Source organism: Monodelphis domestica, chromosome 5, assembly GCF_027887165.1.
Source record: "Monodelphis domestica isolate mMonDom1 chromosome 5, mMonDom1.pri, whole genome shotgun sequence".
NCBI classification, from domain to species: Eukaryota; Metazoa; Chordata; class Mammalia; order Didelphimorphia; family Didelphidae; genus Monodelphis; species Monodelphis domestica.
Genome location: NC_077231.1, coordinates 254,804,776 through 254,944,190, shown reverse-complemented (window position 1 = coordinate 254,944,190; position 139,415 = coordinate 254,804,776). Strand labels below are relative to the sequence as shown.

General features: G+C 38.7%; 2 long non-coding RNA genes across 3 annotated transcripts; one reads left to right on the top strand and one right to left on the bottom strand.

Moving 5' to 3' along the window:
- Positions 1-17,873: 17,873 nt before the first annotated feature.
- LOC103096898 (uncharacterized) lies at positions 17,874-66,885 on the bottom strand. The gene is made up of 3 exons (XR_473371.2): positions 66,762-66,885; positions 18,839-18,887; positions 17,874-18,242 (listed from the first exon to the last, which is right to left on the bottom strand). It is a non-coding gene; the product is annotated as an uncharacterized LOC103096898 (long non-coding RNA).
- A 120-nt stretch (positions 66,886-67,005) lies between these two features.
- LOC103097011 (uncharacterized) lies at positions 67,006-92,337 on the top strand. Of its 2 annotated transcripts, none has more exons than XR_008912404.1 (3): positions 67,006-67,161; positions 76,669-76,804; positions 86,089-92,337. It is a non-coding gene; the product is annotated as an uncharacterized LOC103097011 (long non-coding RNA). The 2 variants fall into 2 exon arrangements; XR_008912403.1 differs by lacking the exon at positions 67,006-67,161 and adding an exon at positions 68,023-68,684.
- The last annotated feature ends 47,078 nt before the right edge of the window (positions 92,338-139,415 follow it).

Here is a 139,415-nt window from a genome sequence, read left to right as displayed (position 1 = left end):
GACTTGGGTGCAAATCCCAACCTAGACACTTAATACCTGTGTGATCCTTTGTAAATCACAACCTCTCTCAGCATCATTTTGTAATTTGTAATATGTGAATAATAACAGAACCTATTCTACAGGGTTGGTATCAAAATGTTCTTAAAGATTAGGTAATACACATAAAGCACTCTGCCTTTAATACTACCTCTCAAAAGGAGGAGAACAAGGAGTCAGACACAGGGGTGACTAGATGACTCAGTGGATTAAAGAGCCAGTCCTAGAGAAAGAAGGCCCTGGGTTCATATCTGGCCTCAGATAAGCAAGTCACTTAACTCCCATTGCCTCTAGCCCTTACTTCTCTTCTGTTTTGGAACCCATGCATTATTGATTTTAAAGATAGAAAGGTAAAGATTAAAAAAAAATATTGAACCACAACAATGAACCATGTCTTTCCTAAGTCTAGACAAATAAAACAATAAATTAAGTCCTGATTTGTAGTGTTCACCCACTTCTAAGATGTAAATGCTCACATCAAAAATTCTTGAGCTGATTCATTCTGATTCTAGCACGCGCACACACACACACACACACACACACACACACACAATCTTCAGTTCTTTTGCTGCTGAAGGAGATGCTATAATAGTCATTGAGAAAGCAGGTATTGAATCAGAGCTTTTCCCCTGGGTCAAATGTTTCCTTTAGGGCAAAGTGGCTCACCTTTGGAGCTCAGTTTAAGTCTCTATAAAATAAGAACAATAACACAGTGCACCGAAGCCTGGTAACTCCAAGGTAAAATAATCCCAGAAGAGCCCTTTGAGATCCTTGGATCCAAAGTGCTACTCTGTAGCCAAAAATAGTACAGACCCGACATGAAAGTGAGAAAGATGCTTCCCGTTACTCCAGAGAACAAGATTACAGTAGTATCAGCCAGTGAGAGCTCATCTTTAAGTTCCAAAGAATGAAACAAAATCTCCTTAAATTTTTCCCTTTTTTTTTTAATTAAAAAGAAATCTTTTTGAGCCTAGCCAGAACTGTCAAATCAGCATACCAGTCTCCAGTATTCCGCAATGGAATTGTTTTCCATCTTTGTAATCTTAATCTTTTGACCACCAAACTTTCCCTTTAATAAAAATGTGTCATGAGCCTTGATAATATTTAACAGATCCCTGGTGACTCCTTAGATAAGGAAGGATAGGATGATGGAAAACCTTATGGTACCGAGCACTGCTTAAATCCTTGCACCAAAATATTTTCCTTATCAAACAAAATAATGATCCTTCTAGACCTCCCTGTGGTTAGGTTTTGGAAAGCACAGAAACACATTTCTTTCTGCTTTCCTTTCCCCGCTGAGTTCCAGAGCTTTGCTTCCCCAATTCCCACTCTTACTTTAACAGTCAACTGAGAAATCTAACCGTTTCTGTCATTTGTATGTCCTAAATGAATATAGGGCAACTAGGTGGCACCATGTGATAGAGTGCTGGGCTTGGAGTCAGGAAGACTTATCTTTCTAAATTCAAATATGGCCTCACACATTTACTAGTTGTGTGACTCTGGTTAAGTCACTTGACCCTGTTTGCCTCAATTTCTTCATCTGTAAGATGAGCTGGAGAAGGAAATGGCAAAGCACTCTACAATCTTTGCAAGAAAATTCCAAATAGGGTCATGAAGTCAGAAATGACAACAACAACAAATGAACAGAATAGAATGGAAAGAGTTGGATGGATGATCTCTTTTCATTAAAAATTTCTATGTGATAATGTCTGGCTATGATTGAGATGAAATGTGGAACATCTGTGCCCTAGCAGTTAGGCCAGCTTATACAAGCCACCCAAAATTTGGCAGGACAGTTTCCGAGGTCAGGAGGCAGCATGACTCCCTGGTCAAAGAGCCAGCTTTGGAACCAATCTGTTTCTAGTCTTGCCTCTGAAACAGATCTGTTGTGCATCCCTGGCTAACTCAGGTACGTAACCTGTCATTTTCCCAAACACCTCTTTAAAGCAAGGCGTTTTCCGCATTTGGGTGCCATGAATCCCTCCAGTAATTTCATGAAGCCTTGGAACCTTCTCAGAATCATGTTTTTTAATGGACAGAATAAAAGCCATAGGATTGCAAAGGAAATCAGTTCTATTGAATGACTGGTGTCAAAATATTTTTTAAAACAAGTTCATGGACCCAAGGTGAGAATCCACGCTTTAAGGTTAAACATTGCAGGGCAGTCATCATTCTTTATGGGTAAAGGGAGCTTCCTAACCAGGAGTTCCTTGCACAGGTCTCATTTAAAACAAAACAAAACTTCAGAAGCATGAAGATATGCTGTCAATGTAGCTGTTAAGAGGGATGGTTGTAGAAATCTGTCCCTATGTGTGTGTTCACAGATGTTTGAAAAACTTGAAAAAGCAAGAAAAAAGTGTAGAGCATCTAGAATAGGAGGAATGGGTCTGTGATGGGAAAGACAGAGTACTCCAGTTCATACAGAGCTGGTGAACCTTAGCATTGCCCTGGGACCTGACCAGATGAGGATAATACATGGAAGCCTGTGTCCCAGTGCCTCCAGCAGCACCTAGGATGCCCAGTATCAGGGATCTATGGGATTCCCCATATCCCAGCCTACATGGATGGCTAGTTTCTGAGCTCCCTGTTTCGCAAAGGGAAGAGAGTATATGTGGGATTTATGTGACTGGGGGGGGAGGGGATAAATAAGGAAACAGAGCTCAGATTAAGAGTGACTGTGAGAGGCTACATAAAACTATGGCTCTATGGTACCCAGACATTAATTAGAACCAAAGAATCATAGAATCTTAACATTATGTAGGACCTTAGTGGCCATTTGAATCAACCTCTCCCTAAACCTGAATCCCCTCTACCAAGTGGATGCGTGAAGGCTATTGGTTTGGGGGATAGCTAAGTATCCCAATGGATAGAGCATCAGTCCTGGAGTTGGGAAGACCTGGATTCAAATCTGGTCTCAGACATTTCTTAGCTGTGTGACCCTGGGCAATTCACTTAACCCTCTTTGCCTAGCCCTTGCTACTCTTCTATCTAGAAAGTAAAGGTTTAAAAAAAGACTATGTGTTTGGGAGAACTCATTACCATTCATGGCATCTTATTCTATCTTTAAATAGCCCAGAATTGTTAGGAAGTTTTTCCTTATGTTTAACCCAAATGTGTTTCTCTAAAGGTTCTACCCATTGGTCTTAGTTCTGCCCTCTGGAGCCAAGCAGAATAAGTTTCCTTCTATAAGACAAATTTTCACATTTTGGAAGATAGTGAACCATCGTGTCCTACCTAAGTAAACACTTTTCCAGGATACACATCTCCAGTCTCTTTCACTAATCTGTATATACTATGGGTTTGAGTCCCCTTGACCTCCCCACTCCCTTTTTTTCTGAATGCACTCTAGCATAATTATCACTGTTCTTCCCAAAATATAAGGTCTAGAACACCTCATTTCAAGACTTAGTTAATACACCAAATGTGGTCTGACCAGGACTGGGTACAGTAGTTTTGTTGGTTAGTCAAATTTTTCAGTCATCTCTGGCTCTGTGACTCCATTTAGGGTTTTCTTGACTAAGATACTGGAGTTGTTTGCCATTTCCTTCTCGGGATCATTTTATAAATGAGGAAACTGAGGCAAATAGGGGTAAATGACTTTCCTAGTGTCAGATGACTAGAAAGTATTAACTCAAAAAGAAGAGTCTTTCTGACACTAAGCTTGGCATGCCATCTACTGCACCACCGAGCTGCCCTTGGTACAGAGTACTCATCTCTTTGTTCTGGAATCTCTTAGGTTTCTGGTCTACCCTATCACAATCAGCTCAGATGGACCCTGTAGTCTACCATATTCTCTAGGCTTTTTCATATCTCCAAGTACTTTTAAAAATGGATCTTTAATGTTGAAAGAACACTTGACATGGGCTCGGTTGATCTTTAGAATAGTCCTGGGAGCAGAAGAAAAACATTTTCTTGACCACATGGGTTGACGGGGTATAATTGGGGATGTAGACTCTAAATGATCACCCTGGTGCAAATATTAATAATATGGAAATAGGTCTTGATCAATGACACATGTGAAGCCCAGGGGAATTGCTTATTGGCTATAGGAGGGGGGAAGGAGGAGAGGAGGGAAAGAATATGAATCATGTCACCTTGGGAAATATTCTTAATTAATTAATTAATTAACTGAATTTTTAAAAAATCAATAGTCCTGTGAGATAAGGTAAGTAATATGTACAAACATAAACATATTTCACACACAAATTATATTATTGCCTCCATTTTTCAAATGTGGAAATCAAAGCTGAGGTTAAGCAAATGGCCCAGAGTCCCAGAACAAGTAATTACCTAAGGAAGGATTTGATTCTACATCTGCCTGGCACCAAGTTTATCCCTCAAACCCTTGTATCACACTGCCTCCAACCATGTCTTCCCTACCTTGTATAGCAGTTGATTTGACTACATGTCATAGTTGGAAAGAACATGAGCTTTGGAGTCCAAGGAGGACTTAGATATTTACTTCTCTGGGACTCAGTTTTCTTCATCTATAAAATGGAGATAATGATATCATTTACTTCACAAGGTTGTTGTGAGCAGCAAATAAGATAATAGATACAAAGGGGAAGAGAGGGAAGGGAATAAGCATTCATTAAGTGCCTATTACGTGCCAGGCGCTCGACTAAACACTTTACAAATATCTAATTTTATCCTTTGAAAAATTTTTAGTATTCTCATAATATTATTTTTAATGCAGGTGTTTTTTAGGACTTTTCATTTATCCCTATTCAAATTCACCTAATTCAATTGGTTCCTTCCTTTCAGACTTTGATATTTTTACATCAATACTTTACTCTGCCATTCAATCCATTAACTTGTTTCTTTTTAGCCTCTTTAAATTTGACACTTTCAAAATTTGATTTGGCTTCATTGAAGTCATTGAAAAAACTATCAAACAATAGGGCCACAGTCAGCCCCAGAGTCCTCTATTAGAAAGCTCTCTCCAAGCTGCTTTTGATCCATCAGCCAACAATCTCTAATCCAGCATTCAGATGCTCCTGAATCCATCTGACTTGTTCTAGCTGCTGTCTGGTTTACGTCTCTCCATTATAGTCATAAGGATCTCAGGGACAGTGTCAAATTCCTGGAAGAAACCATCATATTGACAATATTCCCTGACCAGCCAGTCTAAAATATTTCAAAACAAGGAAAAGAAGCTAACTGCAGTTTGAGCAGCTTTCAGTGGTGTTCATTTTCCTTCCCAAATACCCAGACACTATCCTTTCAATCTTCCATTCTAAAATTTTGTCAGAAAATTGTCATCAAGCTCTCCGGCCAGTAGTTTGCACACTTTATTAAGGAAGGAGTCCTCTCTCTGTCAATTTACTACCTCTACCACCAACACCAATACGGATGTATTTAGGGGTTTATAGAGTAAAACCGATGTCATCATCTCTTGAAGGAGCACCTCTTAGAACTCGGTGTGCCAGAATTGTTTTGAACCTGATAAGGGGAGACCTTTAGCTTTATATCCATGGCAGGCTAAAAATTCCGTTGCGAAAAGCTGTTCAGATAAACAGCAAACCCACCTGACAGTATATCTATCAGAGAATCAAAGAGTCGATCCAGGGTGAGAAGGAATGTCTCAGACCATGTAAATCCAATCCCCTCCATTTCCAAATGATTGCTCCAATGACTTGAGGTTTAATGACTTGCCCAAGCTCACATGGGTAATTACAAATTTAAAGATGCCTATGATCTCAGATCCTCCAACTCTGGAGGCAGCCAGTTCTCTTACCATTATACTATAATGCTTTTTTCCCTGCCTGAAAATTAACAGAAAATGAGTTTATATTACTAAATGCAAGCCTACCAGCAGAGTTAGAAAATTCTGCTACTTGGGAATTATGATTAGAAAAGCACAATAATACATTAAGCCTTGATCTTACTCTTGAAGTAAAAAGCAGTAAGATTGAAGCTCAAGGCAAAGGAGAAGACTTTGAAATTGAGTAAACCATTCCCTGCATGGCTATGACATTATGGAGCAAATTGTTATAGTTACAAGTTTAAAAAAAAAAAAGCAAATTAGTACCAGCCTGTTGAACCCTGTGAACCTAGAGTACATTCTAGGAGGCAACTAGGTTGCTCAGTGGATTTAGAGCCAGCCTACAGACTGAAGTTCCTGGGTTCAAATCTAGCCTCAGACACTTCCTAACCTGAGCAAGTTACTTAATACCCCGTCTAGTCCTTACCACTCTGCAGCCTTAGAATCAATACTGAGTATTGATTCCAAGCAGAAGGTAAGGTTTTAAAAAGTATATTCTATCTAGGGACAGTGTTTATGTGCTGTGAGCATACATGTTTACACACACATATGCATGTGTCCATGGTGCTAAGTCCCTGTTTCTCTCTCTCTCTCTCTCTTTATCTGTGTGTGTGTGTGTGTGTGTGTGTGTGTGTGTGTGTGTGTGTCTCTTTCTCTCTCTCTCTTTCGTGGTGAGGCAGGGAATAGATTGAGAAAGGGGATAGAGATAGAGGAACAAAACCATAATAGATGCCTCTACTGAGATACGGTAGCACCTGCCTATGAGAGAGTTAAAAGTCATGGCCATCTCTTTGAATCTTGAGAAACTCCAAAACTCATGATGGTTCACAGAAAAATGCCAGTGACTTAGTGGAGGGGTAGCAACTAGCTCTCTAAATGGCAGCCATGCAATGAAATGCTACGGCGTGTTTTATAGCTGTTGATGAAAATATCAAAGAACTCACAACTTTTCCCCACTCCTCACCCCTTCCCTTTAAACAGAATTCTTTGTAGAGAAGGGCAAGCTTCTTCTTAGATCTCACAATTAGGTTCACTTTACTGGGATTTCATCAGGAGCTCACAGTACTGCTTTTCAGACGATAACTCTAAATGTCAGAAACCATACTGGAAGCTTCGAAATGACAGCCAGATGAGCTCTGACCTCAACACTCCTCTCTAATCTGTAAACACACACATGGCCCATGTGTATAAACCATAAACACCAAACACTTCCCACTTTAGTTGGCCACCAAGTGGCTATTTATTAATATTATTAATAATTGCACCAAAGAATATATTCACTTAGCCAAATTTATGGATTCCTCTAGATGATATAATTCCAGATTTCCCACTAGTTTCTCATTTTCAAATTAGTCATTTATTTCAGATCTGGGATCAACTGACATCATCTCTCATGCCCTCCCCATAGCCCATTGGCCCTTTTGTTTGGTCTGAAAAACTATAAAATGCCCTAGTATAAAAAAAGTATAAAAAGTATAAAATCACCCCAAAGGAACTCCATTGGAAGCCCCAAGAATAAAGATGGAACATAAACCTTTATTGGTAATACCCAGGGTCCTAGAGAGTTTGGGTGCATAAATATCATCAAGTTAGGAAGGAGAATAAACACACTGGATGACAGCCAGGACCCAGGATGATCTTGGCAGGCCAGGATACCAGATCAAATTTATAAGATAAAGTTTGGCTAGTATAAGTGAAAAATATTTTGCACTTAGATTTTGTTGGGTTTGTTTTTGTCATTTAATTCATGTAACTTAGGGGAAGTCTGAGTAAAGAACAATTTGTCAGAAAAAGATCAGAGGGTTTCAATGGGTTGAAAGTTCAATACAGTTTGACAAAGTAACATGGCAGCCAAAAAATCACACGAGAATTTACTCAGTACCAAGACAGGCAGAGTGGCCAAGAGTACAGAGATGAGAGTCCCATCATGCTCTGCTGTGACCCGAACACATATGAATTCTGAGGTACGTTCTGGGTGCATGTTTTAGGAAAGACATAGATAAGTTGGAAAGAGTACAATTAAGGATCTCAAGATCATGCTATGAGTGTTTTTAAAAAACTTTTTACCTTTGTCTTAGAATCAATACTGTGTATTGGTTCCAAAGCAAAAAGCCTTTGTGGCTAGACAATTGGGGTTAAGTGATTTGCCCATCCAGAGTCATACATCTAGGAAGTGTCTGTGGCCAGATTTAAACCTATATACTCTCTTCTCCATGCTTGGCTCTCAATCCACTGGGCTACCTACCTACCCATCCCACCCCACCATAATGAATACTTATTGGAAGGATGTTTTACCTGGAGAAAAGAAGCTCTAGAAGACTTGATAGTTGTGTTCAAGTCTCTGAAGGGCTTTTATATCAAAGACTTTAGACCCACTCTAGTTAGTCCGAATGCTTCTTAATTCCTGCCCACCCCAACCTCATTTTGAGTCTTCCAGTTACATTGCTAGAGAATTTGCAGCCATATAGCATAACTGGAAGAAAATTGGTTTTAAAAAGAGAAAAACAAATGGTATTATATGTCAGGGAGCAAGTTGGCTTCCTTAAAAACAGCACATAATTTCCCAAATATAATCCAGTCCACTCTCTTCTTCTTACCCAATTTTGGACCCAGGATATTGTCCATATGGGGCACTTATGTTAAACTCAAAGAGAAACTAAACATAAGAATCCTAGTAGACCTCATATTGACTTAGAAAACCACATGTTAACATTATCTGTTCTATCATTTTCTTATTTATTTTGTTAAATATTTCTCAATTACATTTTAATGGTTCAGGCTGCACTCCAGAGTTTGCATGTTTGATTCATCTGATCTACGGCATTTATCCAGGATACATGTGTGCCAAAGGACTGATTTCGTAGTCTGCCGATTATGAAAAAGCGATCTATCCCACAGGCTCAACTGGAATATTAAAAGCCCCAAAGGACAGCCTTCGATGTGTAGGGTAGATTCCTTACAGAGGATTTATGGGAGGGATGATATGATGGTGGTGATGACAATGATACTAGCTAGCATTTAGATACTGCTTTAAGGGTCACAAAGTATTTTAGTGAGTCAATAAGCATTTATTGCCTGCTAAAAGGCAGGCACTGTGTTAAGACTTGAGAATACAAAGAAAGACAACCCTTGCTCTCACAACAACGCTAGGAGGTAGATGCTTTATTTTCCCTATTTTACAGATGATGAAACTGAGACAAAGGTTAAGTGACTTGTCTAGGGTCGCACAGCTACATTGGGTTACATTTGAACTCAGGACCTCATGTCTCCAGGTCCAATGCTCTACTATCCACTGTACTACCTAGATGCCTCTTGCTAAATAAGAACTAGGTAGATGACAAGGCATGGATGGAGGACCTGCACCATTAGCGAGAGTGACCTTATCAATGAGAAGTATTGCTCATATACACCTGAAGTCAATGTGAAAGCCACTGTGCTAGATTTTGGGTGTAAAAACCCTACTCTCAGGTAGCTTATAATCTAACAGAGAAGGCCAGACCTATACACACATGGGGAATCAATCATGTAAGGTAAGATGTGATATGCAGAAAAGAGATGCCCTGAAAAACTACACTAAAGTAATCTGAGTAAAGAAAAATCACCTGTAACTGAGGAAATCAGGGCTTCATGGAGAAAGAGGAATAGGAGCTGGATCAGGAATAAAGGGAAGGATTTCAAAAGACACCAACTGGGAAAGGGCTGTTTCCAGGAATGAGCCAGGTCCAGCAAAAATGTATAAAATTAACAATGCAGGATGAGGATCAGCTATGTTACACAGTGGATCCAGTGCCAGGACTGGAGGTGGGAGATTCTGGGTTCAAATCTGACCTCAGAAATTTCCTAGCTGCATGACCCTGGGCAAGTCACTCAACCACAATTACCTAGTCCTTGGTGTTGTTCTCTCATAGAATTGATACTAAGTCAGAAGGTAGAAATTTTAAAAAGAACAAAGCAAAACAATGCAGGATGAGATTGGGGAATGGTACCTCAAATATAGTAAGCAATTAATGCTTATTAATTGACTGAGTATCTAATGGTCAAGTTTAGCTGAACAAGCAGTACATGAAGATGAGCAGTGTAAAACAATACAGGAAAGGTTCATTGGAACCAGATTTATTAAGCCTTTAATTCCAGGCTGAGAAATTTGCCTTTGATCCTATATAGTCCAGAGATTTCCAAAGTGGGAGCTGAGAAAGGAGCGGAAAAGGAGTAAGGGATCAGCCAATCAGAAGGTGGGAAGATAGGAAGTGTCTTACCTCCCTCTGAGAGTCAATCCTTGGGTTTTTCTCCAACACAACCTTCCTATTCCCTTCTGCCATTATCATCAATACTTTCCATTTCCAACCATCTTGTGCTGGCCTTCAATGACTGCAGGAACCTCCTCTACCTCTCTCCACCAAGAATGGGTTCCTTGGGAGTAATTATAACTTAACTAGGACCCTCATTAGCTGCATTAGCAGAAGTGCAATAAAAATTCCCCTATCCATACATTATCCACCCCCTGTCCCAAATCTCCTCTTGGCCATGGCAGGGATGCTCTATAACCTGAGACTGCACCCTGTATTCAAAAGCTCTTTACCCTTCTATTTTTGGTGAGACAGACTGAGTACCACAAAATGAACAGAAATGGAAGGATTGTCATATTCAACTCTCGTGACCTTACCTTTCCCTTCAAACCCTCCCCTTCCCTTACTTCCAGAGAGGATACCACCATCATTCTAATTGCTTGGGTTTCATACATTGAAATCATTCCAACACCTCCCTTTTTCATAACACATATATCCAGTCAATTGACAAATCTTGATGTTTCTAACTCTACCTCTTTTCTCTACCTTAGCAGCAACTACCCTGGTTACCCCTCATCATGTCTTGCTGGACTAGTCTAATAGTCTCTCTGCCTCAAGGCTCTCCCTATTTCACCCATCACTCAAATACCAAAGTGATTTTTCCTAAAGCACAGGCTTGACCATGTTGCCTCCTTCTTAATTAACTCCAGTGATTCACTTTTAATTCTAAGATCATATTTCACATTTATGCATGGTGGCAATGTGTATTGACCACTACTTATGAAGTCAGGAAGACTTGAGTTCAAATCAGGCCCTTAGACTTTTAGTAACTGATGACCTTGGGAAAGTTACTTAACCTATCCTGGTCTTGGTTTCTCCAAATATAAAATGGGGTAATAACAACAACTACCTTTCAGGGTTGTCATAAGAATCAAATTGAAATACTATTTATTTCTTAAAGCACTTGGAACATTGTCTGGCATATGTTCCTATATATAGGAACTATATAATATATATAATGGATATAAATGTAGAAGCTATAGAAATGTGCCCCCCCCCAATTTATATGAATTGATGTGAAGTAAAGTGAGCGGTACCAGGAAAACACCGTATACAGTAACAGAAATATTGTGAAAGGCTCAACTATCATTAGCAATACAAGGATCTAAGATAATCCCAAGGGATACATGATACAAAATGTTATCCACAACTATAGAAGGACCTGTCAGAGTCTGAATGCAGATCAAAGCATATCGTTTTTCACTTCATTTCCCTTCTGAGTTTTTTCTTGTATGTGCAATATATATCTTCTTTTGCAATGTGTAGAATATGGAAATATGCATTGCATGACAGCACTGGTGTAACCTATAACAGATTATTTACCTTCTTGAGAAAGGGAGAGAAGAGGGACAGAAGGGGAGACCTTGGATTGCCAAATGTCAGAAAATAATTGTTGAAAATTGCTTCTACATTTAATTTTTTAAAAGAACAGACTATTTTATTTCATTTTAATATTTTTTACCAATTGCACATAATACAAATTTTCACATAACTTTTCCAAAGTTATATGATCCAAATTGTTTCCCTCCCTCACTTCCCTGCCCCCTCCCCGTGCTAGCAATTAATTCAATCTGGATTAAACATGTTTTATCATGTAAACTATATTTCTATATTGTTTCTTTTTGTGAGTGAATGATTGTATAGAACCAAAACCCCAAATAAACAAGTGAAAAATCATATGTTTTGATCTACATTCTGACTAGCAGTTCTTTCTCTGCAGGTAGGACAGCATTCTTTGTCATAAATCCCTCAGAATTGTATCACTGAAAATAAATGGATCTATCATAGTTGATCAAGGGATAGACTATTTTAAAAATGCTTATTTCCTCCTCCCACCCCTCTCCTCCTTTTAAAAGGCCCGTTTCTGCATTTTACCTCTCCGAATCCAGAAAGTGAACTGTTTGGAGAAGACCCATGAAGATGCCTCCACAGACCACAAGCTGCACCAGAAGATCCAGAGTGAACTTTGGGATGTAGTGATTGGAACTGTGTGGGATTGAAATGCATTTGTTTTTGTATGTACACTCCTATGCCAAAGGGGACTGCCCCCAACTGACTTTTTGTCAATGCACCCAGCAATCATTGGTTTTGTTCTTTTCCCTTTTATCCCCAAATTGTTGTAATTTAAAAGTTGATTATGTTAAGTGATCAAATTGGAGAGACTAGCCCCCCCCCCCCCCAACTGATCATCAGAGGGGAATGTATAATTAAAAATCTGTTACCTTAAAAAAGAACTACATTTCCCGGGAGCTCACAGAGTTCCAGTCATTTCTTAGTTCCTATAGACAGGAGACATTAGGCAAGGATAGGGATGATCCCCATCTTTTTTTGGCATGATGACAATGAGCTTGGTGGCAGTAAGGAGGGCATTTGAACAGACTAATCAGCCATGGGCACGTGGTCTTTATTTTGCATCCTCTTTATTCCTTGATTTCTAATGATCACTAATAAATCCCTTAAAATATTTTTAAAATAGTAAAATTAAATTAAATTTAAAATTTTTTTAAATTTCTGTTTTTGTATAAGTTTTATCATGTACAAAATTATTGATATGGCAGTACCTGATTGAACTTCTAGGAGATGCGTGGATAGAGTATAGGGCCTGCAGTCAGGAAGACTCATCTTCCTGACTTCAAATCTGACCTCAGACATTTCCTAGCTGTGTGATCCTAAGCAAGTCATATAACTCTGTTGGCCTCAGTTGAACTGGAGAAGGAAATGGTAAACCACTCTAATATCTTTGCCAAGAAAACCCTAAAAGGGGTCATGAAGAGTCCAAAATGACCAGAAGAACTAAACAACAAAATATAACTGCTTATTTCCTTCCCTCCATTTTCTCCTTTTAGAATGGCTATTTTTGTGTAAGCTTTATGATGGTCATAATTATTGGTATAGTAGTAGTACTCAGATACAGTTTATAAATAAGTAAATATTAATAGTTTGAGTACAGGCTCAAAAACTATTTACTGATCAGAATTTGTGATCAGAACTTGTATGGACCAGGTTTGGGGGTTGCCTAACCATGTGGAATTTTTCAAGAAGTGTTCTGTTGACAACCTTAAAGAAGCAAACTAAGGAAACAAAAGGCTGTAAACATTTTTAATTGCTTTGCATGGTTTTCTTTTAAAGATTGGTATAAGAATTTTGACTTTTTATATTTGAGATGAAACATCAGAATAAAAATTAAATTAAAAAGAAAAGGAATTTGTGATCAAAAAAGTTTGGGAACCACAGCTGTAGACTAGGGAGAGGTTACTGAAGAAGAGATGACATGACTTGTGCATTAGGAAGATTACTTTGAGCCTAACACATCCTGGGCACTTAATAAATACTTTTGGAATGAATGAATATTTTCTGTAGGGAGAGTGAGGATAAATCATGGTTGAAACCAAAGCTTCTGGAGTCATGTGTATAGAGGTGATCATTAAAGCCACAAATAAACAACATCAAGCCAGAGAGGAAGGGTCAAGGACAGAGAATTGGAGAATTTCCCCACTTAGGAAGTTACAAGAAGAAAATGAAATAGTGAAGGGATCTAGGAAGCACAGAGAAGAAGGAGGAAAACCAGAAAAAGCAAATATTCCCCCTTTTAATTCACTGTTAACAATAATTCTCATTTGCATAACAATTTAAAGTTGGTATAGCACTTTTTTTCATAAGTTTATAAGGTAGGCATTTTAATCCCTATCTTACAAGATAATGAAACTGAGATTCAAAGGTCCTACAACTAGCAAGTGGCAAGGGTGACATTTGAACCCAGGTCTCTCCTGATTTCAACTCCAGGATAAATTTCACGAGTGGATCACAGAGTGGTGGATAAGTGAATTGGTAGTTGAGTATTGAGTTAGGAAGACTTGCATACATATCTCACCTCAAACTCTTATTAGTTGTGTCACCTTGGACAATTCATTTAATTTCTCTGAGCTTTACTTATTTCATCTATAAAATAGGAAGTGTCATGGTACCTGATTCAAGGATATCATGAGGATAAGATAAAATAATGTAGGTAAAATGCTTTGTAAACCTTAACATGTTATATCACAGTCTGCTCCAAGATTTTATTATCCTGGCTCCTTAGAAAGGTACCAAAGATGAACCAGTGATGGATTGAATTATTCCCCCTGTATATATGTCTATATGCATATATATACACATACATACATGTATATTTACATGTATTTGGAAATATAGCAACTTTGATAAATTCCATTATTTCCCAATATCCACAAAATGAATTACTAGCCAAATGAAATAAGGACCTTTAATTCTACTCTGTAATTTCTAGTTGTTAATAATAATAACAATAATAGTATGTATTCCCACTGCCTAGCCCTTACCACTCTTCTGCCTTGGAGCCAATACACAGTATTGACTCTGAGATGGAAGGTAAGGGATTCAAAAAATAATAATAATAATAGCATGTATTTATACTAGGCTATTTACAAATATTATTTCATTTGGTCCTCAGAACTATGGAGGGTGTAGGTAGTATTATTAGCCCCATTTTACAGTTGAAGAAACTGAGGTAGACAGAAATTAAGTAACTTGCCAAAGGTTATCTAGCAAGGAAGCATTCAAGGTCACATTCAAACTGATCTTCCTGATTCCAGGCTCAGCACACCATTCATTCACAATCCCATCTAAATATTTCCCAATGTGAACTTTAGAAATTTTGTCCTTTCTACTAATGAATATGGGTATTTATACAACAGTTAAAAAAATCCTTACCTTCTGTCTTAGAATTGAGAGGTAAGGGCTAAGCAATTGGGGTTAAGTGACTTGCCCAGGGTCTCACAGCTAGGACACATCTAAAGGCACATTTGAATCTAGGTCCTCTTGATTCCAGACCTGGCATTCTATCCACTGTGTGACCAAGCTGCCCCCTTTATACAACACTTCTAAAAGACCTCAATTAAAACTTGGTTATGACTTGGTACAGAATTATATAGTTCCAGAGATTTACATATAAATGCCTACCCATATAGACTCTTTAAAGCTCTTTTCCCAAATGGATGATTTCTCCCCACCCTGTCCTGAGATTAGCTGGGGTGATAATCCTTTGTAAGTATCCAGTGCAATTTCTAGTCTTTTACTGTGATTCCAAAAGGGGCATGGAAATAATCATCATTGAAAGAGGCTTTTAAGAGAGATCTTTGAATTTTCTTATTCCCCCCAATGGGGAAAATAAGACACAGCTGCAATCCTGTTCATTCTTATTAAACTATCTGCCTGCTATAACTGCTAAATTGTATCCTGCGGCCACTTCTGCCATTTTCAGCTTTTGTCCCCTTCTCAGTAAGCACAGATGGCTGTAATTGTTTTGTACCAATGACCACGATTTTCCTTTTAGTAGACTCTCCAGAGGTCTTCTCTGGAAGGACTCGTTTAAATGTTCTCTGTTTGGTGGGAAGCATCTGCCCCAAATCCGACAATGTGAAAGGCCATTTTTGATTTGTAAAATATGTCCTTTTTGGCTCTTAACTCTTCATCCAAGATGGCTGCCATCTGTTATTGGCGCAAGCATCCTTGTTTTCATTCCATCATGAGATTTCTGCAAAGTCAGTCATTGTTATTGTAGGACATAACATTTTATAAATGACTCCAGTGAATGGTTTTCATCAGAGAGAAAGTCACAATGTATATTTATTATACAAACAGGAGAGCTCTAAAGGCCACACTACTAAACAGTTATTAATTAAATGAACCGAGATGGAACACTGCAAGTGACCCCAGAATTAAGTTCTTATATGGCGTTTCTCTGATGACTAATAGTCACTGCAACTAAGAAGGGGGTATTACAACCAAACTCTGCCGCTGACAAAAATATTAACCGTAAATGATGACAAGATTTTCATCTGAGACCAGGAGAACATCTGGAAACCATTAAACCCACAGCATTTCTCCCTTTGAGTCCTGATTGCCAAAGTGAAAACCAGCCACCCAGAAACTGTGGCCCTAATGGTAACTCAATATTTCTTTTTCATTAAAAAATTATTCCAAGGGATTGGCATTATTCTTTTCTTGACAAAGACAGATTCTCATGGTCGTAGACAAGGGTTGGTGATAAATTCTGGTTCCAGAGGCTTTCCTTTTGCATTGTGGAATCAAAGGCTTTTGAAGGAACCAGTCGATAAAGGTTTGGGTCAATATCCATGCCACATCAGGACCAGATGTGAGCTGGTATAGCCTAGAGAAATCGTTTGAGCATTGGATGAATGAAGAGAAGAAAAATCAGATGTGCGATGCAAAGAAGGCGTTGTCAGAAGGCTATATTTCCTCCTAACCATGCAAGGGTTTGTTGTGAAAGCTGTGATCTGTAACAAGAAGTGCTTAAGGAGAACCTCATTTCATTTCAACTGTTTGTAGACTCCAAGTATTACAGATGTATACAATTCATGGGCTCGTTAATCCCGTCACCTCCCCAGTGTGCTTCTTTTTGATCTGAGGGTTTAATCTGGATAGTGAGACTGAAGTTGTGAAGCTCTTAATACATGCAGCTTTATAATTGGCACAGTATCGTAACTCCCCACCAGCCTCCCCGCCTAGTTTATAGTGAATCTCCTGGCAGGGAGGGCATTATGCTGTTTGCAGAAGGAAGAATTCAATTTTCCTGAGAAACACAAGAAGTCATCCATCTCTACTGGTACAGCATATGTGGGAGAATTGGAAGAGTGCCCAGAGGTCATCTAGTCTCACCCCTACTGAAATCATGAATCCCACTGACAAGTCCCCCACAAATGGACCTCCAGTTTGTTCAAGTGAGGGATGAAAGAACAATGAAGTCCAAGGTTACTGAAGATCCTAATACCCAATGTCAAACGATTTAAAATTTTAATTAAAAGCACAAAGTTTAATTCAATGACCAATTACTAAAGTTCTGTGAAACTAGACCTCATGTGAGAAGCTGGGGATGAAAAGAAGAAAGCAAAAATGATCCCTGCACTCAGATTGCTTCCATTCTATTCTTTTCTAAGATTTGAAGGGAGGGGAGGGCAAGGACCAACAATAGAAGGAATAATATACAAGGTATCACCTGAGCTGGGCTTTAAAGAAAATTGGGAAATTCTATGAAGCCAGGACAAGGAGAAAGACTGTTCTGGACATGGGAAATTACATGGAACCAGGAGAAAGACCATTGTATATGGTGAACCAAAATTAGGGTTTGTTTGGCAAGAACATAGAGTGCATGGGGAGAGTAAAATGAAATCTGCCTGGAAATGTAGTTTGAAGCCAGTGTGTAAAGGAATTTAAGTACCAAACTGAGGAGTTTTCTCATATTTTGTCGCAAAAGTAATAAAAGAGTCACTCATGCTTCTTGGATGTGAAATGATATGGCATAATCTGGGTTTTAGGAAGAGTAATTTGGGGGGCAGCTAAGTGGCTCAGTGAATTGAGAGCCAGGCTAGAGACAGGAGATTCTAGGTTCAAATCTGACCTCAGACACTTCCTAGCTATGTACCCTGGGAAACTCACTTAACTCTCTTACTAAGCCCTTGCCCCTATTCTTCCTTGGAACCAATACACAGTATTGCAAGGCAAGGGTTTAAAAGAATGTGTGGGGGGGGGGGTAGAATGGAAAAGAGAGAGATGAAATGTTGTTGAGAGGCAAATTAGAAGGCTCAACAATAGTTTTAAGTCAGGAGAGAAGTGGTAAGAACCCAAACTAGGATGGCGGCTTTCTGAATAAAAAGGAGACAATAAAAAAGTAGGAATTGATAAGACTTGCCAAAGGGTTAGATATTGGGGATGAGTTAGAAGAGGTACAATACTAACGAAGGAGAAAGAGGACTGGATTTGGGATCAGAAGACACAGAGGAAATTCATAGTTCATGCTCCTACTATCTGTATTGGTTACCCTCAAACTGTCTCTGCAAAGAGGCCAAACCAGGTTGAGGATATAGGTCTCAAGCCTGTGGGCATCAGTGAATTAGGGGGATGTCTACCCTAAACATGGGAAGACACAATGGCAGGTTCCAATGGCAGGTGCTTTGGAGCTCTTAGATCTTGGTTAGATATCAAAGTCTTCAAGGCCATCCACTATATTCGGGGCTAGCACCAGGCATCCTGACTTCTTTCTTGCCACAACTTCAATGACTCTAGAAGAGAGAAATCGAAGATGATGGCTGTGCAACTGTGCCTCACTTAAATCCAATTCATGCTCAAATCATCACACTATGAGGTCATTGGTCCTCTTCAAAGATGAAGGATGAACAACTATCTCTGTGATGTGAAGCAAGTCAAAAGAGTGGCAAAGTGAGAAGAATGCTAGACCTGAGGCCAGAAGACCCGAGTTCAAATTTGGTCTCTACTGGCATTATTGGTGTAAATTCCTTTATCTCTATGAGGCTAATTTCCTCATGTGTAAAAATGAAAGCATTGGACTAAATGGCCTCTAAGGTCCCTATTGCTATCCATCAATGATCCTAAGTCATTTATAGTCTCTAAATTTTATTTACCTCATATGGAAAATGGGAGTAATAATAGCTATCTCATAAAGTTAGTAGAAGTAAACACTTTGTGAGCTATAATATGCTATAGCAACTTGAGTTATTGTTAGTCAATTTGTCTCTTCCTGTAAACTCCTTGAGAGTGAGAAGTGGGGTTGTTTGTCTTCGTATGCCTATCCTAGCACAATGTCTGGCATATAATTGGCAATTCATAAATGCTAGGTGATTGAATTGAATTAACATACCTTTCCATCCATCCCACTCCAATTATATAATCACAGGAAGACTATACACCTAAATGGAAACAATCAGGCAAGCAGTAGTTAAGAGGAAGGTTTAAATATACAAACAAGATTGTTAACACACTCTTATAATTTCCACATCTTTTTAACTGGTCTCTTTGGGTTAAAAAAGAAGATAATCTGATTGGTTTAGAGAATAAGTCATATTAATTATTGTTGTTATTGTTCAGCCTGAGCCTTCCTGAATTTCTAGTTGACCACAGAAGAATCATTGCCCAACTCTTCCTGACCTCATGTATCATGAGCACACCAGACCCTTTATGTCCTCCACCATTTCCCAAAGTGTGCCCAAACCCTTGTTCCTTGCTTCCATTTTACTATCCATTTTATCCTCAATCATTCCCTTCTCCTTTTTTTTCCCTTCTCCTTTTGCCTTTAATCTCTCCCACAGTCTTTTTCAAAAAGTTCCGCTTTCTTATTATGTGGCCAAAATAAGTTTCAGCTTTAGTATTTGACCTTCCAAAGAATAGTCTAAATTGATTTCTTTGAATTTTGACTGATTTGATCCCCTTCCTGTCCAAAGAACTCTATAAAGCCTTCTTCAGCACCACTGCCCATGTATAAAAACAGCAAGTCAATCAAGGAGGAAACCAGTATACAGACAGAAAAGTTCCAGTTTGGAGGATACCAGATTGAGAGTTGGAGTCAAGGCCCTTAGAGGGAATTGTTCTTGGGGGAAGAGGGAGGAGACAGTTTCTCTCTCCTTCTTCCTGCTCTTCCATTCCCATTGACCCTATCATTGGAGAGACTAGACTAAAACTGAGAGTCCATTCATTTGAGCTCAGGCAGAATGGACCAATAGAAAACCATACATCCAGGAAGAAGTGATAGTCACTAGAAGAAAGACAGGTTCAAAGCTTCAAGGAGAATGCCCAGAAAGAATGCTGTCTATGGACTCAAAAAGGACTTCCAGGCCATCAAGTCAGAGATTATTTGTTACCCCTTTGCTACATGAATATCCCACACTTATGCTTTCCTACCATTGTACTCTAAGCTGGGACCCACTCTTCGCATAGACCTGTGTGTACTTGTGGGAGAAGAGTGTGCCTCAAGCTTTTATCAAAAATGTTTTGTGCAACTGTTCTTAATAGACCATTTGAGTAAATACCTTTTCTAAAAACTGAGACTACTTGCTCTTTATCATGAGAAAAATATGAATGGAGTTTCATGAGAAACAATACTAGAAATCAAGCCTTTCAGGGTTATTCATTGAATACTGGAAAATGTAGAAGCTACCACTGCACCCCACTCCACATTAATGGGAGTGGAAATCAGAAGAATCACTTTAGAAAAGGGTATTATATATGAATAGATTATATACAGATTCATTAGAAAGTCGAATAAAACTAGAATAGTGTTTTTGATGGTAATAATGGATTTCTTCTTTATAAAGCTAGGTTAGAATGATTTTCAGACCTATCTTCCTATGTTCAGCTAATGAAAAATACTGAACTACTGCCTCAAAGATGTAGCCATGCCATTTTATTCACCTCTTCATCAAATGACATAACTTAATCTAGTAGAACCATTTCTGGTACCAATGGATTGTGTGACCTAGGTCAAGAACTAACTTCCCTTCTAGCTCTGATATTCTGTGTTCTTAAGTCTTTTCCAGTTCTAATATTAGGTAACCCTATGAGTCTCCAGTTAATTCTGACTCACACTTCAAACTACTATACTATTAGGATCATGGAAACCATTGTCATTAAATAGCCAGGGATTGTCTTTTCTTTGAGAAGCACAATTTTCAAGGTGTGACTATAATCTATAAGATAGGGGGCAGTTAGGTGGCTCAGTGGATTGAAAGTCAGAACTAGAGATTTGAGGACCTGGGTTCAAATGTGGATTTAAATCATTCCTAGCTGTATGACCCTGGATGAGTCACTTAACCACCCACCCCCATTGCCTAGCTCTTACTACTCTTCTACTTTGGAACCAATACACAGTGTTGATTCTAAGGCAGAAGGTAAGGGTTTTAAAAAAGAATGCAAGAAGAAAACTATAAGTAAATTAGGTGAACATAGAATAGTATACCTGTCAGATCTGTGGGAAAGGAAAAAATTAAGACCAAGCAAGAGATAGAGAATATTTCAGAATGTAAAATGAATAACTTTGATTATATTAAATTAAAAAGGTTTTGTACAAATAATAAAAGGATGCATAAGATTGATTCTTTCCTGAAGTTTTAAGGACAAACTTTCAAAGACTGGTGGACTAACCTAACATCTTTCTTCCAAACAATAGCTGAGAGCATAATTCATCCCAAGTCACTATGCATCTACCACTAGAGAGCTAATAATAAGAGATGAACTCACCTCTGACATTTATATAACACTTAACATGTGTAATCTCATGCATACCTCATAAGAGTTTGGTGAAATAGGTGCTATAGTTATTATTAGGCCCAATTTATAGATAGGGAAACTGAGGCTTGGGGAAGCTTATTAATAGTCACAGAGCTAAAATATGATGGTGAAAGGATTTGAACTCAGGTCTTCTGGATTCCCAGTCTAGCATGCTGCTTATTATACTGCACTACCTCTCTCAAATGCTGATGGTTTCCTTTTGCTTGTTTGATGACAGGCATATAATAAATCCTTTGCATTGTTTTCATAGCAGTAATGAGCTCTGATGATTCATTCACACCCTAATGCAATCCCACTGGTGACAATGGCATGTATTTGAGACAACTGGTTGAGGTTAGGAGAAAGTTTGTGATGATGGCAAGGAATTGGGAATGGAAAAAGATCTAGCAAAAAAAAAAATCCCAAGCTCTGATCAGTCTGATTTTCTAAGAGTTATCATGCAAGAAATTTGATGATCACAAAATTCCTAGGATGGTGAATGGAAATAGGTTGACATATATTTTCCAGGACCAATGACAGAATTGATTAATTGTGGTTCCAGAATTTAAAAGGGAGAAGAAAGAATTGAACTACTCAGAGTATTCCCAGAAGCAAGGTGACTGTGGAGAAAAAATCTATGGAGTGAAATCCAAAAAAATAAGTGCAGGAGGCCAGCTAGGTGGTTCAGTGGATTGAGACTCAGGCCTAGAAATAGGAAATTTTGGGTTCAAATCTGGCCTCAGACACCTTCTAGTTGTATTTTTCTGGGCAAGACACTTAGTACCTCACTGCCTAGTACGTATAGCTCTTCTACCTTAGAACCAATACACAGTATTAATTCTAAAATGGAAGTTGAGGGTTTAAAAAATAAGTACAAGATTGTCCACTTATCCGTATTAAATACCATCTTATAGATTCAGTCCAAGTGTAGGCAGCCATTTTTTTATTTTTGGCTTCTGATACTGCCATCTAACATAGGAATCAGTCCTTTCAGCTTTGCATCATCCACAAAATTTAGAAACCTATTTTCTATAGCTTCATCCAAATCACTGATGAAAATATTAGCAAGGACCAAAGAAATTTCACCAGAAAGCCCTTTTCAAAGTGACCTCAATCCATCAACCAATGTGTCTCATCATTAGATTGAATCTACCTAGCAGTATTATTATACAGTCCATATATTTCCATCTTGCCCACAAGAAATTTTTGAGAAATGCTATCAAATTCAAGATATTCTCTGTTAGGATTCTCTGTTCATCTACTTTATGACCCTATCAAAATGGAAATAAGATTATTCTAGCAGTGGGTTAGAGCAGTGGCTACGGAACAAGTGGAGTTCAGGACAGAGTAATCAGCAATTGTACCACTACTGCTGTTGTGGTCTTTTACTAGGACTTTTCAGGATGAAAAAGCTGAATATTAAGGTTGCTCTAAACTCTTGATTACTTCTTAATTACTCCCCTCCCCACTTCCACTGCACTGGAGGACATTTTTCACATCACCTCCCCTCTGCCCAGCAGCCCAATAGGAACACTTCCTCCCTCTCCTGTCTGGGATAAGGTGGACAGTTCAAATGAGGTGTGACAGTTGCAGTTTGGGCACTCAGTCTCTAAAAGGTTCACCATCACTGCCTTAGTGAATTTTGCAAGGATTTTCAAAGCAAGCTTACTAACTTATAATTGAAAATATCTACCTTCCTTCACTTTTTGAAAAATCCAGTCATTTGCCCATTTTCTGTCTTGGGACATTTCTTTCACTCTTCAAAATCTTTCAAACATCACTACAATGATTCAATGATTACATTTGCAACTTCTTCCAATATTCAGAAATGGAGTTTTCTGGGGACCTAGTGACTTGATTTCATTGAGAGAAGCCAAGAGTCCTTTCTTACCACCTCCTTATTTATCAAGGTATAAGCAGGCTTGATGCCACATGAGACAACATGTATCAAATAAAATAGAAAATCACAATCCTTCAAATAAATTTCGAAATTATTTGACACACTGGTTCTCCAGTACCTTGTCAAATGTCAGGTACTGAACCTTTCCTCTTCTTATAGAATACAGAAAATCTCTTCTAAATGTACATGGGCTAACCATTCTCCTACTTTGCTTCTTATTTCATGTAATTAAAGCAGCTGTTGGACATCTGTAAAGCAACAAAAAAGTCCTGGACCACATGGCCTGCCTCTCCTTGATAGATGAAGCAGCCTCAGGAGAAGAGTTTTGTTCAGCCCTCTGAACTCCTTTGGAAAAGGAGAGGCGATGGATGTACGCCATGCTATTGTCACTGATCCAACATTTTTTTTTTCCTTTTTGTGGCAGATCTAGACTGAACATCAGGTTGTTTTCATTGTATTCCCACGTGTACAGCAATGAAAAATACTGACTTTATGAGAAGGATTCAAATTAGAAAATAAATATTTTTTATTTTTTTTTCTTAAGATGCTATTGTGACACTGAGCAGGACACTTTGCTCTGACATTAGCAATTATTTTATTTTAACTTGAAATGCTATCTGTTCAATCTCATTGACCAGGCTCTTAGTGGAGCACTGTGCTTCCTTCTCACTTTCTCTGTTTACCATTTACAGTATTCTTGTTCTTACAGGCACATTTCACCTGATATATTAGAGGTTTTTCCCTGCGAGCCCTCTCAAGGATAGTATTCTGGTGTGCCTTTCTACTAGCGTACCAAGAACTCTCTCTCTTCACTTATAAGAACTCAAACTCATGATATGCCCAAATCCTTCTGAACCCCCCAAGCCTCATGTCATCGAAATTACTGGCTCAGGTCAAAGGAGATCTGGATAATCTAAAAGTCAATTCAAGTATGTCCTAACCTTCCATGAAGAGGCTGGACATTTGTTCCAACAAATATTGGATCCATTTACAGCCATAAGCAACTGAGCTCCAGTAAAACATAACACCATTTCAAAATTGCATTTGAAATTCCTCAACCCACATAGTACAATGCAGGCTTCACTATTTGTGGTCATGTGCACACATTGCTAAGAGGCCTGTCAAGTTTAGACCTATCTCCAAGAAGAGCAAAATTAGACTATAAAATGAAAATAGATTATTTAATTATAGCAGGAAGAACACAGAGAGGCAAGCCTGGTACTAGGCATTTCTGGGTTCAATCCTGCCTCTGATTCTGACTGCCTATGAGACTTTGGGCTCCCAATTCTACTAACTATAAAATGTGATATAATATGCTCTAGGCTCACTATCACAGAGCCAGACAGACTCTATCTCCCTGGCAGGGTTCTTGGTGTACCCAAGGGGTTTTGGTAGTCTCTTCTCTGTTACTATCAGCTCAAGCTCCCACTGGTTAGATGCCAGTGACTACAGCCTTAGTTCCCTTGGTTAACTTAGTTCCATCAGTTACTTTTTAGAAAGGGATATTTAATTCAAAGATAAAGCCATAAAGAAAGTACAGCCATTTCCCCTCTGTACCTTGGGGACATACTCTTTCCCCTTTAAAACTTAGATTCTGGCAAGTGTGAGCTCATTCTTTGCTTTGTGCTTCCAATTTTATTTCCAATTTGTCATGAATGTAAGATGAGTCCTTTTCTGCACTATTGCTGGGCTGGATCCCAAAGGTCTCTCCTTGCTTTGTCATGGCATCAGTCCTAAACTGGCTGCAAAGTAAGCATCAACAACATCTCCTAGATGCATAGACTTTGGGATTCAAATGGCTCCCTCTCCTGATCTTTTAAACCTTACAAAGTCACAGTTTTTATTCCCTTCATCTAAAATAAAAGAACAACAACCAAAAAAATAACACTCAGACTGGCAAAGAAGCAAGGTCTGTATTCCCAGGCTCCACACCACCCTCAGTGAGATGAAACCCTGAGGTCTCTCCTCTTTCAGCATTGTCTTTCAGCAGAAGAGTCAGAAAGCTTGACCAAGAACAAGGAGCAAAAGAGATTTGAGTCAATAATGCTCTCTGAAGGTACCTCAACTTCCTGCTACCTAGCCAATAAAGAGCCTTTTCCGCTTTTGTCAAGTCTCTCCAAGGCATTTATGTTACACATGGTCACAACTCTCCCAAAAGCTGGGTCTCTACACTCTTCCTTGTGCTGAATAGTATCAGAGGTATGTACATGTGCCAAATTCCAGGCACATATAAGAAATTTATATATATATATATATATATATATATATATGACTATATATAAGTAATTTATATACATATGTATAAAGAATATATATATGTGTGATTTATTTATGTATATATGGAATGTATATATAAGGAATTTTAAATATATGTATATATAATAAATTAATATGTGTATATATAAGGAATATATAAGGAATTTATATATGTGGGATTTATATAAGTAGATATATATGGAATATATATGGAATTTACATATGTATATATAAGGAATTGTGAAGATTGGATTTAGCTATCTCCTGATTGTAACAATGAAGATACTTAGCTCTTCCTTTACAGTGAAGCTATAACCAATATATATATAAACCATATAAAGGAAGAGCTAAGTACCTTCATTTTTACAATCAGGAGATTATAACCAAGACTAAAAGGAAAATGACACAGTGGGGAAATATTTTATAACAAATTACTCCAATAAAGTTCTAATTTCTCAAATTTATGGAGAACTAAGTCAAATTTATAAGGATACAAGTCATTCCCCATTTGACAAATAGTCAAAGGATGTGAATAAGCAATTTTCAGATGAAGAAATCAAAGCTACCAATAATCATAAGAAAAATGTTCTAAATCATTCTTGATTAGAGAAACACAGATTAAAACAATAGTGAGGTACCATATGATCTATATGACAGTAAAGGAACTGATAAATGTTGGAGGGGATATAGCAAAATTGGGTCACTAATACATTGTTGGCAGAGTTGTGAACTGATCCAGCCATTCTGGAGGGCCATTTGGAACTATGCCTAAAGAACCATAGTATTGAGCATATCTTTTGATCCTGTAATACCACTGCTGGGTCTGTATCCCAAATAGATGATTTAAAAAGGAGAGAGGACCTACTTGTACAAAAATATTGACAGTAGCTCTTTTGGTGGTGGCAAAAAATTAGAAATTGAGAAGATGTCTATAAATTGGGGAATGGCTGAACAAAATGTGATATATGTTAGTGATGGAATACTATCATACTATAAGAAATGATAAGCAGGATGATTTCAGAAAAAGGATGGAAAGATCTACACGGACTGATACAGAGTAAAAATAAGCAGAACCAGGAGAACCTTGTACACAGTAACAGCAATATTGTATAATGATCAGTTGTAAAAATCAACTATAAAAACTTGGCTACTCTCAGCAAAGTAATGATTTGGGACAATTCTGAAGGACTTATGTTGGAGGATGCTATCTACCTCCAGAGAAAGAACTATTGGAGTCAGATGGATACAGATCAAAGCATACTATCTTTCACATCAGTATATTTATAGTTTTATTTTATTTTGAAGATTTTGGTTTCATATGAATGTGCTCTTACAATATGGAAGTGTTTTGCATGATAATACATACATGACTCAAATCAAATTGCTTTCTTAGTGGAGAGAGAGAGAAGGGAGAGAGGGAGACTATTTGGATCTTAAAATTTTGGAATATGTATGTTAAAAATTATCATTACATGTAACTGGGAAAATAAAATATCTTTGAATTTTAAAAAAAGGTAAGGATTTTAAAAAGGGTATTTGACAAAGTCTCTCATGTGATTCTTATGGGCAAGACGGAGATATTTGAGTTTAATAATCATTCAATTAGGTGCATTTAAAACTACACAGATTGCTCAAACCCAGGAGTAGTCATCAATGGCTTGAGATCAACTTAAAAGAAACTTTCTAGGGAAGAAATATGGGGCTCTGTACTTGAATTTGTATTGTTTACCATTTGTATCAATGTCTTAGATAAAACTGTAAAAGTCATACTTATCAGAATTGCAGATGACCCAAAACTTGGAGGGAAAGCTAACCTATTGAAATATAGTCAAGATCCAAAATTATATCAGCAGGCTATAACTCTGGACTGAATTTACTAAGAAAAAAATTTAATAGGAATAAGTCTTATGTGATAGAAGCAAGCCAGAAAGAGAGAACTTCAGGCTTGCAAACCAAGTTGGGGACCTGATCTGCAAAATCAAGGAGAAGGTTCCAAATGGAATGTTCCCAGGAGGAGGAGGAGGCAGTTGAGCTGGCCAGGAGAAACTGAGAAACTTCTGCTCTCTCTGGGGTTGACTGACCAAGAAAGGAGGCAAGCCTGGCTGAAGAGGGAAGAAGCTGAGAACTAATCTTGTTAGCTTTTGTCCCAGGCTGAAGGACCCTTGAGGGGGGCTTCTGAAATTAGGCTGAGAAACCTTGGTGGCTTTGTGAAGAAGAAAAGAAGAATAGCAGTTGTCCTCCATCTCTCTGACTGTCCCCCTTTCACAGTTGTGACTGGACTGATTTCCCAAACCATCAAATTCTCCTTATAGTTTAGGGAAACCCTCATCCCTCTTTCCTCAGTTCTCTATCCTGTTGTTTCCCAATAAACCCCTTACCTGAGAAAGAAAACAAGAGTATCTTCATAGTCCACTGGGGGGGGGGGGGGAGGGGTGAAGCCACAAGCTCCAAGAAGAAACTGGGAGGGAGAAGCTGGAAGAAGGGAGGGGAGTGAGGGAGTGTGTGGGATTTGGGAGTGAAGGGAGGAGGAGGTTAGGAAATAGATTGATCTACTAGTCATCAATAGTGATCAGTAGGCAGACCCCAGAGCATTCCCCTTTGCCAGTATTCCTGTGGCAGCATCTCTCAGTGTCTCTCAAAGTACATCTATCCCCATTGTAACTAGGAAGTCCTCAGGAGCGTCCCCATATTAGCAGCAGCTATCTAGCCTGCCAGAGTACATCAGTTACAACAAGAAATAGTCGCACAGATTAACTATTTTATTACACTTATCTTTAGGTTGAATGAAATAACTTTTATGAATGAATACATGAGGAAGTCGTGGCTAGGCAATATTTCCTATGTGAAAGATCTCAGGACTTTAATGAACTGCACAAACTCAGTATGGGTCAACAGTACAACATGACTTCCAAAAAACATTTAGAACTATCCTCAGCTCTGTTAAGAAGGCAAAATGAGGAAGGCAAGAGCTTCCTTGTTCTCTGTCCTAGCCAGAACACATCTGAATTACTGGGCTCATCTCTGGGCACCTCTCTTATGAACACATGAAAAAGGGATAGTGAAAGAACCGTTGACTGTGCTTGGAAAGATGGGTTAAATGAAAATGGAGATATTTAGCCTGAAAAAAAGAAAACTCAGGGAGGGCATCATTGCAGTCTTCATGATCCTGAAAAGCCTTCACTAGGAAGGTGTTGATCTGTTCTGCTTTGTTCCAGAGAAAAGCCTAGGAGAAATGGAGGAACTTGCTAAGAAATAGATTAAAATCAGTTTCCTTACTCACAAATGGAGTAGACTAGATTATAATCATTTCTTTCTCTTTTTTTACCCTTACTTTATGTCTTATAATTGATACTAAATATTGGTTCCAAGGCAGAAGAACAGTAAGAGCCAAGGATTTGGGGTTGTGACTTGCCCAGGAGATTACAATTATTTTTAAGGTGGCTTCTAGCACTTAAATTCTGTGAATGAGTAGTTTTAACTCCCTGGAAATTATTGATACAAAAATTATATATATGTATACACATACATATATCTCAAACCAGGAATCTCATATGAAACTTTATAGGTTCTATTTATTGTTTCTATGCTATTTGGATTAGTCAAGGGCAAGTTGTTTATTCCATGGATTGTCACGTTCTTTGTCCATTTCCCTCTACTTGGCCCTTTTTCCTTCATTAGCCACTCTGTCTAAAGACAAGCAAAATAAGAAAATATACAAAGCTGTTTGTTTCTCAGCTATGCATAGAAGAAGCAGAGTTCTCTTGTCTCTTAACCAGTGTAAGCACACTGTGTCCTACTCTGCTATTTCTTATTTAAAAATAGGAGATGAACCAGGTTTCAAGCTCTATCACCAATTTACCTGTGTGACCTCTGGTAATGCACTTCATCTCTCTGGGACTCACTTTCCTCATCGATAAAATGAACAAGTTAGACATTGTCTTAGTCAATATAGGAGAGGAAAACAGAATCATAGGATCAGGGTAAGGACCTTATATGGTTCCTGCCTTTTAGGAACTCATATCTTACTTAATTTGAGAGATAAGAAATAGTTACAATGATAAGAAAGGACAGGGCAGACATCCAATGAATGGGACAGAAAGTAAGTCTCGTAGGTCCCATACGACACTGGGAAAACTCACTGTATGCAGCTAAACCATTTCATATGTCAGCCTTACCATTCCCATCATCTGTACAATCAGTCACTCCAACAACTGGACGGTCAATTCTCTTAATGGGCTCTCTGGGGGTGTGGAGTCATACAGTTGGAAGGAGCTATCAGAGCCTTCTACATTAGAATTCTATTGTTTTTGGCTGTGGGCCCTTGCAAAGTTTCTGGAGCAAAGGACAGGTACAATGTGATCTTTGAGAAAGGCTGTGTGGCTTCAGAAAGAAAAGAATTAAAGTAAATTTCTAAGCATAGAAAAAAAATAACATTTTAGCTTTGGTTTATGAGGGGAGCCATAAGACCTATGTTAGATCATTGTGTCAAATTCTGTAGAGTCAACATTTCTAACTCTGATTTACTGAGGTGCCCAATGAAGAAAGACTCAAAGTACTAAAATATCAATGTCAATAAATAACATGGAATTGTTCTTGAGTAAATACTAGTCAAAACGCCCTCCCTCCAAACTTCTAAAGTGGTTCTAAATATGTGGGACAAGAGAAGAAGCATTGGAGAAAGTAGTCATTATTCAGAGAACCTAAAAAACAAGGTTTCTGGGTCAAAAGTCGCCATTACTTTTAATCATGACCATAAGGATGGTTTGGAAAAGGATTGATGTGAACCTTTAAGTTTAGGAAAGTTCAAGGGCCTTCTGCAGTGAGAAAGAAAACTTTAGAGTCAGGTAGATCTGAGTTTAAATCCTTCCTGAGGTACTTACTAGCTATGTGACTCTGAGTGAGTTGCTTGATTCCTGTCAGCCTTAGTTTCCTTATCTGTAAAATGAGGACAAGGAGAGTACTTCTATTCCATGGGGATGTTGGGAGGCTCCAATGAGATCATATATGCTCAATGCTTTACAAACTTGCAACAGTGATTTATAGATGTTAGATATTCTTTTTATTATCTCTTATTTCTGTATTAGAGTATTAGACTATACTGTGATCAAGCTATGACAAACAAGATAGCTGCCTCCTCCCTGGCAGGAAATATCTGGGGCTGGAGAGGTCAGTACTGTCCTCGGCATAGTGAGGTCTGTTTCGTGGTACAAATGACCTTTGTATGGCTGCCAGTGGAGTCAGAGGGCCGGGGTCCCATCCTGAATCTATGACAAATGTTGTTACCTTTGGTAAATAGTTTACCCTGTCTAGGCTTTAGTTTCCTTGTCTACAAAATGATGGGGTTGGACCAGGTTATTGTGTGGTCCCTTCTAACTCTGGACCCTGACTTTGTCCTATAGCAGCAAGCTCCTGAGGACATTTTTATTCATAAATATACTTCAATTGAGGCCAATTTCTCTTTTATTTATTTACTTTTTTTTAACAATCATTAAAGAAAGCTCAGATGACAAACTGGAAAAATGGTCCACAAGGCTTCCAACTGGCTAAACCAAGATGAGCTGAGCTTGTCTCCTTTGGCCCATGATAGTACCTAAGATATGGACGATTCTGACTGCAAGAACTAACCTGGGCCTGGGTCCAGAGGAAGCTAAGCTATCACATGGTTTTTACATACTGCATATTAATTACTCCTTTTCTGCAAACATATTCAGTTACCACCAGTTGTTCTCTTTTGGAGAAATGTTTTTACTGGAAAGAATAACAACAATATGTCAGATGAGAGCTGGCGTCCAGAGTTGAATTCCCTTCTGCTTTAGAAGAAAGAAAGCCTCTGCACATGCACTAAGTCCAGGTTTAGTGATGGTGAAAAATAATTAATAGACGATATTGTGCTCTCTCTTTCTCTCTCTGTCGGTCTCTCTTTCTTGCTTTCTCTCTCTCACTCTCTCCCTTTTTCTTCTCTTTATCTCTCCTTACCTCTCTCTTTCTCTCTGTCTCTCTTTCTTGCTTTCTCTCACTCTCCCTTTTTCTTCTCTTTATTTATCTTTGCCTCACTCACCACTCTCTCTGTTCATCTCTTTCTTGCTTTCTCTCTCATTCTCCCTTTTTGTTCTCTTTATCTCTCTTTGCCTCTCACTCTCTCTCTTTCTGTCTCTCTTGCTTTCTCTCACTCTCCCTTTTTCTTCTCTTTATTTATCTTTGCCTCACTCACTCATTCTCTCTCTGTTCATCTCTTTCTAGCTTTCTCTCTCACTCTCCCTTTTTGTTCTCTTTATCTCTCTTTGCCTCTCACTCTCTCTCTTTCTGTCTCTCTCTTGCTTTCTCTCACTCTCCCTTTTTCTTCTCTTTATTTCTCTTTGCCTCACTCACTCATTCTCTCTCTGTTCATCTCTTTCTTGCTTTCTCTCTCACTCTCCCTTTTTGTTCTCTTTATCTCTCTTTGCCTCTCACTCTCTCTCTTTCTGTCTCTCTCTCTCTTGCTTTCTCTCACTCTCCCTTTTTCTTCTCTTTATTTCTCTTTGCCTCACTCACTCATTCTCTCTCTCTCTTTCTTTTTCTCTCTCTCTCACTCTCTCCCTTTTACTTCTCTTTCTCTCTCTCCTTTTTTCTTCTCTCTTACTCCCCTCCTTTCCTCTTCTATTTCTCTCCTTCTCTCTGTCTTTCTCACAGTCTCACTCTTGCTCATTATCTGTCTCTCACTGTCTCTATGACTCTCTTACTATCTCTATCTGCCTCTTTCGAGCTTTCTCTGTTTCTATGTCTCTGGGATTTTCTGTTTCTGTGTGTCTTTGTCTTTTTTTCTTTCTCTTTCTGGAAGTGACCGAGATGAAAAAAGAACACAGATCTACTGACAAAGGGGGAAGGGATGGGAGGTAGATCATAGAAGCCAAGACACCATGGGGGTGTCCAACAGCTAAATAAATGGGAAACTGAATCGTCTCTCATTGTGTCAAAAAGGCCGAGTCCTACACCAGCTGTAAAGGAAACAGGGAGTTTACATTATCTGGGATGTCAGTAAGAACCTAATGGCCACATTTCCTGTCTGGTTCTCCCTGAAGATCAGCAAACTTCAACAAGGCTGATTTTTTAGGACTTTTATTTTTGTTTACTTTCCCAATTGGCTGCTGTAGCCCTGGAAAGGAAACCCAATCCATGGAGGAGGGAAAGGGAAATAAATGGTAGTGAGAATAGAATGCCCCAGAAAAAAAGTCAGGAGAGGGTAAAGGGAGAGCAGAAGGGAGAGGATACAGATAGGGCCTGGAACCATTCTGGTACAGCTGAGATAGGGTCCTTCCAATTTGGGCAATAGCAAGAAAAACCTGTTTTGCAGGGTCATGTCCCACCCTATCAGATGAACAAGCATTTTGGCCAGGTCTTACTAATAGCTTAGTGTCCATTTCCATTTTATGTCAGTAAACAGAGCTCCTTAAATACTATATTGTAGGGGCAGCTAGGTGGCTCAATGGCTTGAGAGCCAGGCCTAGAGATAGAAAGTCCTGGGTTCAATATGGCCTTAACTGTGTGACCCTACACAAGTCATTTAACCCCCCAAAAGTGGTAACACTGTTATGCTTTGGAACTGATACTTAGCATAAATTCTAAAATAGATGGTAAGAGATTTTTTAATACTATATTGTAGTAACCAGTTTAATTTTTTAAAAATCCAAGAGGACCTTGAGAGAAGACTTAGTCCCTCCCCTTGCCTTCAGGTAAGATACTGTCTAGAATCATCCTAGATTAAGATAAAGGGATGTAGGACCTGTGGTCAAAATTACCAAGTTGCCACCTACATAGCAGCAGTTCTCCTCTCTCTCCCCTGGTTGAAAGTCAGAACCATGGGGCTCTCCCTTATTGGAGTCCTCTCTTTAAAGTTCAGGGAGCTAGGGAGACCTCTGATATTGCTTTAACAAATCCAGCCATCACTCACACTCAGTTGCTAGAAATCCAAGGAGAGAGAGTGCTTGAGTATCAACTTGAATTAGAGGGACAGTGGAGTGCTATGGAAAGGGTGCTAGATTTGGACTGGGTGAGATGTATCTAATTGGCCATATGGCTCTGAACAAGTAATTAGCATCTCTATGCCTCAGTTTCCTCATTTGAAAATAAAGCGAGCATACTCAATGACCTCGAAGGATCCCTCTAGCTCTAAATCTATCATCTCATAATCTTTGCCTCAAAGAGGATAAATCAGACAAAGGAGCTATCTCAGGAATCACCAATGACCCTGCGTAGAATTGTTTTTTTCCCCAAATAGGATATGAAGAAATTTCTTCTCTCCAAAATATCTCCCCAACCAGTTTATGGATGCTTGAACATCCCTAGTGTGAATGAAACTTTCATTCCACAATTAGAAATTGGGCTTTAAAGAAAATGGGAGAGGTGTCTTAAGTTCTCACAAACACTTCCCCTAAATTTCTCCTTCCATTCCTTTTCTGTGATGAGTATCAGTTCTCAAAAGTTATGCCAGTGGAGGTCAAGTTCAGTGGGTTCTACCAAACTGGAAGCTTGTCAGCCTGGTCTTTGAGAGGCTCAGGGTTTGGTGACCCTGGTCGTAGCACAGCAGAGCCAATGTTCAGACTCAGGGCATCACAGGAGCTGTGTGAGATCTTCTGATGCTGTTCTTCTTCTTCTCAGGTTCTGCCACAACTCTTGGTGTCTTTGGGGGGGAGATGGTGATTAGGATCAATGGGGATTTTGTATAGCTCAGGAGAGAAATCTCTGATCAGCCTGTCACACTTGGCCTTCTCAAGCAAGAGAGAGATCAACTGTCTCCCCCTAGAATCTCCTCTTCCCTCAAGATTCCAAACCTCCTTCACCATCCCCTGCTGTGGATGTAAACCTTGGCATGTCCTCCAGGCTCTTTCCCTCAAAGTCTCTGGATCATTCCTCTGTCATCCAAGGACCAGCCTCCAGAGGATCTTGGCTTCTTATATCTCCCACAGCCTCCCTACTTGTCAATAGTTCTGTTTTCATCTTGGTCACTTCCAGAGAGAGGCTGAGACAGATGGATTATGTATCTGTCAACCAAAGACCAGCCCTTGGGGGGGGGGGGTGACTTCTAATGCTATATTTGCTATACCCTTGTCAGTCATTCTATTTTTATCTCAGTCACTTCCAGAGAGACAGAGACAAACAGACAGAAGAATTGTATATCTGTTATCCAAGAACCAGCCCAGCTAGGTTCAGAGGATCAGAGAATCACATGATCGTGGATTTGGAACTAGAAGGGACCTTAGAGGTCATTGAGTCCTAATACTTCATTTTACAAATGAGGGAAATGAAGCGGTTGGTCTTAGGTCACATAGCTAGTTAGTGGCAGAATTTCTCAGTGGCAGCATTCCTCAGACCTCCAAACCTTCTTTCCACCCAGCCCTCCCAACCATCATTTAGGGAAGCAGCTTCTAGAGAAAGGGCCAATCATCCCCACCAACTGCCACTCACAAGGCAGACAAAACAGCCTAGAAGAAGCAACTAGATGCTCCAAGGGAGAGACAGGAGGCAGAATGAGCTAGGCAAGTCAAACCATTCCCACCAACTAGATCTCCTCTTAGATCCCAGTGGACACAGCTCAGCACCCCGAACCCAAGAGCCTTGGAAATCATAATGCTCCCAACCCAGTGCCTTTAGCTGTCATCCTGGGAAGCAACCCAGGATTATAGAGATGCTACGACAACTGCACACCACAACCACAGCAACTGAAAGCCCAGGAAAAAAATTCTGGTCCCCAAAGTCTTTGGCACTATCAAATGGTTCAATATAAAAAACTGATGTGGTTTTATCAGTGGAAATGACATTAAAAAAGACATGTTACCATCTGCTTTGCCAGTGTACCCAAAGGATCAAGAGACCTTTTCATCTGACTTGCAGCTGAAACCTTCCATATGTGTTATTTCCCACCTTATTAGAATAGAAAGTCCTAGAGAACTGTCTTACTTTTCTACTTGTATCTCTAGCACTTTCCAAGTGTTTTCCCCATAGAACACAATGTTTTTTCATTCATTTATTTGTTCATAAAGCTTGACAGTAAGTTAATTTTTTCTTCCAGCAATTCATAAAAGTCATGTAGAGAGGTCTGATTTCCAGTGAGTAGACCATCAACATGTTGCATATTTTTTTAATAAATTCCTTTTAATTTAAAAAAAGATCATGCATTGAGGTACAGAAGGATTATTGTCATCTGGTTTGTAGAAGTGATGCCTAACTCAATGAAATCAAGCAATTCGCTTTAAGCGAAAGGTATCAATGGCATATTTTAGATCTTTTTTCTATATCAATTTTTTTTATCAAAATAAGGGAATCAGATTACAAAAGGGTCAGAGAGAGGAGAACGGTAGAAAAAGGGGGCCTGTAAAATGGGGAAAGAGGTAACAGAATTAGAAATCAGGTGCTCTAAAGACAAACCAATCTCCTATCCCAAGTTTCTCCGCTCTTCTAGTCCATCCTCCACACAGCTGCCAGAACAAGATTCCTAAAGTGCAAATCTGGCCACAACACTTGTTACTTGATGAACTCCAATGGTTCCCTATTACCTGTAGGGTTAAAGACAAACTTTCCTGTTTGACACTTAAAATCTTCTACAAGGCACCAACCTACCTCCTTTCTGATCTTGTTGTGCCTGACTTTCCTTCACTTATTTTGAGTTCCAGCCTAACCATTTCTCATGCACAACATTCTTCAGTATCTCATCTCTAGGGCTTTGCATAAACTCTTTCCCATTCATGATGTGTACTTCCTCTCCATCTTGGTATCTTCACATTCCTAGCTTTCTTCAAAGCTCAGTTCAAGTATCACTTTCTATATGAAATCTTTCTTGATTTCTCTAAGATATTTGTGCCTTCCCAATCAATATCATCTAGTATTTATCATATACATATTTTTACCCATTTGTCTGTGTACCAGTTGTCTCCTTGGATATCTGGAGCTTCTTGATGTCTAGAATTGTTTATTTCCCTCTTAAAAAGCAAAAATAATATCTTTCCTCAAGAATCTAACAAACTAAAGAGGGGAAAGTATGTAAACAACACTTAAATATCTAAATATTTGTCATCATACAGGATGAGTGCACTGAGATTTTTGCAATATCTTATAAAGAGATGGCGTGTGATATTCTAGGAACTCTGTGCCCTCAGATCTTTGAAAAGCAGGAGTGGAAATTTCGAAAGAGAATATTTTCCTCTGTCAGGGAGCATATGGAACTATGGTAATATTTTGGGCTCTAGAAATTTTCCTGTCTCCTTTTCCTCCTCCTCCTTCCTCCTTCTTCTTCTTTAAAAAAAAAAAAAAACCTTACTTTTTGCCTTAGTTACAAATCTAAGACAGAAGGGCAAGGGCTAGGCAAACAGGGTTAAGTGACTTGCCCAGGGTAACATAACTAGGAAGTAACTGAGGTCAAATTTGAATCCAAGTCCTCCAGACTCCAGGTCTAGGGCTCTATCCAGTGTGTTACTTAGCTGCTTCCCACCTTCACCCCTATCTCTTCCCCTTCTCTCCCACTCTTCTTGACAGCTGTCAGCTAGATTGCTTTCCTAGGAGGGAATTGGGAACTTCTCAGAGCAAGGGTTCACTACCAGAGCAGATGCCTCCTCAGACCCTTTCAAAGAACCATGAAATGAAGCACATACCTGTTGACCCTTAAACTGGAAGGGACCTTAAAGATCAACCCTCTTTTTATAGAACAGAAAAATGAAGCTTAGAAAAGTGAAACATGTTTCTTGATTGGCACACAACAAAGTTAACTCTAGAATCAGGATCTTCTGATTAGATATTCAGATATTCAGAACTCAGGGCTTCTGCCTCCTAGGACAGAATTTTCAGACCTCTGGAACATCTCATTCTCCCTTCTGAGCCCTGCATGGGCTTACAAATCTTATTTGTAAGGATTTCACATTTGACATATTCACAACAACGTTCACTGAAATTGTGTTCCTACTCTTTTTTTATTTGCCTGATCTTAGCACATGATAACTACATGCCAAGGACACTATAACATACTACTGCTGAAATGAAAAATTTTCCAGTAAGTCTTGGGATTTTTCTAGAGGAAGAAGCTGGATCTTCCAAATAATGTCCATTGCTTAAGATGTTTAAGGGTCTGCTAATATGGCAGCCATGGATTAGGCATAGTGGAATAGCCATGTCTAGAGAGATTATGCACCAATGGTTGGCTCTAACTTAGAGGTAATACTAAGAGTAAATCAACACTGAATCATAAAAAGGGCTTTATTTAAAATGTGCTGCAAATGGATTTGGAGCAGAGTCATAACTGATCACAAACTCTGGCCAACCAGACAGACTCCCTGCTTTTTGATAAAAACCTAATAAAACTGGAAGTTTTCTGATAAGGTTATTCCACTCAGCAGAAACATCCCAAGAGTATGTGCAGGGAAGATAAGTGGGTATGTGGCCAATAGAGGAGTTAAAATGAATATAGAAGTTCAGAAAGATGATAAGAGGATGGCATTTTCACATATATGATCTTAGCAGACCTTCATAACACTGTTGAGAGGCATGGAGAGCAGTCATTTTTGTCCTGGTTTGACATCTAGGGAAACTGAGGCATGGAGAAGTTAAATGATTTGGTTTAAATCCGTTTTTTAGTAAGAGAATCTGGATCTCCTGATTTCCTTTTCTGTTTCCTTTTTGTTCAGTTCCTTGTTGGCTGTGGTGATCACACACAATGTGACTTCAAAGGAGTGAGCACAATCCCAAATGCCATCCAAAATTTGGTCTGATTCCTTTATTGTCTCATTTATAAATGTTTTATTCCTTTATTGCTATAAAACATCCTCATGGCAAGTTGTGATTTTATTACTTATTTTTTTTGTGTCAGATGAACCTGACAATTACACAGAGTTACTGAAGTAGTCTAAGCTACTGGATAGAGTGCTGGACAAAGGCATTAAGAAGATCCTGGTTCTAATCTTGCTTGCTCTAACACTTTTTTTTTTAAACCCTTACCTTCTGTCTTGGAGTCAATACTGTGTATTGGCTCCAAGGCAGAAGAGTGGTAAGGGCTAGGCAATGGGGGTCAAGTGACTTGCCCAGGGTCACACAGCTGGGAAGTGTCTGAGGCCGCTCTAGCACTTTTTAACTCTGCACCTGGGCATGTCATTTAGCCTTCTGAGCCACAGGCAAGCTCCCTAGGATTTCATCAATGAAATAATAGAGTCAAGAAGACCTGAGTTCAAATATAGTCTCAAATCCTTACTAGATATATAAGTCCAGGCAAGTCTGTCTGCCTGTTTTCTGAACTATAAGATGGGGATAGTAATGGCTCTTATATCCCAGGGTTTTTGTGAAGATCAAATGAGTTAATATATACAAAGTATCTGGCCAAGCTAGAAGCACTATATAAATGTTACTATTCCCACTCCTACTACTATTACTACTCCTACTCCTATTTCTATTACTACTACTACTAGTGCTACTATTACTACTTCTGCTACTGCTGCTACTATTACTCCTACTACATCTACTATTACTACTACTATTACCACTACCACTATTACTACTACTACTACTACTACTACTATTACTCCTTCTTCTCCTTTTCCTCCTTCTTCTACCACTATTACTATTACTACTACAGGTGAGTGGATAGTAAATTAATTAATTAATTAACTTTATTAATAAACTTAATAAAATTCCAGATCCTTAGGTATATTTGGATCATAAAATCATAAATCTAAAGTTGAATATTTTAACTCCAAGGCCATTTTGTCAGGTCTTTTTATTTGACAATTTATTTGACAAATTTATTTGTCAATTTGTTTATTTGACAATTAAGAAAACCGAGGACTGGGAAAGTTAGTAAGTGTAGCCCCAACCACACTTCAGAAGGGTTTGGGTACCCTTGATGCTAAGGGTACCCAGGGGTACGTGAGGAGAAAAGAGATATACATCCTAACTAGCTGAGAAGGCTCTAAGTTCATAAAGCTGCTCTATGAACCTTATGTGAGGGAGAGATACGTCAGAGAGAATAGGGGCAAAAGGTCAAGTTTCTACATGAAGATCTGGTTTTTTTGCAAACCTTGTCCCAACTTGAGCAGCTATATGGAATAGTGGATTAAACACTGGTGTGGAATCAGGAAGAATCATCTTCTAGAGTTTAAATCTGGCCTTAGACACCTACTGGCTGTGTGACCTTGAGCAAGTCACTGAATCCTGTTGGCTTCAGTTTCCTCATCTGTAAAACAAGTTGGAAAAGAAAATGTAAACCGCTCCTGGATCTTTGCCAAGAGAAACCCCAAAGGAGTCACAGAGTCAGACACAACTTAACAACATAACAAAGTTCTACCTTATGAGACTTCTTTGAACTTCTCCGAGTGGCCACATATGTATGAGACAGGATTTGAACCCAGATCATCTAGCTCTTTTTATAGAGCCAGCACTTTCTATAATATGCCAAATGGGGAATGAGACATGTGTTATCAGACATGACTACTGGTCCAATGTGTTTGATTTATTTAACTGTTTGTTACTAAGTAGGGTTGAAGGGAGGAGGTAGAGAGAGTCTTTGGAAAATTACAGCAATGCTTTTTAAAAGCATCCATAAAACATTCCAAGAAGAAAAATTCAATAAAACAAAAAGTCATCATTACCATCTTCATTAGCAAGGCAAATATTGCAGAGTAGAAATAGAAAGCAATTCTCTTGTTTGCAATACTCTTGTATTAACTAGCAATGTTCAGTTTAAAAATTCCATATAATTCAGGTGAAACTATCCAAATAATGTTAAATCTCCACTTTATTTTGTTATCTGCTAGATTCTAAGCAAGAGTTCTTAAACTTGCATCTAGGAATGTTTGTTGTTGTTTTTTTTAATTTTGATAACTGTAGTTTAATATAGTTGGTTTTGTTTGTAATTCTACATGTTTTATTTTATGCATTTAAAAACATTATTCAGAGAAGGGGTCCATAAACTTCATCAGACTGCCAAAGGGGTCCATGAGCCAAAAATAGTTTTATGATCCCCTGTATGAGAAGCATGGCTCCCTATTCCTAGACCTAAACAATCCAGCTGAGCCACTGTGAATTCCATTAAAAGTTTGGGAGATAGGCATCCAGGGTTGACTGGGTGGCTGTGGGTGGTAGGGAATGTGCCGTAGAAGCAGAGGTTAAAAAAAAAAAACAGACCCACAGAGAGATTAGAGACCACTTTGTCAAAATGAGCACAGCACAGACAGTTGGCCAAAGGAGGCCATAGGAAAGAAGGGACCAGAGTGCTCAGGGAAACCCTGCACAGGAGCCAGAAATCATCCTCGGAGATAGCAAACTGAAAACTGTCGCCAAATTCTCCTCTTTTGGCAGAGCTACTGACAGATGATCTGCTGATACATTGAGGAGGAAAAAACTTTCAAGAAGGCAAATGTGGCCTGGAAGGCAGTCTGTGTCCATGTGGATCAAGCTTCAGACTCAGCGAAAAGCCTACACATAAAGTACAGTGTCCAACCTAGTCTGTTATGGGGGATATGATCAAAAGGCTATGCTCTGGGACCCCGAGCAACAATTTCAGAAAACAGGATTATCTTCTAGAGTCGACTAAGCCAATCTTAGAGGAGAGAGACTCCTCCGTGGAATATGAAAGCCTCCAGGGCTGGAAGCAGAGCTGTAGCTAGGGAAGGGGAATCAGAACTTTGTTCCAAGGCAGCAAAATTTATACAGCAGACAAAATCCTCCAGCAGAAGAACAACTGAGCTTAGCCCCTAGTTTGCAAGAATATCTCAATATAGCTTTAGATGGATAGATGTATGCATATATCTACATAGATAGGCCATAGATGATACTATCATACATGGATGATAGATACATGGATGGATGGTAGATAGAAAGATAGATACATGGTAAGGACCTACTTATACAAAAATATTTCCAGCAGCTCTTCGGTGGAGGCAAAGAATTGGAAACCAAAGAGATGTCCTTCAGTTGGGGAATGACTGAACAAATTGTGGTATATGATGGTGATGAATACTGTTGTACTGTAAGGAATGATGAACTGGAGTATTTCAGAAAAATCTGGAAAGATCTACATGAACTGATGCAGAGTGAAATAAACAGAACCAGGAAAACATTACACACAGTTACAACAATATTGTGGAATGATCCACTGTGATAGATTCAGCTCTTCTCAGCAATATAATGATCCAGGACAGTTCTGAAGGACTTATGACAAAGAATGCTCCACCTCCAGAGAAAGAATTGTTGGAGTCAGAATGTAGCTGAAAGCATGTAATATTTCACTTGTTTATCTGGGTATATGTCTTGGGGTTTTGGTTTTATAAGATTATTTGCCTACAAAAATGAACACTATAGAAACGTTCTTTACATAAAAATATATGTATACCCCCTCAAAATAAAAATTTTAAAAGAAAGAAAGAAAGATAGATAGATAGATAGATAGATTTATTGATTGATAGATAGATACAAGAATACAAGAGAGATAGAAAGATACATGGATAGATGATAAATAGAAAAATAGCTACATGGATAGATAACAGAAAAAAACAGATACTATTATAGATAGATAGATAGATAGATAGATAGATAGATAGATAGATAGATAGATAGATAGATAGAGCATTTATTAAGCATGACTCTATGCTGGACATTCTGTTAAATGTTAGGAATATAAATATAAATACAGGCTCTGCCTTCAAGGAGTTTACATTCTAAAGGGAGGCTAAAAATGAGGAATGGGAGAGAGCTTGGAGAAAAATAAAGTTAACATAAAAAGATTGCAGGTTTCTTACTCTTTTGTCACCTTCCAAATGAAATCTTTGCCTTACTGAGTCTTTCTTCCTGCAAGATTCCTTCCTGCCCCTCCCTCTAACTTGTCTCAAAAGTAAATCTTTAAAAGTTGATTTGAGGATGAATTTCCTACAATGAGCAGAGGACACAGTTTTGCAAAGTTTGTCCTAGGAGTCAAAATTGCTAGTGTTGGGTCTGGGCATGTGAGTCAACTCCATTGCAAAAGGCAAAATCTAGCTACCTGATTAATTTCATGACAATCCTAAAGGTACCAAATGCAATATCACCCAATAAGACACAGCCATTGATAGTTAAGATCTGAAATACACCCAAGGCCTTGGCATAGAAGGACGATTTTATTCCTTGAGACTCAGTGCAGTAGATGGGGAATCATGGAGGATAGACTATGTGGGAGTTTTTTATAAAAGAACTCCTTTATTAATTCCCAGAAGCAGCATAGTTCCACCTCCCTTAACTCACTTGATTCTCCCCAAAATTAAAAATTGCATGGGAAGCAAAGGGGAGCACCTAGATGATTCCTAGGTTTGAAATTAAGAAGTCAGTGGGCTCAAGTCCTACTTGAGAAGCTTAATAAGAGCTTCATTATTATGAACAAGTCCGGAAACCTCCTTGAACCCTAGTTTTCTCCCCTGTAAATGTAGAAAATAAACAATATCTACCCTACAGGTTTAAATTAACAATCAACAAACATTTCCTAAATGCCTACTAAGAGCAAATCATCCTACTAGGCATTGGGCATACGACAAAAAAAAAAAAAAACAACTGTTTTTGCTCTCAAGGTTTTAATGTATATATACTCCCTACTCCATTTCCCAAGAACATCAGTCCCTTAACAGAAGAGACAGTTTTACTTTTTCTTTATCTCTCTGGGATCTATTTCATTGTGTGGTGCATAGTAGGTGCATAACGAATGCTTGCTGACTGCTTAGTTACCAGCTGAAGGAATCACTTCCCCTCCTGGCCCCAGCTTCCTTCTCTGTACAATGAGAGGGTTGGTTTCAGGGATCTCTAAGGTCCCAAGACAGCTCTAAATTATCATCCTACAACTGATGAACAACCCTGTGACAAAACCATTATTTTCCCAAATCTAGACCTGAGGATATAAACAGAGTCAAGTGCCTTGAGGATGGCCATATGGGTTTATAGAGCTAGAAACCCATCCTCCTGGACCCCAAGCCAGACTATTTCCATTAGACCTAAAGATGGAGTAGAGGCACCTGGTCTGAAGCACTTGGGGGCCAGGGGCTCCATCTGAACTGAGAGTGGTTTGCAGAAATGTAGCCAACAAAAGAGGTCCAGGGCATGGCCCTAGTGGCTCACCCACAGAAAGATTAACTATGGACATGGGCCAGGAAAGCCTGGAGGCCTCCCGCTGGGGTCCACAGTCCTTCTCACCCCTTGGGACAGTAGCACCTGCTCTCCACATCAGGAGGTTGAAAGAAAATGATTGTCTGCCTGAGACAAATATACTCAGAGCTCTAGCCCAAACACAGCTTTCCATGGAAACCAAACAAGGGCAGAAGAGAAGACAAATGCTGAGTACATCAAATGTTTTCTCAAAGGTCTGCGCCCTTACTTTGTGGGGAATCCAGCTCCATAAGTGATATTTTTAATGTATGTTTGTGCATAAACAGACCCGATAGAACGAGATACACAGAAATGAGTCCAGTTTAGCACTGGCCAGGCATTCTATTACATTGGGATTTTCACTAATTCCCCAAAATTATGTCGGGTGAGTTTGCTTAACTCTCCAGATAACAAAATGCCAAGAGAGATGTAGATTTAAGACCATGAATTCCTTGGTTTGTTGTTGTTGGGTTTTTTTTTTTTTAATTTTGGAGACCTCTGAATAATCACAAAAGTCAGGTGATCAACAGTGCCAAATGCTCTAGAGAGGTCAAGAAGGATGAAAGTTGGGGCAGCTAGGTAACTCAGTAGATAGAGTCAACCCTGGAGTCCAGAGGAACTGGGTTCAAATGTGACCTTAGACACTTCCTAGTTGTGTGACCCTGGGCAAGTCACTTAACCCTCATGACCTGGCCCTTACCACTTTTCTGCTTTCGAATCAATACCTAGTATGGATTCTAAGACAGAAAGTAAGGGACTTCTTTTTTAAGTCAATTAGAGCTGGATTCCAATCTTGTCTGTGATACCTGTTGGCTACATAACCCCAAGAAAAACATTTACCTTTCTGTGGTCTCAGGAAACTCTCTAAGACTATTCGTTCATTTCCAAAGAGTTTCCACTCACCCAAAGTGTCCCATAATGATGCAAATCACATGTCTGGACTAACTGCTTTCCAAGGTAGAGTTCCCAGGTTAAACAGGTATTCAAAAGTTGCCTCATTTGAATCTTATCTGGATTCATCAAGTCAAAAAAAGGAAAAATACACAGCAGAAATCCATTTTACTCAGTGAGGAAATAAGAGGGAGGCAATAATAGTAAGTAGATTCAATCTTTAAACAAAAGTTTGTCATTCAGTTGTTCTCAGTTGAGTCTGACTTTGCCACCCTCATTTCTTAGCAAAGATACTAGAATGGTTTCCCATTTCTTTCTCAGGCTCATTTCGTGCATGAAGAAACTGAGGCCAACAGGATTAAATGGCTTGCCCAGGATCACAGAGCTAGTAAGTGTCTGAGGTCAGATTTGAACTTAGGAAGAGGAGTCTTCCTGACTCCAGGCTCAGCATTCTATCCAGTGCACCCCCTAGCATTGGCTTCTTGCTTACTAAAAGTCCTGGGGATACAGACAAAAGGGAAACAATATGTGTCCCCAAGGAGTCATGGGAAACAATTTGGGAGATTAAACCCCAAGGTGTATCTTTAACTATTCTGGGAGTGCTTGTGTGAGGAGAGTGCACCAGTCATTTCACAAGGGAAAAAATCTATCCTTTGGAGCTCTCCAAAGGTAAAATGGCCTTTCTTCAGAGCTTCTGTGTTCCCCTTCTTTGGGGATTCCTTAATCAAAGGCCCAATGATCACTTCTTAAATATGTTATAAAATGGATTCTCTTCCTGGAGTTCCTTCCAACTCGAAAATTCTCTGATTCTGTAGGAAATCATACAGAATCTTAGAGCTTGGAAAAGACTATAGAGGTCATTTTGAGTTAACTAGAGGGCTGCTAGGTGGTTCTTTGGACAGAACAATGGGCCTGGAGTAAGAAAGACCTGAGTTCAAATCTAATCTCAGACACTTCTTCGCTGTGTGGCTCTGGCAAGTCATTTTACCTCAATTTTTGCCTCAATTTCCTTATCTTTCAAGTAAGCTCAGAAATGGCAAATGTCTCCAGTATCTCTGCCAAGAAAACCCCAGAAGGGGTCACCAAGAGTCAGACATAACTGAAACAAGAAAATTGCAAACCTCAAAACACTGTGTCATTGCTAATTATTATAGTCCAATTCCCTCATTTTTCAAATAAAGTTGTTGGATTTTTTTAAACCCTCACCTTCTGTCTTAGAATCAGTTCTATGTATTGGTGCCAAGGCAGAAGAGTAGTAGGGCTAAGCGATGATCATTAAGTGACTTGTCCAGGGTCACACAGTTAGGAAGTATCTGAAGCCACATTTGAACCCAGGACCTCTTATTTCTAGGCCTGCTTTCAGTCCACTGAGCCACCCATCTGCCCCCAAGTCACTAGATTTTAATTCAAAAGTCCTTAACCTTTTCTGTCTCATGGAATCCTTTCGTAGTCCGGTAAAGTCTAGGAACCTTTCTCAGAGCAATGTTTTTAAATGAACTAAATAAAATCAATAGGATTAATTACAAGGGACTTACAATAATAAAAGTTATAGAGGTTGGAAAGCAAAATTGAGCTCAAAATTATCACTGATAGTAGTGACTATAGAGAGATATAAATTTTTTTTAAAAGGAGGGATAGGTAAAGGAAGACATTATATACTAGGAAGATATACTAATGTGAAGATAACTGGGAACTAGAGAGAAGAAGCATAATAAAGCATGATCTTCATTCTGGTGATGAAGTACATTTAATTAGATGAATGTTAAAAAGACTTTAAAAAGCATTTTAAACCTTTTTTAAAAAAAGGAAAAAAGTTAGCATTTACATGTGCTTTAAGGTTTGCAAAGTACTTTCCATGATCTAATAAGATAATATTTATAAAGAGCTTAGCACATAGTAGGTGCTTTACGATGCCCCTCCCCCCCCTCCCCTACCACATCTTTCTCATTAGAGCTTAATAATAATTCTGAGAGGTTGGTGCTATTATTATTTCTGTCTTGCTTTTAAAGAAATTGAGGCTGAAAAGGTTAAATGACTCACCACAAGTCTCACATGGCTAGTGTCTGAGGTTTAATTCAGGTCTGTTTGACTCTGGGTTCAGTATTTTATTCAATGCACCACAAACCTGTCTCCAATTATATTGGATGGAAACCAGATATGTTGAAATTTAGTTATGAAAATATTACTTAAAGATTCACAGACCTCAGGTCAATAACCGCTGTCCTAAGTGCTTTGTTTAATTTGACACATCTACTCTGTGGCAGACGCTAGATTAGAACTCAGGTCTCCTGACTCTCTTTGAACAGACTGCATGAACAGGAGTGGAACCCCTGGGTTAAAGGATTTATCCTCAGAAATGATGTCACACGCCTGACTCAGGACAACCTATGTTCTTAAGACAGAGATTAAAATGTGTAATTTCAGTGTTTTATTAAGTGTCTAACCCATTGCTTTTTAATTGGTAAAATAACTCTTCCGTTATGAAAACCACTCAAATGCTTTGGTTTCTTCCCCAAAGGAAATATACTACCCCAGTGGAGGCAGCCAGGGAAAAGTGTCAGGCGTGATCCCACAAAGAATCCTGGGAACAGGCAGTTCCCAGTGGTGTGGCTGAGAAACCAGTAAAACCTGGTTTCTTACTGGCTGCTTCTTTCTATTATCCTATTCATGGAGACAGAGCTTGAGTTGTCGAGCCTGGCTTTGGGGTTGTTGATTTTTCTTCAAGTAGTCATTCTCCTTCTATTCAGTTCCTTGTCTGATTAAAGCTGCCAGGCATAAGAGACACCTATTGTCCCAAGGGCCACCCAGTCACCCTTCTTGCTGGCTGCCTGTCTGGCTGATGAGCCAAGAGGCACCAGCCACTCAATTTCATGGCATCATAAATTTGGAGCTAGAATAGACCTTAAATGCTACTTAGTCCAACCCCCTCATTTTTTCAGGTGAGGGAATTGAAGACAGGGAGGTCAAGAGACCTGGTCAAACTAACCCAGGTGGGACTCAACACCTGGGAATCACCCACTCCAGATGGGCACCTTATCTACTTCTAAGTTTGCCCTCATGGATCTGGAACCCCTAAAGGATTTCCATAGAGACAAGGCTATGCTTATGGCAAGGAAAGAATGAAAGCATTTATTAAGCCCCAACTTGTGCTAGGCACTGTGCTAAGGGCTTTACAAATCCCTACCTCCAAGGATTGTAGTGAAGATAAAATGAATTAATATTTATAGAGCGTTCAGCAGCATCTGGCCCAAGTGGGTGCTATGCCTGGATCTGTATCTATTTCTGTACACACACAAAATGCGGGTATCCCTTCCATATCTCAAGGGTTTCAGACACGGTACTCCCACAATCTAGAAAATCCACGTCAAAGTTTTTGGCCCTCCCTTCAAGCTAGAAAATAAGCCTGAATTGTTTCTTTTCCTTTTTATGTTTTTGTTTGTTTCTTTTTCTTTTATGGAGTGTTTAAAATAAATGAAATTGTGTATGTTGGTCATATTAAAAGATAAAACATGTAGATATTATACAGTATTATATATATTTTTATACACTTCTGAGTTTCTAAATTTTTTCTGTTTTCTCCAATTTTTGCAAAACTCCCCCAAAATTCCCATTTAGCTTCTTATGTGACCCTCTGACCCACACTATAACAAAATCACAATGGGAAAAAGTTGTGAGATGGAAGGAATACCTGTATAATATGTACATGCATATATTGTTGTTGTCCAGGTATTTTTCAGTCATCTGGAGTTTTTGTGGCAAAGATACTAGTTTTCCATTTCCTTCTGCTCCTTTTACAAATGAGGAAACTGAGACCAACACAGTTAAGTGACTTGCCCAGAGTTATATGGCTGCTGAGTCTGATGCTGGATTTGAACTCAGATATTCCTGACTGTATTCATTATGACAAGTAGCTGCCTGTAAGGGATATAAGGTAAATCTGCTCTAATCCTCCACCTTACTATCATACACTTAATTGCCCTACAGCACACAGCTGATTCACAGCTGAGTAAAGAGTAGAACCCACAACCCCTAACTTTTAGTTCAAAGTTACTTTTTAAACCCTTACCTTCTGTCTTAGTATCAATTCTAAGACAGAAGAGTAGCAAGGGCTGGGGATTCCAAGGTTAAGTGACTTGCCCAGGGTCACTCAGCTAGAATGAATCTGAGGCCAGACTTGAAACTTGGTCCTCTGATTCCAGGCCTGCTTATTTGCTACTGGCCCTGAGTTCTTAGAGCTGAAAGGGACCTTAAAGATTCATCAGGCCAATCCCATTGTTCTCCAGATAAAGAATTTAAAGGCTCAATGGTTTGGGCAAATATCCAAGGTCCAGCAAGTGGGTAGGAAAATCCATTCTTCAAGGCATGTCTTCTGATTCTGTTCTTTTCTAGTCTACCCTTTACAAAATTAATTGAGGAAAGAAATGTAAGCCAGCAATATGAAACATCTTCAAGTGAAACACTGAATGTATGACTGGTGCAGTAGACATTTATTGGACCCACTCATGTGCACAACAAGATTCAAAGCCCTATTAAATGAGATATTGTTTGTAAAACCTTTAGCACAATTTCTGACACATAGTAGGCATTATATAAATGCTTCTCTTCTCTCTTCCTCCCTCTTGGATGCAAGAAAAAGAATTATAATAATATGTATGAAGTGGCTGCCCACAGCATGCTTATAATCAATCTAGTTGAAGAGAAGGTAACATGCATAAAAATGAATTATAACTTTCATATTTGCAAATGCTTCCTAGTTTTGTGACCCTGGGCAAGTCACTTAATGCCCAATCGTCTAGCCCTTGCTGCTTTTCTGTCTTAGAATTGATTCTAAGATAGAAAGTAAAGGAAGAGAAGAAGAAGAAGAAGAAGAAGAAGAAGAAGAAGAAGAAGAAGAAGAAGAAGAAGAAGAAGAAGAAGAAGAAGAAGAAGAAGGAGGAGGAGGAGGAGGAGGAGGAGGAGGAGGAGGAGGAGGAGGAGGAGGAGGAGGAGGAGGAGGAGGAGGAGGAGGAGGAGGAGGAGGAGGAGGAGGAGGAGGAGGAGAAGGAGAAGAAGAAGAAGAAGAAGGAGGAGGAGGAGGAGGAGAAGGAGAAGAAGAAGAAGAAGAAGGAGGAGGAGGAGGAGGAGGAGGAGGAGGAGGAGGAGGAGGAAGGGAAAGGAAGGAGAGAGGGAGGAGAAGGAAAGGAAAAGAATATAACAGAAGTCAAATAGCAACACAAGATTTAAATTACAGTTTAAGACAAGAACACAAAAGATGACATAAGGCAATGTAGGAATAAGGGTCAAAATGAGTGACAATTTATGGCTAAGGGCCAAAATATAAAATACTCTGAGCAAAAAATTTAGAGAAGGAATATACAAGTAATATTCATAAGAGATCATCTCTTAAATTTTTACAAATGAAGATAACATTTCTGTATCTTTTTGTCCTTGATCTCCTATCCCCACATTTTCCCTTCCTTCACCCTCCAAATCCCCCCCCAAAAGAAACCCCTCCCACCACCAGAACTATTTAAAAATATAAGGATAGTGTGTTTTCTTAAATTTAAGAGAATGCTGATTTTTTTAAAGTCATTGAAAATTTTTAAAAAATAATCAACATGCATTATCATAACTTCCTAGAAGTTTCTGGACAAATGGTACCAAGGGCCCAGGAAGTCTTGAGTCAGCATCTCAAGGAAAGGAGGAAAAAAATATTGATATACCACCTACTATGTGTCAGGCACTATGCTAAGCGCTTTACAAATATTATCTCATTTGGTCCTCACAGCAACCTTGGGAGAGCAGAGCTGTTACTATCCCCATTTTACAATTGAGAAAACTGAGAAAACAGAAGTGACTTGCCCAGGGTCACACATCTAGTAAGTGAATGAGGCTGGATGTGAACTCAGATCTTTCTGATTCCAGGCTGAGAACCCTATCTCCTATGCCACCCTAGCTGCTCCAGAGCTATTGACTATACCACAAGACTACTATTCCCAAGATAAAGAAGGGAAGGCAATCACAAGGTAGGGGGACTGACATCAGTCTGACCTGGGTATCTGCTCCTCCACACTGCCTTAATCTACCATTAGACACCATTGGGCACCTTGGAAGGAAGAGAAAAGAAAGCATTAAAGATGAATTTGGTCATTTCAATTTATTGAGATCTGGGCCTTGATGTAGACTTTATGCCCTAAACTAGGAGAGGAGAATTTATGCAACTATCGTAGCAACACTATGTTTGGTATTAATAGTCTGCTCTTCTCAAAGGCCGGAAGGACACTTCCTTAAAGTGGCATCTTAGGAGACATTATTCAGGACATGATGACCAGAACAAGGGGAACTATTTGACCAGGAGCTCTGTAAAAGGAAGCCTAGAATGGAGTATGGAGGGATGCTGGGCAGGGCAGGAATGTTTCCTCCTCCCACCCCCAGCCTCCTGGCTAGATATGTTTCATTTGGCAGCAACAGGTCATTTCCAAAGCTCTTCTCAGTCCTCGATTTCCCCACGGGTCCACCCTGTGCCCCTCCAAAGCTCAGAGTTCATTCAGACCAAAAACCAGTCCTCACTGATCTGAAGAGCTGATCCAGACAGCAGAGGCAGCTTTTGGAAAGAACCATGGCCTTGTGGGGTAATAAGAGCTGGGTCGTTAGTAATAATAATTCATGTTTGTATAGTGCTTTAAGGTTTCAAACACTTTACATTTAGTTTTGCAAGATGGCACATATAACTTATATAACATAGAACTTATATTGCTTGCTGCTTCAGAGAGGGGGGCTGAGAGAGAAGACGAGAATTTGGATTGCAAAATGTCAGAAAATGGATGTTGAAAATTGTTTCTGGGGGGCAATTGGGTGGCTCGGTGAATTGAGAGACAGGACTGGAGATGGGAAGTATCTGGCCTCAGCTACTTCCTAGCTGTGCACATCATTAAATTCCCCCCCCCCCATTGCCTAGCCCTTATGGCTCTTCTACCATGGAATAGTATTGATTCTAAGACAGAAGGTACGGGTTTAAGAAAAAATTATTTCTGGGTGCAATTGGAAAGGAAAAAATATATGCAATTAAAAAAAACTTTACATTTATTATGACAATTAAAGGCTGGGAGTTAGGTGCTACTATTAATTCCCATTTTATAGATGAAGAAACAAAGGCTCAGAGTTTAAATGATTTGTCTATGATCACGTAGCTGATTAATGACTCGAGATTTAAACTCAGATCTTCCTGACTCCTAGTCAATTATTCTCTCGCCTATGCCACCTAGCTCCCTGAACTCTGAATCTGTTTCTTCCCCTATGAAACTGAAATAATACTACCTTTTCTTATGTGGTTATCTGGAGGAAAGTGCTCTGAACAGTGGATAACTCTATAAACATCCTAGTTAATAGTATGGTTTTTAGGCTATCATCTTGACTGAACTTAGATAAATCATTTAACATAACCTGCCCCCTTTAGGACTCAACTTTCTCACATGTAAAGTGAGGAAACTGGACTGTGAAGTCATTTTCAGTCCTAAGCAATGATCCAATGAGCCTGTCTTTCTGACATAATGAGAATAGCGTCTGTCCTGCTCATATCACAAAGTTACTCAAGGAATTAAAGAGGATATGGGACAATGAGGTGGCTCAGTGGATAGAGAGTCGGGGCTAGAGATGGGAGGTCCTGAGTTCAAATCTGACCTCAGATACTTTCCAGTTGGGTGACCCTGAACAAGTCACTTAAGCCCCACTCCCTAATCCTTACTGCTATTCTGCCTTAGAACCAATATTTAGTATTGATTCTAAGACCAAAAAAGAATCCAACAGGACAGGGTATGTGAACGCCTTTGAAAAGTTTAAGAGTATAGATTGAGGAATAGGCTGACTACTGGAAGGTACCACAGAGGTTCTCTGTTCATGGAGAAAGAAACTAGCTCAAAGGCACACAGAGAGCATTGTCGCTATATTACCTATTTCCCCAACCCTTGTCCCCAAATAAAACATGAACCAAATCCCCCTAAATTGGCCCAGGGTCCAGATTAAGAAATGCTGGTTGACCCGAATGATTGCTGGACCCACCCTCTTCTCTTCCCAACTCTCCCCTGCCCCTCTTCCCTTCCTAGCACCCTTGAGTTTCCATTGTTTGAGGGAAAGGTCCAAATACCAGGGATGCACCAGATGTGGGGTTTCTTCCCCCCCTCCCTTGCCTTCTGGTTCCACCATTCTTGGATCTGATGGCCCCATGCCAGTAGAGACAAAGATGGGAAGCATCCTCCGGGGCTCTTGCTGGAGATGCACAAAAAAAATCACGTGGGGCCTCTAGCTTGGACACAGAGTGGTACTCGGCAAACCTAAACATTGTAGACTTCCTTAGGACTGCCAGGGAGAACAGAGAGTCCTATCTCTGCCTTAGGCACTCCTAAGGGGACAAGATGGAAGAAGCCTTATTAGGTCATCCACCCAGAGAGCATTGTACCTTTACTCCAGATCTGGAAATCGGCAAGCACACCCCTACCCGCCCCCCCACCAAACACTTGTCTGAGGAATTCACACCCTTTCGAAGACTGGCCAGAGGGATAGTAGCTGACCTTCCCCTCCCCCCATGGCCAAAGAAAGAAATCAGAAGGAGGAGGAGGAGGAAGAGGAGGAGGAGAAGGAGGACGAGGAGGAGGAGGAGGAGGAGGAGGAGGAGGAGAAGGAGGAGGAGGAGGAGGAGGAGGAGGAAAAGGAGGAGGAGGAGGAGGAGGAAGAGGAGGAGGAGGAGGAGGAGGAGGAGGAGAACGGACAGAGAGAAGAGAAGGAGGGAGAAAGGGAGGGAGGGAGGGAAGCTCCTTAACCCCCAGGGTTAAAAAGCAGTGGCTCTAACCTGACTTTTGCAAGTTCTTCAAGAAGGACAAGCCTTAAATAAGGGGTTCATATCCAGAAATTTATGAACTTTAAAAAAAGGGGGGGAGGGCCACTAGGTGGCTCAGTGGACTGAGAGCCAGGCTCAGAGACTGCAGTCCTACATTCAAATCTGACCTCAGACACTTCCCAGCTGTGTGACCCTGGGCAAGTCTCTTAACCCTGTTTGCTTCAGTTTCCTCAACTGTAAAATGATCCAGGGAAGGAAATGGCAAACCAGTCCAGTATCTTTGCCAGGAAAACCCCAAATGGGGTCACAAAGAATTGGACACAATTTAAAAAACCACTCAACAACAACAAAAAGAAGACAATACCCTTATTAGTGATAGAATCTAGCAAGCAGAAGAGTGTAATTAAAAAGTCTTCAGTCTTGGAGTTGAAAAGCTTCTGTCCAAATTCTGACTCTTATGTATTTGCTTGTGACCTTGGGTAAGTCTCCTATGTAGGTGAATAAGTAGCAAGATTCAAACTGTAGAATAAACATGATATTCAATTTCCCTTCCAGATGGTTATTAATTATTTATTTTAATATTATATTTATATATAAATATATTTATTTATAAATATTTTTAATTATTTACTATTATTTATTAGGTGCTCTGAGTGCTGGGAATACAAAGATAAGAGGTGGCATTGGTACAGGGAGAAGAGTATTTTTTTCTGGAGAAAGAGGAGGACCTGGGGTCAAAATCTGCCTCTGAGATACCTACTTGTAGCCTTGGGAATGTCTCTTAAGTCTTGCTGGACCCCAGTTCCTTCATCTGAGAGATTTGGACTAGACTGGCAGTGTCCAACTCAAATGGAAACTGAGGCCACTAATCATACACACGGATCCCAGCGGTCTACATGTGAACTTAAAAAACTACATATTAACATCATCTATTTTCTGTCATCTATTTTTTTTTATTTTGGTCAATATTTCCCAGTTATATTTTAATCTGTTCAGGCCTCCCTCAGGATCTTCTGGCCCCAGGCAATGTGTTTGGTCCTCCTGACCTGGATGACCTGGGAGGTCCCTTCCAGCTTTAGATCTGTGAACTGTGAAAAAAATACAGTCCCAGGCCTCCATGGATTTACAGTCTCAGCAAGGAGCCAGGACCGGAGTGAGATGTGTATGTACACTGATATTTATAATTCAAGATATAGGAATTCAAATTATTTTCATTATATCAATGAGAATAAATGGGGGAGGGACCCTATACAAGGTGCCATAGAAGGAGAAATTATTATATTCAACTCCAGGGGGGAGAGAGAAAGAAGGAAGATCATGGAAGGACTTTGTAAAGAATGTAGACCCTCAACGAGATGAGAGCAAAGTTAAGCTATAGAGAAGCCAGTTGGAGCAGCAGATTCTAGAAGGAATGTCTTGCCTTGTCAAGTATTGAGTTTCCTGTTGCTAAGGGTATCCAAATCTCTGGAAATCTCTGGGACATGGAAGTTTTCTATCTGTTGTCCAAAGACCCCTGAACTGTGCACTCAACAACTTCCCCTAGGGTTTAAGGGAATTTAGCTTTAGCCCAGCACCATGGAAAGTAAAATTCTGTTTGTTTGGGTTTTTATTTTGTTTATTTAAACCCTTACCTTCTAAATTAGAAGGCATTAGAATTAATTAGTTAGAATTATATATTAGAATTAGAATTAATACAAAGTATTAGAATTAATATTAAGTAAGGGCTAGGCAATTGGAGTTAAGTGACTTGCCCAGGGTCACACAGCTAGGAAGTGTCTGAGCTCAAATTTGAACCCAGGTCCTCCAGCCTCCAGACCCGGTACTCTATCCACTGTGCTCCCTAGCTTCCCCCTAAAATTCTGTTTCCAAGCCATGTCTGTATCTTAGCTTGGGTCTGCTCCCATCTATTGTGGTTATTTTCTGTTCTCTGGACCAAATCCTCGTTGGTAAACCACCCTTCGTGGCATCAAACTCCATCTGATTTTCATGAAAGTCTGAATTGAGTTCATGCTTCACCAGGGAAAAGAACAGCTAGAAGACCAAAGCTTCCTTAGGGCAGGGCAGACAGGTCTTTGCAGGTGCCACAATGGATATGTGGAAAATGACTGAAAAAGGCTGCAAGAAGAAGTCCAGGATTTACTAGCTGCTGTGGGTCCAATAGAGGAATGAATTGAAGAAAGTCTGGACCCGGGGCCCTCTCTACAGGTCATCGTCCACATCTATAAATGAGAGAGACATTTTATTACTCTGAATAGCCCAGATGCAATGTGCAATGTTCATGACCGAAAGAGAGCGAACATTCCAGGAAAAATGAACAGAAAGTTGAGTTTTTTATACCCCCGACCATATGGAAAATGAGTTAAGTTTATCCCTGGTTGCATTTCAGACCAGTGACGGTGAGATTGTGGTTGCCAATTTGAAAAGCCAGGACCTTTGTCTGCACCCAGTACGGTCATTGATTAATCACGAGCTTTCAAAAAGATTTTTTTTTTAATGGATAAAGTTCTGAGGATGGATACTGGCCGAAACATTGACAGACTAGGCAGCTATTTGAATCAACAAGAATGAATGAATGAGTGAGTGAGTGAAGCATTAAGTGAGTACTTCCTTTGTACAAAACACCGTGCTAATGGCTGTAGGTACACATAGAAAAGACAGATTTTTATGCCCAGGTCTGCTCCCATCTATTGTGGTTATTTTCTGTCCTCTGGACCAAATCCTCGTTGGTAAACGAGCTCATGTTCTAAAGGGGAGGCAACACATATGGAAGGATCAGCTGTAAGTCAGATAGAAGGGGCAAGACCAAAGCAGATGGCAATGCCTTTTCTTGAATGTCATTTCCAATGGCAAAATCATGTCAGTTTCTGATGATGAGCTATTTGACTATGCCAAGGACTATGGTGAGAAGAATGCTCTTTTCTGGGTCTTCAGTAGGGTTTGGTAGTAATGCCTGCAGGAGCACCTCCAGTGGTACAGTGGATAGAGCACTAGGCTTAGAGTCAGCTTCCTGAGTTCAAATGTGGCCTCAGACACTTACTAGTTATGTGACCCTCAGCACATCACTTCGCCTTTTTGCCTCAATTTCCTCAACTGTAAAACAAGCTGAAAAAGAAACTGGCAAACCACTCCAGTATCTTCGCTGAGAAAATCCCAAATAGGGTCCTGAAGAGTTGGACATGACTTAGATGACTAAACAACAAAAACCTCCCTGGATGATGACCGCAGCAAGACTGGGCTGGATTTTTGCTCTTCCTAAGACTCCTGGGTTCAGGGTTCTGGAGTGTCTCCATCAGAGTCAAAAAGGAGATGGTGGTCAAGGTGGTCATGGTGCTTTCAAGGTAAAATTTGAGACACTAATCTGCTGCCTCTTGTCCTTCTATCTGGCAATAGTACCTCAAATCCCTCTCATTTGAAATGTCCTTGCTTTATAACATTGTATGTGCTCAGAATCTTAACATTGGAAGAGAATTCAGGAAATAGTAATCCAACCACTCAATACCCTCTATGGTATTCTTGATAGTAGCCTTCTGCTTGAATACCTTTAGCAACAGGAATCTCAGTACTTGATGAGGCAAGACATTCCTTCTAGAATCTGCTGCTCCAACTGGCTTCTCTAAGGCTTAATCTTGGGATGCCCCCCAGAGTAGATTTAATCCCTCTGTAAATGGTGGGATCATCTAATCAGGGGATCATCAATCAATCAACAATCATTTATTAAAACAATTCTTATATGCCTGGTTCTGTGCTAAATACTGAGAATAAATACTTATATTTAGAGCAAGAAGTCACCAGAGAGACTACTGATAGGATCACCTTTAAATTTTTTAACAAATAACAGCCTTAACTAAGGCTGAAAGAAGTTAAATTACTTGTCCAAAGTCATATAATATTGAATTCTTTTTCTCTTGACCCTTACCTTCTGTCCTAGTATCAGTTCTAAGACAGAAGAGTGGCAGGGGTTAGACAAACAAGGTTAAGTGACTTACCCAGAGTCACATAGCTAGGAAGTATCTGAGGTCAAATTTGAACCCATGTCCTCCCAATTATGGGCCTGGTCCCCTATCTACTGTGATAGGGTGCTGCCCCTAAAGTCATATAGTGTAATAAATGAAAGTGACAAGATTTAGAAAAAGTTATTATCCTACCACCCACCCAATCTTCTCTTTTCCCAAGAATGTTTTAATTTCCTTTTTTCTTTAAAAAATTCTCATATGATAAGACTTTTAGGGGCTTCACCATACTGGTGGTTCTCCTCCTCAAGACAAAGTAACATCCAGAACTGGATATAATACCTTAGATATGTTCTGGACAGTGAAAAGTATAATGGGGCTATTGGCATCCCTTGATCTAGTAGACTTTATAATGCAAATTAGGTTTATATTATAGAGATCAAATAGGAAGATAGATACTATGCTAGGCTAAGAGCCATATAGACCCTGGGTTATAATTAAGGCTCTGATCCTTTTTTTTTTTTAAGCCTTACCTTCAGTCTTGGAATCAATACTGTTTATTGGTTCCAAGGCAGAAGAGTGGTAAGGGAATGGAAATCAAGTGACTTGCTCAGGGTCACAAAACTAGGAAGTGTCTGAGATTAGATTTGAACCCAGGACCTCCCATCTCCAGGTCCTTCAGCCTTTTCTAGAGGTGTGACTATAGCCAATCTCTTAATTTCTTTGTTCCTCAGGCAAGAATCCCTAAAACCCTAATGTTGTTATTGAGTCTGGATAGAGGTAATTCCATGCTTATGAAATCTCAGGTCCTTGTTAAATTTACATTAGCTTTTCTGGAAGCCACCTCACATCATTGGCTCATAAGGAAAAATCAGCTAAAGTCATTAGGGCCCCATTTATTTACTTATTCATTCATTTATTTTTAATTCAGAATACTTTTCCATGGTTACACGATTCCCGTTCTTTCTCTCCCCTCTTCCCTCACCCCTCCCAGAGTTGACAAGCAGTTCCACCGGTTATACATGTATCATTGTTCAAAACCTGTTTCTGTGTTATTCATATTTGCAGTAGAGTGAACTTTTACCATCAAAACCCTGATCATATCCATATCCTTATCCTATGTGATCAATCATATATTTTTCTTCTGCATTTCTGCTCCCACAGTTTTTCCTCTGAATGAGGATAGCTTCTTTCTCCTAAGTCCCTCAGAATTGTCCTGGGTCATTGCATTACTACTAATGGAGAAGTCCGTTACATTCGATTGTACCACAGTGTATCAGTTTCTGTGTACAATGTTCTCCTGGTTCTGCTCCTCTCGCTCTGCATCACTTCCTGGAGGTCGTTGCAGTCTCCATGGAACTCCTCCACTTTATTATTCCTTTTAGCACAATAGTATTCCATCACCAACATATACCACAATTTGTTCAGCTATTCCCCAATTGATGGGCATCCCCTTGTTTTCCAATTTTTGGCCACCACAAAGCGCAGCTATGAATATTTTTGTACAAGCCTTTTTCCCCATTATCTCTTTGGGGTACAGACCCAGCAGTGCTATGGCTGGATCAAAGGGTAGACTTTCTTTTATCATCCTTTGGGCATAGTTCCAAATTGCCTTGCAGAATGGTTAGACCAATTCACAATTCCACCAGCAGTGTATTAGTTTTAGGGTCTTTTTTATTTAGTTTAGTTTCATTTTCATCCTTAAGAAATACCAAATAAAATGAGCATTTCCAAATACAAAGTATAAAAAGGATTTTATATGAAAGCATGCCTATTACTTACAACTTCCTTTCCCTTTTAAATATAAGTTCAACGTGAAGCTTTCAAAAGTTGTCCTGTTTGGGTTTCCTTCTGTTTGTTGTTGTTGTTGTTGTTGTTGTTGTTGTTGTCTTTTATGCTTCAGTGACTCTTTTTTCTTTTTCTTCTTTTTTGACAGCTCTTAATCCTGTTTGCCTCAGTTTCCTCATCTGTAAAATGAACTAGAGAAGGAAATGGCAAACTACGCCAGTATCTTTGTCAAGAAAATATCACATGTGGTCATGAGGAGTCAGATACAACTGAAATAACTCAACAAAAAAATGTAACATAAGGACTGGCCCCCAGGGTACCTAGTAGGTAAAATTAATTGTCAATTTATTAACTAAAATTTAATTAATAAATACTTGCTGAATGATTGCTAGATTTGTCCCAGAGATTAGAACTCATTTAAAAAGTTATGTTCTGGGACAGAAGAAAAACAACTGCTTGATCACATGGCTCCATGGGGATATGATCTGGGATATAGACTCTAAATGAACATCCTAGTGCAAACATCAACAATATGGAAAGAGGCTCTGATCAAGGACACATGTAAAACCCAGTGAAATTGCAAATCATCTATAGGAGGGGGGTGGGAGGAGGGAAGGGAGGAATAGAATATAATTCTTGTAACCAGGGGAAAATGTTCTAAATTGACTAATTAAATAAATTTTTTAAGTTATGTTCTGGGGCTGTTGGGTAGCTCATTGGATAGAGATCCAAACCTGGAGCTGAGAGATCCTGGGTTCAAATCTGACCTCAGATATTTCCTAGCTCTGTGTCCTTGGGCAAGTCACAATTGCCCAGCTCTTACTACTCTTCTGCCTTGGAACTGAAATGTAGCATGAATTCTAAGACAGAAGGTAAGAGTTAAAAAAAAAAAAAGAGCTACTACCACCTCATCTGTCTTGGGCTTCAATTTCCTTTGACCCTCTTTCCAGTTTTTTTAATTAATTAATTAATTTAGAATATTTTCCAATGGTTACATGATTCATGTTCTTTCCCTCCCCTTTTCCCTCCCTTTTCCCTGAGCTGACAAGCAATTCCACTGGATTCCTTTTCCCAGTTTTAAGATGAAGCTCCCTGACAGAATAAAAATTTGGAGTTGTATAGTTCTATTTTCTCTCTGCTACCTGTTACTCTTAAGCTCTCTGCTCCATTTTGTGATTCTGGTCTTTTTCTGTTTTTCTCACATGAAGCAAAACTACAAAATCCCTCTCTTCTTACAAGTTCATGCTCTTCTTCGGATTGAATAGTTGTAAGGGGAAACACAAAAAAGGAAGTCAAAAGGACTCTCTTCTCTTGGAGCCAGAGGTCCTGGGTTCAAATCCTACCTTTAACAATTTATTCCTCTAGTAATCTTAGAATAGTCCATTAACCTTAGCCTTCCTGCACTTCAGTTTCTTCATCTGCAAAGTGAAACATTTGAACTAGCGGACCTTTACAGTTGCTTTCTGCTTTCGCTGTATGGCTTAGCTGACATACTGGATAAAGCAGTGCACTTGGAATCAGAAAAACTTGAGTCTCAATCCTGAGACCCTGGGCAAGTCATTTAATTTCTCAGTCTCAGTTTCTCCAACTGTAAAATGGGGATAAAAATAGCACCTACTTCCCCAGTATCTGTGAGGACTGTAAGAATGGCTATACTAGATGTGTAATAAAGGTCCACTTCACTGACAATGGTGGTGTATCAGTAAAGTGTTGAGAGGGTTATAGGAACAGGAACAGGGTGTGAGGGAAGGAGCCCAAATTAGAAAGGGTGAAGCAAATGTCTCCCTTCCTTTTCCCTGGGATAACAGATTGTTAGCTACCACAGTTTCCCCAAAAGAAGTGGCTGAAAGGTCTTTCAGCCACACTTGGGGTTGATTTTAGTGCCTTCCCCTCAGAAAGGATTTAGAGGAAGCCCCAGGCAGGGGTCTTGTCTCTGAGGGAAAGGCCTCTGATGCTCTTCGTGACACCCGTCCCAAGATCTTGAAGTCATCTTTCCAATATTGTTGAGAGACTAAAACAAGTATCTGACTGTTTTAAAGGGTTCATTGTTGGGTTTCCGGTAAACAGGATGAGGGGAGAAAGAATGGGGAGCCCTGTGAAGATCCTACACAGTCTGCTCAAACAGACGTCTCCATCCCTTCCCAGCTATTAACTTATTTATCTGTATGGCCTAAAAGAATTATGAAGGAAGCAAGTCCAGGAAGGCAGGGAAGGGCAAGGGAGCTATGCTGTCCTGTGATAATCCATGGCCCCCTTCAGGGGTCCGAAATGTCTTTTCTTCAGGTTGAGGGAAATAGGAGAAGTATGTTTGGAGGGAGATCAGGTATAGGTTTGAAGGAAGAAGCAGGACCTTCTCAGGTGGTTTTGGTGATTCTTCAGCCCCCAAAAACCAGTCCTCTCAGGTCCAAGTCTCTGATCAGAAATCCAGAGGCTCCTCAGAACTCTCTCCTGGTCCATTTTTTCCTCCCAAAAGTCTTTGCTCCTCAACTGCCACTGGTTCTCTTTCAGTCCCCATTTCAGGGTTCCAAATCTTCCCTGCCTCCCACCTTACAGGACCAAATGAGTTAACATCTATAAAGCATTTGCAAAATTTTAAGTACTATATAAGTGCTATCCATGATCATTAACTGGAACTATGACCTTGGTCTAGTTACTTCAACTTTATGGACCTCAGTTTCTTTTTCTGTGAGTTGAAGAAATTATACTAGATGACTTCTTAGGTCTAAGTTCCAGTTCTCACATTCTGAGCTTTGTGAAATCTGTCTTTCTAAAGTTTAGAGTTACAAAATAAAATCTTAGGTAAGTTTGACTTTGCCCAATGTTTCCTTTATTATTAAGAATCCTAAGATGTAGCCTGGTCTCATTCTTCCACTCTAGTTTTTCATTTTACTCAGAACATACTTTCTCCATTTCCTAAGAGATGAAATTGTCTTCAGCAGATTTCAGATAGTTGGCTTTTCACAAAATTGGACCTTCTATTTCCTTGCCTTAGGTATGTTTTTTTAAGTTGCTATCTTCTTGCATCTGTGCCAGTTTATGATCTGTTATTAGGAAAATATTACTTCTATCCTCTGTGTGGTTGAGTTTCTCCTATAACAATATGACTTCTTTTGGCATTTTCTAAATTTTCCTCTACTATGTTTTTTGACCAAAGGTTCATAGATTTTCATATATGTGTGTCTCCTTTTCACATCTATCCTACCTTCCCTTAAAATCACAGGACTTTTAAGCTACAAAGTTATTAGAGATGATTTATTCAAACGCCCTCATTTTATAGAACTGGATATTGAGTTTCCCATTGCAATTAGTCAGCAAAATGCAAATTCTCATTTTTCTTGATATTTTCCCTAATCTTGCAACCATAGTTTAACATTATTTATTCTTGTAATAATTGAAATGGGGTTGACAAATATAAGAATTTTTTAAAGATAATGTGGTTGCCATTTATAAAATATTATCCCTTAAGTCAGGTAAACTGTTAGCAGCTTTTATTTACAACAAGGTAGAGATATTAAATTGTGAAATATAGGAAGGAGGTAGAGAATTATCTGGCCTATCAACCTAAGTGCTGATCCTGTGAAGTCTGGCTCTGCCCTGGTAAGGGGCTCCCTCAAGACCCAATCTCCATGTGGAGGTTCCAAATAGTGTCTTCAGTCAGAAATCCACCAACGCAAGCCTCTTCCTTCAGCTTCAGTCACTCACCCAGCAAGTCTCTCCAGCGCAGAAAGTTCCAGACAGGGATAAGACCAGGAAAAAGTGACTGCCTCCAAAAGTCTCCCTTCATCCTGGCTCGCCAATGCAGAATGAATCCAGAAAAAAGAGGTGACCAGACCATGTTTAGTCTCACCTTTTATATCCCGTTTTCCATGTCATTTCCTGCCTCTCTCCCTCTTTACAGGAACCAATCACAGCCTCCCAATTTTCCTAGCAGTGCCCAAGGGGGTTCAGTGCTTATGAACTTTGGGGCTGTGAATTAGTAAGTGACTTGTGAGCTCTCTTACCTAGTGACTTACCAAGTGCTAAGTAGGGGTATTTTAAATTCTTGATTTGATTAAATTAAAGGTTGCTAATTGATTACATTAAAAATAAACTAAGAGAGTCTAAATCTCTCTTCATTTTCTATTGATTCATGTTTCTTCATGCCATCCAGGAGCAGATAGAAGACAAGACCTTTGCTAAAACACTTAATTGTCTCATGAGAAGATATACATAGGGAAAGCAGTCATCCCAGAACCATAAGACTCTTTTCACAGGCTGATTACATTTGCATCAGCATAAGAAATGACATATTGCACTCCCAGGAAGGAATAGAAAGAGAAGAGATGATTACAGGTGTTGGAGAGAGAAGGGATCAGTTTGGTAGCTGGCTGAGTTAGCCCTTCAGAGTAGGATCTTATTATTCAGCCTTAAGTGTTATATTTTCCATAAACATCAGAAACACTCATGTTTGGTTATAAAAAATGAAAATACATTCCAAATCAAAAGAGAAACTAAATTTGGTTGATCCCTTCTTTTGTGGAGTGGGGCAGGGAAGGAGGAGGTAAGGGATACATTTCCTGTACAATGCTAGCTAGCCCTTTGTTGGCACAGATGACTGGGAGTTGACTCTTTTCAGCTGTTGACCTCCTCACTCCAGATCCATCTGTCTCCACTCTTTACATTTGACTGTTCCTCCCATGATCCCTCCAGCTAGCCAGCTTTTACTCATCTTTCCTCACATTGACTTTTTTTTTTTGCCTTTTTGAGGCAGCCTGGTGTAATTTGACCAGAAGTACACTTGGATGCCAAAGACTTTGGTTTGAATTCTGACTGATACCTCTGACCTATGTAACCTTCACGGTTACTTCACGGTTCCACAGCTCGGTTTCCTCAATCTGCAAAATGGAGATGATATACACACTACCTTTTAGGGTTATTTCAAGGAAAGTACCATATAATATGATGCTATATCATATTGTTACTAGATACATTGATATTACTAAATTCCACAGAGTTCTAGGTAATATGTAATATTGATGTTATCATGAATATCACAATTTCCTTTCATAGTTCTCTGGCATCCTTCCTTCCCTCAGGGGATAGAGCTGCACATGACTAACCTCCATACCCATCATGACCAATGCAGACACCTAAGACACAAGACACTGCAATGATTTCAGGCTGCAGACTACTGCAAAAAGTCCATCTTTAATTTTTTTTTCTTTTACATGTATTTATTTGTTACACTTAAATGCCCATTCAACTCCCTCCTTCCTTCTCTCCTCTCTTCCAATTAGAGAAGGCATTATTTGATAAAAAGATATATGGATAAAAAGCTAGGTTTTGTTTATTTCTCTTTATCAGTTCTTTCTTTTGAGGTGGACATATAGTAGTCATTCTTCAAACAATATTGCTGCTACTATATATATAATGTTTTCTTGGTTCTGCTCATTTCACTCTTGATAATTTCATTTTGGTCTTTATAGGTTTTTCCAAATTTAACCTGTTCATCATTTCTTACTGGGCAGTAGTATTCCTTCACAATTATATGCCACAACTTATTTAGCTATTGACCTTTATTGGCACAACAGTGTTGGATGGTTGCAAAACATGGAACGTCATGGTCTCAGAAGAATCCAAATTATAATAATCCAAAGACAATGTAAAGAGACTCATGGTGAGTGTGAGCAGGCTCAAGTTCATCGTTAACAATTGTATGCAAGGTGCTGAATAAAAGACATATGAAATAATAATAAAGCTGACATTGATATAGTGTTTCATAAATATTATCTGATTGAACCTCACAGTAGTCTGTGAGGAAGGTATAAGTGAACACTCCAGAGTCTACCTCCTTCTCTTCATCTGCTATAATGCAACCCTAAGAAACCTCCACTCTGGAGTTCTTCATGGTGGTGATTCCTTCTCTAGCACCACCATTTAAAATAAATTTAAACCTTTATCTTCTGTCTTAGAATCAATATTAAGTATCAGTTCCAAGGCTGAAGAGCAGTAAGAGGTAGGCAATTGGGGTTAAATGACTTTTCCACAGTCATATAGCTAGGAAGTGTCTGAGACCAGATAGCACCACCATTTTTTAAGTCACATTTCATCTCACTCTCACCTAGGTTCTCTTTGGAAGCCTCCTTCTCACCTGCAACCCAACATTCTTCATGAATATCCTTTCTTCTTCCTTTCTAGCACCCCCTATGTGTATTGTCTTCCTCCATTAGAATGTAAGTCTTGGAGATCAAGGTTGGTCTGGCTTGTTTATAGTTGTATCCCCAGTGCTTAATCAGTGCCCAGCACAAAGTTAAGTGCTTAATAAATCCTCTATCTATCCATCCATCCATCCATTCATCTATCTATCGATCGATCTTTTTTTTTTTAAACTCTTACCTTCCATCTTGGAGTCAATACTGTGCACTGGCTCCAAGGCAGAAGAGTGGTAAGGGCTAGGCAATGGGGGTCAAGTGACTTGCCCAGGGTCACACAGCTGGGAAGTGTATGAGGCCAGATTTTGAACCTAGGACCTCCCATCTCTAGGTCTGGCTCTCAATCAACTGAGACACCCAGTTGCCCCCTATCTATCAGTCTTAAAGATAAGGAGACAGAGATTGGGTCTGAATCCAGATCTCCCTTGATTTCTTTCTATTGAACTCTCTAGCCATATATTGATTAAAAAAAAAAAGTAGTATCATGGTCGTGTAGTGAAAGTGAGATCCTTGGACAACCCAAGTGATGAACGAATCCATGAACTATGAAAAGAGAATTGATCTGCATTGGGGAAATGAAACCCTTGAACAAGGGTTTGCTTGTTGGCAGAAGGAATATTCATGAAGAGATCACCAGCTATTGAAGTAATAACACATATATATCCTTGCATAAAGATGGCAGGATTTGGAGGCATTTAATATTGCAGAATCATCTTCTTTCCCTTTAGTCCTACCTCTACCTCTTATAGTTAGAGCCACTCTTTTTCAACTACTCACTTCAAGCAGCTGTCTCTAATTTCATCCTGTCCTTGTCCTCCTGTCCTTGTCCCTGGGATGGTGGGGATTTCCTGGAACCATTTGGAGTATATGGGATAATAGAGAAAGATATTTCTGAGGCCCTAAGGTGACCATCTATCTAGCCACTTATTATTAAGATTAATAGTACCCAATAGTATAAATTATTAGTCCATTCTTTACTCGAAGAAGCAATGAGCAGTCCAGATTTCATCTTTGTTTAGGGAGTTTAATAATGGACTTTGATTAAAAATTTTTTTTCTGTTGATTTGAGCCCCTAGCTAGACATTCTAGTAATTAATAATCTCTCTGTAGAGTTTCTATGTCTCCCTCTTCTTGTCTCTTTCTGTCTTTCTTTGTTGCTATCGCTGTCTGTTTCTATGTCTGTCTCTGTCACTACCTCTTTCTCTGTCACTATCTCTCTCTCTCTCATTACATTTAAGCAAATTAAATACATGCAGATAGGAGAAGGAAAGGTCACCATTTTAGTTGTCAGTGAACGCAGAGCTACAGTTTCTCCTCCACTGACTCCAGTGACTTTAGCATACTTTAACTCCCCCTCTTCCAACTCCATCCCCACCCCACCTCCCATTTAAGATTGTGGCAGCAGCTGGTCATCAGGAGCTCCACCCACCTTCCTTCTTTGGTCCAGTCCTCAACCCTCCAACCCATTAGGCCCAGAGGCTGGGAATTTGGGGGGGGAGGGTGCTGGAGGCAGCTTCCCCTTGCCTCCACTTGCCCCACCGTTCTTGGGCTATGATAGCTCTCAATCCATTATCACAATCAAATTTCTCTAGTGCTTATCACATCTCTGGCATGTTTACCTTCCTCTCCCTGACATCATACTGTCCTAGCATCTTCTATTCTTCCCTTCTGTCTTTGGGAGGAAAGGGGCTGAGCTTCCATTCCCAGTAGCTCTCCAAGCAGATAAACCTAGGCAAGCATCCATTCTGTATACTCTAATTCTGTGCCAGCTTCTTTGAGGGCACAATGGCTATTTGTATGACAGAACACATACCAAACAATTAACCCTTTATCCTTCTTAAGTTTGTTCTAAGCGGACTTCCGGTTAAGATGGCGGCTTAGAGAAAGCTGAAGTTCAGATCTCCGGAAAACCCTTCCCGACCGATCTCAAACTAGAAGCTCCTAAGGCGCCGAAATTCAAAACGATCAACAGCACAGACCCTGGGAACCCTCCTCCTGGACCTGGACCCGGTTCAAAAGGTACGGCTCCCCTTAAAAGCCAGAACCCGAGATCCCTCGGACCTCAGGGGTAGGAGCGCAGAGTCCAAGGCTCCCGGAAGTGGCAGCCGCGCCGGGCTCAGAGAGCAGGGTCTGAGGAACAACAACCCTCAGGGTCTTCTACCCAAGTCCCAGTCCGGGTGAAAGTTACTGCCTGGGGCTTCCGCTGCAAAGAGCCGGTAGGTCAAAGAGCCGGTAGGTCCGGGTGAAAGTTACTGCCTGGGGCCTCCGCTGCAGAGAGCTAGTCAAAACAACAGCAACCCTCAGGGCGGGCAAGACAGCCTCACGGGCTGGATCCTGCTATCCAAGTCTCAGTGAAAGTCTGTGCTCTCGGAGCTTGGGGAAGCTGCAGCCCATCCCCCCGCAGGCCGACGAAACAGCCTCACGGCCAGGGATTCTGAAGGCAACTTCCGGAAATCGAGCCAGGGGGAGAGTGTGGCCTCGTGGTCCGACCCTTCCATTCCAGTTCCAGTGAGGCATATTCAGTTTAACCCAGGGAAAGCTCATAGAACCATCTGCCCAGGACTGCCTCTGAACACCAGACAGAGGCAAGAAAAACTAATCCTCCACATTCAGAAATGGCAAACTCCACAGAACCACAGAAGCCCCAAAATACCAAGAAAAATAAGAAGAAAGGGGCGACTCTGGACACATTCTATGGAGCCAAAATACAAAATACAGAGCAGATAGAAGAAGATATACAAGAAAATTCTCCAAAATCTTCCAAAGGAAATAGAAACTCTCCACAAACCCATGAAGAATTTGAATCAGAAAGGACCAAAAAGATGGAAGCCCTCTGGGAGGAAAAGTGGGAAATGATGCAAAAGAAATTCACGCATCTACAAAACCAGTTTGACCAAACTGTAAAAGAAAACCAGGCTTTAAAGCAAGAACTAATAAAGCAAAGCCAAAACACCAAGAAATTAGAAGAGAACATAAAATATCTCACCGACAAGGTGATAGATCTGGAAAACAGGGGGAGAAGAGAAAATTTAAGAATAATTGGACTCCCAGAAAAGCCAGAAATAAACACCAAACTGGACATGGTGATACAAGATATAATCAAAGAAAATTGCCCAGAGATTCTAGAACAAGGGGGCAATACAGCCACTGACAGAGCTCACAGAACACCTTCTACACTAAACCCCCAAAAGACAACTCCCAGGAATGTAATTGCCAAATTCCAAAGCTATCAAACAAAAGAAAAAATCCTACAGGAAGCCAGAAAAAGACAATTTAGATATAAAGGAATGCCAATCAGGATCACACAAACCTTGCAAGTTCTACGCTGAATGATCGTAAGGCATGGAACATGATCTTCAGAAAGGCAAGAGAGCTGGGTCTCCAACCAAGAATCAGCTACCCAGCAAAACTGACTATATACTTCCAAGGGAAAGTATGGGCATTCAACAAAATAGAAGACTTCCAACTTTTTGCAAAGAAAAGACCAGAGCTCTGTGGAAAGTTTGATACCGAAAATCAAAGAGCAAGGAATACCTGAAAAGGTAAATATTAAGGAAAGGGGAAAAATGTTATCTTCTTTTACTCAAACTCTCTTCTATAAGGACTACATTTATATCAATCTATGTATACTAATATGTGGGGAAAATGTAATGTATAAATAGGGGGTAAAGAAAGACCAAATAGAATAATGGTTCTCACACAAAGATTCACAGGGGAAGGGGAGGGGAAGAAAACTCCTATAAGAAGGAGAGGAAGAGAGGGGGGGGGGTTTACTTAAACCTCAATCTCAGGGAAATCAACTCTGAGAGGGAAAAACATCCAGATCCATTGGGATCTTGAATTCTATCTTACCCAACAAGGGTAAGGAGAAGGGAAAACCAAGGGGGGGAGGGGGAGAGGGAGAACAAAAAGGGAGGGAAAGAGAGGGGGGAGGGGGAGGGAACAAAAAGGGAGGGACTAAAAAGGGAAACATCAAGGGAGGGGACAAGGGGGACTGATTCAAAGTAAATCACTGGACTAAAAGGTAGAGCCGAAGAAGAAAAGGTTAGAATTAGGGAAGGCAATCAAAATGCCAGGGAGTCCACAAATGACAATCATAACTTTGAACGTGAATGGGATGAACTCACCCATAAAACGTAGACGAATAGCTGAATGGATTAGAATCCAAAACCCTACCATATGTTGTCTTCAAGAAACACACATGAGGCGGGTTGACACCCACAAGGTCAGAATTAAAGGATGGAGTAAGACCTTCTGGGCCTCAACTGATAGAAAGAAGGCAGGAGTGGTAATCATGATATCTGATAAAGCCAATGCAAAAATAGACCTGATCAAAAGGGATAGGGAAGGTAATTATATTTTGTTAAAAGGGACTCTAGACAATGAGGAAATATCATTAATCAACATGTATGCACCAAATAATATAGCACCCAAATTTCTAATGGAGAAACTAGGAGAATTGAAGGAAGAAATAGACAATAAAACCATACTAGTGGGAGACTTAAACCAACCATTATCAAATTTAGATAAATCAAATCAAAAAATAAATAAGAAAGAGGTAAAAGAAGTGAATGAAATCTTAGAAAAATTAGAATTAATAGACATATGGAGAAAAATAAATAGGGATAAAAAGGAATACACCTTCTTCTCAGCACCACATGGCACATTCACAAAAATTGACCATACGTTAGGTCACAGAAACATAGCACACAAATGCAAAAAAGCAGAAATAATGAATGCAGCCTTCTCAGATCACAAGGCAATAAAAATAATGATTAGTAATGGTACATGGAAAACCAAATCTAAAACCAATTGGAAATTAAACAATATGATACTCCAAAACCGTTTAGCTAAAGAAGAAATCATAGAAACAATTAATAATTTCATCAAGGAAAATGACAATGGCGAAACATCCTTTCAAACCTTTTGGGATGCAGCCAAAGCGGTAATCAGAGGCAAATTCATATCCCTGAAAGCTCATATTAACAAACAAGGGAGAGCAGAGATCAATCAATTGGAAATGCAATTGAAAAAACTCGAAAGCGATCAAATTAAAAACCCCCAGCAGAAAACCAAATTAGAAATCCTAAAAATTAAGGGAGAAATTAATAAAATCGAAAGTGATAGAACTATTGATTTAATAAGTAAGACAAGAAGCTGGTACTTTGAAAAAACAAACAAAATAGACAAAGTACTGGTCAATCTAATTAAAAAAAGGAAGGAAGAAAAGCAAATTCACAGCATTAAAGATGAAAAGGGGGACAGCACCTCCAATGAGGAGGAAATTAAGGCAATCATTAGAAATTACTTTGCCCAATTATATGGCAATAAATACACCAATTTAGGAGAAATGGATGAATATATACAAAAATACAAACTGCCTAGACTAACAGAAGAGGAAATAGAATTCTTAAATAATCCCATATCAGAAATTGAAATCCATCAAGCCATCAAAGAACTTCCTAAGAAAAAATCCCCAGGGCCTGATGGATTCACCTGTGAATTCTATCAAACATTCAGAGAACAGTTAACCCCAATACTATACAAACTATTTGACATAATAAGCAAAGAGGGAGTTCTACCAAACTCCTTTTACGACACAAACATGGTACTGATTCCAAAACCAGGCAGGTCAAAAACAGAGAAAGAAAACTATAGACCAATCTCCCTAATGAATATAGATGCAAAAATTTTAAATAGGATACTAGCAAAAAGACTCCAGCAAGTGATCAGAAGGATCATTCACCATGATCAAGTAGGATTCATACCAGGGATGCAGGGCTGGTTCAACATTAGGAAAACCATCCACATAATCGACCACATCAACAAGCAAACTAGCAAGAACCACATGATTATCTCAATAGATGCAGAAAAAGCCTTTGATAAAATACAACACCCATTCCTATTAAAAACACTAGAAAGCATAGGAATAGAAGGGTCATTCCTAAAAATAATAAACAGTATATATCTAAAACCAACAGCTAATATCATCTGCAATGGGGATAAACTAGATGCATTCCCAATAAGATCAGGAGTGAAACAAGGATGCCCATTATCACCTCTACTATTTGACATTGTACTAGAAACACTAGCAGTAGCAATTAGAGAAGATAAAGAAATTGAAGGCATCAGAATAGGCAAGGAGGAGACCAAGTTATCACTCTTTGCGGATGACATGATGGTCTACTTAAAGAATCCTAGAGATTCAACCAAAAAGCTAATTGAAATAATCAACAACTTTAGCAAAGTTGCAGGATACAAAATAAACCCACATAAATCATCAGCTTTTCTATATATCTCCAACACAGCTCAGCAGCAAGAACTAGAAAGAGAAATCCCATTCAAAATCACCTTAGACAAAATAAAATACCTAGGAATCTATCTCCCAAGACAAACACAGGAACTATATGAACACAACTACAAAACACTCGCCACACAACTAAAACTAGACTTGAACAATTGGAAAAACATTAACTGCTCATGGATAGGACGAGCCAATATAATAAAAATGACCATCCTACCCAAACTTATTTATCTATTTAGTGCCATACCCATTGAACTACCAAAATACTTCTTCACTGATTTAGAAAAAACCATAACAAAGTTCATTTGGAAGAACAAAAGATCAAGGATATCCAGGGAAATAATGAAAAAAAACACATATGATGGGGGCCTTGCAGTCCCAGACCTCAAACTATATTACAAAGCAGCAGTCATCAAAACAATTTGGTACTGGCTAAGAAACAGAAAGGAAGATCAGTGGAATAGACTGGGGGAAAACGACCTCAGCAAGACAGTATACAATAAACCCAAAGATCCCAGCTTTTGGGACAAAAATCCACTATTCGATAAAAACTGCTGGGAAAATTGGAAGACAGTGTGGGAGAGACTAGGAATAGATCAACACCTCACACCCTACACCAAGATAAATTCAAAATGGGTGAGTGACTTAAACATAAAGAAGGAAACCATAAGTAAATTGGGTAAACACAGAATAGTATACATGTCAGACCTTTGGGAGGGGAAAGGCTTTAAAACCAAGCAAGATATAGAAAGAATCACAAAATGTAAAATAAATAATTTTGACTACATCAAACTAAAAAGCTTTTGTACAAACAAAACCAATATAACTAAAATCAGAAGGGAAACAACAAATTGGGAAAAAATCTTCATAGAAACCTCTGACAAAGGTTTAATTACTCATATTTATAATGAGCTAAATCAATTGTACAAAAAATCAAGCCATTCTCCAATTGATAAATGGGCAAGGGAAATGGATAGGCAGTTCTCAGATAAAGAAATCAAAACTATTAACAAACACATGAAGAAGTGTTCCACATCTCTTATAATCAGAGAGATGCAAATCAAAACAACTCTGAGGTATCACCTCACACCTAGCAGATTGGCTAACATAACAGCAGAGGAAAGTAATGAATGCTGGAGGGGATGTGGCAAAGTAGGGACATTAATTCATTGCTGGTGGAGTTGTGAACTGATCCAACCATTCTGGAGGGCAATTTGGAACTATGCCCAAAGGGCGACAAAAGAATATCTACCCTTTGACCCAGCCATAGCACTGCTGGGTCTGTATCCCAAAGAGATAATGGACACAAAGACTTGTACAAAAATATTCATAGCTGCGCTCTTTGTGGTGGCCCAAAACTGGAAAACGAGGGGATGCCCATCAATTGGGGAATGGCTGAACAAACTGTGGTATATGTTGGTGATGGAATACTATTGTGCTCAAAGGAATAATAAAGTGGAGAAGTTCCATGGAGACTGGAACAACCTCCAGGAAGTGATGCAGAGCGAGAGGAGCAGAACCAGGAGAACATTGTACACAGAGACTAATACACTGTGGTATAATCGAACGTAATGGACTTCTCCATTAGGGGCGGTGTAATGTCCCTGAACAACTTTCAGGGATCCAGGAGAAAAAAAACACCATTCATAAGCAAAGGATAAACTATGGGAGTGGAAACACCGAGAAAAAGCAACTGCCTGAATACAGAGGTTGAGGGGACATGACAGAGGATAGACTTTAAATGAACACTCTAATGCAAATACTATCAACAAAGCAATGGGTTCAAATCAAGAAAACATCTAATGCCCAGTGGACTTACGCGTCGGCTATGGGGGGTGGGGGGGAGGAAAAGAAAATGATCTATGTCTTTAACGAATAATGCTTGGAAATGATCAAATAAAATATATATAAAAAAAAAAAAAGAATAGTATACATGTCAGACCTTTGGGAGGGGAAAGGCTTTAAAACCAAGCAAGATATAGAAAGAATCACAAAATGTAAAATAAATAATTTTGACTACATCAAACTAAAAAGCTTTTGTACAAACAAAACCAATATAACTAAAATCAGAAGGGAAACAACAAATTGGGAAAAAATCTTCATAGAAACCTCTGACAAAGGTTTAATTACTCATATTTATAATGAGCTAAATCAATTGTACAAAAAATCAAGCCATTCTCCAATTGATAAATGGGCAAGGGAAATGGATAGGCAGTTCTCAGATAAAGAAATCAAAACTATTAACAAGCACATGAAGAAGTGTTCTACATCTCTTATAATCAGAGAGATGCAAATCAAAACAACTCTGAGGTATCACCTCACACCTAGCAGATTGGCTAACATAACAGCAAAGGAAAGTAATGAATGCTGGAGGGGATGTGGCAAAGTAGGGACATTAATTCATTGCTGGTGGAGTTGTGAACTGATCCAACCATTCTGGAGGGCAATTTGGAACTATGCCCAAAGGGCGACAAAAGAATATCTACCCTTTGACCCAGCCATAGCACTGCTGGGTCTGTACCCCAAAGAGATAATGGACACAAAGACTTGTACAAAAATATTCATAGCTGCACTCTTTGTGGTGGCCCAAAACTGGAAAACGAGGGGATGCCCATCAATTGGGGAATGGCTGAACAAACTGTGGTATATGTTGGTGATGGAATACTATTGTGCTCAAAGGAATAATAAAGTGGAGAAGTTCCATGGAGACTGGAACAACCTCCAGGAAGTGATGCAGAGCGAGAGGAGCAGAACCAGGAGAACATTGTACACAGAGACTAATACACTGTGGTATCATCGAACGTAATGGACTTCTCCATTAGGGGCGGTGTAATGTCCCTGAACAACTTTCAGGGATCCAGGAGAAAAAAAAACACCATTCATAAGCAAAGGATAAACTATGGGAGTGGAAACACCGAGAAAAAGCAACTGCCTGAATACAGAGGTTGAGGGGACATGACAGAGGATAGACTTTAAATGAACACTCTAATGCAAATACTATCAACAAAGCAATGGGTTCAAATCAAGAAAACATCTAATGCCCAGTGGACTTACGCGTCGGCTATGGGGGGTGGGGGGGAGGAAAAGAAAATGATCTATGTCTTTAACGAATAATGCTTGGAAATGATCAAATAAAATATATTTAAAAAATTAAAAAAAAAAAAAGTTTGTTCTAAGCATTAGTATATCTTTTCTCCCTCCTCCATTCCATTATCTAGGTTGGAACCAGATATTTCTATTGGACCCAACTCCATGCCACTCTAAAACTGAATGCAGGAATATTCTAATTTAGGGCCAACTCCCTGGACCTTCCACTTCAACTACCACCAACCTCCACTTCCTGTAACCAGCCAGTTAATCTCTTTCTTTGGAATAAAGTAATCCCTGCTAGCACAGTTCCTGTTACAGCACAAATAAGTCACCTGGGAGAGGCCACTGAGGCATTAAGTCACTAACACACGTAATTTTCTTGATCACTTGACTCTCGCGAAGCAAAGATATACATGGGCTAGGATTATAGATCCAACCCTAGAGAAAGGAGAGGTTAGAGCATGGGTTCTCTACCTGGGGAGTATGAGCATGTTTATTTGTTTTGAAAATATTTCAATAAATATATTTCAATATAATGTATTTCCTTTGTAATCTGGCATATGCTTTTAAAAGCATTATTCTGAGATGTTGCCGAGTTCACCAGACTGTCAAAAGGGTCCCTGCCACAGAAAAGAGTGACTGAACTTGAGGGTGGATTGCTCCAGGAGAAGAGAGATCTTACTTCACATCTGGCCTAGAGCCAGCCTTGCCATACTGTTCTGTGGTTACTTTGAGCCCCACATAGGATTGAAAGGGTTTCTGCAGGTCATTATGAGGGCAATAAATTGGGAAAGATTCATTCCAAACCTTCTAAGTTGTCACTCATGAAGCTAAGTAGTCAAAGAGCAAGAAGCAGGGAAAGTAAATCCTCCAGATTAGGAAGGTTAAACAGAGGCTCTTTATGGTAAAGGGACAGTGGTATCTCCGCCATATCATTCTGTCAACAAACCTTGGTCTTTGAGCCTGAGATATCTCTCATAAATCAATTCTATGTAAAAATAAAATTAAAAAGAATCTCTCAGCTAAACAAACTATGGTTTAGGAATGGAAGGAATAGTATAGTATCATAAGAAATGAAGGAATATGAAAAATTCACAGAAGCATAGGAAGAGATGATACGGGAAGAAGAAAGCAGAACCAGGAAAGCAATATTCATGACGGCTACAACCATATAAGCAAAAAGAAGGATGACAAACTAAATGGAATGCTTTTTAATTAAAATAACTAAGCTTGTCTCTGAAGAAGAGCTGCGGAAATGAGCCTCCCTTCTCTTGCAGAAGTGGCTGAGGATGTTGCATATACTTAGAGTTGGGTAATGTGTTGGTTGATTTTGTTTTACTCTTTTTTTTTCTTTTTCTCATTCTTTTATATTCTTTGTTAAAAAGGGATGGCTCATTGATCAAGAGAAAGTAAAGCAAAGGGAGCCACAAGAAAATTTCAATAAAAGTTCAAAATTGATTTTATAAAAAAGTTTCTTAGCAATCTTGCTTATATCTCAGAACCAACTAGATGGTCTTAATTGATGACAGATTCAGTCTGTAATTCTCCAATAAGTCATTTCTGGGTTTATCAATTGTCTTCCTTAGAAAATCATCACTCTCTCTTCTCCCCTCTTTGAAAAATAAAAATTACTATACCTAGCCTCCTCCTTCTCATTAACTGCCACACTTACTATCCTAAGAAACCTCCACTCCAAGACTGTCTTCCCCTCATTGATAATTTCTTCCCAGCACAACTCTTTTAAAAAAAAAGAGGGGGTAGCTGGGTGGCTCAGTGGATTGAGAGTCAGGCCTAGAGATGGGAGGTCCTAGGTTCAAAATCTGGCCTCAGACACTTCCCAGCTGTGTGACCCTGGGCAAGTCACTTAACCCCCATTGCCTAGCCCTTACCACTCTTCTGCCTTGGAGCCAATACATAGTATTGGCTCCAAGACAGAAGGTAAGAGTTTAAAAAAATATATACTGAAAGGGTTAGGTACCTGACTCCAGACTTAGTGACATCCCAGTTCAAAACCAGACTTCTGATTTGGGCATTTTGGGGGGTGGTTTTGTCCCATCAAACATCTCTGTTTCCCTTTCCCACTCTGAAAATGACTCGTGTGTGACTCCCTGGGCTTTATTGTGTTTCTACAGCTAAGCCTGGGAGGACAAAGATTTGCTTTTGCTATTCCTGCCTCTTAGAGCAGCCAAAGATGAAAGAGATAAGTGAGGACTCTACGTTGCCCCAGCTTCCTGCTTCTGCCATGAATCACAGCCTAAGCTAAATAAGGTAGGTTTGGGGGAGGAAGGAAAACAACAATATGAGGAAATTCACATGGTAACATCTGGATTAGTGTCAAAGGTTGTTAAGAGAAAGGACAGAAACAATGATTATACTCATGAAGTCTGAGGAATAGAAGGCACCAAGAACAAAAGCTGCCAATCAATATTGATTTTCTGCAGTTGCTGTTGATTTTAAATACACTCAAAGGATCAAAAGACTTTGAAAAGAGACTAGGGAATTAGATGTGAATCAGAGCATCAATTCAGCCCAGTTTTTTCTTCTTGTTAGAGGAGTGGTCCTTTTTTCGAGTACATGGGGAGTTCTTACACATGGTCTTACACTAGTTTAGAGCTGGAAGGGACCTGGAAAATCCCTTTTATATTACAAGGAACTGAGGCAGAGAGAGATGTAAATGACTTGCCCAAAGTCACACAAATGGTCAAGGAAAGAAAAAGGACCAGAACTCAAGTACTCCAATTCTCTGCACTACAACAAACTACTTTCAGATGGAGAGACAATTGAGTCATGTTATTTCCTTAGCATAGTCCTACCCACACATATCACTCAAGTGTTGACCCTCTGAGTGGTCAGACTGTGCAACTATTATGAGAACAAGCTCCAAGATAGGTAAAAGGTGCCAAGATTCCTTATGTGTCCTAAAAATAAATCACTCCCACAAATTGTAGTCAATACAATTATATTTTTGAATAAACTTGAATAGAATATTGTTATTTAGTTACCATGTACAATTTATATGTTCTTTCTGATCCACATTAAAGCTTTCTCTTTAGATTATAAGGTTCTTGCACCATTTTTTGTTATTGTCCAGAAATATGGTTAATTCTTTTTATTTTCTGCCTTTATTTGAGTTCTGTGGCCCTGCCAAGCATTTGCTTGAGTTCTGTGTGTTCTCCTAATACCTAATCAATTCTGCCATATCTACTTTTTCCTACATTCTGTCACAACCATAATTCCTTTCTTGTTTAACTTTCTGCTAGATTTGTCTACCAATGAGAGAAACACATTGAAGTCTCTGTAACTATTGCCTTAGGAATTAGGTCTTTTTGCAATTCAGTCAGCTTTCCCTTAAATAAATTGCATTCCAAAATCAGTGCAGTTTTAAACTTAAAAGCTATCAAGAGCTTCAATCAGTTATTATCTTGAGGTACATGAACTTGTTTTTTGTTTCTAAATATTTTGATAACTGTATTTCAATGTAATTGACTACATTTTATAATCCTACATGCTTCATTTTATGCATGTGCAAATATTATTCTTAGAAGGGATCCATTGGATTCAACAGACTGCCAATGGAGTAAATTGATATCAAAAAGATCAAAAAAGATGAAGACCCTCTGATGTAGAAGCTAAGATTTTTGTTGCATATATTTAATACTGGTATTTATTGTGGTACCTTTAAGTATAATGTAATTTCTCTGAATCTGTCTTTTGGCAGTATTTATGTTTACTGATACTTTGTCTAAAATTATTATTGTTATCCCTACTCTTTTGGATTCAGATCAAGTGTGAAAAAATCTACTCTACCCCATCATTTAAACTCTGTTTGAATCTTTATATTTAAATATGTTTCATATATACATATATATATATATATGGAAAACATTTGTATTGTGTTTTCTAATGCATTCTTTGGTTTATGGGTAAATTAAGCCTACCTGCATTCAAGGTTATAATTATTGAAAGTTTTTTTGCTAACCATAAAATCTTGTTAACTATTTTTTTCAATTGATCAGGAGGTATCAATGCCTTGCTTTGATTCAATCTAATTTGAGACTCCTCTCCCCACTATAATTATCCCGCACCCCTCTTCTATAGAATTATTCTGAGTGTTGTTGGGTTTTTTTTTTAATTTCTGAAGCAAATAATTTTTCTTTGTTTTTTGAGATACTACATTCTGCCCCTTCTGAACAATAAACAATCCAGAACAATGCAGATTTGAACTCCACAGTCTCTTCTGGTCTACTTGCAAAATTGTTTCCTTGAATTTTAAGTGTTAGAGATTGAGAATTGCATTGCTAGGTGAGTTAAACTGGGGCTTGCTCTCTGCTAGAGATTCTATAGATTCTACTGGCCTGTACTTAGCCTTCCAGTTTCAATATTTTAGGAAATATTATTGTTTGATTTCTGTTCTATGGTACTGAAGTTGTTTCTTTCACTGTATTTTGTTGTTGTTGTTGTTAATGAGAAATTCTGAGTTTGTATCACCACGTTCCACTTTCAAAACTTTGGTTTGTGAAGACCTCCTGCCTTTCTTCTAATTTTGCTACTTTTTAGAAAACTTTCTTGTACTATTTCTTGTATCTCTAAATTTTTGTGCTCCATTTCTTCCATTCTCTTTTTCAGTGTTTCACTACTTCATTAAAATTTTCCAGGTTGCATTCGGAACTGTCTCTTTTTGAGTTTTATTGAGGAGCTCTAATTTTGCTTTTTATCTTTTCCTTTTTTCTTTTATTGGATTTTTCAGCTACTCAAGAGGTTCTTATGGTGGATCTGTCTCATTTCTTGGGCACCAGTTATAGTTACTGTAACATTATTCTGTCTTCAATATTTTTCCTGTGATCTTCTGCCTCATAATAGTTTTTAAATTTTATTGACAATGTCTTTTTTAATGTCTTATATATTCAACTCCTCTGGTGTTATTTCTATGTTATTTAATAAGGTTACTTTATTTCTCTTCTTTTATTGTTGTTCTGCCTTACTTGGTGCAGTTTTTAATGTTTTGAGGTGATGAAAATGATCTATGCTTAGATATGATCTTTCACCCACCTGATTTCTCTCTAATAAAAATAAGAAATGTCAGAATGATGGAGGAAGACAAGGTGGGTTAAAAGAATGAATACTGGACAGAATCAATCATAGTTCTGGCACCAGTTAACTGGGAGATATTGAAGAAATTATTTTCTATGTTTCATTTTCTTCATCTGTAAAATATGGATACTGATAACTGCACTGGATCAAAAGTCCTTATTATCATGATGAATGATTTTTAAATGCTTCTTCTATGAACAGTGTACTAGGACATACTGTATGCACAAACATGGAGAACTATAAAATGCCAGACAAATACAAAATACTGGTATTATTCTCCACTCCTATCTGATAACAGTCCTAGCTGGAGGGGAAAATACCTGGGGAAAAGCTGTCTAAAGAGAAAGTACAGAGTGTCACCCACTTGACCTCTGAAAAAAATCCAAGATATCATGCTGAGAGAGAGAGAGAGAGAGAGAGAGAGAGAGAGAGAGAGAGAGAGAGAGAGGGAGAGGGAGAGAGAGTGAAGTTGAATGTTATTCATTACCTTCTGGACAACATTTTATAAGGGTTTTATGCTGGAGCCATAGGCTGGATAATAAATGTAATAAAAGTGGGAAATGGAGGTTTAATGTAACTATGCAGGATGATGATGTAATCTATGTAGTAAACAAAAGTAGCTATTGAGTTATAAATAATATTTTATAGCAATCTTGAACAGATCTGATGCCAGATGTACAGTACATGTGCATGCACGCACACATACACTTTATTAAAATTCCTTTTCTTTGAAGATAGGGCAAAATAATCTACAATACAAAGATACACATGTGCACTTCTCACGTGGACTATGCTTCGAGATTTCTTTTTTACTTATTTAACTATTTGTGGGCCAAATGTAGGTTAGGTTTAACTTAGTCCAAATTGATTATTTTGTACATAAATCTCCAAACTAAATTAGGAGACTTTTTGAGTTGGAAGGGATCTCCAATGTCTTCTATTACCACTCTGTACCTTAAGCACAAACACTATCAGTCTATTAATCGATTGAGTATTTCTTAAATGCTTAAAATGTAAACCAAGCACTCTACTAAGCACTAAGAATTCAAAGACAACAATAAAGCAATCCCTTCCTGTGAGGAATTCACATTCTAGGAACATTCTCAGCAAACAATCTAGTCTGTTCTCGAAGACTTTTAGCAATAGAAAGTTAATTCTCTATTGAGGCAGACCATTCTACTTTTGGACAACTTGAATTTTTAGCAAGTCCTTTATTCTGTTGTACTGAAATCTATCTCCCTAGAACTCCCTTAGACCAACTGGTCTTTGTATGTTTGGTAGAAAGAGAATGGGAAGAGACTGACTTCATCTTCTTTCTCTGACAAGGGGACTTTAAATATAACCCTAAGCTCCATATTTATGTTACTTTTCCTTTACATTTTCCTATACATGACAGCTTCTCAAATATTTGAAGACAATAATCAAATACTCCCACTGTGCCTTTTTATCTCTAGATAAAAAGTCCCCAATTTTTAAACTGATATTAATGTGACATAGTTACTACTCCTTTATCGTGCTAGTCTTTCACTAGACACTTAGAATTCCAAATAACTCAAATTAAATGCAGGGATCAGAACTGAACCCAAACTCCAGATAAAGTCTGGAACTATCCACCCTATGTCAGTACCCTAGAGCAAAGTCCCAGTTGCCATGTCCCATTCATAATGTTTTATGTGAATTGCAGAGTTAGGGGAAAGGAAAGATAAGTGTTATTGTTTCAAATGATTCTTAGAAATGAATGTTAAATGCTGCATTTGAAAATTTGTGTCCTAAAATCCTTGTGGACAGAGATCTTTCAGGATGGTATCACATAGCAAATAAGTTGGATCTGATGTGAAAAATATTTTCAGAACATAAATTTTTGTTAAATTAGCTATGCAAAAAGAATTTCAGAGAGTTTAATGGTAAAGATGGACTACCTTCCTACTATGCCCTATACCAAGATTTCAAAGTCCCTTATAACCAGTCTGCTTCCTACCTTTCCAGTTTTTTATGCATCACTACCATCCATTTGATCTATAATCCAATGACACTAACTTCCTTTTTATTTCTTGAACAAGAGACTCTCTCTCTCTCTCTCTCTCTCTCTCTCTCTCTCTCTCTATTTCTCTCTCTCTCTCTCTCTCTCTCTCTCTCTCTTTCTCCCCAACTCTCTGTTTCTTTCCTCTAGGCATTTTCTTTTTTTAATTATGTTTTTATTGATATTTTCTGTTCATTGTTCTAAGCCACAAGAACAATGGACACTAAGCAATGGGAGTTAAGTGACTTGCCCAAGGTCACACAACTGGGACACATCCAAGTTCAGATTTGAACCCAGGACCTTCCCATTTCTAGACCTGGTTCTCAATCCACTGGGTCACCTAGCTGCTCCCTCTCTCCATTAAAGTCTTTCAAGGTTGTTTTTTAAAATTATTTTGATTGTTTCTTCTTCTGGGACAGTAGTATTCCATTACAAACATATATCACAACTTGTTAAGCCATTCTTTAATTGATGGACATACTTTCAGTTTCCAATTCTTTCTTCCAACTTTTAATTCCAACTGTTTAGCAATTTCATTTGGTAGCTTCCAGGCACATTACTTTATCTTGTTCTTTGGGTTGGATTGTAGTGTATTTAGATGAGATGGAACGAAATGTTGATACTTCATCAAATGCCATGCATTCAGGATGTAGCCAGAATTTGCTCAGTAATCTCTTTGCATATGCTACTTCCAAATCAGCGTCAGAAACTCTAAGAAAGATACTGTTGGAAGTCTTTCATAATTGACAGATTGGTGGATTTGGAGTAGGAAGACCTGAGACTGAGCCCTGGCAATGGTACATATTAGCTATGTGACCTTGAGCAAGTCATTAATCCCTCTCGTCTTGGTTTCTTCATCTGTAAAATGAAGAGATTGGATTGGATGACTTCCAAGGTCCTATCTAGCTAAAATGCATGTAAAAGACTCATACAAATGATTTAAAGCAAAGAAAGCACAAGAAGACTAACAATAGAACACTTGATAATAATAATAAAAAAAAAAAACCTTACAGAACAAGAATGAAAAGCAAATGATTGAGGGTTTTTTTGTTGTTAGAGTTTATATACATGTATGTATTTTTCCTTATAAGAAGTTGAGAGAAAATCATGGCAGAACTGAGAAAGAGCTGACCATGGAATCAGGAAGAAGGTCCAGTTCCTAAAAAACAAATATTGAGTATTTGACCCTAACTGAATGTCTTCCCATTCTTAATAGCTCTTCATGACATTAAGTTGCATATTAATGACTGATCTGCATCAGTAGTTTCCCCAATGGGTACTCCCTAGACAACTGAAATCACAGGTCCTGTTTAAAAAAAAATGTTTGGAGTTCAGAGTTTTATGCTGATTGTTTCATTAGTTTTTTTTTATCATATTCATGGTTATTAAGTCTATGACAGATAATTTTTTTAAATGAAAGGGTATGAGTCTAGTGGAATTACTTGTTGACTGTGGAATGGGGGAAGAAGAGAGGGGAGGAAAGAAAATGAACCATGGAAACATGGAAAATATTAAAAATTAAAATATATATATATATAAATAAATAAATTCTTTAAAAGAAATTAATTAATTAAAGGGTATGAACAAGTGAGAGGAGCTCTGAAGGGAGAAGAGTCCATCCTATGGCAAAGGAAAAGTATCCCTTGTAATTTATTATAGCTCTGTGCTTCAGCCACAGTGCCCTCCCATCTCTCTGGCAAGAAGTCACATGGTTCCCAACAGGCAGTGCCCCTGTAGCAATGTTCCGAATATTTAAGAGGCAATGTTTAGAATGCCTATCTAAAGGAGAGCTTGAATTTAGTCCTCATGAAAGTGGGGAGGGAGCCTTCAAGCTTGGAATTGGAACATCTTTTCCACTGTGTACTGTCAGCATCCCTCAATCAAAAATTTTGACAACTCCTCCTCTTACCCCTACTGGGCACACCAGGAGCCTCTGGAAAGAACTTGACAACCATAGGCAGTTTCATGGACCAGCAAAGATGAGGAGAGTGAGGCTAGCAGACTTCTTTGTCCCTTGGAGAAAAGTCAAACTTTGAGGGGCCTTCACAGTCTCAGAGAGAAACTGATTCCAAAGGGCATCAGTGTTCCCCTCAGGCAGGCAGGAATCTGTGGTGTATAAACAGAGTCAGCCCACTAGACATTTTGCATCTAGTTTTTATATCTTATGCATTGCATCTGTGGTGTCTCTTTGATTAGAATATAAGCTCCTTGAGGGAAGGAGTTTTTTTCTTGATATATACAGTGACTAGCATGGTACCTAAAGTATGAGAAGTTAACAAAGGTTTGCTTACTTGATTGGCTAAGAGAACAGGAATGGCAAATAAATCAAAGAAGAGTATGGTACCTAAGCAATTTCCAGAAACTCTCTTCACAATGGACCTCAAACTTTATATTCTAATATAGAGTATCTCTCAATCCAGATTAATAACAACAATAATAATAGCAACCAACACTGATAGAGCAATTTAAGGACGAGAGTATGAGCTACTATAATCCTCACTACAATCCCAGGAAGAAGGCACTATAATTTTCTTGATTTTATAGATGAGAGAAATGAGGCTGAGAGTGGATTGAGTATACATTTCAGAGATTTCTCAGGATTATTAAATGAGCACATTCTGCAGGCTGGAAAGACCGTCCTGACCAGTGAGGAGGGTACAGTAGGAAATAAAGTTGAATGGGAAAGGTGTAGTCACACTGTGGAGGGTCATGACTTTAAAGGTCAGGCAGAGGGGCAGCTGTATGGCTCAGTGGATTGAGAGCCAGACCTGGAGGTGGGAGTTCAAATCTGGCCTCAGATACTTCCTAACTGGGTGACCCTGGGCAAGTCACTTAATCCCAATTGCCTAACCCTTACCACTCTTCTGGAACCCATCAAGTATCTTGGAATGGATACTTAATACCTATTCTAAAATGGAAAGGAAGAGTTTTGAAGGGGGGAAAAGGCAGGCAGAGAGGTCTCATGGCAAATAGACAAACCAAGAGAATCTTTGTTTTCTAGAAGAAGAGTCCGATGATAGTGGTTATAAGAAGTACATGACTTTTGTTAAATAGTATAGATTTGACTGAGGAGAAAAAGGAGACAAGATAAGGAATAGTAGTTTCGGTCTGAGGTGATGAGGGACTGAAGTAAAAGTAGAGGAATGGGAAAGAGGAGAGGGGGGAGAGGAGAAGGCTTGAGGAAGAATGGAAAGAAGAGGAAGATAAAAGGGAGGGGAAGGAGGGAATGATGGGAGGGAAGGAAAGAGTAAGGGGACAGGACTTGGGAACTTAATGAAGTAAGACATGAAAGAAAGGGAAGAATTCAAAATGTTTCCAAGTTCTCAGATCTAAATGATCGGGAGAATGAAGTACCATTCCCAGAGGGCTTGGAAGGTGAAGCTGATTTGGATCAGATCTGGATTCCATTCCATCTTGTTCCCTTCTGCTCTCTTTCCAAAAATGGCCCACATTTTCCTTGCCGTCACCTTTAGCCTAGGATTATTCAGTATGTGGGCACAAATACTCTATTCACTTAGGCAAAGTTAAGAAAAGATGCCTTGCTTGCATTTTGGGGGGGGGGGGGACAGATACAGAAACCTAAAGCATTTTATTAAATGTGGTTTTGCTTATTTTATCAATTTTTTTTAGTTTATGTAGTCTTTCGATTGCATGAATTATGTTAATGTTCCTTGTGTGGTAAGACTAGGGTGGCAGGCTGGGGTGATCAGAAGCAGGACTAGAGACAAAAGAGAAAGGGGCAGGGAACCAGGAGGGAGAGTGGAATGGATTGAAGAGGTGCAGGTGGGAGCAAGCCAGCAGTTAATGACTGGGGCTTGGAAAGGGAGAGAGTAAGCAGAAAAAAGCCAAAAATCAGCCTGAGGAAATGATGTCACATTTTGAAATAGACTCCTTCTGGATCTGTTTCTGCTTCTCTTTCCTCAGATCCCTATGGCCCAAGTTTCTAAGGAGCTAGATCTAGATCTGCTGCTCCATCTTCTAGATGTGGGCTGGTTTGACTAGACTCTTGAGAGCTCAATAACTCCCACCTGCCTTTAAGATTCTCCCCAATATGCTTCCAATTTACCACCTCTTTACTTAATCTACTTATTGGCTTCATGAGTCCAGCAGGACTTGAGGGTGAGAGGAAAGCTCTTGGGACTTAGGAGAGCATTCATTCCAAAATAGGTGAACTTGAGATGTGGAGTCAGGAAGACCTGGATTCAAATTCCTCTTCCTATACTTAGTACATGACAATGGGCAAATTACTGGCCCCCCTTTGAGCATCAGATTCCTTATCCATCAACTGAGAGGACTGGACTTTGTCTCTAAGGTTCCTTATAGCTCAGATTCTATAATTCTTTGATTCCCCTTACCAAGGCTATGGGTGTACTTTTCTCTCCAAATCATCAGTTAGACATTTACCAGGATATCCCTTCTCTTCTTGTTTCCTTCTTTGTAGGATGTGGAACTGGTCTTCATCATTCATATGTGGACCTTAATCTTTGCACCTACATTTCCCTCAAACAAACCCTGAAGCTTTCTTCAACAACAAATATTTGCCCTGTACCTATTAAGAAAAAAAAAATTCTTCTTGGCATTGGAGATTAAAAGAACAAAGCCTCACCTAGTCATCAAACTCAAGGAACTAACTACTGGGGCAAAAGGAGGAAGAGAAAGAAGCCAATACAAGGTAAGATGCAATGGGGCCGAAGTGACTTAGAAATACAGTATTTAAGGATGGAGACACCATTTTCAGCAGGGGTCTAAGGGAAAGGTTCATGAAGGGGATTGTCCATGGCCTGAGCCTTAAAGGAGGGTTCTGAAAGGCACCGAGGAGAAAGGACTGCATTCCAACCATGAGGTCATTCTACACAAAGGCAGGATATCTGGTATGTTGAATTCAGTTAGAAGTTCTATTTGGCTGAAACAGAGAGCTTATGAAGTGAAATAACATGAAACCAGACTGGAAGAATAATTAGAAATTGGATTGTAGGGAGAGTTTAAATTGAATTGTAAGGAACGTATTATATTTTATCCTATAGACAGTGGGGAAATGGTCAGAAGTCACTAAAAATTTTTAAGATATGGACTCAGATCTGTGCGTTGGGAAGATTTTTTAAAATTGTTTTCTTTATTCAAAGACATTTTATTTTTCCAATGAGATGTAATAACAATTTTCAACATGTTTTCTGAGATAATAAGATCCAAATTGTCTCTCTCCCTCCCCGCTCTTGGAGATGGTAATCAATTTGATCTAGGTTAAACATGTTTTATCATGCAAAACATACTTCTATGTTGGTCATTGTTGTAAGGAAATGCTCCTATAAAGCCAACCCCCCCCCCAATAGAAACACAAATAAACTAAAGTGAAAAATAACATGTTTTGCTCTCCATGCCAGCTTCAACAGCTCTTTCTCTAGAGGTAGATAGCATTCTTTGTCATAAGTGGGAAGAATTTTTTTGGTAGCTGGATGAAGGATGGATTAGAGAAAGGAACCTGGAGGTGGAGAAACCAGCTTTGACCAGTATAGTAGTCCAGGTCAAAGGTAAGAAGGATCGAAATTAGTGTGGTCACAGTGTGAGTGGAAAGAAAAGACGAAATTTTAGAGAAGTTGTAGAAGTAAAAATCAACAGGATTTAGAAATTGGTTAGATATGGGAATTGTTGAGGAGGGAAAGATCAAAGATATTTTTAAGACTGAAAGGATATAAAGAGATTGAGAAGTACGTTAGTAGAGAAGAGCACCAAGAAAGAGCAGTTCTATTGAAGCCAAAGGAGGAGAGAGTATAAAGGAGAAGGGATAGCATCGAACACTGCAGGAAAGGTGGAGAATAAGAAATGAGCAGGGGCCATCTGTGACTTTGGAAAGGTCAGTTTCAATTACTTTGGCATCTGCAACCAAATTTCAAGGAATTGAGAAGTGAGAAGGTGGAAGCAGTGAGCCAAATCTACCCTTTTTAGAAGTTCAGCAGTGAAAAGAAGGAAGTAGAGGGGATGGCAAGATGAAGGAAAAATTTCTTTTAAATTTTATTGACATATTTTGACTTGACAAAATAGACCCATCACAAAAAATGCACAAATGCCACAAGGAATATTCCCTCAAAACTGTGAAGCAGAGGCATCTAAAAAAAAGTGGTTGTAAATATTACAATGAAGGTGGCTAAGTGGCACAATGGATAGAGTGCCATCCCTGGAATCAAGAGGACCAGAGTCTAAATCTGTCTTCACTTATTGTGTGACCCTGGGCAAGTCACAAACCTATTTGCCTCAGTTCTTCATCTATAAAATAAGCTGGAGAAGGAAATGGCAAGAAAATTGCCAAGAAAATCCCAGATGGGGTCATGAAGAGACAGACATGACTGAAATGACTAACAACAAATGATACTACTTGTCACTTTCCTCTTTTCTAGTTTACTAATTAATAACAGTAAGAAAAATATGTGTTTTGACTTTAATCATTTGGTTCCAATGTTGTCTATTGAATTTGACCTGACATTGACCTGATTTACATTGTTGTAGTTATTCAGTAAAAGTTCCGCTGTCTTCATCCAGCACCAAAACATACGAGGGTTTCCATATTTCCCTGAATTCTTCAAATTCATCATCCTTAGAATACAATAAAATTGTGCTACAGTTATTTATAATTTGTTTGGTCATTACTAATCATAGAGTACACAATTTATTTCCAGATTTTTGCTATTACAAATAATATCACCAAATCCTTTTGAACATATGAGTCTTTTCTTGCCATCCCTAGTTTCCTTAACAAAATTAATAGATAGATCTGTGGGTCAAAAGTGATGAAAAATTAGAAACCTTTTTTTGCCTAATTTCTAATTGTTTTCCAGAATGGTTAGAAAGTCAAAATGATTTATAAAGTTAGTGTGCTCATAATAAAAAGGTTGTTTCTTTCTTTCCTTAGCCTGAGCATGTTTATAGGTAATAGGGAAGAAACTAAGTAGAAAGGAAGAGATTGAAGATGAGAGAGAGAGAGAGAGAGAGAGAGAGAGAGAGAGAGAGAGAGAGAGAGAGAGAGAGAGAGAGAGAGAGGTGAGAAATTGAAGTAAACGCCTGAAGGTGGTGGAAAGGGTTAAGATTAAAGTTACAGGTGGAGAGATTAATTTGGCAAGATGAAGAATCATCTTAGCTTTTGAGATTGAAGGAGAAGATGCAGAGAAACCTTGACTGCCCCAAGATCACACAGCCCACACATGTGAGAGGCAGGATTCAAATCTAGGTTTTCCTGACTCCAAGACCAATATTGAATCAACTCCATCACATTGCCTCTCAGATGAGATATTCAAATTCACTAATTCAACAATTCCTTACTATATGTCTTCAATGGAGCAGGCATTGTGCCCAGCAACCAGAAATACAAAGATTAAAACTAAAAAATCCCTCCCCTGAAGGAAGGATCCTCTTTGCATCAACTGCTCTGTCTGATTTCATCTTCATGGGACAAGATGATCCTCCCAGAATAAAGTCATCACTTCTAATTTCATCACCATGCTGCTGATTCAACCTTTGATTGATACTATCTCTCTCAGCCTCCTCTGCCCTCTTTTTTATTAATTGAAAAATATTATTTAATTAATTAATTTAGAATATTTTCCATGGCTACATGATTCATGTTCTTTCTCTCCTCTTCTCTCACACCCCTCCCATATCTGATGCACAATTCCACTGGGTCTTACATGTATCATTGATCAAGACCTATTTCCATATTATTGATTTTTGCACTAGGGTGATCATTTCGAGTCTACATCCCCAGTCATATCTCCTCGACCCATGTAATCAAGCAGTTATTTTTCTTCTGTGTTTCTATTCCCACAGTTCTTCCTCTGGATGTGGATAGCATTCCTTCTCAGAATTGTCCTGAATCACTACATTGCCATTAATGGAGAAGTCCATTACAAATTCGATTATACCATAGTGTATCCATCTCTGTGTACAATGTTCTCCTGGTTCTGCTCCTCTCACTCTGCATCAATTCCTGGAGGTTGTTCCAATTCACATGGAATTCCTCCAGTTTATTATTCCTTTGAGCACAATAGTAGCCCATTAACAACAGATACCACAATTTGTTCAGTCATTCCCCAGTTGAAGGACATCCCCTCATTTTCCAATTTTTTGCCACCACAAAAAGCTCAGCTATAAATATTTTTGTACAAGTCCTTTTCCTTATCTCTTTGGGGTATAAACCCAGCAGTGATATAGCTGGATAAAAAGGCAGACAGTCTCCCCTCTTTTTTGAAGGACTAGAGGGGTATTGAACTCCTCCCAATGCCTTTCCTTATAGCAGGCAGAAAGTGAAATGCAAGCACATTCCACTTTGTATCTGCTGTCCTTATTGGTTTCAGCTCCACCAAACAAGTTGTCCCTACTCCAGGTATCCCTTGGTGTCCACCCTACCCCTTCTCCTTCTTTTGTATTGTTTTCCCCCATTCGATTGTAAGCTCCTTGAGAGCAGAGACTTATATTTTTCTTAATTATATCTTCAGCATAATGTCTGGCATGTAGTAGGAACATGAAAAATATCTATTGAATTGAGTTTACATTCTGTTGGGAATGGGAAGGACACCAAGTACAGTGGTAAGTAAATACAAATGGTGAAGTGGATCATTCTGGAAGAGTTGAGAATGGTGAGTAGGAAAGACCTCCTGTAGGAAGTGACCCTTGAGCTAATACTTGGATGGAACTTGGGGGGGGAAGGAGGAAAGGTGATAAGGGGAAATATTTCAGGAATAGCGACAACACTTCGGAGGTGACGGATAATGAATGTCCTTTACAGTGGAGAGAGTAGAAGCCACTGACATCGTAGGTTAAAATACCAGTTGAAAAGAAAAAAAGGTTTTAGCCAGATCTCCCAAAAGGCTCCATCTCATGCTTCCTAAACAGCTGTCATACTCTCAGCAGCCTTGAATTATTTTTTGTCTTATAGTAAATTTAAGAAACATGAACATTTCAGAATGCAAAAAAAGAAAAGAGAATTGTACAAGAAACTGTAAAGTTCTTATATACAGTTTTGTGGTTCTTTTAAACTTGTATGTTAAATTTAACATATAATGCCAACAGTATAGGGGCAGCAAGGTGGCATAGGAGTTAGAGTGCTAAGCTTGGAGTCAGGAAATTTTTAGTTTAAATTCAACCTGGAATATATATTAGCTATGATACCCTAGGCAAGTCACTTTACCTTGTTTGCTTTAGTTTCCTCATCTGTAAAATGAACTGGATAAGGAAATAGCAAACTACTTCAATATCTTTGCCAAGAAAGTCCCAAAAGAGGTCATGAAGAGTCCAAAATGACCAGAACTGAACAATAAAAACCAAAAATGCCCTGCCCCTGCCCCTTTCTTTGCCAATAACTTTCAAACGCATTCCCAGCCATGATACAAGGGAACTGACTTAGATCATCTCTTTTAAAGTCACTTTCAGCTCAAATATTATATAATTCCTTGAATATTCAGACTGAATTTGTGACTATATATAAAAAACTTAAACACTTACCTTCCATCTTAGCATTAATACTGTGTTTTGGTTCCAAGGCAGAAGAGTGGTAAAGGCTAGGCAATGGGCATTAAGTGACTTGTCCAGGGTCACACAGCTAAGTATGTGAGGTCAAATTTGAACCCAGGACCTCCTGTCTCTAATCCTGGATCTTAATCCATTGAGTCACCTAGCTGCCCTTTTTTATAATAACTTTTAAAGCTGTTTAGCAATGCTCCAATTTCAACATAAAATGACTTTTTGTGTGTGTTTTAGGTTGGGCTGTTCAACAAGAAAAAGCACCACAAGACCAGTATGAACAGATTCTTCCCCCACCCGAAGTTTTTAGGTGCTCAATTTCTCTTTTAACTTTCTAAATCATCCATGGGTTAGGACTCCTCTTGAACCATGATGCTTGTAAATCATCAAGTGTACTCTGAATGTGCTTATCTCAGAACAAAATCGCAGCCCTCTTTTTTCACCTACAGCAAGTACATTGTAGTGACAAGTGTAAAATTCCATCAACAGAGCAGTAATTCAGGCCCATTTTTTCTGCCAATTCGATGTCATTTTAAAACATCAGGGCTTTGCCTGAACACATTGTTTTTAGGGGAAAGTATGTTGCCAAAGCCCACCTGTAGAAATTCCCATAGAGTTCATAGCCTCTCTCTGTCAGCCTGGTAGATGGGTGATTTTCCCTCCCACCCACCCCCAAACCACGGGGTGTTTTTTTTCTAGAATACCAGAGCCCTAGGTTTACACTGGGTTGCATGTGAAGTCCTGCAGGACCCAACTAACTGAACCTTGAAAATAAATAGACATAAACCCTAACCATGTATGGTCTGAAACAAGGAAAATGACTTGCAAAACACTGAGCGATGACTGCCCATATAAAAATTCAGAACATCGTCGTTCAGATGGCAAGGGCTCAAAGAACAACCCAGTGGTACCACAAGCTTTACAGAAGGCAAAGCTGCTGCTCACTGAGCCCACTGCTGGTCCCACTGAAGAGGCAAAGCTGCAGCCCACTGCCACACATGCTCGCCTCTGATCACCCCACTCCCAGCAGACTCTGGTTCCATGCTTCTCCTCACTCTAAAGGAATCATGCGGAAAATAAAATAGGCATCTGGATTGCATTCCTTGGAAAGTTTCACTGCTCTGTTGATTTATTTTCCTACGAGTCGATTTATATATTTGTCTTCCCCTGGCATGTCCAGAAAAAGCCGATATCATGTCTCCTAGGCTTTCTCTTCTTTGGTTACTGAATTTCAAATTATTAGAGAAATCATTGGAGAAACTATAGCTGGCAACTGGTTTATTGACATTTAACAACTTGTCCTTAACACCGCTTCACCTCCCATTTTTTTACCATGCCATGGGAGCAAACCATTTGGTATGAATCTACTCATGTTCCTCTCTCTGTCGAAATGATTTGTCTTCGAAATGCAACAGTTCTTAAAACCCTGCTGACTGGCAGATGTGCGCGGAGTGCCAGCTTGTGCTCCATGTTGTCCTCCTTTCATCTCAGGCTTCGTTCTCTAGGACCTCGGGTGTCCCATCAACCCATGCCCCACCCACCCCCCTCTCTGATTGGCTGCTATCTTTGTTTACCTCCCACTGGGCCCTTCCCTTCTCAGACACAGCAGTGTCAGGAAAAGAGCAAGAATAGGATTATTTACACATTACGTTTGATATGCAATGAGTCCCTTATCTAAAGACTGTGGGGCATCATTCCTCCTAGACCTTTAGTATAAAGAATAGTCTGTGTGTGAGTGAATTGGGGTAGGGGAGTGAAAGTGGCAGTTATCACTGTTGCCCAGGAGGTAGAAACAAAGGAAGACTTGTTGCTTTCACTCTCTCTCTCTCTCTCTCTCTCTCTCTCTCTCTCTCTGTCCCCCCTCCCCCTCTCCCCAACCCTGCCTTTTTTTTTTTAGGTTTAAATCCCTAATTGGCTAGGAGTCAATGACCTGAACTCTAGTGCTGAATTTGTAGATAACTAGCTGTATGACTTGGAGTAGGTCACTAACAGAAGAGACATCCTACAGCATAGAACATTGCAAGAAGCAAATCCAATCTCTGGTACTACTGGAGCAATCCTAAACAAGTCATTTAATCTTGGGCTCTAGTTTTCCCCAACAAATAAAATGAAGGAGGTGGGTTAGATGATATGATTTTTTTTTAGTTTTATGATTTTTGTGAGCTATGTTCTATTATTTCAAAACATAAGTCAAAAGACAGATCATGTGATGTTTCATTTCCTCATTACTAAATGAATGTTATATTGTTATGTTTATGAGTGCTTATATCTATATCTATAGACATATATACATACTTCTCTGTGTGTGTGTATATACATGCACACACACACATTTTAAAGCAGAGGTCCTAGGAAAAATGTTTGGATTTCTTTGACAAGACAGGGTTACTCTTAAATAAGTCTTTTAAGATTGTTTCAGGGCTTCCAGCAAACAGAAGATGCTCCATGGCTTTCTTAGTCTCACATGGCATTTCTAACCCAGTGGAATAAATCAACATTCAACAAATATTTATTGAATGCTTAGGTGCAAAGCAGACAATGTGGTACAATGGAAAGGGTGCTAGTTTGGGAGTCAAAAGACCTGGATTCCAATCCTGACTCTTGTGTAACTTTGAGTAAAAACATTTCACTTCCTGGGGCCCCAGTTTTCTCAACTATAAAATGATGGTGTTGGACTATATGACTACTAAGGTCTCTTTTAGTTCTAAATCCTATAATTACTTTTCTATATGTTATAACAAAGACAAGACATCTGCCCTCAGGGAGTTTATGACATAGTTGGGGAGACAAGATATAAATATAAAAAGAATTTTGAAGTAGCAATCTGAGAGGGGTCAAAAGTCAGGGTATGACTCACAAGATAATCATATCATACATCTCAGGAAGCTGAAGGAACCTTAAAGGGTATCTTGTCTAATTCACAAATGAGTAAAAATTTTTAAAAAGGTTATTGTGTTCAGAGGAAAGTATCTATACATTTCTTTCATGGGAAGACATACTTTGGTAACATTTTAAGGGGAAGGGAGCAATCTCAAAACCACTTCGAACACCAGTTTAAAGATTTAGAACCTTTAAGTACAAATTAAAGGTAGACAGAGAGCCTGGGTTAAGTTCCAGACAGGATTAATTTATAAATGTGAAGACACATTAATAAGCATTTAGCATTCTACACTACATTAAATCAAGCTGCCTAATAGTCAATGTCTTTCTTGTCATATCAACTAACTCGACCAGTGTTGTACAACCACTCTCTGACTTCCTATCCTATATAATTCTTGACCATATCTTTCCATCGAGCCTCCATCAAAAACCTACCCAATGCATTCCTGTTCTTCCTTTAGTTTTTTTATAGTTTCGTGGCTACTAGAGCAGTATTTAGTCTGTCCTCTTGTTATCCCTCATTCTGGCTATATTTCAGACCTTTCCCCTTACCTGATCATTTTGTCATTTGTGTCTTTTTCACAACTTTTCATGCATATGTGATCACAGGTAATTTACAACAACCTAATTATATTCACCATGAATCTTGCCATTACTCTATGAATCATCTACAATTTTCATTCTTCTGTAATCATAATATTTTATGATTCATATGAATATTAATATAAAGAGAAATTTTAACTCGTCTTGCCTCCTACATTTACTTGTGTGCTTATGTGACCACAAGCAAATATTTTAACTTCTAAGCCTTAGATTCCTTATCTTCAAAATAGGGATAATAATAATATTTGGCTCACAGAGTTGTTGAATCAAATGAAATAATATTTATAAAGTGTTTTGTGGACCATAAATGGCTATATATGTCTGTTATTATTTCAGTCAAATTGTCAACTGCAAATGACTCCTCATTGATTACTGAGAAAAGTTCAACATTTCTTAACCTATTATTCAAGGTCCCTTACCTACCTTCATCCTACCTTCCCAGCCTTTTTTCATATTATTTCTCTTTATATATTCTTTATCCTAACCAAATTAGTCTGTTCACCACTCCTGTATACAAATCCTCAGTTTTCCTGCCCTCATCTTACATTCTCTGTGTTTGAAATGTCCTTCCTCTTCCATTTGTTCAATTATCTCTCCCTTGAAGTCAAATTCAAAGGCTGTCTCCTCCAGTTATTACTTTGAACATATTCCCACAAAATATTTCTCTCATTTACCAAATTTTCCCCTCACTGGATCCAACTCTCTTCCTTTATTCCTTTCTTTTTTCCTTCCCTCATCCTCTCTCCTTATTCAGAAAAAAACATGTTTATAATAAGGTGTTTTGCAAACCTTAAATCGTAGCTGTTATTATCACTGAAAATGTTTCATATCATTATTGGATCAGTTTACTTAGACTTTTTGAAATTTCCTCTATGTTTGTGTCTCTTCTGGCTCTTAATCCTATGATACTCTCTGGCTAAAGGACTAGACTTTTCTCCATGAGGATTCTGAATGACCTACCCTCTACTGTTTGATTCCATTAACCAAAGGAAATGAGAATTAAGAATGGGGAACTCATCCTTCATTTTATTCAGCCTCCCTTGCTGATCAATCCCTTGACATTAGAGAGGAGAAACCAGATGACTGTGGATTCTGACAACCACTTTTCATAGGTATAACTAATTGCTTGACATTGACAAGAAGTTAGTATTTCCCAGGCAGATTTTAGGCAGCATTCTTTCCACATTTGGAATGAGAGTCTTCTCTTTTCAACCTTCCCTTATCTGAAACAGCTTTCCTCCAGATTTGCACCTCATCAGTTCTTTATCTCTTTTCAACTCTTTTTTCTTTAGAGACAGATTTAAACTTAGTCTTCAGTCCTAATCTGAAAATACTTCTTGCAACGTCTTCCAAACTTCCTTTGCTCTCTTGATGTCTTAACAACTGATTTACTTATTTGGTTTTCCATGATTCATATGGCAGTCTGTTGCTTTCATTGAGCTTCCTGCCATGATTTGGGTTAGATTTACATGAAAGAATAACTATAATCATTTTAATGTCTTAGTTAATGTTACTTTAATTGCTTTATTTCCCTAGTATCTGCTATTGATTTCCTACTAATAGTTTGTTCTTATTCCCTTGAGATAGATTTATTAGCAATGACACTTCTTTGACAAAGTGGGCTCCAAGAGATTATATGTTTCCTATTCTTATGCAGTGAGATACAATGGAAAATTACTAGATTTGGAATTTGAAAATGTGAATTTGAATACCAGCTCTATGAGTCATTACATGTGTGAGTTTGGGCAAATCACTTCATTGTTCTGTCCTTCAGTTTTCTTATTTTTAAAATGAATGGGTTAGAATAAATTAACTCTAAGGTCCTTTCTACTTCTAAGCTTATGAATGATACTTCAGGAGAACAGCTTCTTGAAATAAGAACAATGCTTCTCAGTACTACTTTTAACTGGAGGGATAGGGAATAGAATTGGTTATTGGGACCCCAGGCAAAGAAGCATACATAAAAGATTAACAGATGGTGAAGGTAAAGAAAGGGGAAGAATAGGAGCCTCTGGGACTTGGGTTACTACCCATTTTCCCTTACTGCTTCCTTCAAGGATTAATATTGCTAAGAAAGAAAGATCAAGATTTCAAGATCCTTCTACAAATATGTAGAGAGAAGGCTGGATAAGACTTAGGGTGGGGATGGGGTAGAGAGGAGAGTTGTATAACCACATTAGTAAATGGGCTTCTTAAAGAAAGAGTAGAACATCTGTCCCCCAGAGACCTAATAAATATAAAGGATATAGAATTAGAAAGGAATGTATAGTCCCAGAATCCGTGAATAGGAAATTAGATTCTAGTATACTAGAATGGAGAAGGAATAAAAAAGAAGCTAGAACTAAAGTGGCATTTTGGAGCAAGAGGTGTTACATATTAAGGTCACTGAAAGTCAGAGAATGGGATGATATAGCAAAGGAAAGGGGAGGATGTGTCATAATACTCTTGCCTCAACTGTAAGAGAAAAGAAGAGAAATGAGAGGAGATTGCTGAAGGAAACCAGGATCAGATTAATGTAAGCAAAATAAAACACCAAAACTAAATATTAACATAAAAAGAGGGGAAAATACAAAAAGTTTAATAAACAAAACATAAACCTACAATTATATCCCTAAGTGTGAATGGATTAAACTCTCCAATAAAAAGAAAAGGAGTAGAGAGATGTATAAAAAATGCAAAGCCTAACAATTTCATCTACAAGAAACTTATTTAAAATAGACATAGATAGGAGGAAAAAAGCAGAAATTGCAATAATTTAAAATAAAGTTTTTAAAAAGCTGACAATGCCATGACAGGAAGTGTCTGAGAACAGATTTAAACCCAGGACCTGGCTTTCTATCCACTAAGACTCCTAGCTACAACTCAACTGATTTTTTAAAATTGCTTAAAAGTTTTTTACTTTTAAGGTACCATTTTACTTTAAGGTACCATAGACAACGAAAAAATAAGATCATTAGGTATATGTGTACCAAATACCATAGCATCTAAAGATTCTAAATGACAACAATGTTATGAATAAAAATCAATCTTGGAGAATTTTTAAGTATTTATTACTAAAGAGAAGGAAATAGAGAAGGAAGAAAATTATACTAGCTTACTTTCTTATATGTTACTTCTGCTTCATCAGGTCCTAGATTTAGATTCTCCACAGGCCCAACTAACTAGATGAATGTGCCAGACAAATTAAGGCCAGCCAAGGAGTAGGCTTAAATTCAGGAAGGGACCAGAGCAGAAGAGGCCCAGTTCCCAGATTCCCAGCTTGGTGTGGTCCCCACTGGGTGACTGCCATTTGCCAAAGATGGCTTACATAGATATAAGCACTGGGATGGCTTCAAGAGAGATTCTTTCACAAACCCAAAAAATGGCAGAGAGAGGGAACCTACTTCACACTCTGGCTTTTCAATTCCAAACCCACCCTGAAGATCCTCTGTCTGGAAAAGATTTTACCTCAGTTTCCACATATCACAATCCCTGACTTCTGCCAGTCAGGGATCTTATTTGCCATTCTGTCATCTATGACCCCTATTACTGAAAATGACCAGATCCTGGATCCCTTATCTTCCATCTTAGAATCAATAAGTATTGGTAACAAGGCAGAAGATCAATAAGGACTAGAAAATTACAATCAAGTGATTTACCCAGGATCACACATCTAGGAAGTGTCTGAGAACAGATTTAAACCCAGGACCTGGCTTTCTATCCACTAAGACTCCTAGCTACAACTCAACTGATTTTTTTAAATTGCTTTAAAAGTTTTTTAAAACTACCTACTGGGCATCTCCAGTCAAGGATGGCAAATAAACTTATCTTAAATCCAACACATTGTAAACTGAGTAAGTATTCTTCAGACAGAGAGAGAGAGAAAGAGAGAGAGAGAGAGAGAGAGAGAGAGAGAGAGAGAGAGAGAGAGAGAGAGAAAGAGAAAGAGAGAGAGAGAGAGAGAGAGAGAGAGAGAGAGAGAGAGAGAGAGAGAGAGAGAGAGAGAGAGAGAGAAAGTTCTATCTATGAAAATAATATAGAACAGGATGGGGTGCTCAGGGAGAAGTAATATCTTTGGTATGGAAGGCCCTCCTAGGGCAACTCTCCAACCTCAGACCCTCACCTGAGCTCTCACTTATGGCTCCCAGTAGCTGCTAGCGTGCAGCAGCGGCCACACCCTGGGCAATGGCTTCAACAGGCCAACTAAACCTTGTGAGAGTAGCCATCGGGTCATCGACCCCTGGTGAACCAGGACTTTGCTCACCCAGCATGTGAAGACTGCTTCGGTGGAACAGGCGGAAGAAACCAATAAGAAGGTTCAACGGCTGAGAGGGCAACGCAGCAAAGCACTGTGGAGTGCTTAGGGCGTGTTGGAGCACAAAAGACAACACGGCCATCCAATGCAGCTGAGGAAGTCTTCAGGTGTAACAATTTTTCATGCCACTGGACCCAGGCTTCCAATGCCAAGAGAGTGGGACTGTCTCTGTGCATCAACTTTTCCACTTAAATCTTCACGCACAAGTGTCTTTGTGCACAAAAACGCACAAAGACAATCGTCATCCACGGTTACCGAGACACTCCTACTAGTACATGAGATCAACAAATGCCTATTTTAGAATAAACCTAGTAGTTTACTCAGAAAACCCCATAAAATTAGTGAAGAATAGAATATTAATAAACTCAAGAAAGTAGCAAAACTTTAAATATAAAAGAAATCTTTAGAATTTCTGCATAACAGAAGTCAAGAGCAAAAGATAACTTCAAAAATCTCTGAAATTTAATTGGCCAATACACAAACAGGATTCATATAAATAAAATGCTAAAGTTCTCTTTAAAGAAAAGAATCAGAGGCCTTAATAAGAGTCAATGGTCATGGTTAAACCATGCCAATAAATGTATTTTTTAAATATTATACTTATGTTAATTTAAACATAAATTTAGTGTCAATCAGATTACCAAATCAAATTTTACCAATCAAATTACCAAAGGAATATTTTAAAGAACTAGAAAACTGACAATGCACTTGAAGAAATACATAAATGGTCCAGAATTTCAAGGGAAATAATTTTTAAAAGCAATAATAGGTATAAATTACTAAAACTCAAGTTTTTATAAAGCAACTTTCATTAATCCTTTTTGAGAGTGATTAAAAAACAGAAAAGCAGATCAATAGGGCCCTATTTCATCAGAAGCTCTAAACAAAACAAAACAATAGCTCAGAGTTTGATAAACTGAATAATATGCTGGTAAATATTTAACAACCAGCATCTAAAAAAAGGTACACATGCCATACTCTTAAGTTTAATCTGCATTAACATTTTCTCCACCATTTTATTAAATCTAGATTAAAATAAATCAAGCCCTTATTTGTTGTTTTCTAATTTTCTCTCACTAACCAGTAGGTCTAGCTCATGCCAGAAACATAATTACCCAGGAAAATACTCCTATTTGATAAAATGTGCTAATTAGATTTTGATTAGCATATTCTACCATAGTAGTACCAAAGAGATACTTGATCTGAATATTAAAGGGGAGAAGATATGTAAAGAATTCTTAATAGTAGACAAACAAAAGGCATCAATAAAACATTTTTAAAAATAAATGCACGTATCAAAAGTGTTCTAATGACCCTTTTCAAGGCTATTGTTGATAAGTGGTAGTTTTGTGTGGTACTAACCATATGGGGTAATGGAAAGAGCTGTGGATTAGCCCACTAGAGACATGTATTCTAGTCCTAACTTTATCATAAATTAGCTGCATGCTATTTAATCTCTTTGACTCTTAGTTTCCCAGACTGTTAATTGATATTAAATTCAACTGGCATTTATTTGTTTATACCTTTAGAGACTATTTTCTTTTTTCTAATTACATGTAAAAACAATTTTAATGTTTAAAAATTTTTTTGAGTTCCAAATTCTTTCCCTCCCTACCCTCCTTCCTTCTCTGAGGTGGTAAACCCATTTGTATTGGTAGTGTGACAAGGGAATCACTTTAAAAGACTGATATATATTAATTTAAGGTCGCCAAGGAATTCAGCTATGTAATTCCTAAATGAAAACTCAAGTCAGCAGTCAATCTTTTATGGAGTTTAATTACAATAGGAGGAAGAAAGGAATTAGAGATAGAGAGAGAGAAAAAGGGAGAGAAGGGAATAGGGCTTAAATACCCCTTCTGTTTAGGCTGGGCCAAAAGGCCCAAGCCCTTAGATAGCTGGGGCAAAGAAAAGAGATCAGTCCCTATTACTCACGTGACCAAAATGGAGAAACAGTCTCAGAGGCCCCCACCTTCAGCTTCCTTCAGAGCAAGCTTCTCAGAGCACACACCAACCACACCGACCAACTTCTCAACCCCCTCCTCGAGTCTTCAGACCCCCCTATCCTTAAGGAAACCATCCAAGTTCCCTCCCCTCAGTCCTCACATCTACCAATCACGTGTCCATCAATTTCCCTGTGCCAATGGAGGCTCTAGCTTAACCCAGGACTGCCCAGAGGTCTGGCTTTGCACATGTCTGTTGAAGGTCATATTTTCAAATAATTAAATCTTTGATCCTTTGCTACAGCCCTTTCTAAATCCTGTTAACCTGAGTAGGGTAGAGATTGGAATAATTAAATTTTGATCTAGGCTGCAGCCCTTACTCAATCCTGTTAGGACTGAGTAGGGTGGAGATTGATTCCAAGTATCTCCATTGTATCAATTCTAAAATCAATCATGACTCAAAGAAATTCCTGTTCTATGCTTAAGCATAGGTCAAAGTCCTTTCCATTGTTCAGCAAAAGGTTTCTGTCCTAAAGTAATCTTAAGAAGGAAAGAGAAGGAACCTCCCATGCCAATGGGGTTCACATTCCAATAGTCAAGACCCACTATCAATAGGAAATTTTTCAAGTATGAAATTTCCCAATGGTGAAATTTCCAACATTTATAAGTCTAAGAAATTTTGAGGTTTACAGTAGAATTTTCTTCTCAAAATGCTTCCCAAACCAGTGAAATGCTAGGTCTGGATCAAAAGTTGCTGGAGACACAAAGATAACGAGCTCCTGCCCTCAAAAAAATTATGTTCTAGTGAAGGATACATCATTCAAATGAATTAATAATATAGTTTGAGGAAAAGAACATGAATAACTAGGAACACCAAGAAAGTTTTCCAACAGAATGTTTTATCTAGTCGAGCCATGAAGGAAGCCAAAAACTTTATTGCACTATGGTGAAAGAAGGATGGCATCCAGGTATTCAAAATAGCCCATGCAAAGGCACCCAAATTGGAAGTGGAATGACAGGTTTGGGGAACATCAGGTAGCCCAATTGGAACTTAAGCTCCAAATTTCCATATTGTGCAGAATGGACTCTAGACACTGCTAACATTTGTAATAAATGACAAATTCACATGATAAATATTTTTAAGAAAACATATTGTTTTTCAGAGAAAGAAAGAAAAGGAGGGAGGGAGAAAATGAAAGAAAGGAAGGAGGCAGGAGAGAAAAAAATTTCCTGATTGCTTATGGAAAAAAATCTCATCTTGCTATTTATCAATGAATCCGTGAAAGGAAAGTTTAAAACACTAGGCTAAATTGGATTTGCCTGTATATTTCCTACAGGCCTAGACCTTTTGAAGTGTGTGGAAACTATGCAACTCTTTGCATATATCCAATGTAGTTGCCAAGGGGTTGCCCTTCTGGTGTTTGGGAATTCTTAAAAGAAGCCTTATCTTTTTCTCTCCACCTTGAATTTTCTTCTAGAATCTAGAGTTGTTATGTTTAGGAGGATCACAGTGAGCCCCTTTGGAAAATTTTATTCCTGGGCCCATGATTTAAATAATTTAGATAATGAGAATTATTGAGAGGCATAGTAAATCCCTAAGAGAATTTATTATTGTTTAAAGGTTTCCTCTGTGGTTTAGGGTAATGTTCCAAGATTTTTATCTGTGGATGGTGAACACACTTCTTTCTCTTAGACAGAACCATCATCACCTTGAATTCAATAAAAGAAATAAAGCTAATAGATAAATGACTATAAGAAAATAAAGAATAAAACTAGAAAAATAGTTTATCTTTGTGGAGTACTTGGCAAGGCATCCTTTCTCATATTTTATCAGAAACATAAATTAGACCACTCAATGGATACACCAAAATGTTTTCAATTTTGAATGTGCAGAACATACTTAGGAAGGAACTACATTTGACTAAAAGAACCAAAATATCCATTTTCCAAGTACTAATTAATTTGCTTTTGATAAATTATGTCTTTCCCTAAACTGAGGAATCAGATTCCTTTTAATTTAGTTATTATTTACCTCAGACAGTTTTACCAATTCTCATTGTCCATTTATGGATGCATTTATTTACTCTAAAAAGATTTATATTGACATATCCCCTTGGTTGGGTAATTCTCTTGATTATTGAATTTGAAGCTTGATTTTTTTATTCTCTTTTTTCTTCAAATGAATTTTCAATCATTCATTTAGAAAAAAAATGTATTAAAGAAAAAAATGTATTAAATTTAGCCTAGTGTTTTAAACTTTCCTTTCATTGATTCATCGATAAATAGCAAGATGATATATTTTTTCCATAAGTGGTTTGGAAGTTGGAGCCAAGAAGGCAGGATCTCACCTGAGCTTTCCCAAATTCCTCTCCAAACAACTTTAGAATAATGATCTGAAATGAATTCTGGAGCATCAGAACCCATAAAAACAAGCAAAACAATACTCCTGCCCAAATCAACTGAGATGGGGGGGGCGGGGAGGATAAGAGTCTATATGTACCTTACAACTTTTTTTGTGGTAACAAAGAATTAGAAATGGAGGGGATGCCCATCAGTTGGAAAATGGCTGAATAAGTTGTGATATATGATTGTAATGGAATGGTATTGTGCTATAAGACATGATAAGCAGGATGCCTTTTTAAGAAAACTGAAAAAGCTTACATAAACTGATGCAAAATGAAATGAGCAGAACCAAAACACTGCATGCAGTAATAACAATATTGTAACAATGATCAATTATGAATGACTCAGCCATTCTCAGCAATACAATCATACAAGGCAATTCTGAAGGACTTCTGAGGAAAAATGGCATCTCCCTCCCACCCCACCCCCCACCCCCACCCTTCAAGAGAAAGAACTAATGGAGTCTGAATGCAGGTCAAAACGTACTTTTACTTTAACTTTATTTTTCTTTTTTTGTTAGTATTTTCTTTCTTAATGTGATTAATATGGAAATGTGTTTTGCACAACTGTACAAGTATATCCTACATAATATTGTTTGCCTTTTCAATAAAGGGGAAGGAAAAGAAGAAAAGGAGATCATTTGGATCTCTATATTTAAAAAAAAAAGAATGCTAAAATTGCTTTTACATGTAATTGGGAAAAATAAAATATTTAAAGAAAAAATGTCATAAGCACCTATGATCTATTCAGATACTGTGATACCTGGAAGAGCCCTAGCTTCCCCCATCTTAATATTGAGGGGGGGGAAGTATGAGAATTGATGTCCCCCCCAAATGTTTTTTTATCTTTTACTATAATTTCTCCTATTTATAAAAATGCAAATAATTATAAATAGATACTATAGTTTTTCTTTGAAATAATATTTTCATCCTACTGCTTTTCTCTCTTAGAGTTAATACTAAAACAATTAAGGGTTTAAAAATTACTGCCTTTGTTATAGCATTGCTGTGAGGTTGGAGTGAGATAACATGAATAACACTTTGGCTTTATAAATAAGCTTTTCATATTCTAGCTCATTTGATCCTTAAGTCAATTCTATGAGGTAACTGCTATTGTTATCTCCAGATGGAAAGGCTAAGAGAAATTACTTACCCAGGGTCACATAGGTTAGTAAGTTTCTGAGGCTGAATTCAAAAATCCTTCAGATTCCAAGTCCAGGACTTTTTCTAATGTGCCTCTCCCACACTTTCTATAGCAGTATCCTTTGGGATGAAGTTTTAAGACTTAGGGGTAAAAAAAGAAGCAAAAAAGAAAAAAAAATCCTTGCTCTCCAGGCATTTATAATTTTGTTTGGAAAGTGAACCAAAAGAAATACCAAGCAGTGGATAAAAAGGATGGGATAAGTAAACCTTAGGGATAGTAATTGCCCAGAGAGTTCAGAAAAAAGAAAAGTAGCTGAACTATTTGGGGAGGAGGATGCTGAAGTCCAGGGGAAGTTCAGGGAGGGAAGGAAAGGCTGTCCTGCCAAGGTTTGGGTCCCACCTTGGACTCTAACAGCTCTTATCCAGGTAGGGCCTGTAGCCTTGGACACTGCCTTATGTTAGGAATCTGCATTGTTCCTTTAGACCTCCCAGGATCACAAGGATGGCTAAACTGGGACAGCAAAGAAGCCCAGTGGATTGAGAGTCAGACCTAGAAACAGAAGGTCCTGGGTTCAAATATGACCTTGGACACTTCCTAGTTGCATCATCCTGGATAAGTCACAACCCCAAATGCCTAGCCCATACCACTCTTCTGCCTTGAAATACTCACTTAGTATGGATTCTAAGATAGAAGGTAGGGGATTGGCTAAACCTTGTATCCAGATGAGGAATGCTAGATTTTTAGAATTACAAGAAAGCTTAAGAGTTCTTGAATGCAAGCTTCTTATTTCATAGATGAAGAAATAGATGCTGAGATAAATCAAGGGACTTTCCCAAGGTAGAACCTAGACTTGTCTCTATTTTGAGCTGGAAGAGTCCTCAGAGACCATGCCTTTCATTCTACAGCTGAAAAACCATAATCCAAAAAAGTGACTTGACTTTTCCAGATAATATCAGAGGCAGGGTTTGAATCTAGGTTTTCTGACTCAGTGCTGTCCCTCTTAACTAGCTTCCTCTTAGTTAATTCATAGATTATAGGTTCATAGATTTAGAGCTGGAAGGGACTTTGCAAGCCATAAAGTACAAACCTTTCATTTTACAGAGAAGGAAAATGAAGTACACAAAGTTTAAGTGCCTGGCACACACATCCAGTTAATAAGTGTCTTGATCAGAATTTGAATCAAGGTCTTCCTGACCACAAGAGCAGAAGTCAATCTACTATTCCAAAGGACCTCTCATTTGATGTCAGAATCAGGAAAAGACTTCCAGCCTCCTGACTCCTAGTCCAGGGTTCTTTCCACTCTACTTTCTTAACAGAACCACAAAGATCTTTTATTCTTAATTCTGTCCTTCCTCCCTTTAATCTCTCTCTTTTTGCTTCTCTTTCCTCATCTATAAAATCAAGGAGCTTGAAATAGATGGTCTCTAAGGTTCCATCTTGTTTGAAATCTCTGATTTGTTTTTCTTTCTCTCTCTGGATGACTATTTCCTCCTCTACAAAATAGGAGCCTGGAAGAGGTCTCTAAGATCCTTTTTGACTCTAAATTTCATAAAAGTTTTATCATCTGAGAGAACAATTTCCTCCTCTGCCCTTAAGACTTCAAGGCATCAGGCTATGAGGGAGAGTATGACTGACCCTATAGCTATTCCTATTTTTTTATCCCTATTTTCTGTTTTAGTAAGAATTCTAAGACAGAAGGGCAACAGCTAGGCAAACAGGGTTCAGTGACATGCCCAGGGTCACACAGATAGAAAGTGTCTGAGGCCAAATTTGAACCCCTGTCTCCTTACTCCAGGCCTGGCTATCCCAATTTTTTAGAAGTATGTGTAGGGGAAAACATAATGAACAAGTATTTATCCAGCACTTAGACATTAAAAACAGAGATTATAAAATCCCTGCTGTCAGAGTCTACATTCTATCAGAAGAGACATGTACATAGATTATTCTACAAAGAAACTAGGCAGAATAAATACAAGGTAGTCAGTCAACTAGCATTGATTATGTTAATTACTACTGCTACTATGTGTCAGGCATGATGCTAAGTGCTGGAGATACAAAAAAAAAAAGAACAAAAACAGTATCCCTGCTTTCAAAGAGCTCACTGTCTAAGGAAGGCACCAGAACAAGAGGAAGAACATAGGCTATTAGACAAATAGAACTGAATTAAATTAGACCAGCATTATTATGTGCCTTCTATGTATAAGGCACAATGAAATAATTAATGTCTGGCCCTCAAGAAGCTTGTGTACTACTGGGGAGAAACAGCATAGCCTCAGATAAATACAGGTATTCCTTGCACACTATGACTCTCTACATCACAGTTTCAATATATCTCAGGTTGGCATAAGAAATTCAATGGGAATCTGGAGGGCAACACGCAAAGGCAAGCAGATAACACAGTAGAAGTTTAGAAACACAGAAATACATAAAATATATGTATGATGAGATATAATATCAACATATTTTCTCTTTTGATACCATAACTATATACCATTTCTTTTACTATAAATACTCCATAAAAGAAAAAGAAAAAATTCAGACTTCTTCTCTGATACAAAGAGTCAAAAAATTCCATGCCTATTTTCCAGATCTCTTGGGGTGCTGCACCCAGAACCCCCTCAATGTGAAAGGGACACCTGTAAATGCAAAGTAGTTTAGGAAAGGGCACAGTTGACATGGAGGAGCAAGTGAAGAAGGAAAGGCCTTATATAGGAGACAGTGACTCGAGCTCTGCCGTAAAGGGAGCTAGATAATTATTCTAAGAGGTAGAAGAAAGAAAGGGAAACCATCTGACCTTTCAGTTACTCTTAGTTTTTAGACATGAAGACATGACTGCTTTTATGTTCCTACCAGACTGGAAAAGCTTTTATTAGTCCTGTATGCAGGAATCTTATATTAAAGGGGCCCCAGAAATACTTGTGGCCTCATAAAAATGTAAGTAATTGGAGTATTGAAGGGAGACTTTTAGTAGCATCCCAGGCATCCCCAAATAGGGCATTGCCCCCCAAAACCCTCCAGGCAAGTCAGAGCCCAGTTTTTGTCTAACATTCCAGCATGTTATCCATAGAACCATCTGTTTTCATTGTCCCACACTGGTCCTCATTTCTTCAGCAAAGCATTCCTCTCTCGGTTCAGGCTGGGGCAAACGGTGAAGGACACTCCCCTCAAATATAATAAAATGCCACTCTAAAGGGAGACAGAGTGTCAGGCCTCCAGACAATTTCAACTCATTCCCCTCCTAGCACCATCTCAAGATAATCTCCTTCATTAACCAAGGTTGCTAATGCACCTTATCTTCATCCTCAAAATAGTTAAGTAAGTAGTGTCAGAAAAGGGATCATAAAGAATAAACTGTTTCAGTGGTGCCTTCCTTGGTAACCTTCCAGTTCTGTCCTATATCTTTGGATGTGAATGGTTCATACCAGGATAATTACCAAGAGCCCAGATTCCTTTTATTCTTTTTGGTAAAGTCTTAGGACAAATGATTAAGCAGTAGATAAACACCATTATCATTAAACATATAAATAGATATTTGTCTTGCAGCCCTGCATTCCTTGCGTAGAGAACATGGACTTCATTATGTAGCTTTGAGAATGTGGACAGCCTTATTAGGAACTGGTACTGCTTCATCGTCCACTCCTAATTCCAAAGGAACACAGGAATCTTTCTTTCCCAAGATACAGTGAGTGAACTCCAGTGAGTGAAAAGGAGAGCCCTGAGGCTGATAGCCTCTTGGAGGCTGGTGGGCCAGTGGAGTACACTTTATGTATTATGGGGAGCAAGCTAGATACAGTTTGGAAATAAGTCATAAACCTGAAATGAGTATCTGTCAGCACCTGTTGATCATTTCGACAGTTGTGGAGTGTTGTTGCTTTTTGGCTTGCTCAGCTGGAATGCCAAGCATCATACATCAGTCTTTAGAACAATTCTTCATGTCACAAGCCTGTGAATACTCATCTAGTTCTGGAGATGGCTCATTAAACTCAAAGTAAGGGTGGGCCACTTAGCATGAAGATTAATGAACCACTTGGACCCTTTCCAGGACCTAGTTGAGGACAGAAACCTCTTTTCTTTCTTTTTTTGCTTTTTTTAAAACCTTACCTTCCATCTTAGAATCAATATTGTGTATTGGTGCCAAGGCAGAATTGTGATAAGATCCAGGCAATGGCAGTTAAGAAACTGGTCCAGAATCACAAAATTAGGAAATGTCTGAGACCAGATTTGAACCTGTGACCTCCAATCTCTAGACCTGACTCTCAGTCCTCTGAACCACCTAGCTGACCCAATCTATAAACTTTCAATGGTCTAATCCTGTATTGGTGAACTTATGGCACACATGCGGGGGGGGGGGGGAGGGTTCTCCCCTCCCCCATCAACACACACCTGAGGATATTTGTCACGTGACTCACCCCCTGTCCAGTAGCCCAATGGGAGTGCTTCCTCCCTTCCCTATATGAGTTAAGGGGGTGACACATGCAGCATGAGGGTTGTAGTTTGAGTACCTCATCTCTAAAAGGTTTGTCATTACTGGACTAGTCCTAGGGATGTGGGATACTTTTCTCAGGAATATATTCAAGGAAATCAGATATATATTGTAATACATTTTTAAAAAATCTTTTAGACCCTTACCTTCCATCTTAGAATCAATATTGTGTATTGGTTCCAAGGCAGAAGAGCAGTAAGGGCTAAGCAATGGCAGTTAAGTGGCTTGCCCAGGGACACCCAGGAAGATTCTGTAGTCAAATTTGAACCCAGGACCTCCCATCTCTAGGCCTGGTTCTCAATCCACTGAGCTACCTACCTGTCCCCTAGAAACCTCTTTTCTAGACCTTTCTCCTAAGTGTATGACTTACTCATTAGCAGCTCAGGCAAGGTTTGTTTTTGACTAAACCAAGATTTCTACCTGGAGACCTTCCACACCCTGGAAAGGACAGAGTTAAATAGCCCCTCTATGAAAGTTGTATTGTAGAAAGCCTAAGGATAAGGCATGATGACTCTGTGAGAACCATCTAGGAAAAGCACGTTGTAAAAATGCCATTGAGGTTAGCCCAATTGAGGGGTATTATAGGAGTGATGAAAGCCCATGCACAACTGTAGTGTTCCATTGAATAAGATTATCTGCTATTCCCATTTGGATAGTAACAAATGTGGAGCAAGACAGATAACTTGCTTCCCTGTTTTTATTAGAGGTGTTATTTAGGGTAGAATATATATACTTTCTGTCATATTTCAGGCTATTAAAGGATCTACTATTTACGAGGCAGGAACTTAAACTAAAGAATACTTAACGATGTTTCCAAAGTTAGGAGAGGATTGTTTTTCTGGCCAAATATGATAGTATTAAATTGTGTATGAAGTGTCTTCACCTGGTAACTACTTGTATATCAAATTAAATGGATGTGCTGATAGTTACAATAGGAATATATTTCAGTCTTTCAATGGATTTCACCAGGGAGGTACTCCCTCCACTAGAGCTGATCACAACTCTTTCTCAGTACATTTTCCACAGATAATCTTCCACATGACTAGCAGGCTTCCTTTTCTGATTATATATCCTCTTCTTCCTTCTTTCTTCTTTTTCCCTTCCCTTCTCTCTTAGATCAATTCTAAGTATCAGTTCCAAGGCAGAAGAGCAGTAAGGACTAGGCAGTTGGGATTAAGTGGCTTTCTCGGGGTAACACAACTAGGAAATGTCTGAGGTCCCGGATCTCCTGTCTTCAGACCTGGCCCTCTGTCCCCTGAGCCACCTAGCTGCCCCTGGTTGTCTGTGATCTCAACGATGTCTTTTATGTCATTTTTCATCCACAGACCATCCGGAATATACTATAGTGTGCCTGTGGCTGCCATGGATCTTTCCCTTTGGGTCACCTCTGGTTTTGATCCTTTGGAGACTGTGTTCTTTCATCATTTATATCCCTATGACATCACTAGGTGATTATTGGTGTTTAAAAAGATAGTTTTTTAAAAGATTATTATCACCAAAAGTGTTAAACAATTCCCCAAATCTTTTCTCTTCCTCCTATTCTTAGTTCACTGTCAATCTCTAGGGTCTGACTAAGATAACTGAGTTAGTCTAAGACAGATGAACTCAACGAACTGCTCATCCAACTTCATGCCATATTTTACCTTTTATACATTCTTCAATTCACTTTCTTTTTCCAGTGTGGATGGCTACAGCAGTCTCTTTGGAATTTCTACTAACTTCATTAAGGATGACCCAATTCCTTGGAGCGATTAGCACATATCTAAAAAGAGAAGAGCCTGGGAAACTCCCAGCCTCCAAATGGAATTCCTTTTCTATCTGGACTTTGTGACTCCTGGTGCCCTGCACTGATTAACACCTTAGGTAAACAAGGTGCTCACTGTTTACTCGATTACTTTGATTCAAAGGTGGCCATGAGGGACACTGTGAAAAATATATTTGGACATGTGGCTTAGAATCAAGAAATTATACCATAACATCTTCCCAACGGGCTGATGACTATACCATGTAAAATAAAACCAAAGCCCTTTACATGTTGTTCAATCATCAGTACCAGAGAACAGTAAGTCATTAGCATTCTCTATCTTAATACTGCTTCTCAGGGGGTCACTGAACAAAGTTATTTCTGTCATGGGATCTTGTATCATTGTAATATATGCATACAAGGTACTTTATTGAAGGAGAGCTAATTAAGGGCATTTTGCCCCACTAAATCAATTCCATTCTGGGATAATCAATAAAAAAACTGACATTATATATTTTCTATATTTCTAGGCAATTAAGTCATTTCAAAGAAGTGGTCTGCTATAGAAAAATAGTCTATAAAGGTCTGACTATTCTCTTCTCATGGTTTCATCAAGGCATTCCTAGATTGCTCTCATCAAGATTTCATAGAGATGAAAAAGGAAGCATATAGATAATCATAAGCATACTAGTAGGGGGCAACTGCGTAGTTCAGTGGATTGAGAGCCAGGCTTACAGATAGGAGGTCCCAGGTTCAAATCTGGTCTCAGACACTTCCTAGCTATGTGACTCAGCAAGTCACTTAACCCCCATTACCACTCTTCTGCCTTGAAACCATTACCAAGTAGTGATTCTAAGAAGGAAGGTAAGGGCTTAAAAAAAAATAAAGAAGCATAATAGTAAATGTCTGGCAAGTGGCTCTCTGGGGGAAAATGTGTGCACAACATACTTTTAGGTTACGTTATTAACTTTTTCTCCATCAGCAAAATAAAAAATTAAGCCCTGACATTTGAAATATATGATAATTTCTGAGATACAAGTGTTCACATTGGAATTTAACAATCATGGGGGCAGCTAGGTGGCTGAATGGTTTGAGACGAACTCAGACATTTTCTAGCTGTTTAACCCTGGGCAAGTCCATTCCCTAGCCCTTACTGCTCTTCTGTCTTGGAACCAAAAGACAGAGTTGTTGTTTTTTTAAAGAAATTTAATAATCAGCTCTCACAAACTGGAGTGAGATGGAGCCAGCATGCCTCTGTCAAGACTTACTGATACCTTATTGATCCTTTGCTTTAGTGTTGCATCAAAACTTGGAATGTAATTGCCTTCAAAGAATGAAAAGTGAATATCACTCAGAGGGCAATGGAGAGGTACATTGTGGATCTGTACAGGCTGCTATAAATGACCAATAAGATACTGCAAAAAAAACAGGTGAAAATGATGTAATCAAGTACCTGTATGATGGGAAAAAGAGAAGGCTGGCTGGGTCATATGACAAGATTAGGGAATGAAAGAGGAATGGCTAGTACTGCTGGAATCCTCAGGGAAATATCAGGAAAAAATCTGCAGAAGGTCCCCAGCACATTGGATAGACCCTCTGTGGCAAACTTTAGGTAGGGAACATGGATGAGGATTGCACACAGTGGGAAGGCATGGATTTGTTTCTGTCTTCATTGTTGGAAAGAACAATAAATGACAGATACATTTAAGTATTTTAATATTTTACGTACTCTTTGTCTCTCTCACTTTGTGTCTGTCTCTCTCCACCCCTGACCCCCACCCAATCCCTCACCTCACTGTCTTTGTCTCCCTGTCTCTCTAGCTCTTCCTGTCTGTTTCTTCACATACACATACATGCATACATACACATATACTTCTCTAGGTTCAAGTCCTGCTTCAGACATGTACATACTAGCTGCGTGGCCTTGGACAAATCACTTAACCCCTCAAGTTCAGTCATTACTATAATATAATAGTGGTCCCCCTCCACCAATAAAATCACAATTCTGGAATAAAATAAAATATATAGTTACTCACCTTTTCTCTTCATTTGGAACTTTCCCTTTTTGAGATACCTTGAAATTCAGTCTCTATTTGACTTTAAAATGATGTTTCTTCATGGTGGAAGTAGAAACACAGAAGAAAAACAACTGCTTGCTCACATGAATCAAAGGGGATCTGATTGGGGGTGTAGACTCTAAATGATCACCTGGTGCAAACATTAATAATATAGAAATAGGTCTTGATCAATGACACATGTAAAACCCAGTGCAATTGCTCAATGGCTATGGGAGGAGGTTAGGAGGAGGGGAGGGAAAGAACATGAATCATGTAACCATGGGGAAATATTCTAAATTAATTAATTAAATAAAACTTTTCAAATGAAAAAATAAATAAAAATTAATAAATAAAATGATGTCTCTTCCAGAATGGTTTTCATTATGTTATCAGATCCAGTTGCTTTCCCTGACTCCATCTTCTTAGTTGTCAGTGACCATTTCATATCCCTTTGTTGTTGTTGTTGAATCATTTTGGTCATATCCAACTTTTCATGACCCTGTTTGGGGTTTTCTTGGTAAACATGGTTTGCCATCTCCTTCTTCAACTCATTTTGCAGATTAGGAAACTGGGCAAACAGGTTTAAGTGACTTGCTTAGGGTCACACAGCTAGTAAATATTTGAGGCATAGAGTCAAGCCTGACACTCTATCCATTGCACCACCTTACTGCCCTGTTGCTCTTCTTTACTTGTAAGGACTTTCAGGATCATACTACTCATATACTCAGCTGGATATTGCCCTCTATAGTCTCATTTTAAGCTTCTTTTTTTGTAGTTTTATAAGGTAATACGTCTTTAGTCTTCCATCTTCCTTTCCCATAATGTTATAACTCACTTTCTTCTCACTTTGCTAATGAGCTTATATTCAATAATGTTCTTCTCATTCTCTCTCAGCATGGTGGGGAGATTGTGTTTTTTAACTGAAGCAGGTTGGTGGATTCCTTCAGTTCTCTCCCCCTTTGTAGTAATTGCATGGCATCTATTAAAACTCTCTTGAACAGCCTAATGATCAGAACTAATGTCTTTTCTTTTGTCCATTTCCAACTTTTCAGATTTTAACAACTTGTCGAACTGCTATAATAGCATATAGGGTCATTATTTTATTTGTATCATTCTCTTATCCTAATTTGTCATAGATTTTGACCTTTGCTCTAACCAACTACTGAACTAACTACCCACATACACAGCTGCACAGTTGATTATGAAAGGATTTCTACATCAAATAGCTAATAATTTCTTATCTATAAAGACATAATCAGTTTTACTTTTTATGATGTTGCTAGGTATTTGTCACCCATAGATAGCCCCTTCTGATCCTTCTGATATCCTTTTAAAATTTATGATAAACAGACAAGAGGTATTTGAGTCATCCATAAACCTTTGGCCTAACAATTTCCTCTACAGTGATTTTTACCAGTTTCCCTTTGGGTCTACCTTTGCATCTAAAATCACCAAGTATCAAGCTCTATGTTATGTTTTTTTTAGAAGATCTTGTAAAATTCTTCATAAGATTTTGCTTTTGTGAAAAAGCAGTCATTGTTATAATAACATATTATGGTTGAACTGTAATTTGTATCTATCCCATTTTATTTGATGATAGTATTAGGATTAAAATTATCTGGTGATGGTATATTAGTTTATAATTATTTATTAGATAATAAAAGTGGGTTGGAGAGAGTAAAGGTACATAATCACATGGCCAATTGTCTAGCTAATTTGAGTCCCATGCTCATGTCCAGTGTTTCTGCTCACTCCTGCAGCTTCCTAGACAAAAGAGTTGATCTTATAACCCCAATGATCTCATAACACTTTTTCTAGGTCTCCCTGGTGAGAGAGACTTGACCTCAGTCCAGTTGGAGACCAGTTTTCTGGATGGCAGGAGTCACGTAGGACAAGAGCAAAGGGTCTTCCAGGAAGCCAGGGAGCCATGAGCCCAATCAAAGGATGGGGCTGAGACTGAAATGGATTTTCAAAACTTTCCTCTAAATGGAAAGAGGGGAACAAACTTATATTAAATTCACATAATAGGATAATAGGATATAGAGCCAAAAGAAACTTAAAGACCATGTAGGCCAGCTGCTCCATTTTACAGATGATCACATCAATCCTCTGAGATGAATTGTTGTTCATCCTTCCTTTCAAAGAGGATCAATGATAATATAGGATAATGCATTGACTCAAGCCTGAATTGGATTTAAGTGAGGGATGGTTGCACAGTCATTAGCCTCACTCTCTCTGTCTTCCAGAGTCATCAAAGCCCAGTGGCAAAACAAAAGTCAGCTTCTTGGAGCCACACAAGAGAGTTGGGTGAAAAATAGACAACAAAGGTGGGTGAGCAGCCCTGAAAAGTGCTTGACAAGCCTTCACACTAGAGGTGCTAACCCTCTTTGAACACCCCATGTACCCTTATGAGTGGAGTAGAGAAAGTGTTATTCTAACACCCTTACCACTGAGCCAGAGAGAGATTAAGTGACTTGCACATACTCACACTGGTATTATTAGTAGAATAAGAACTATAGTCTGGATTTCCTGACTCTTAATCCAGTGGTTAGGAATTAGAATAGCTTTTAAGAAGACAAAATTTTGTGTAATCTCCATCATGCCTCTCTTTTTTATTTATTTGGGGTTTTTTTGTGGGAAAATTCTTAGCTCACACAGCCATTTTCTTCTTTAGTACATTTGCCCTAACAAAAATTAAAATTACAGCAGGTCAAGAGCAAATCTACCTAATTGATTGATTGGTATAACTTGCAAAATGGAACCAAAACCTTTGACAAGTCCAGTTTGACATCCAGTATTCTTGCCACAGAAAGAGATGCTCACTTGTTCAGAGCATTTCAGAGTTTCATGTTTTAGGTGTGGGTTGGTCTAATTGAGGTCCCTCCCAGTTCTGGGTATCTACCATTCAATCAGATTAAATTAGAAGCTCTGTCTTATATCTAGTATCCTATTCTTACCTAATCTTTCTGATGATTTGTTTAGGCCTTCTTCTAGATATATTAACTAAGAATCTCTATCATTTTAAGGACTATTCTTGATTCCATTTTGAAAGATAAATGTAATGATGTCAATTCTTTTCTCATGGAGAAAAGGAGAGCCTTATTGGTGTAAAGGGTGTGCCCAGTCCTTGTCCTGAACTATCCTTGTCCCAATGCTGATGAGGACTTTGTATTAGCCTTGATGACTTTCTCCAAGGAGTCTTGCAGGGAAAGAAAGGAAGGGCTGGGGATGAAGATGAAGAGAGGAAACGCTGACTTGGTTCTCTGAAGTAAATGGTCCCTTGGTATCCACAGTTCATTGTAGGAGACAAATCACAAAGCAGGGTTTCCTACTAAATTTTCTATGTTGGACCTTCTAGCTCTTGTCCTCAATGCTCCTGTGTCACTGGTCTCTATCTCTTAAAGACTACATCCAAGGATGTACCATAGGTGCATGAACTGGGTGTAAATCAGTCTTCCTCAAGATGGTGCCAATTAAGCATCCCAGAACAATATAAGGAGTTCACCCTTTAAACAGAGAACATCATGATGCCAAAACAAAACCCTCTGGAGTGACACCATGAATGCCATATTTTTACAGTCAGTTGGTATATTGCAAAGTCTGGAGCTTGGAGTCAGGAAGACAGGAGTTCCAATCCTGATAAAGATATTTACTGGCTGTGTGATTCAAGGCAGATCACTTAACCTCTCTCAGCCTCAGTTTTCCTCTTCTTTAAAATGAGGGTAATTATAGCACTTACTTCAAAAAGTTGTTATGAGTCCAAATGAGATTGAAGATGAAAAGGACTTTGCAAATCTTATAGTAAATTACAAATGCTATCTATAATAATAGTTGTTATATAGTACAATATATATGATATGATACACAATACGATATATATTATAATATCAGTGTATTGATAGATTGTCAGAATATTATATGCAAATATATAGAAATGTGTTATAATAATTGTGGAAGATTAATATTGAATTGTGAGATTCTTGTGAACATTTTTTTCCCTTATCCCCACTCTCAAGGAATGGCTGAAACAGTCTGATTCTAAGCTGAGGATACACCTGATTTCTCCCCCAGGACATGGAAAAGGGTTGGGATCTTTTGTCTTTATTAAGGATAAAAGGATTAAGAGCAGGGTTGGCCAGCCATGGTGAACCCTGACCCAGCTGAAAGATTGAGTGGACTAAGAATCCAAGTTGAACTCATTAAAGGTAGAATGGTCAGGCCACTGGGCAGAATGTGTCCCTGTCTTCTAGCACAGTCTTCACAAAGACCCAACCATTCCTTCTGCGATGAAGTAATGAGGGAGCAATTGAGGTTTCTAAGGCCACCCTCTCAGTGGCCATTTACCAATTGGAGATGTCTTGGGATGTTCAGGAGACAACTGAGTGGTGAGCTCACAAGTGGTATCTCTAGACCTGGACTAGAGGATTGATGGCCTTTTCTTTTTGGATGGTGGAGAGAGGCAACTGACCAGATTAAGACATCTTGCCCAGTCAGTTAATGAGTTAATTTAAAATTAAGAAATACTGCCTCTCAAGAATTTTAATTATGATTATTCATCTGTAAAAGCAATGAGGGATAATGACAGTACCTAGAAATACCCTCTATTATTAATTTTATACATGCATGTATAATATATATCATGCACATATAAGTATGTAGTGCTAATAACTATGATTTAGACCATTAAATATATCTTAACAGGGGTAAAATATTAGAACAGATTTAGTTATATGGGACAAAAGAGAAATAAGAATTGGATCTCAGGAGGCAACCTAATTGGTTATTTGATGATCATGTTAGATTTCAGTTTCCCCTTGATAATGAGATGATAATATGAAGCTATGTGTGTTTCTAATGAACAATCCCTCATCAGCACTTCTGCTATTACTAACTAGGATATTGCTATAATTAATAATGCCATGACATTTTCTGTAGCATTTACTCACATCCATGTTTTCTCAATCTGCACAGTCCTCACCAATGGAGTAGGTAAGATAGGCATCATTCTCACATTACACAGTTTCCCCCAAGACCTTCTTCAAAACTCTCCTCTGTCCCAGCTGTGTGACCCTGGGCAAGTCACTTGACCCCATTGCCTAGTCCTTACCACTCTTCTGCCTTGGAGCCAATACACAGTATTGACTCCAAGACGGAAGGTAAGGGTTTAAAAAAAAAAAAAACTCTCCTCTGGTCCTTTCTGAACATAAATAGATGAAATATTCAGGAACCACTTATGGCATTTTAGGAGGGTGACTTTGACTATCTAATCTCCCAATTCCCACATTCAGCTAACCCTCTGGAAAAGTATGATTCATTCTGGGACTTGAATAAAGTTCATTTATTTTCCTTTCACCTTAATCTCTTCACCAAAAGCTGGACATTCTGAGGTTTAACCCAGGGACCTTGAAGGAAGGACAAATTGGTGTTTATGAAGCATTTTCAGTTGCTGCAATGGGAAATCCCCAAACAATGGTATTTGGGACTCATGATTGTGACTCATCATCTATGAATACAAAGAATGCTTTTAGGTTGAAAATGCCCACATTGGAGACCCTGACCAAGAAGCTTGTGATATTAACATTTAAGCAAAAGACAGTTCAGATTATCAGGGGTGCAAATAAATTAGAAATGGCATAGGGGCACCTAGGTGGCTTAGTGGGTTGAGAGCCAGGACTGGAGAGAGGAGGTCCTGGGTTCCAATGTGGCCTCAGACACTTCCTTGCTGTGTGACCCTGGGCAAGTAACTGAATTGCATTACCTCACCCTTACCACACTTCTGCCTTGAAACCAATACTCCTAAAATGGAAGGTAAGGTTATTTATTGTTGGGTTGTTTTGTTTTTTTTTTAATTGGAAATGACTGAAGACAAAAGGGAAGCTCAACCCTAGGAAAAACTGTGAAGTGTGGAAGGCTATATACCTATACCTCATTCAAATCCATTTGTATATCTCCCCTGGACGTTAAGTATTTGCCTCTTATTCCAGTCACAAGATTTTTTTTAGAGCTAAAAGGATCTTCAAATTCATCTAGTCCACCTTCTTTATTGTATAGATGAGGTATCTGAAGTTCAGAGAGATTAATTGACTTCACTAAAATCACACAGCTAAATAAAAGAGCTACAAAAAAAAAAAAAGTACTTCTGACTCCTGATCACCTGTTCTTTCCTTCTGACTTTGAGAAAAGCAATCTGGTCAGTTGAGTCACCCCAAATTGTGTCTCTTCCCACGAATAATTAATTACTTAAAAGAAGACTCAGTAGGGAAATCAATATTTAATTAGGCCAAAAGAATAAGTCTATTTGTTCCTGCCTTGTATATACTTACTTCTATATGCACATGTTGTCTCTGATAGAATGTCAACTCTTTGAGTACAGGAATTGTTTCATTTTTGTTTTTATACTCACCTGGGCCTGGCACATAGTAGACACTTAAATGCTTATTGATTGATTGACTAAGAAGGGTATATTTTCCAGCACTGTATTATTTGCATGCAAAAGATAATTAGGTGAACTGGGGCTAGATTTGATTGGATGTTAACCTTTGGGGTGTTGTGGATGCCTTTGGAAGTCAGGTCAATCCTATGAACCCCTTCTCAGAATAATATCATAGTATACATAAGGATTATAAAGGAAACCAATTATATTCCTCTCCTGATTGCTCACCTGGCTGCATTGCTTTGGGTCTTTCCTTACTGCCTTCTCCACTAGACCCTAGGAAGCTCATTGCTGGAATAATCTCATTATTCTTTAAGGTCCCCTTAGACCCTTTTGATTCTGCCTCCTTACTGGAGACTGAGGCCATGAATTCCAAATCATTTAAGGAGAAAATTCAGCTCAGACATCTCCTCATTTTTAACCGGGCTGCACAACTTCGGGACTGACTTCTCTCATTGAGTACCTTTTCCTTCCCCTCCAAATTCCCCTCCTGCTCCCCACTTTTTAGCTTCTTTTCCTGTATCTTCCCTCATTGGATTGTAAACAACCCAAGGTTAGGGACTGCCATGCTTCTTTCCTATTGTATGTCCTGCACTTACCTCAGTATCTAGAACTCAAATTAAAAAAAAAATCCAGATTAGGATTCCTGCCCTCTTCCTAGCTATGTGACCCTGAACAAGTTACTTAATTCCAAGTACCTGGCCCTTACCACTATTCTGCCTGGGAACCCATACTTATCTTAATTCTAAGACAGAAGGTAAAAGTTAAAAAATAAAGTTCCTTTCCTAGAGGATATCTGAGATCCCTTCCAGCTCCATCATCTAATTATCCTAACTTGAAGAATTCATCAGAAATGAACAAAGATCAGTAAGGCCAAGAGTTAAATATTTTGCTCAGAAAAGAAGCACAAATCGCATATACAGAAACATGCCAAAATTGATACACACACACATGCACATATATATATATATATGTACAGAGAGAGAGAGAGAGAGAGAGAGAGAGAGAGAGAGAGAAAGAGAGAGAAAGAGAGAGAGAGAGAGAGAGAGAGAAAGAGAGAGAGAGAGAGAGAGAGAGAGAGAGAGAGAGAGAGAGAGAGAGAGAGAGAGAGAGAGAGAGAGAGAGAGATTCTGGTAGCTACATGGATATATTTGGAATTCTGATTATATATACATTGTCCCCTCCATATACAAAAGCAAAGCTTTCAGAATCTGTATTCACTTGGTGGTATTTGGTTAATAGTAGTGATGGATTAGTGATGTGAACCATTCACAGTCTCATTAATGTGCTCAAGACCACTAAAATGAATTTTTGAGATGCCTGGCTAGATCCGCAGCACAGAGTGAAGCCAACTGATCCATAAGCATAAGGATTTAAAATGAAGAAATGATTCTTTATGTAAATATTAGAGCAGGAAAATTTAAGTATTGTAACAAACAAGCATAAGTCAGCAATATAACACTATAACTTAAAATGCAAGAAGATTCTTGGGTAGGTCTGGTCTTAGGAAGAAGACTTAATTGTCCTCAGATATCTTCTCTGCCTAGCATGGTACCAGACACATTCTCCCGCAACCCACCCACCCACCCACCCAAAGCTTTATTTTCCATCTTAGTATCAATTCTTAAACAGAAGAGAAGCAGGGACTAGGCAATGGGAGTCAAGTGACTTGCCCAGGGTCACGCAACTAGTAAATATCTGAGTCTCCCTAACTCCAGGCTTGGCACTCTATCTTCTGTGCTACCTAGCTGCCCATCTGATATATTCTTTATCATTTTCAAGGGTACCCTACTGAAGTGGGAACCATTAGCTAATAATAATGATGAGGGTGACAGAATGGTATTTTTACAACATCTCCTCATATGCCAGGCACTGTGCTCAATGCTTTACAAATATTATCTCATTTAATCTTCATAATAATTCAGGAGGGTAAGTGTTCTAACTATCACCATTTTAAGGCTGGGGAAACAAAAGCAAACACGTTAAGTGAATTGCTCAGGGTCACACACAGTACATGTCTGAATCTAGATTTGAACTCAGATCTTCTTGACTCTAGACCCAGCACTCTATTCACTGTGCCACCTAGCTGCCTCTGTCAGTATCACCCAACATCTGAATGAGAGATTTTTTAGAATAGGACCCAGTAGAAAGGGATGCAAAATAAAGTCTAAGGGGGACTAATAAGCATAGGAGATGGTATTTTAGGTAGAGGAGAAGTTGCTAAAAGCATATAAGCAGCATGAGGCAAACCTCCCATTGTATTTAGCACTGAGTTAGAGCCTCAATAAACTGCATACAGTTCTGGACTCTATAGCTAAAGAATAGAAGTGATAGTTCAAGAAAGAATTACAGAAATTATGATTAAACAGCTAGAAAAAATATTTATAATCCTGAAAGATTAAAAGAATTGGCATAATATAGCTAGTAAGGTGACTTCATAATGCTTTCCAAGTACATGAAATACTATGACAGGAAGGATGATGACCAGCTGTTCCTGTTCCCTATCTCCATAGAGGATAGAATATGGAGGAATGGGCTTAGATAGTAGCACAAGGGAATTTAGGTTGTGTGAAGTTTAAAAATTCCAAAGAGGATTATTAAACTCTGGAATGGGTGACTGGGGGGTGGAGAGGCTGGTAATGGCATATCCTTTTCTGGAGATCTTTAAAAATAGAATAGATCCTCATCTGTAAGAGATGGCTAGAGTATAATAATGCCTAAAGGCAGATAGTACATTAGATAACTTCTCAAGGTTCTTTCTAACCCTCTGATTCAGAATCTGTCAGGATGTCATCTAAAACAAAAATTATGAATGATCTATTTTTTCTTTCTTGGATAGTTGGAATATACAACTGAATTTGTGCAGCTTTCAGAATGTTCATTAATGTCTATAAACAGTAAGCCAGTAAGAATAGCATGTCACATTTATCTAGTATTTTAAATGTTTTAATTTGTTTTATATGGGGACTGGTAAGTGGCTCAGTGGATTGAGAGCCAGATCTAGAGACAGGAAGTTCTGGGTTCAAATGTGACCACAGACCCTTCCTAGTTGTGTGATCCTGGGCAAGTCAACACCCATTACCTAACCCTTACCATTCTAGTGCCAATACACAATATTTATCTAAATTTGAAGATCAGGGGTTTTAAAAAACTGCTTTATAAGCATTATATCCCTTGATCTTCATGACAATACTGTATAATTTATACAAGGACTACACTAATCTAAAGGAAAATAATTTTGAAAATCTATAGAACTCTGATCAAGATAGCAACCTATCATGACTTTAAAGAACAGATGGTGAAAAAGGTCTGCCTGTTGGCAGATGCAGCATGAGATACAGCATATTTATACATATGATCAATCTGTTAAATGCTTTGCTTAACCATCCTTACTTGTCACAAGATAGAAGGGAGTGTTCATGGGTAGTGATAGAAATGAAATAATAGAGTTTAATTAAAAACATTTTTAAATACAAAGAAGAAAACCAAAAAGCTTGTGAGAGACAGAAAGAGGTCAGTCTGGTTACCCTTGAGTTGAATGTAATATACCCCTTTTTTTTTAAAAAGCGTACATAACAGAAGTCCATGGTTTTAGATAAGTCTTTTTCTTTTGGTCTTTGTTTATTGAAGTGCTCATGTTTGTTACGGTCATACTTTTTTTAAAAAGGGAATCTATTTTTTAAAAACTCAAAAAAATTTTATTTTATTTTTTAAACCTGTTTTACAGATGAGGAAACTGAGGTTTAAAGGCATTAAGTGACTTGTCCAGAGCCACATAGCTACTAAATGTCTGAGGTTAAATTTGAGCCTAACTCTCCCTAACTTCAAGTTCATTGCCTTAGCCACTCCTCTACATTAATAAAGATGCTTTCATGCAGAGAAGATGGACACTGCCCTACTGAGTTCCAAATGGAATGCATTGGGCTCACTGCCCATATGTGACCCCCTGGGCCACTACAAAGTCCTTTTTGCCTTGGTTTCCTGCTGTCTATATCTTGACCCCATGAATCAGTCAACTTTTCTCCTTGATGGTTTGTTGTTGTTATTTAAAATTCACCCATTTTCTGTTTTGAAGTTTCCCACTTCACAGTCATGTTACCATCTCCGAATGGTAGTCTTACAGCTGGAAACCCTATGGAAGCTGATGAGTCAGGATGAGAAAAGGCAAATAAATTTTTATAGCTCGGATCTCTCTTAGTCATATGTTTTCAGACAAACATTCTCCATGACTCATTCCCATGAGCTCTCTCTGTCTTTTTGGATCGATCCAAGTCAAATCAACAAGTATTTATTAAACTCTTACTGGGTACAGGTGCTAATGTACTAAGTATTATAAATACAAATATAAACAGAAAGAAAACAGTCCCTGTCTTCAAGAAGATTGCATTCTAGGGGAAGATAGGGGACTCAGTGGATAGAAAGCCAGAATGGAGAAAGGAGATGTTTACTTCAAAGCTATAGGAAGAACAAATGTACAAATATTCTCTTCGACACCTTGGGGGGGGGGTGTATAATCTCCCCTCTACCACCTCAGTCTGGGGACAAAGAATTAGGCTTATAATTTAGCTTAGCCCCTACATGGCAATAATCCTCCCAAATTTATATTCCAAGGGGGCATCACTCACTGTTGAATAAGTCTTCATTCCCCCTTTCAGTAGAACAAGTTGAAAAGATTATTTCTGGGGACAGCTACTTGGTTCAGTAGATTGAGATCCAAGACCAAAGACAGGAGGTTATGGGTTCAAATCTGGACTCAAATACTTCTTAGCTGTGCAACTCTTGGCAAGCCTCTTAACCCCCATTACATAACCCTTTAAACTCTTCTGTCTCCATGGGAGAAGCTGCATCAGTTGAGCAAGCTGTTAAGCTCCTCACATATGCCTTATTCCCTTTTGGTTGTTTAGTCATTTTCAGTTGTCTAACTCTTCACAACCCCATTTGGAGTTTCTTTTGGCCAAGATACTAGAATAGTTTGCTATTTTCTTATCCAGCTCATTTTACAAATGAGGGAAATGAGACAAAGAGTATTAAGCAACTTGCCCTGGGTCACATAGCTACTAAGTGTCTGAGGGCAGATTTGAACTCAGGAAGTAGAGTCTTCTTGACTCTGGGTCCAGGACTACATTCACTGAACCACCTCATTGTCCACCCATATGCGCTATTCCATCACTATTCTGATAACCATGTTTCATTATAACTGGTTTCCTTTGTAAGGAAGGTACTCTAGGGAAATTCACCTCATTCTTTTCCATGAGACTGTTAGACTTCATGATCTCCAGAAAACCATCACTGGGAAAGATGCAATAAACTCTGAAATGCTCGCCTCTTCAGATCATCTTCCTTCCTGACTGCAAGACATCACCATGCCCCAATATTGTTACCCTTATGCCCCTTCCACCACTTCCCCACCTTTCTCAGCTTCTTTCTAGTATCCTCTTCTCCCATTAGATTGGAAGCTCCTCGAGGAGGAAGACTCTCTTATGCCTTCCTTTGTATCTGCAGCACTTTGCACAGTGCCTGGCACACAGTAGATATTTAACAAATGTTTATTGATTCTGTTACAATCCCATGTGGTTTGTGTTTATGCTTTTAAATACAGTATTCTGAGATTGGACTCTATAGGCTTCATCAGATTGCCAAAAGGGTCCACAACACACACTCACCCAAAGATGAACAATGGCCTTGGGTCCACTGATACAACTTTCTTCTGTTTCAATTTTCTAATCTGAAAGATGAGAAACTCATGGAAGCTAAACAAAATTACTCTTTTAAAGCAACAGAATGAGACTGGAAATTGTCCATGGCTGTTTATTTTTAATTAATAAATTTTTTTGTTAACAAAAATCTATTTTATTCCTTCTCATCTTACCCATTCCTTTGGAAAGAAAATAAAAACAAAGGCTTTGTAACTTATATCATGACTCAATGATCTCCTAATTATCCTCTATATGCCTTTGACAGTAGACTCTGGGGGCCACCAGCCCTCTTCCACCCATTTTTATTTTTCTCCCTCTCCTAGTTCTCCTGATGAAACACAATGACCATTTGTATAACAGTCTATATCAACAGAATGCAATCCAGCAGTTTTCACAAACTCATCACTTAATTTTTTTTATGAGCTTTGAGGGGCAGCTAGGTAACTCAGTAAATAGAGATCCAGGCCTAAAGACAGGAGGTCCTGAGTTCAAATAGGGCCTCAGATACTTCCTAGCTGTGTTACCCTGGACAAGTCACTTAACCCCATTTGCTTAATCTTTACCACTCTTCTGCCTTAGAACCAACATGAGGATATCTATTATAAGATGGAAGATAAGGTTTTTTTTAATTAATAATTATTAAATTATTATTTGAATTTAGGTGAGTTGAACTCACCTAAATTGATGGACCTTAGGTCTTCCATAGCTACCTTCTAGGAGATCTTCAAGCATTTTACTCCGAATACTTTTGGTCATAACTCTTTATCAAGGAGATCCAAAGCTTCCTGGTTCTAATTTAGTATATTAGTTTCAGTAGCTTTGTAGTTATGTTTACTATGTAAGATTTATCCTAATGGTTTTTTCCCCATTATGATTCATCCATATTTCCTACCATCCTGTTGCCTCATACCATATAAATAATATTAATATATTTCAATATTTCAAAGATATGTAATTTTATCTGACATGTCTGCCCTTCCTAGACCTGACTATTCCAACTCTTTCGTATCTTAATAGACTTTTGGACTATGGATTTAGAACAGAAGGGCCATCTATTCCAGTCCCTTCCTTTTAGAGATGAGAAATCTGAGACCTATGTAGGTTAAATAATTTGTGGGAGGTGACAAGTAGTGAGTGGCAGTGTCAGAATTTGAACACAAGCCCTTCAATTCAAAATCCAGTGCTTTTTATACTATATAATAAGTTGCTAAGTTAAAAAAGAAAATCACCTGATGACAATCCCAAATCACTCCCAAATTAGTTCAGCTCACTCTTGGATAGGCAATGTAGATTGTGTACTTAGACCATATTCTAAATCTTTCTAGCTTGGTAGGATCCATCAGTCTGCTATCTTCTGACATATTCTTCAGTAATCCAAATTCATGTCCCCACCATGCTTTAATTGGAAAATATTAGTATATATAACTCAGTTGAGTAAACTCATTTCTATTTTTATTCAGTACCTATTCTATCAAAGACCCAGTAGAATGTAGACTTCTTTGGGACAAGAACTGTTTTTAATTTTGTCTTTTTATCCTCAGAGCCTAATATAGTGACTTGCACATAACAGAACTTGAAAAATACTTGTTGGATTGGATTGGATTAGACTGCACTAGACACTGGGGATTCAAAGGTAGATATGACCTAGACCTTAGTCTGAATGGAATGTTGTAGCCATCATACAATTTTTAATTTAGGGATTTCTCCAAAGAGTTTAATATCATTAATTCTCTTGCCATCTATTCTAGGAAGTAGAAAGTGCCCAACATGGTAGCCAACTTTTGATTACAGAATTCATCTAGAGGGAAGTTTTGAAAAAGGAGAGGAAGAAGATTTGGTTGTTTTTTTTCTTTTCTTCTATCAAAAATCAGTCTTACATGGCTTAACTCCAACAAACATCATATATATAGGGAGATGAAACAGACCTCAGATATCTTCTTTTCCACCTCTCTCATTCTATAGTTGAGGAAACCCAGGATAAATATTTCCATCATGAAATCAAACTTATCTTACTGGATATTAATTGTATACCCAACAATCACATTTTTACTAAGTCTAACCTTTATCATAGCCTACAAGTCTCTTTCTTTTTGTATTTGAATTTCTTCTTTTTTTATACTCTGAACCTAATATCAAAAAATTTGGTGTTTTCATATTCATAGTAGAATAGAAAAACAAAGAGGATTCTACACTAAATTGTGAATCTTGCTTGCATACAGTTTACTTTTCTGTTTAGGAATATAAAAATTCCTTTTCTGGTTTACCCTCTCTTCTTTCCTTTAATGTTAATTATTAAGGACAAATTAATGAAGAAATCCCCTAAGAAATAAGAGCTTGAAACCAACTCTTCTCATTGATAGTGGTTATAAAGCCAAGATTTATACTCATCTTCATTGTGTTACTTCTATGTGCATCATTGTTATTATTATTGATAGTTATGGAATTTTTTGGAAGTAAAATTAATTTAATGCCAAAGATGGAATCTTTTAAATTTCAATGTCCCAGATAACTATCTCCATTTCACCTGAACTGCAGAGAACTGGTCCATCAATCTAAGAATTCTTGACAGTCACTCTATATTCTAAAAGGCACATTGCTTCTCATCCTACCTACTCAAATACTCCACTATCAGGCAAGGGTCCAATTCTCATTTCCCATCCATCTTTCTGCCCACTGAGTTCAAAGGGTGAGGCAAAGAGAGGAGAAAATCACTGGCCTGGAGAGTGAAGCATCTCAAATGTCAGTGTGAGGCCTATGTTTAGGGTACTGGGTTGCTATTGTCTTACTTAGGTATCAACAACTGCTTGAAGGATTTCCAGAATTTCTATTAGAAAAATTTTCCCCTTATGTAGCAGCAACATGATAAAGTGGAAAGAACTCTGACCTTGGTAGCGGGTCAGGGGCCCTGAGTCTAAAATCTATCAGTCATCTAAGGCAAAAGACCTCAAGTAAGTCCCTTCACTTTTATGTGTCTCAACTTCCTCACTGATAAAACAAAGGGACTGGTAAAATAAAATAAAAATCCTTGACTAAATAAGTTCTGAGGTTCTTAACTTTTTTTTTTGTCATGGACCCCTTTGACAATTTGGTGAAGCCATTGGACCCCTTCTCAGAAATATATTTTTTAATTCATTAAATAAACATTGTAGGATTCCAAAGAGAATCTGTACTGAAATAAAGTTGTGGGAAAAAATTTGTAAACAATTTCATGGATCTAAATTAAAAGACCTTAGATTAATTTATCTTGAAGGTCCTTTCCAGCTACAGCATTTGCAATTCTAAGGAATAGAATGATCAGAGACTGATTTTCAATTCTTTCATTTTTATTCCTAATTATTGTTCTATATAGAGGCAGATAGAGAGTTAATCTGAACCAGGAAAATATGGGTTCACACCCTGCCTCTAACAGACTATATGGCTCTGAGCAAGTCACTTAAACTCTCAGTTCTCTAAGTGACTCCCTAAGACTTGCAGAATTGCAGGAGTCCCAGAAAAGGTGCCAACCTACATTAGTAAAGGAAGCTTCTCATTTGAAAGTTCCCAATACTAATGAAATCAAAGGTCCAATTCCTATTCTTATTATTCTGCAACTATCTATCTATTGTATCTATGGATAATTTGTGATCCTAAACAGATTCTCTCTGTCTCTCTCCTTCTCCCCCCTCTCTTCCCTTTTCTCTGTCTTTCTCTGTCTTTCTCTCTCTCACACACACAAATAAATACATACATAAATCATATACAAGGTATATTACAAATATGTATATAATATACACACATGTGTGCATGTTAAGATATAGGGTGCAGTAGAGTGAGTACAGACAAGTCGCTTAACCCTGTTTGCCTCAGTTCCTCATCTGTAAAATAAGCAGGAAAAGGAGATGGTAAACCACTGCAGTATCTTTGTCAAGAAAACGTTAGATGGGGGCATGAAGAGTTGGATGCATACATATATGTTGGTTATATTTTAAAAATACACGCAGAAAACAAGTTTTCCATTTGTCTTAAGTTCTTTGGTGATATCTGCCAGGGACTGAACTGTCTGGAATGTGCATAAAGAAGCCTCCAGGGAGGGGTCTGTTTTGGATGTGGCTTCTAAGCCTGGTTCACTTTCCTGTTAAATTTAGCCAGCTTGATGGAATAATCCACCACCTCCACAGTCCAGATGACTAGTAAAGCTGGTTAACTTCTTGAAGCAGTTAAGTGGTTTCTTTAGGGATGCTCCTCATGTTACAAAAAAACATATCTCTGATTTCCTATCATCAAAGCTTCCAGACTTCAGTGTGCCAAATATTGGAAGAGGGATCTTTTTTTAGCCTAAATCAATTTTTTATAGATGAGAGAATTCTATTTGATATGGCAGATCAGTGCGCATCCAAATGAATACAAAGGGATTTCAAATAAGGCATGCATTTGCTTCACAAACAGGGAAAGATTGCAAAGGAAATGTTGATATGTTTTCAAAATTGGAAACTCTCAGGATATCTGAAAGGGATGGAAGACTTCAAATAACCTAAAATCCAAGAAAATACAAGGCTAAATGCCTCTGTAAGTTAATATTTAGCCAGTAGGACATACAAAGTTCTTCTGGGTTTTATAGACCCCTATCTTTTTTTCAGTGGTACCCACAATAATTGAAAACGTTACTGCTTGGCATTTGCTAACACATGCTTTTATGTGACACATACTAGGGCCCTTCCTCACATTCCTTACTGTGCGGTTTTCTTTGTCTATCCTTTATTAAAAATCCCTTTGGGGCTATGGGGTTACAAATGGCAGAAGCTGGCAAACTCACTTCCCCCCACCCTACAGCTGTGACTTGGTATCCGAAAATAGTCTCAAAAACTCCTATCACAATGAATATGTTGGAGATTCAATAAATGTTGGTTGTTGTTCATTATGATGACACGAATAGAGGTCTGTTTCCAGCAATTATAGCAAATTCTTTGTCTCTAGAATAAGAGAGATGGCCTGGTAAAGCAGAAAGAGCTCCATGCAAAGAGCCAGGGACATGGGTTTTATACCTAACTCTGCCACGATCTAGGTAACTTTAAGCAAGCCATTAAACCATTCAGGGTCAAAACTCTTTAGGGAGAGTCGTTATTGATGGTCCTTAAGGTTTCATCCAGCTCTAAAGTCCTATGGTTTGTATCAAATAGGATCATAGGATCAGAGATTTCGGACAAAAGCCAGACCCATTTGTGTAGATTGAGCTGCCAAATGGATCTGGGCAGATTTCCTAGTAAGGGCAGGCAGGTGATAGAGTGACTAGAGTACCAGGCTTGACGTCAGGAAGATCTGAGGTCAAATCTGGCCTCAAAGGCTTATTAGCTATGTGACCCTGGGTAAGTCACTTAACACTTTGCCTCAGTGTCCTCACTTGTAAAATGAACTGGAGAATAAAATGGTGATCCACTCCAGAGTCTTTGCCAAGAAAACCCCAAATGAGGTCACAAAGAATTGGACACCAAAAGAAAAACAAAAGATTTCCTAGGCAATACTTTGCCAAAAGAATTCAAATTTTAGAAAGAAAATTCTGATCTGATGAAAATTTACCTAAAACATCTGGCATCCTCTCTAGCCAGAAACTTTGCCTGCTACTTGAGATACTCCAGATGCATAGAAGGGATGTTATTCAATAATCCAAAAATTTGAAAAAAAATATGGATAGTTGTGGTGGTTTATATTGCTAACAAATAACTGTTATTTCTAAAATGTCGACACATCTTCAATGGGGTTGACTTCATCATTTGAAAGGATTGTTCTCTTGTTGGTAGTACTCTTAGAGCTTTCATCCTTGACCAGAATCCTGTGAAGACAATTGATCCCACTCCTATCAAACTGTACCTCTTTATATTTTGGTCCCTAGATTCTCAGTAGAGCTCAGCCTTGACCTTGATATCTAGCCTACTGCTCTGTCCATCAAACCCGATTGCTATTTTCTCATTTTTTTTTTAATTTCTAAGTTCCTCTGGGACCAAAGTTCTTAACCTTTAGATTGATACACCCCCAAGAATTCTATGGATGGATGTCAGAGAGTCCATGAACTTTAATAAGGAAAATATTTTATTTCATTTTAACTAACCTTTAACTGAAATGTATTATTTTCTTCAATTATGAATATAGGTAACCAATATTATTGTTAGAAGGCTTCATCAGACAGCCAAAGGAATCCATGATTCAGAAAAGGTTAAGAACCCCTGCTCTAGGGTGTGGAGAGTCATTCCCACTCTCACTCTCCTTGTATTCTATACAATGAAGAGAAGAAAAGAATCAAAGCAATTCATCACATGAGGTTCCAGGATTCCAGAAAAGTTTGGGCTACACATAGTCATCCTGGGTATGTATTTGAATTAGCTGACCTCAAGGAAAGTAGCTCAGGAAAAGTGAACCTGACAAGGCAAAAGAATCCAGACCTTGATTTGCATCACCATATGATGTGATATTTAGTATAGTGTCATTCAATGAACAGCAAAAATTTAATTCTGTTGAGTCTTTAAGCCTCAGAAACCCAAGAAGTAATAGAGGTCAAAGCTTTATTTTGGTAAGGGGCAGTTAATCCTCCTTTTCTCTTGGCTCCTTTAAATTCTCATTTTCCTGCGCGCTTGCTGTCAAGATTTTGAATGAGAATGAGAACTGGAAACTGTAGCAGCAGCTACTGCCAATTCTAGTCCCTTTCAGTCCGGTAATCTCTTCTCTTCTACACTTTTTTATTCTACTAGGGCACTCATTTTCATTTCCTTTCATTATTTTTAGGAATTTACTATACCCAAATCAATCAACCAACTCACCAACCAATAAATGAACACCACCTTTTAAGTGCTGTGTATGTTCCAAGAACTGTGAATTGGGGGATGGGGGGTGTGGAGGGAAGTGACACAAAAATAAAATAATCCCTGCCCTCAAAGAGCTTGACATTCTTGTTCTCTAATCATGTAAAATATACTTCTCTATTGGTCATTCTTGTAAGAGTACACTTATACATAGCTAAAACCATAAATAAACCGATGTGATAGTTAGAACGCTCTGATCTTTTTTTAATTGAAATTTTGTATTTAATTAATTAATTTAGAATATTTTTCCCATGGTTACATGATTTATGTTCTTTCCCTTCCCTCCCACCCTTCCCCTCCCCCATATCCAATGTGTAATTCCACTGGGTTTTACATGTGTCATTGATCAAGACCTATTTCCATATTATTGATAATTGCATTAGAAAAGCAATTATCAATAATCAATAAAAAGACCCTAAACTTTAGGGTCTATATCCCCAATCATAGCCCCATCTAACCATGTGATCAAGCAGTTGTTTTTCTTCTGTGTTTCTGCTCCCACAGTTCTTTCTCTGGATGTGGATAGCGTTCTTTCTCATAAGTCCCTCAGAATTGTCCTGGATCATTGCATTGCTGCTAGTAGAGAAGTCCATCACATTCGATTGTACCACAGTGTATCCATCTCTGTGTATAATAGAACCCTCTGATCTTCATCCATCTGACTCCAACAATTCATTCTCTGGAGGTGGATAGCATTCCCCATCATAAGTCTTTTAAGATTGTCCCAAATCATTGCATTGCTGAGAGTAGCTAAGTTTTCAGGTGTTTCTGTGTACACTATTTCCCTGGTTTTTCTGATTTATAGTACTTACATTCTAATGGAAGACACAACAGGCACGTGAAAAGATTTCTGCAAGATAAATATAGATTCAGTCCTAGAGAAGATGGTCTTTGGGATGAACCAGGAAAACTAAAAGGTATAGATAAGGAGGGAGAGACTTCCCAGCCTGGGAAGCCTGGGAATTTTGCTAATGCAAAAACAAAGAGACAGGAAATGGAGCTCCAGGAGAGAGGAATAATAGTAGGTGAGTATGGCTAGATTGCAGAGTATGTGGCAAGGTATATGGGAGATTAGACATAGAAGAAGGAGACTAAAGCATGAAGAACTTTAAATGTCAAACAATGTTTGTATTTGATTCAGGAGATAATAAGAAGCTATTGATGTTTATAGAGTCATGTGGTGACAGGGTCTGACCTATAATTTAGGGGAATTACTTTGGAATTAGTGTGAAGGATGGTTTAGAGAAGGGAGAGACTTGTGAGGGAACACTAATTAGGGAGACCATTGCAGTAGTCTAGTTGAGAGGTGATAAGGATCTAAACTAGGACTGAAATTTTTAAGTAAGGGAAAGATAAGAGAAATGAGAGATGTGGAAAGAGAAACGTGTTATTGCAACTGATTGGATATGTTGGGTAAGTCAGTCAACAAGAATTTATTAAGTACCTACTGTGTGCCAGCTAAGTGGTGGGGACACAAAAGAATGTACATGTATACACACACACATACACCCCCCCCCCAATCTCTACTCTCAAGGAGTTTACAGCTTATGGGGGTGAAAAAATGTGCAAGCAAGATATAATCAGGATAAATTGGAGTAGCCTCAAAGGGAAGGCACTCCGATTAAGGAGGACAACTGTGAGAGATAGGTGCTATTATTATTGTCATTTTAAGGAAACTGAGACAAATGGAGATTAAATGACTTGCCCAGCCTAGATTCAAACTCAGGTCTTTCTGTCTCCAGGCTTAGTGCTCTACCAACTATGCCACTGACCTTCCTCAATTATGAGAAGAATGATATAATCAATTATGATTGTTATGATGCCATTACTCTGTGGCAGAGGTGTGTTCGATAGGAGAGAAGAGACTCAGAATAGGAATAGTCACATAGGAGAAAGGAGAAAATATAATGCCAAAGGGCTTTAGGAGCTTTGGAGGAAAAGGAGTGAGCAAAGGTGCTAATGTTTTAGAAGGTATGGAGAGAAGCTGCTGAGGCAGTGATAGTAGGAAAGATGGCCAGTGGAATATCAAGTGAGTGGAAGGAGGTCACCTGCGTAGGCAGGGTAAACTCAGGTACATCTGGACCTTAAGAGATTAATAAATAAACTTTACTCTTTCCCCATAGATATTTCTGGAAAAGATAATAGCCAACTGGACCAATCCCTAGCTTGTTATAGGAATATAGGAGGGCTACTCTCTTTTTCTCATGTGACCTTGGTCAGGTCATTTAGCCTATGTTAGTCTTAGTTTCTTCGATTGTACCCTGAGGATATTAACAATATCTGCCTTGCAGGATTGGTGTAGGGTATTTGAGATAATATTTGAGAAGCACAGTGCCTGGCACATAATAGGGAAAAGAGAATTGTTTCTCAGAAATACCTTGGATCTATCCTGATAGCTTCAAAGCCACATGATACCAAGGCAGTTCATGATATGAACTCGCTTAAGGATAGTGAAAGCTTTCTTCACTACACTGACCTCAAATATTGTCACTTACATTGATTTTGGCCTTCTTCCTGGCCTCTAAGATCCCTTCTGATCCTAAATCAGCAATCCTATCATCCTTTCAGACTTTGAGCCAGAATATCCAACTCTTGTTCTCCAAAAAAGGTTGAATGCCCATCCTTAGCCTGGTTCATGTTATTGGGAATGATTGTGTTCTCACTACTCCAGGTCCAGTTTGTTGTTTCCACTGTGAAGGATAATTCTCCCATTATCCTCTACAAGGCTAGCCTCTTAGAGTGGATTATCCTCCCTTGAGGTGGATAGGCATCCAATAGAAATAAACAAAAGAGAGAGTCTTGGCAGATGTCCCCAACCCACAAGATGAAACTTCATCTCCATCTGGATTTTGATTCAAGTCCTATCCATAAGAGGCATCGTCTGGCACCCACTGTCTGTCCTTAACTGGTGGTCTCAGACTGCCCAATTCTACAGTGTCCTTGTCCTCATTTGTACAGAGTTTGCAACTTCCTTATGAGTAGCAGTCAGTTTCAATGTAGAGTCTTGCCATTCTCTGGCTATTTGTAACCTAGCATATAACCAGTTTCTTTAAAACACGTAGAATGAGTTTATTCTCCAGTTCAGTCCTGTACTTTTCCCCCGACACCATGATTTCTTAGGAAGGGTCTCTTCCCTGGCCAAGATTCTCAAAAGCAAACCATTGCTTCTTTGCTTCTGTGTTCTTTAGGCTTCCTTCTATATCCCTCAGCTGAATTATGTACTGGTGATGAGCACAATTCAACAGGAAGCTGTGGCTCTCTCCTAAACATCAACAGATATGGAGTGAATTCTGTGGCCCAATTCCTGATGGTCTTCTATGCTTACGTTCAAGAGGCCCCAAACTATCCTCACTGACCACTGAACGAGCACTTAACACAGTACCTGGAACATAATAGATGCTTTAAAGATATCAATTAGTTGGTTGAACTTTCTGTTTAGGCCTTAGGGTCTTCAGCATGTTCAGAAATATTCTGACTGGTGTGCAACAGTTCCAGATGTCCTGTCTCTTGCCAAGGCTAGCACCTCCTTGAATAGCTTTCTCTCAAAATCTTGACACAGATCAGAGTGAATCTTGGCAGGGAAACCATATGTAGAGAAATCTTTCTCCCACACAACTTTTCCTATTGTGGAAGTCTTCTGGATCCTATTTGGGAAAGCCTGGGTAAAGTGTTCTGTCATCTCAAGGATGCTTTCAAGTGTTCTTCTCCCATTCTAGAGATAAGATATCTGTCATACCAACTCCAGACTCTTGTTGTTACTTATAATCTCATTCTAAGCAATTCTTAAACACTGATCTCGCACTTCTGGGCTGCTTCTGCTGCTATCTTGAGCTCGTAGATCATCATCTCATATGAGCTTTTCTACAGAGTAACCTATGCAATACTTACCTGGATTCACAGATAAAGATTCAGCATCAGGGATTTTAGGAAGGTAACTTACCCCATCTCACTTATTTGCCCTGACTATTTTTCTTAGGAATATCTCAGGTTTATTAAATTCAATTTGTGCCATACTTAGAGGCCAGGCAGAAATCATGCTTTTATTATTTTTTTAAAAATAAAAACCCTTACACTTCCTCCAACCTAACACTCACTGTAGATAATAGGGATATCCCACCCCTCTTACTTTATCCTTCACCCTTGTCCTGTCTTCCCTCCCAAAAAACCCTTGTTTGACAAAAAAGAAAATAAAAATAAAAACCTTTACCTTCCATCTTGGAATCAATACTATGTATTGGATCCAAGGCAGAAGAGTAGTAAGGGCTAGGCAATGGGGGTTAAGTGACTTGCCCAAGGTCACATAGCTAGGAATTGTCTGAGGTCAGATTTGAACCCAGGACCTCCCGTCTCTAGGCCTGACTCTCAATCCACTGAGATACCCAGCTGCCCCCAGAAATCATGCTTTTAAAGAGTTTAAATACTAAATATAAATGGAAACAAAGTCAAATAATAGAAGAATAATCTCTCATGCATTCCTGATTGAAAACAATCTCCTCCCTTTTCCCCCCAGAGTTTTTGGGAAACCGTCTCCTCCAAGACTCTTACCCTAGTCTAAGGAAGGATTCAGGGTATCAGTGGAGATACCTTTGCCATCACATTTTCTTTTTAAATGCTACCCCCCAGGATCTCTGCCTGCTCTTTTACTTTGTTTCTCCCTATAGTTCTGAGCTTGGCTGCTCTTAGACACTGGTCACCACCTTAGCTTTGGTCATCTAATGACTTTTAAAGATCCTCCACCTTTTCTTCTTCTATCATGAACAAAAAACCCAACCAGGACAATCTTCCCTTGTCTTTCCTAGATTATGCCATAGTCAACTCAAGAGCAAAAGACAAAGTCAGGTCCTAAAGAAAAGAACTCTGCCTTATTTATTATACATGCTGGTCTCCTATTGTAGGCAGTGGGAATACAAAGAAAAAACCAAACCCTCAAAAGTTTACATTTTGGGGAAGGAAACAACACATATACAAGTAAACAAATACAAAACATATACTAAGTAAATTCAAATTGATCAAAGAGGGACAATAACACTTTGGAAGTCAGGAAATGTTTCATGTAGGGTGAAGAGCATGAACTGAGTGCCTTGAAGATAGCTAGTGGTAGCAAGAAAATAGACAAAAGTACAAAGCACAGTCCAATAAGGGGAAAGTCTATAAATACATGGTGGTGGGAAATGGACTGTCATTTGTGATGTGTCAATTAACTGTCTGGGGGACCTCCAACCCAGTCCAATCCTGAAAGTCTTAAGCCACAGGAGTCACAGAGTCATATGTCTAACTTGCCAGTGTGGCAGGTGAGATTTCTGATTGGTAGAAGTCACAGAAGACAGGGGATATGACTTTTGGGGACTAAAGTTAAACCTTAGTCAATTGGAGGATCTTGGGGGAGGGTTTAGACTAAGCTTGAAAAGCCAGTGCTTGAAGCGGGCTGAAACTCTCCACCATTCTTTGGGCTTGTCAAAGAACCCCACTCTCAACGGTCCTGGGGCATATCTATGTAAATTATCTCTGGCAAGTATCCTGGTGAGGACCACACTGGCCTGGAAATCTGGGAACTGGGTCTTTTGGGCTCTGGTCCCTTCCTGAGCTCAATTCTTAGTCTGGCCCACCCATTGGGTAGCTGGGCCCCTTGGCCCCAACTTGCAAAATGGATCAGGGCCCAGGGAGAATCTAGGACCTAATGGAACAGAAATAATGCAGCTAGGGACTTACTTTAAGTTAGAAAGGCTGGAAACCTTATTTCTCTCTTTCTTTCTCTTTACTAATAAATAGTGATAAATTGAGTATAAAATCTTCAAGACTAATTTGTATTCATAACAGTGAGGAACAGCATATAGATTAGTTTGACTAGAACATAGAGCTTGAGAAGACAGGTTATAAGAGATTGGTTTAGAAAATAAGTTGAAGTCTGTTTAGAAGGGCTAAAAATGCTAAGGTGAAGAGATTACATTTTTTCCCTAGACTTATTAGGGAGCTTCTGAATTTTCTTGATCAGGGGAAGGACATGATTAGACCAATGCTTTCAAGATACCAATTTTGCAAATGTGGGAAGAGATTGAAGGGAGATAGATTAGAGGCAGAAATATTGATTAGGTTGTGGTTCAATTGTTTCAGTCACGTCTGACTTCATGATCCCATTTGGGGTTTCCTTGGCAAAGATACTGGAGTGGTTTGCCATTTCCTCCTCCAGTTCATTTTACAGAAGTGGAACTGATGAGCTAAACAGGGTTAAGTGACTTCTCCAGGTTCACACTGCTAATGAGTGTCTGAGGCTGGATTGGAACTCATTAAGATGAGTCTTCCTTACTCTAAGCCTTGTACTTTATGCACTATGGCACCACCTACCTGCCTCAAGACTGATTAGGAGACTTTTGCAGTAGTTAAGCTGATAAGAGTCAGAACACTCGTAGGTTGTTTCATATGTGTATCTACAGTTTGCAAGTGGTTCATATTTGTAAGTAGTCAGTAGTCAATTTTAAGAATAAGTACAACTAGATGTGGAATAACAAGTTCTCCTGGGGTGATCTGTGATGATCTTCCCCCAGATGTTGGAAGAGGGATGAGACCAGCTTTGAGCTGGCCTGGATTCAGGATCCCCTACCCTTCAGAATATCTCATGATGACAACTGGTCAGGATCTTTGTCAGATACTGTCCATAAGGGGCAGGTAAGTGGCTCAGTGAATTGAGAGCCAAGCCTAGAGATGAGAGGTTCTGAGTTCAAATTTGTCCTCAGATGCTTCCCAGCTGTGTGATCCTGGGCAAGTCACTTAACCCCCATTGTCTAGCACTTACCACTCTTCTGCCTTGGTATTGATTCTAAGATAGAAAGTAAAGATTTTTTTTTTAAAAATACTGACCATAGCCCATAGATGGTCAATTCTTAAGTGTCTACCTTAATATAGTTGAGGAAGTATTGGTCCTCCAATCCAAACAAGTTAGTTCAGGTTTTTATATCAATATACCTTAGGATTCTAGGATGTAGAGCTTGGTCTTCTTATTCCATCTCCCATATTTTCCTGATGAGGAAACCAACTCCCCGTGACCAAAGTACACAGAAACTTAAGTAAAAAAGAGATAGCTAGATGGTTCAATGGATACAGCACTAGACTTGGAATCAGAAAAACCTGAGTTCAAATCTGGTCTCAGATACTTCCTAGCTATGTGACCCTGGACAAGACATTTAGCCTCTTATTGCCTGACAGGATCTATTGGAAAAGGAAATGGCAAACCATTCCATGGAAAGCTATGTTCCAAATGGTCATGAAGAGTTGGACATGACTGAACAACATCTTGAGTAAATAACGGAGCCAAATACAAGTCTTTTAACTCTTACTCCAGGGCTCTTTTCACTATACCAATCAGTCTTGCACAACAGGACTTCCATCTTGTTTTGCCACAAGACATAATTGAATGGATTATAAAGTCATAGAAAGGTTGAAAAAACATTTTCCAGAAAAACCTCTTTGGCATCAGCAATACCTGCAGCCACAGGAAGATAAGCCAACCCAATAATTACAAGTGAGAACACAGTAGGACCAAAGGATGCTGCTAAGCAGTTAGAAATCTCTACACATGCTTCTTAATTTATTTTCCCCGTCCCCCTCCCCCATATGTTCATCAGAGCTCCAGGCCTGCTGTGATACCCAATACGATCACTAACGAGGCAGGTGCAGTGAAAAAAAGAAAGTTAGCTGAGTGTTAATCCAGGCCCTAATGAAAAACTAAACAGCTGTTGCCCCTGCCAACCAAAAAATGAA